Source organism: Diceros bicornis, chromosome 21 (assembly GCF_020826845.1).
Source record: "Diceros bicornis minor isolate mBicDic1 chromosome 21, mDicBic1.mat.cur, whole genome shotgun sequence".
NCBI lineage: Eukaryota > Metazoa > Chordata > Mammalia > Perissodactyla > Rhinocerotidae > Diceros > Diceros bicornis.
Genome location: NC_080760.1, coordinates 36,348,979 through 36,471,826, shown reverse-complemented (window position 1 = coordinate 36,471,826; position 122,848 = coordinate 36,348,979). Strand labels below are relative to the sequence as shown.

General features: G+C 35.3%; 2 protein-coding genes across 4 annotated transcripts; one reads left to right on the top strand and one right to left on the bottom strand.

The window, feature by feature from the left end:
* Nucleotides 1-6,840: 6,840 nt before the first annotated feature.
* On the bottom strand, nt 6,841-80,973 carry MTBP (MDM2 binding protein). Its single transcript, XM_058564866.1, has 22 exons — nt 80,831-80,973; nt 79,928-80,008; nt 75,026-75,099; nt 74,779-74,930; nt 73,107-73,165; nt 71,308-71,452; nt 69,628-69,745; nt 67,591-67,725; nt 65,412-65,506; nt 64,508-64,580; nt 59,740-59,857; nt 44,195-44,368; nt 42,878-42,985; nt 36,181-36,342; nt 31,342-31,459; nt 25,596-25,751; nt 22,479-22,574; nt 14,389-14,655; nt 12,643-12,892; nt 11,952-12,065; nt 8,010-8,075; nt 6,841-7,185 (listed from the first exon to the last, which is right to left on the bottom strand). The coding sequence occupies exons 1-22, from the start codon at nt 80,946-80,948 to the stop codon at nt 7,147-7,149; spliced, it is 2,718 nt and encodes a 905-aa protein (XP_058420849.1). The 5' UTR covers nt 80,949-80,973; the 3' UTR covers nt 6,841-7,146.
* A 99-nt stretch (nt 80,974-81,072) lies between these two features.
* Nucleotides 81,073-122,483, top strand: MRPL13 (mitochondrial ribosomal protein L13). Of its 3 annotated transcripts, XM_058564868.1 has the most exons (8): nt 81,073-81,349; nt 84,378-84,501; nt 92,679-92,772; nt 95,197-95,257; nt 101,358-101,444; nt 106,584-106,670; nt 107,124-107,245; nt 122,195-122,483. In XM_058564868.1, exons 1-8 carry the CDS (start codon nt 81,323-81,325, stop codon nt 122,214-122,216), a joined length of 624 nt encoding a protein of 207 aa, XP_058420851.1. In that variant the 5' UTR covers nt 81,073-81,322; the 3' UTR covers nt 122,217-122,483. The 3 variants fall into 3 exon arrangements, with proteins under 3 accessions (XP_058420851.1, XP_058420854.1, XP_058420852.1); XM_058564869.1 differs by lacking the exon at nt 106,584-106,670 and having other exon boundaries at nt 81,078-81,349; XM_058564871.1 differs by lacking the exons at nt 106,584-106,670; nt 122,195-122,483 and having other exon boundaries at nt 81,076-81,349; nt 107,124-107,249.
* Nucleotides 122,484-122,848: the final 365 nt, after the last annotated feature.

Below are 122,848 nucleotides of genomic sequence, written 5' to 3'. Positions count from 1 at the left end.
GAACTTGGCCTGAGAGCATTATTTATTAATTTCACCTCATGACAGCAAAGGGGACGCATTAAAAATTCTTCTTATAAAAAGAGTGTTGGGTCTGCTCAGTTGAGAAGCAGTGGACACGTGTAATATGCTTGTACATATATACAGATGTCTGGAAGGATACATTAAAAAAAGAAAAAGGCCTCTGACTCTCAGTTACTACTAGGAAATGGGACCAGGGATCATGGGTATGACTTTAATATCCCTCTAGGGCCGGCCCCGTGGCTTAGTGGTTAAGTGCGCGCGCTCCACTACTGGCGGCCAGGGTTCGGATTCCGGGCGCGCACCGATGCACCACTTCTCCGGCCATGCTGAGGCCACGTCCCACATACAGCAACTAGAAGGATGTGCAACTATGACATACAACTGTCTACTGGGGCTTTGGGGAAAACAAAAGGAGGAGGAGAGGCAATAGATGTTAGCTCAGAGCTGGTCTTCCTCAGCAAAAAGAGGAGGATTAGCATGGATGTTAGCTCAGGGCTGATCTTCCTCACAAAAAAAAAAAAAAATTACCCCTCTATATTACCTGGATTTCTTAAATATGCATTTTAAAATTCTCTTTTAAAAAAGGTTTTCTTTTTATGGGTAAATAATGTTCTGATAATGGCAAATAATATTTTTAACTTGTTTATAAAATCTTAAAAAACAGAACTATTTGAATATATGACCAGAAACTAATTATCATGTCGCCGTGGTCTTCTGAATTACACTCAATTTGATTTCACTCCGGGAAGTGAATCCAATACCTCATTAACATGACTAAGCCTTGTCCAAGGAGGGTATGGAATCACATTTGGATGATAACAGAAAAACAGGAGGAAGTTCTATTTTGGCCTTTTATCCTCATTCCATTTTTCCCTTGGACATAAAGCCTTTTCTTGGAAGAGTATAAGACTCGATACTGAGAACATTGCTCAGTGTCATAGCAAGACGAGGAGGGCAGAGGTGGAGGATGGCGAAAAATAAGGATGCCCAATGAGAACAAGAGACAGGAGTGGGAACTGATACACAATCAGCCCATCCACTGAGGGAAAGGTGCACCACGGACAAGCCCTCTAACTCGGACTCCAACCTCAGAGGCAGAGCCCATCCTGTTCTCACACTTGGCCTGATGGCTGCGATTCTGCCTTGGCTTGGACTAGGGCCTGGGAACGTTGAAAGAAAACTCCGTTCTTCTCAAGAAACAAAGCCAGTTATATTTTCAGTAACTTTCAACTATAATTCTTTGGATGAATATAGCCTATTTCCTCCCAAGGACTCAAAGGCAATGTCCAGGAAAGACCCTCCTAACGCCTCACTAATTGCAGCTTCCCTGCTTCAGAATTCTCACCTGCACAAGGGGTGAAGGAATGGCTTCCTCTGCAAGTTTTCTGGGTCTCACGAGAAAGGCAAATCCAGCCCAAAAGGAAGCTATTTCTATTTTTCTTCAAGTAGGGCCTGCAAACTAACGCCTTAGTAAACGAAGTTTTCACAACTTTCCTTCTTGCCTTGGCCTCTCAATGAATTCTTCGATGTGAAGGGAACCTAATGTTTATGCAAGACAAACCACCTCACAACCTAGTGGCTTAGAACAGAGCAATGTACTATTTCTCACTATTCTGTGGGTTGGCTGGGCAGCTCCTTGCTGGTTTTGCCGGGGCTCATTCCCGTGGCTGTATTTAGCTGGAGTATTCTCTTGGACTGGAAGATCCAAGATGCCTCACTCACTGTCTTGCAGCTGGTGTCAGATGGGGCACCTCAGTTCCCTTCCTTATGGCCTCTCATCGTCTGGTAGGCTAGACCAGTTCCCTTACGTGCCTCACTTACATTCAGGGCATGGTCTACAAGAGCAAACCAGAAGCTGCAAGGTCCTCGAGGCCTAGGTTCTAGCTCACACCATGTCATTTATGCCATATTCTACTGGTCAAAGCCATCACATTGCCAGCCCAGATGCAAGGACTTGGGAAACAGACTCTATCTCTTCATAGGAGAAGCTCAAACCTTTGTGGCCATATTTAATGTACCACATTCCACTCTCTGGCCACAATTATTTTCATTCCTCCTACATGCAAAATATGCTCATTTCCTCCCAATATGGGCTAAAGTCCAGTATTTCATGATCTTCATCTGGTCCAGATAGGGATGAGACTCTTAGGGTATGGCTTTTTAAAATCCAGAATATGTGACCTAAAAAATCTAAGTTAACTGCCATCCATGCATCCAACATACAATGGTGAGGTAGGGATAGGATAACTGCAATAGCTACTTCCTTTCATTAAGGGACCAGTCACTAGTCCACAGTAATTCTGAAATCCAGCTGGGTAGATGTCACCAGTTCTCCCTTTCTGGGGCAGAGAATGTGAATCAGGGTTCATTTCTGCTACCTTGGAGTGGTACCCTACTCCACTATTCTTGGCCCTGCTCTGTGGGCTCTTGGCTCTGACTTTCTATAGTCTTTCTTTTCCACAAGAAATAGCCCATGTTCGCAACTGAACAGTTTTCTCATCCTGCCTCCTGCCCATTGAAATTTGTTGGCTCAGAGCCCTCTTTTCATTTTGATACAAATTCCTTCAAATTTTATGGACTTTCTGTTGCCAAGAAAATTCAATGGAGAAAGAATAGTCTTTTCAACAAATAGGACTGGAACAGCTGAATACCTTGTGCAAAAGAATGAAAGTGGATCTCTTCTTCACACCATATACAAAAATTAACTCAAAATGGATCATAGACCTAAATGTAGGAGATAAAACTACGAAGTGAAAAGACAACCCACACAATTTGGAGAAAATATTTGCAAATCATATATCAGATATGGGACTAGAATCCAGAAAATATAACTCTTACAACTCAACAATAAAAAGACAAATAATCCAATTAAAAAAGGATCGAAGGATTTGAGTGGACATTTCTCCAAAGAAGATATGTAAATGGCCAATAAGCATATAAAAAAATGCTCAACATCATTAGTTATCAGGAAAATGCAAATCAAAACCACAAAGAGATACCACTTCACACTTCACATCGTTTGTCAAAAAGACAAAATCAAGTGTCGGCAAGGATGTGGAGAAATTGGAACCCTAATACACTGCTGGTGGAAATGTCAAATGGTGCAGCTGCTTTGGAAAACAGTCTACCATTTTCTCAAAAAGTTAAACATGGAGTTACCATAATCTGGCAATTCTACTCCTGGGCATATACTCAAGGTAATTGAAAACCTATGTCCATGCAAAAACTTGTACAAAAATGTCCATAGCAGCGTTATTCATAATAGGCAAAAAGTGGAAGCAGCCCACATGTCCATCGACTGATGAATGGATACACAAGATGAGGCGGATTCATACAATGAAATATTATTCAGCTATAAAAAGGAATGAAATCCTGATACATGCTACAACATGGATGAACTTTGAAAACCTCATGCTAAGTAAAAGAAGCCAGCCAGACACAAAAGGCCATATATTGCATGAGTCCATTTATGTGAAATGTCCAGAATAGGCAAATCCATAAAGACAGAAAGTAGATTAGTGGTTGCCAGGGGCTGAGGGAAGGGAGAATGGGAAATGACTGCTAGTAGATGGTGGATTTCTGTTTGGGGTGATAAAAATGTTCTGGAATTGGACAGTGATGATGATTGTACAACTTTGTGGATATACTAAAACCCACTGAATTATACACTTTAAAGGGTGAATTTTATGGTATGTGAATTGCATCTTAACTAAAAATATATCTTGTGGGCTTTCTATGTATCAAGTTATAGTCTAGTCTATTAGATGAAAGCCACACCCACAGTTCTTTCCAGGACAGGTCTCTCTTTACTTTCAGTGTCAGGGTGCTGTGGGACAACACCATTAAGATTCTTAAAAGCCCTTTGTCTAGCAGAGAGGGTCTACTTTTAAATTATTAACTTTAAATATTTCTAAAGTCTTAATAAAGGACTATATAGCCGTACCTTTGGTTTGATCTTTTTCCTGAGGCTATGTCTTACTTTGAGAATCTTTTGCCACTGGAGATACTGTAAGTGGAAAACCATTTTATTTTCCAGTCCAGAATGTCCTAAGACCTCAGTATCTCCTTTAAATGCTGCTGGAAAACTGAACAATTCCTTTTTTAGCTCATCCATCTTTTCCTATACCTTATCAGATACAGCTAAATAAACAAACAAGTGGCCCCCTGACACTTTTAACTTTCTGCTTGGGAATAACCTTAACTAGATCCATGAATTCATTAGCTACTTCCCTTTTCCAGGTTATGCAGGCAACAATTTTGCAAAATGTACCGTCACTATATAACACAGCTAAGCTAATGGGGCCTTGTGGCTCCCTCTTTCCCGTGAGAAAAGGCTTCATTCTAAACTTTTCACCCTAAAGAGTGGGAGCTTTCAGAATTATTCCCGGCACTGGTAAACACTCCCCAGAATAGCTGATGTCTAAGCTCAGACTATCTTCTCCCTCTCATATACCTTCAAGGTCCCTCTCATGCTTACCCTATAGAAAGGCAGAGCACCTGGTCAGCTGGGTTCTTCTCCTGGAATAGCCCCAAAGTATGTGCAGCTGTACTTCAACCCAGCCTGCCTCTTCTTTCATGAGTTTTAGCTTATACCAAGTGGTATTTGCCAGAAGTTCCTTGCTCAATGTCCGCACAGGGTCAAAAACTGACCTCAAGTTTTTGGGTCTTTTAGGTCTCTCCTTTGTGCCTGCTTTCAGATTTATTTGAAATATCTGTAACCACTTTTTGCTCTGATATAGTTTTTATGGATAGTTCACAAAAGGTATGAAGTCTGAGCACAGCATGGAGGTCAAGTGAAAGTAGCCTCTGAATATGGAAAGCATGGAGGGATAGGGAAAGCTTGTACCTCCCCTTCTCAGCCAGCCCTGTTGAGGGAGGCTCCAAGCCAAAACCTCTGACCCTGCCGGAGTCCAGGCCCTGCGGTAGACAATGTGGGGATGAGCTTTGGAATCCCAGGTAGGCATCTAAAAATTGAGGAACCAGTTTCTTTGATTAATTGAATTGATTGAAAAAGCTTTCCAAGCCACAATTATTGGTCCACTTTGGGGATATAATTTCAACAAGACAAAATCTCCAAAACACAAATGAATTGGAGTTATTGAGTTTCCTTCGCCAGTATGTATCTGGTCTCCTTTGCCTCTTTCCACGTAGCTCTATCTCATCCCCACCACCCACTCACACTCCTAAGGCTCACTGGCCTCATGTGGCAAGCAAAGCTACAGCAAATGTGCAATGCTTCTGGAAATTAACTTTGGTGATGTCAGTGGCTGGGAACTAGGGATGAAGAGTTAACAACAACATGAAAACTTTAGGTAGATTTCTTTGAAACTGACTTAGGGCAAAAATGGTTGGGTGTCAGCAGTTTCATATGGTTCAACCTAATACAAAAGAGAATACAAAAATTTAATCAAGTAGATTGGATCCGGGGTTTCTCTCCTAATTTTCTGGGCATATGAACAAAGTAGGGACTTAGGACAATAGAATTTAACGAAGAAATCAAGCCAGAGTGATCTTTTTTTTTTTGTGAGGAAGATCAGCCCTGAGCTAACATCCATGCTAATCCTCCTCTTTTTGCTGAGGAAGACCGGCTCTGAGCTAACATCTATTGCCAATCCTCCTCCTTTTATTTCCCCAAAGCCCCAGTAGATAGTTGCATGTCATACTTGCACATCCTTCTAGTTGCTGTATGTGGGACGCGGCCTCAGCATGGCTGGAAAAGCGGTGCGTCGGTGCGCGCCCAGGATCCGAACCCTGGCTGCCAGTAGCGGAGCACGCGCACTTAACCGCTAAGCCACCGGGCCGGCCCCCAGAGTGATCTTATTGAGTTAAATGTCTCAGAGAACACTCCAGTGCCCATGTTATACAGCATGCAACAATTTAAAGTATACAGTTTGATGAGTTTTGAAAAATGTATATCCAGTGTAGCCACATCACAATCAGGGTATAGAACATTTACATCACCACAAAAATCTCCTCTGGCACTTCCCAATCACTCCAACATCTAGCCCCAGAAAACCATTTTTTGCTGTCTGTGACTCTATATTTGCCTTTTCCAGCATTCATATTTCTGGCATTTTCTTCTCAGCATAATGTTTTGGGAGTCATCCATGTTGCTGCATATTTTAGTTTGTTCCTTTTTATTGATGAGTAGTATTCCATTGTATGGACATTTTATAATTTGTTTATCCATTTGCTTGTTGATGGAGATTTGGGTTGTTTCTAGTTTGGTACTATTAAGAATTAAGCTGGTATGTAGGTTCAACTCTTCGTACAGACATATGTTCTAATTTATCTTGGGTAAATAGTGGACAGGCTGAGTCATATGGTAAATGTAAATTTAATTTTATAAGAAATAGTCATATATTTTCCAAAGTGATTATAGCATCTTCTATTCCCACCAGCAATGCATGAGATTCCCAAATGCTCCACATAGTCACCAAGACATGGTATTGTCAGTTTTAAAATTTTATCCATTCTAGTGGGTGTTCACTGGCATCTCATTGTAGTTTTAATTTGCATTCCCTTACGACTGATGATGTTGAGCATCTTTTCATGTGTTTATTACTATTCCTATATCTTCTTTTGTGGAATGTTTTTTCAAATCCTTGCCTATTAAGAAAAATCTGGGTTATGTCTTATTATTAAGCTCCAACAGTGGTGGCTCTAGGGCAGGGGTAAGGGAAGATGGCTACCTGTGTGAATTTTCTTGCCAATATTTTCTAAATCAAGAGCCATCCAATAAATTATGCTGTTGGAACACATGAGAAAAGGCATTGGCAATGTCTTACTTGAGACTCAGTAACAACAAAGACATTTATCAAGGAGAAATATATTTTCTATTTATTGGAATAATTAAATAACCAAGAGTAAAATTTTAAAAACATACATAAAAATATTATTAAAAATTAAAATACAGTGAAACTATAAAACAAGTATACAATTAGAAATACATTAACTGAGCATCCTCAAAACTACATATACACAGGATATTTATAAAATTCTTTAGAGATGTAATAGCTATTTTTTGATTGAAGTTGATTTTTTAAATAACTTTCAAACTAAGGAAGGAAGTAGTAAATAAAAGCTTCACCCAATTTATAAACGTCCAAAGAGAATGATTCTGTGTTATTTCTTGCTTGTCTTTTCTAATACCCATTGAATTACCTAAGGGGAGAAAAAATGATTATGGTACATCTCTGTTGAAAACACAAGTGACAAAAAAGAACACTGTTAAAACTTCAATAGAGTATAGTAGATAATTTAAAATAAAAAATAACGTCAAAATCTTAAAACACTTTGTATCTTAAAAACACATTTTATTTTCTAACTGAAGAATGGTTTTTGCTGGACTTGAACTGCAGAGTATAGGAACTGGTCTCACCAGCTAAAAAGAAGACTTTGCTCTATTTTCTCACCTTTATTTGAAAATATTTTCAAATGGTCACTACAAAGAAATAAACCAAACTTTGAAAACAAATCAAAATGGCTTAATTTTTCTAGCCCTTTGCATTATATATTTTTCTTTCTTAAAATCATTTTCGGAGGCCAGCCCAGTGGTGTGGTGGTTGGACTTGACACACTCCATTTCGGTGGCCTGGGATTGCAGGTTTGGATCCCGGGTGCAGACATACACCACTCACCAAGCCATGCTGTGGTGGTGTTCCACATATAAAACAGGAAGGTCGGCACAGATGTTAGCTCAGGGCTACTCTTCCTCAAGCCAAAAAAAAAAAAAAAAAAAAAAAAGAGGAAGATTGGCAACAGGTGTTGGCTCAGGGCCAATCTTCCTAACCCCCTTACTCCCCCCCAAAAAATCATTTTAGAAAGTCTTGTTCACAGAGCAACCTACTAAACACTACTAAATGCTCTGCTTGCCTAAGTCTATTTTAAGTACTTGAAAGAGTGTTTTTACTACATATCTAACAGCATCATAGCTACCCTGAAATAAAATAGCAATTTAATGGAATGTAGTTTCTTAATTTATTTACCTGTACAACATTATTGTTTGCTGTTTTCTTCATTTCTTCAAATAGACCCCTTGAAGTTTTAAGATCCTAAACATAACAAAATACAGCATTTTAAAATTTGTACATTAAATTACAGAGAACAAGTCATTATTAAACAAACTTGAGATTATCCAAGATCATTCTTTAAGTATTAATGCAATTTGGGAAATATTACAAAAAATCAAAGTAATAGATTATAATTTAGCTCCATCTTGAAATATCAAAATGCTCTAACAAAAACTCATACATATATACATAAATCTTTATATACGTAAATCACTCTGATCTCCTATTCCCAATAGCACTGACCAAATCTAAGGCCCAGCCTTGACTATGAGTATCTACTAATGCTTTATTACTCAAAAAATGAATATACAGTTTGTATTTATTTTTCAGATAAAATTATCTTTTTTCTCTCTCTTCTTTTTGGCTATTTCACTGCACCACAAAGAGAAAATGACATAGGTAGGGAAACAGAAATTTCTGACTTTTAAAAAATTAATGATTTTAGGGCCGGCCCTGTGGCTTAGCAGTTAAGTGCATGCGCTCCGCTACTGGCGGCCCGGGTTTGGATCCTGGGCGCGCACTGATGCACTGCTTCTCCGGCCATGCTGAGGCTGCATCCCACATACAGCAACTAGAAGGATGTGCAACTATGACATACAACTATCTACTGGGGCTTTGGGGAAAAAAAAGGAGGAGGATTGGCAATAGATGTTAGCTCAGAGCCGGTCTTCCTCAGCAAAAAGAGGAGGATTAGCATGGATGTTAGCTCAGGGCTGATCTTCCTCACAAAGAAAAAAAAAAATTAATGATTTTATCAAATTACATTACAAAGTGAAAAAAAAAATCTAAATGTATTAAAAAACAAAGCAGTCCACTGCTGCACCTCCAAGTTATGCTCCATAGAGGCAGCCACTTTCAACTCTTTTAGCTGTTTCTCTTGTTTATACCTTCATATTTCTCAATAGCATGCTTATACTGCTACTTTGTGATTTAACAATTTTAGACAGTGACTACTGTCATCAGTTATAACGGTCGTGGATTCAGGTCTCTGAATCCTTCCACTTCCCTTTCCCTTCTCTCAACAACAGTTGCACCACGTTTTTTGATTAGTAAAGAGTCAGAGTTTGCGTTATTATATCTAGGTAAATACAGTTCAATCTTGAGCTAATATTTTGCAGTTATAATTTCTCTTTCATCTAACATTTGGTTTATCTTATAGTTAAACTACATTTGTTTAATTTTCCATGTATAAAATTCTGGGTGCCCCCCAACCCCACACCAAATGCTGTAAAAGATTGATTAAATGTACAACAAAGCTTTTTCAAACACTCAAGTATACTGGATAATCTCTCATTTCAGTTTTTTGTTTTTTAATTCTATTTTACCTTGGAAATCTTTCTCCCACAGCCTGCTCCCATTTGGTCTAAGTGCTCCCTAGGCCTGGTTCTGTTAGGACTTGTCTTCCCCAGTCTAATTAGCTTTTGTTTAATGTCTCGATTCAGTCCCTCGTTCTGGGGAACTTCATCTTCTTGCAGATTCTTCAGAAGAGTACACGAAAGACAAATTTTTTTAGCCCTTCCATGTCTGAAAGTATCTTTATGGAACCACACCTGATTGAATTCTAGACTGGGTATAAAATACTAGGTAAATCACTTTCCCTCAGAAACTGAAGATACTTTTCTACTGTCTTCTAGCGTAAATGGTACTTACAGTGGAGAAGTCCAATGCCATTCTGATTCTTGATTCTTTCCATGTAAACTACTTTCTCTCCTGGGAAGCTTTTAGGAAACATTCTCTCTGTCCCAGGGGGTGTGAAACTCCACAGTGATGTGGCTTGTTGTAGAATTGTCATTAACTAGGCTGGACAAGCTGTGTGCCCTTTCCAGGAGGAGGCTTGTGTCCATCAGTTCTGGAAAACTTTTGATGCCTGCTCTGATATCTGTTCCCCAACATTAAACCCAGCATATATGGGGTTAAAACCAAAAGCACCCCATCCCCTTCTTCTCTAGTTCTAATTACAGGTTCTTGAAGTTTCTTACAGGGAAACTGATGTCCAGAGAACATCAAGAAGCTGAAGCTCCCAGACCCCAACTCCTCGTCTTCCTGGCACCAGAATCCACCCTCCATCATGGAGGCAGACAACCAAGGACACCCACCTGCAGATTCCCTTATCTGGCCATCCCCTTCTCTGCCAGCAGCCTCACGAGGCCAAAGGCAGGCTGGTGGGAAGGCGCCAACCAGCAAGGCCACAGGCTCCCCCTCTCTACAAGCAGCCACATTCCTGGTAACCTTTAAAAATCCCTGCCTCCCATCTTTCGAGGAGAGGATTTTGAGGGCTTACTCTCATCTCCTGGCTGACGTCACCCAAAATAAACCCCTTTCCTTGCCATAACCCTGGCATTCCAGTTTTTATGTTGGTCCCTCTTGTGTGACAGGTAAAAAGAACCTGTGTTTGTGGCTGGTAACACTTTCTGTCATATTTTTGATAATTTTCTCTCCTCTAGTCTCTATTTTTGAAACTCCTCTTGTTAGCATATTGGATCTTCTGGATAAGTCCTCCATATTCTTATTCCGTGTTTAATGTTTTTATCATTTGGTTCTAATTTCTGGTAAACTTCTTAATCTCAACTGTTCAGCCTTTCTATTAAATTGATTTTTATCATATTTTTAATTTCAAGGAGCTTTCATGTTTTTGGGAAACAGCATCCTGTTCTAGTTTTACACACGCAATTATCTTTCTGAGAGAATTCTAGTTTTCATGAAGTTTCCTTCAGGCTTCTGCTCCTTCAGAGTTCCCTTCACTCCTTTATGTTTTGGTATCTCTTGTGTTAGAAGCTTTCCTCAAAAGTCTGCTGATCCTTGGCTGTTCAGTCACATTTAAAAGTGAGATACTAAAAATTTTATTGGAAGCGCTGTCTGTGCAGAGGTTGGTCACTGGTGGCATTACAAGGGAGGGTGATAAGGGGGCCAGTTGGCTTTTTCACTGCAGCCTCCAATTTTTTTTTCTCCAGACTACTTCCTGCACTGTCACAGAGGTGGGAGGAGAGAATTATGTGTAATACACCTGTAGTTAACATTGCAGGAGAAGGACGTGCAGAGCAAGTTGAAGGGTCCCCAGTTTACTTTGTAGATCTTTATTTTCTACATGGCACCTTGCCCATGCTTTCCATGATACCCAGTGTCTTCAAATCCTGAGCACCCCAAAGACTGTGTCAGCTGCACTGGTTTGATTCTCTTTGGTATTCCATTAGGCAGGTACTTAGGTTGTAACTTCTTTTACTCTGCTATACCACACTTCTGTATGCTTTTTCTTACTCAACAACGTACTGAAAACATTTCTACATTTTTTTTCTTTCCTCTTTTCTTGGTTTTTATACGTTAACGTTGTCTTTCTTGAGAGATTTTGGAGAGAAGGGGAATTGAATGCATGTGGTCATTCTGCAATTTTAACCAGAAACCCACGTATAACTGTGATTCAAGTCAGAAACTCTTAAGGCTGGAGATAATCTAACACCACCTAAGTTTCAGAAAACAGTCATGTGAGGGGCTGATCTGTCCAATGTCTTACAACTAGCTGATAATGGATCCAAAGTTAAAAACTGGGTGTTTTCATAGGCAGTCCAGTAGCTTTTTCACTATATACTAAAATTACTAATTAAAGCTTAGTATCAACTTAAGTCAGACTTGTTAGGGAAACACTGAAGATACAAGTTAAAATGTAGTTTTCTATATATGAGGACTAAAATCAAATAAATAAAAAAAAACATTTTAGCTTCAATTTTTCTATCTCCATTTAAAAATCATCTGGTAACAAGTTATAAGCTATCAGTATAGGTAATACTCAGTAAACATTTTTGTGCCAAACAGGAACATTAGAATGTGACCTTAACTTTGCCATTAGTAGAGAAGACACTGTACCTTTAGATAGAACTTCGAGATCTCAAAGAGACGCTGGCTGCAGGCAGTGAAACATTCATGAGCCTCAGTAATGCTGTGTTTCTTCAGGGTTTCAGTAACTACTTCTTTCAATATCTTGAACAGAACATAACATATGACTAAATTTCTTGGAAAAGGTACAAACATATTTCAGCTTTAGAGTTCAATTCTGTGAATTACACGGTCATGTAGCTATGTTAAAGACAGATAAGCTCATTAAGATAAAACAAGAGAGATCTGTAACATTTACACAGTCACACGTGTCACAGGATAATATCTGTTAGTAAGAGATGACTGGAGTATCTTAAGAGAGGAATTCAAATCACGAGCTGTGCATTGAAATCAGAGTGTAAAAGTTACACACAGCAGGGATATATATATGTGTATTTAGTTTTTATTATGGAAAATTTTGAACACTGAAAAGTAGAGAGAAATTTTATAACAAACCCCTATCTTGATATATCAACCAGCTTCAACAAGGATCAATTTGTGGCTAATTTTGTTTCATTTTATCCTTGCCCACTTTCCCAGTATCCTTCTTACACTGGATTATTTTAAAATTATAGATATCATTTCATTTCATTTGTAAAAGTTTTAGACATACATTTTACATGACTCAAATAAAGGATTTCTTCCCATGCAGAACTAAGACAGACAGGAAATAAATCTGTACCCGTGTGTGTTTCTGTGATCTTGATTCCTTAGTTTGTCTTAACGTTTTTGATTCATGCGTACTTTTTTGACCTGAACTGGCCTTTGTGGTGATTTTTGAAGTTTCACAGCCAAGAACTGGAACAGATGGACAGGTCATAGATAATGATCTCTCTGCCCGTGTCTTTCTGGATGTCACTGCATGATGGTGATGATTAGAAATGGCACTTGTCTGAGAAAGAAGAGAATCTGAACTTTCCGATTTCACAAGTCTATTGTGGGGAAAATATCAAAAATATAGAGTAAGTGAATCAACAATGAGGCTCATTTTCTGTCCTAAATGTTGCAACTACGTCCACTGACATATAAACCCAAGAAAAGCAAATAAAATTTCTTGCTACTACTGCCTTAAACAAGCAAACAAATCATATTATACACTTGCTCCCTTAGTTCTTCAAATGAGTGACTTAAACATAGAAGGCAATGAATAACAAACTAGAATTTCAGCTAGTAGGAAAAGCAACAAGCAATATTACTGTCGCCCTCTCCCTCAATTTAGAATTTCTCACATAAATCAACTATGGCATGCCAGGTGGTGCTATTTATAAATTCAATACTCATCTGTTAAGTACTTACACTCTCTATTACGATAATTTTGATGAAGAAACCTATACTTATTGTACCTAAGCAACTACCTGTGCAAAATAAATAACAGTGTTAAAACAAATACAAATAAAACTATAAACTAGCTCTTGTTTCAATCTTTCTAAAATGTTTAAATTTCCTTTTACAAGATAGGGTCTCATATCCTTCTACTCTGCTTACCCACAAGCCACAGTGCACTTTCTTTTCTGGAACACATATCTTTTTATTAGTCACAAGTCAGAAATAAGAAATATTATTACAAAATACAGTACCCTAAATGTCAATGGATTTGCTTTTTCGCTTTATCAGGTGTAAAAAGTACCATGAATTTGTAAAGTCCTCATGAAAATAACTTAGCTATTCCATATTAGGGAAATAGTATTCTAATATTTTTAACTGTTTAAAAAAAGATCTGAAAGTTTCACTTTAATGTATTTCATACTTTTGAAAGGTTTAAATCCAATAAGAATTTTAGGCTTGATTTAGATGCCAAAGACCTAAATTTGATTCTAAAAATATATAAATTCAATAGAAATTAGAGTGTTTATTTCATAAAGTTCTAATTTCTGCTCAAGTATTTGGGCATTTTATTAGGTAGCAAAAAAAGGTATCTAGAAAAGTTTCATATAATGTATTACTATGTAGGCTTTAAAACTATATTTTATATGAAACAAGTGATTTTAAAATGGTGCCTCATGGAACCTTTTGTTTACGGGGCCAATGCAGGCAGACAGTGGTGAGAGCAGAGGGAAGGAAGAGCTAACAGAATTGCCGTCCCCAAACACCCTCAGCAGCTCAGCTGCTTAATCTATTGGATAAGATCTCCAGTGTTCCATGGCTTCAAAATTTTACCATCCATGGTGCTAATGGATGGTATATTAGCATATAAAGCAAGAAACAGTGTGTTTTTCCAAAATCATTTCTTTTTATAACTTATAAGCATAATCGTCAACTGTTCACAATAAAAACAAAATTCCTGGTATGAAGGAATTAATCTAAATTCTATGCAGAAAGCAACTTAAAAATATGAAAGACTAATATGAAGAAAAAAATTACCCTAAGGACTATAATACTTTTTGTTTGGATACTATCTTTATGCACTTAATGCACTTTATGCACTCACCTTTTTTTGGGATAAAGGCAAGTCAGATCTTTTGATCTCCTTTTCAGCCGGGATGCTTTGGTCTGGAGTTCACTTTGTAAAGCTTCTCCGTCAGGGACACTTCCAGGCTCTGATAAAACTGCAGGCGATGGAAGAGGGCTCAACACAGTCGGTACTGGAAAACTTTCTCTGGTGCAGGTAGTTTGAGTTTCATAACGAATAAGACGAGACTGAAGTTCAGAAAATCCTCCATCTCTTTCCAGTGCTTTTCGGTCATCCAAGCAATATCTAAACAAGAGAAAGTTCATGAAAATCAAAGCCTCCACGACAGTAATGGGCTTTTCCCTACCAATTAAGAAATAGCAAAATATTTACTTAAAAAGTTCTTCCTTAACTTTCTAATAATTGTTGGAAGGTTGAGTGAGTGGCTGACTTTCCTCACAATTCCAGTTTTTTCTAGCTTGCTGGATGACATGGCCAAAGATTAAAAAATTCGAAGTACAATCTGATTCCTCTTTGACTGTTTCTGGGCAATAGATTAAGTTAATCCTCTGGCTTATTTTCAAAATAATACAGTTGCTGTTTTAATACTTTTTAAATCTCTACCAACCTCTGACTCCTCGGCATGGCTGGTATGTAACAACGTGAAATGCTGACTTCTGTTAGAAAGGGCAAGTTTATTTTCAACACAAAGATTAAAAGGGTATAAAAGCATTCTAAACTGGCTCACCAAACACAGCTCAGAACATTTTGACTTTTTCTTTGAAACTCACTTCCCATCTTATTGACTGACGGACAGATTTTCCTTCAAACACTTTGGCTGTCTCTGTGCATCTGGTTTCTAGCTAAATCTGATTCAAGGAATCAATGCAGTGTTAGCTCGGTGAATGCTTCTGGACTTAAAGAAATCCTATGTTGTTAAGTACAACAAATAAGCATATCAGGAAAATTACCTATGAGATGTGCGACTCTAAAAAACTCTTTACTTTCTGCCCTTCTACAGCTGCATCAAGGAAACACAAATGGTTTCATATATGTGACGGTAGGACTACAAAAATTAAACTCTTTCTCTGTTATCTGTCCTCCTCACTTGTAAAATTCTAAGATGCTCCCTAGAATCTGAACTTTGAGTCCATAAGCTGTTAGTTCATCTCCCAAGGAGTATACTGTTACCCTAACATTTGATTGCCTAATGGAGGTTTAAAGGACTTTCTTTTTCCTTTGTGACACTTATGTATTTGATTTCCAAGAGTAGCGACTAGGGAGCCAGGCTCCCTGGATTTAAATCTGCTCTACCACTGATTAGCTGTGTGAACTTGGCCAACCTACTTAACTTGATCTACGCTTCTGTTGCTTCATCTGCAAAATGAGATTTATAGCAGTTATCTCAAAGAGCTACTGTGAAGATTCCTTGAATGAGTAACATGTAAGCACTTAGAACCAGTTCCTGGAACATGCAAGCAAAATAATATTATCAGCAGCAGCAGCAGCAGCAGGTTTATTTTCCACCACAGTAAATGTTATAGTATGCTGATAATATATAGCACAGTAAGGATTTAGATCCAGGTTGGTGACTTCAGAGCCTGACTTTAACCAATTTAGTAGACTATCTCTCAACGTAAAGTGTAAGGATCATCTTACTCAGGGATCAACCTATGCCTGAACATTAGAATTATCTGAAGAAGATTTTACAAAAACTGATGCCTGGTCTACATACATGCCCAGAGTTTCCGATTCAATTGGTCTGGGGTGATACTCAGTCATGGACTGTTTTTTCTTTAAAAAGCTGTTTAGGTGATGCTAAAGCGTAACTAGGACTGAAAAATCCCTGTTCTAACCCAACGGTTTAATTTAACAGGGGAGAAAACTGAGCTCCTAAATCAGAATGCTAACTGGTGGCAGAACAGAGACTAGAACTCAGGTCTCTCAATTCTCTGTCTAACATTCTTTCTCTAGTCTTTTGTTTAATAAAATAGATTTCATTAAAAATGAGCAGCAACCCTAAGGATTACTGATGAATCCTACTCTACCCTGGGCAACTGATAGAATCTAGAATAAAATTAAGAACCATGAATGTTAAGAAAGGTACTAGGCAAGAGGCAATGTAATGCCTGATGAGCCTACAGGAAATTTTTGAGAGAAAAGATGTATATTTTGACTCCAAATGAAGGTTCTTTTTCTACTCTAATTTTGATTCTAAGATGCATATTTTTTCCTTCCCGTTTTAACACTTCTTGATCATAGCTGTTCATAATATCATCCCTTCAACTGAATTATGTGCACTGACTTTGCCATTCAAAATGCCTTCAAAATGATTATACTATGAATTGGCATCGAACAAAAAGTTACTTCGTAAATAAGAAAGGAACAGAAACAGAGTAGCATGGTGTATATTTGACATTAGTGAAGTAAATATTCACTTTTGGATGAATGACTACAGTTCCATATTTTTTTGTGAAAAAATAAACAAATGCTTTATGCATCCAAAGGAAAAAAATACCTATAAGAAGATGAAGCTATTTTTGTTTTGTAAATACAAAATAGGCAAGATATTGCCTATCACACACCAAGCAATGCCAATGAAGGCAGGAGAAACTGCCAAATCTCTTGGAATAGATGAAAGAAATTTTAAAGCAACAAGAGGCTGGTGTGACCAACCAATTGTCACAGTTTGACAGCAGAGTTTAATTTGTTGTTAAAGAAAACAGTGCATCTTACAATCAACAGTATCTTATACTCCAGGATAGGATAGATAACTGAAAAACAAAATAAACAAACTGGCCAACAACAGATATATTTCATCTTGCCTTAAGAAACATTGATTTGCACTTGAGCAGTTTATATGTTTTTTCCAAATATTCCTTATGTCAGAGTAGAGGAATTGCTCAAGGATTCTAAAGGCTTACAGCAACACAAGAAGAGAGAACGTTCTTTGCAGTTTCATATTTGCTTTAAAATTTCACTTGACTTTTGTTTCTACTCCACAACGCATGTTTAACATAAATAGGCCCCCACACTATACACCCAAATGTTGAAAAAAGCATGTTTCTGGATTCACCATGCTCACCTCCTACAACTTCCTTAGTTCAGTCTCAATGCTGCCAGCTTAATGAGCATAAATTCACAGTACAGAAAACTGACTCAGAGCTAGATTTGTTTATTTGTCTATGGGGGTAGGTAGGTAGTAGAGGAGAAGAGAACTATTGCTTTATAATAGAATCTCATAAAATTATATGTGTATAAAACAATAAATTAAGTTCTGTCTAGATTTAGCCCCATCAAGAAACAGTGCTCAAATAACTCAATTTAATATTTTGATAAATGATCATGAAGAATATATCTTTTACAAATTCTATAAATTTATACGTACCATTAAAAAGTTTTCTAAAGCAAACTAAAAAAAACAGAAGAAAAAAGTAGGGAGATAAGACTTTGACCAAAATTAAACTATAGTATTTTGGGAAAAATAACCAAAAATATGGTTATATGATAGATACTTCAGTCATGAGTTAAAATGGAATTATTATAGCGAATTCCATTCAAATCAGTGCTTCTGTAAGTTTGTAGGGCTGAAGAGGAGAAAAACGTGTCTCATGGGGTCAATATTTTGGCCACGTAGCAAAGAAGATGTTAATACTACTACATTTTCTGAATAGAGTAGAATATTGTTGATCATAATAATATAAACACTGTCTACTGGTTTCAACTTTCAGATTCAGGTTATATGCAAAATACCTTAAAATGTTGTTATGTTCTACTAACAGATTAGGAGGCCCCAAAATTCTTATCAAACAAAATGAGAGACAATACTCCTCTATAGCTGATGGAATAATAAATAGAAGTTTAGACACATTATTTGAAAACATGAAAATAAACAGCAGAAAACTCAAAGTGAGAAGAATGGGAACCAAGTCCTCATATTTCATAGTAGAGTCAATAATATTTTATATAGAGATATTAATAAATATTGATAGAAGGATATTCTTTAGATGAAGAGAAGTAACCATCAGAGAAACTAAAATCAAACAAATAAAACCCTTGTTTCTAAAAACTGAGACTGGAGGTAAGGATAAATAAGAAAAGGAATTGTTGGTTTTTATTATAAGCTTTTCTGTAATGTATAATTTCTAGGTCTTTAATAAAAATCAAACTGAGGGGAGAAAACAGAAATATACATCCTATTAATCAAATTTTTATATACTAGAAAAAAGAAGCTCCCACTTAAATTGGATTAAGGCAAATTTAGTACAAACAAAAAATCAAATTTGTAATCATTGCACAAAAAGGGTATATAGCTAAAAAAATGAATAGTTTAAACAAAAGGTTTAGCTAAATTCAAGGCCATTTGAGAAACATACCTAACTTTTTCATGTTAAAGAGAAAATAATAATCCTGTCAAAACATCAGAAGTGAAAAGCGTGAACAAGTGGCATTTCTTATCTTTTTATGATTCAGTAGTTATCTCTGAGTTCTCTGTTGTTAACAAAATAATTTAAAATTCTTATCTGAACCACTTAAGATTTAAATTAGCATTTCATATAGGACTTTTTTCAGAAATGATTCACTGGTGGATGTTGTAGTTCCTATTTGCTCAAGTTCTTATTTCAACTGTTTCTTCCACACTCAGACAGACAGAAGTTGTTGTATCAGTATGTTGCTCCTTGTTATTGTTGAATAGTATTGCTTTGTATACACAGACAAGTTTATTCATTATTCTTCTATTGATGTACACCTAGGCTGTTTCCAGTTTGGGGCTGTTATGAATAAAACTGCTCTGTACATTCTTGTACAAGTCTTTTTGTGGAGTTAGGTTTTCATTTCTGTTAGGCCAATACCTAGTATTGGAACTGCAGAGCCATAGGGTCTTAGTATGTTTAGTTTTATAAGAACCTGCGAGATCCTTTTCTGAAATAGATATATCATTTTATACTCCCACCAACAAGGTACAACATTGTACCTTGTACTCTGATTGTTCCACATACTTGCCAATATTTATTAGTCTTTTTAATTTTAGCCATTCTGGTAGCAGCACAGAATTTTATTTTATGGATGTACTATAATTTATTTAACCAAGCCCCTAAAGTTGACATTATTTCCCTGTTTTCTATTTTTAAATAACAGTAAAAAATACCCTTGCATAATAACTCTCACTGTACATCATTCATTTTTTTCATTAAGCTAAATTAATCAGATGTTATAAATATTGCAAGCTTTTTCCATTCTATATTTCTTGCTAAGATTACTTTAATATTTTCTGGGTTTACTTGCTAGTTTGAATGGGATCCTTTCCATTGTATTTAAAATTGGAAATGGATGGTTTAGAGGAAAACTATGCTTTTTATATGTACTTTATCACTGCACACTTTACAAATCCTCCTACTACTTCTAATAGTCTTTCAGGTCTCTTCTCTGCAAAACAAAAAATAAACAAAAACCTCTTTTTGTCTCCTTTTCAATATATATAACTCAAACTCTTCAGGTTTCCTTATTTTAATTCACTGGCTAGAACATACAGAACAATGGCTTAAAAGAAAAGTGATTTTCTTGCACCTGACTTGAATGGGAGTTTAATTTTGATCCTTGAAAATAAAGTAACTGAATATTTTGCCTCTAGTGTCAAACTTTATAGAAATATTCTTTAAATGAAATAAATCTTATTTAAACATAGCAAGGAACCTAAGCATTCCTAGAATGACTTGTTGGGTGTCCTTCTGTACTTTCTCAATTGCACAACCATCCACCCAATGTGCCTAAGCTAGAAACACTGAAGAAATTCTTACCTCCTTCTTTCTCATCCCCAACATCTAATTGGGTTCTCAAGTTCTTTAGATAGGTCTTAAGTTTGTATTCTCCTTGCTATTTTCACTGTCTTCAAAGTATTTTAGTCCTTCAACATGTCTTGCTTGAAATATTTCAACTCAGTTTATCAAAAGACAATGAGATTTCTTTCAATGGCACAAACCCAAACATATAATTTCATGCTTTAAAAATAAACGTTTTTGGGGGCCGGCCCGGTGGCGCAAGCGGTTAAGTGCGCGCGCTCCGCTGCGGCGGCCCAGGGTTCGCTGGTCGGATCCTGGGCGCGCACCGACACACTGCTTGGCAAGCCATGCTGTGGCGGCGTCCCATATAAAGTGGAGGAAGATGGGCACAGATGTTAGCCCAGGGCCGTCTTCCTCAGCAAAAAAAGAGAGGATTGGCAGATGTCAGCACAGGGCTGATCTCCTCACACACACAAAAAAATAAAAAAAAAAAAAAAAAAATAAACGTTTTTGGGCCGGCCCGGTTAAGTGCTCGCACTCCCTTACTGGCGGCCCGGGTTCGGATCCCGGGCACGCACTGACGCACCGCTTCTCCGGCCATGCGGAGGCTGCGTCCCACATAAAGCAACTAGAAGGATGTGCAACTATGACATACAACTGTCTGCTGGGGCTTTGGGGGAAAAAAAAAGGAGGAGGATTGGCAATAGATGTTAGCTCAGAGCCAGTCTTCCTCAGCAAAAAAGAGGAGGATTAGCACAGATGTTAGCTCAGGGCTGATCTTCCTCACAAAAAAAAATTAAAATAAAAATAAAAAATAAACGTTTTTTACTGCCTCAAAAATAAAGATCAATTTTCCTGCCATGTCAACAATGATCTTCATGACTTCATGATTTGCTCACATTATAGTACAATATACTTACTACTCTTATTCAGAAACAAAAACGCTATTTCCTCTTCCTAGAATCTGTACCTCTGTATCTCGTTCCTCCCCAGATATTCCCTTTTTTGCCAGGTAAACTCCTATTCACTCTTTCAAACGTAGTTCAGATGTCTTCTTTGAAATTCTCTCAAATAGTTCCTAGAATTTATTTGCTCCGTCCACTGAGCAACGTTATCCGTATTCTAACACTATTTATATTCTACTAACATCATGTGTTTCTTTCTTTCTCCTCTATTAGAGTACGGTTGTCCTTCGGTATCTGCAGGGGATTGGTTCCAGGATCCCCGCAGATACTAAAATCCGAGGATGCTCAAGTCCTTTACACAAAATGGCGTAATATTAGCATATAAACTATACACATCCTCCCATATATTTTAAATCATCTCCACATTCCTTACAATATCTAATACAATTTAAATGCTATTATATAGTTGTATTGTATTGTTTGGGGAATAATGACAAGAAAAAAAGTCTGCATATATTCAGTACAGACACAACCATCAGGGGTCTCTCCATCCAGTTGGCTGGATCTGTGGATGCAGACCTGTGGATACGGAGGGCCGATTGTGTATGTATGCTTCTTAAGGGCAGAAATAGTTGTCTTTCAGTCTTTTGTATCTTTAACCCCTGAGTGAAAAACTGTCAGAAAGTATTTTTAAAGTTTGTATAAAATAAAGATTAAGTTTACAAGCCAATCAAAATAGAATGTTTCTGTTGTTCACTGATAAGGTTGTTTCTTAAAGATTAAGGTAAAATCAAGTCCTTTCCTATTTCCATTTATGGAAAATCAATGTAAAGTAATGTTTTTCTTCAAGAATGGGAAACATTTTGCCAAAGGAATCACTAAGGTCTTGAAAATTTATTGTAAGGTATATTATTTATAACATTTATTTCTTATCTTTGTAAAAATGGTAGATGTGCACATGACCTCAGAAACTGCTAATACCTTTAAGCAAGAGAATCCTTTGAAATTTTATTCACACTAGTCAATTAAAATTCTATAAAAATGTACACATAATTAACATGTTACAAATGGGAACACATTTCACCTAATAGTTTCTGAGCAAGTACAACGTAACTAGTGACCAGGGAATAGTAATGTGACCAGTAGTATAAATACACATTTATAACACAGCGACCAAAATAATTTTGATTAAAATATCTAGTAACTAATAATAGGATGTTAAAAGCTGTAAAACTGATTAATCATCAAATAACTTTTTTTTTTTCCCAATAGAAGACAAATTATTTGAGTACGTGATACTTTGTTTTTTGAGGTTTTTTGACATACTTTCTCTTTGGCTCCATATCTCAATTTATATCATTTTATTACAGTCACTCTTCACACTCACATAAGATAAGCTACATCGACAACACGCAGAAGAGTAAAGTGTAAATAAAAAACTTACTCAATTCCATGATAATGACATACTGAGGCTTTTTCAAAAGGTAAAACCCGAAGTTTCCGAGGACTAAGTTCTGGTGTCAGAACAAAAGTCTTTTCCCTGAAAACAAAAAGGTTTTCGTTTGTATTTAAAGTTTATTTACTGACAAAGAGAAAGTTCAAGAGAGTATGTAAAGACGGAAATCCTGACTTCCTCCTCTATAATTGAATCTTATATGGGATACAAATCAGATGACATCAGAAACCCTAAGAAGGAAATTGAGCAGGGTTAGGCCTGTGGGTTTGTCACTTACATTTTCTGTGCCTCCAGTTTCTGAAGCTATGATGTTACTTATTTCACAATACTATTCAGAGAAATGGATAAATCAAGAATGGAAAACGATTTGTAGTGGAAATTCAAGAAGCAGCCTTATTCCTCAAGGATTTTTTTTTTTTTTTTTTTGGTGTAGTGAACTAATGTTTATGCATTTAGTTAAATTCTTTTTCGCAGCGGAATAATTAAAGTCAACACAAATCTTTGGTAATAAAAGAAGTATTTACTTCCTACTATAACACACGGAGGACCCAGATCTTTCTTTACTGGGTAATGTAGTCACCTTGACATTGACTTTAAGAGTCAGCAACCTTTTAAATATTAGAGGGTATAGACACTAACTACTAACTTCAGTTCTTCTGTGGTAGGTTTTCAATCAGCAGGTATGTTAGAACTAATCATATGGTGAGCTTACATAAAATATTCATGCCCAGACCTGCAGGGGTATGTCAAAATTTCAGGAAGAAGGTCACAGCAATTAGGTTAAGCTCTCCTGGTTATTCTAATAGGTGCCCTCCTTCTCTCCCTGCATTGGGAGGCACTGTTCTAACATACTGGATTCTATTCCTGAAGCTCAGAACAAGTTAGATGGGAAGGTGAGAATTATGCAACAGTGGTCTTTCACAATTAACAGGCAGAATGAAATACCAGAGACTTGAATTCAGAGGACTCAGAAAACGTATATAGAAAGGCAAGCAGATAGTAGAGTACCAAGAATAAATTTGCTATCACATTTTTTCCCCTATGGCATTAGTAATGAAAACTGCCCATTTGCCACTGAAATTATCTAGGGTACTATGATAAGCATTTGAAATTATGACATTAAAATGTAATATATGCTAAATAGTGAATCCTAAAAAAAAGAATTTATATTCTAATGCATCCACTTAAAGTGTTCCATAAAAACTAACACTAATAAATTGCAATGACCCCAGTATTTTGATGACTGACTATTAAAGTGAGTAATTTTATAACACAGAACTCTTAGGTACCTAGCATTTCACTTCTTTCCTTTACCATGTTGTCTTCCATTTCTTATTTCAAGCCCTCTCAGCAACCTTATCTATTTTTAATTTTACTTACACTTTGTTCTTTCTAAAAGAAATATTTTAATAAACACGTGTTTTGTCAATATTTAATATTTCTTTGGTATATGCATAATAGTCACGCCTACACTTTGCTTAATTTAATACAGCATTTCGGATGGCTCCTTGCATAGGTAGATACTGAATAAGAGTCCACAGGTTCTTGATTCATTGCCATTCTTTAACTTTAATGTTAATAGAAGATATATTTGATAATGATGCAGTTCTTTACTAACTTCAAGGAATTATATCAAACTTTCCTAAATATTTCACCTGTAAACTACAAAAAGAATTAAATACATCTCCTCTATAACATTGCATCTAGAAAGATGTTCTGGTCAAAAAGAGTACAACCTACATAAAATTCAGTTTTGGTAAATTCATCTGACTCTGCCAGTTCATGCTAAATGATGTGGAAGGATAATAATCCAAAACGAAACACATGAAAATGTGTGTATACTTCTTCACTTTCTTGATTCCCACAAAAAAGGGTATCAATCTCTCAAAGCTGAGAAGAGGAAAATTATTCCAAAATTACACAATTTTTGGTGTCATTAAGATCATCAAGTCACTAAGACCCAGAGTTATTAAGATCCTCAAGTTCTCAAAGTTGCTCCCTATCTCTCTCTCTCTAGTGAACTCGCACATGAAGGCAAAATGCTCTATCATTATTTTTGAGATATAACTACCTTCAAATAAATCCTTCCCAAAATTTACCTTTAAAATCAATATTTGCCAAAACAAGCTTTGTAAAAGTGATCAAAATGATCTACAGTTTTTAAGGTCCTTTGGAAGGTTTTCAAAATAATGTATTAACGATTGAAAAGAAATTAGGGTAGTGAGTAATTATTCAAATCTCACAAGTATTTAATGTCACAATTTTTTTTCTTTTGTGAAGAAGATCAGCTCTGAGCTAAGATCCATGCCAATCCTCCTCTTGTTTTGCTGAGGAAGATTGGCCCTGAGCTAACACCCGTGCTGATATTCCTCCACTTTATGTGGGACGCCGCCACAGCATGGCCTGACAAGCGGTACATCGGTGCGCACCCGGGATCCGGGCCCGGGCCACCAGCAGCGAGCGCTGGTGCTTAACCGCTGGGCCACCGGGCCGGCCCCTTTGATGTCACAATTTTACCTATAATTAAGTCAACTTCAGCAACATCCAGTATTTATGAACTAGTAACAGTGGAAGTTGTCTTGTAAGTCAAATTAGTTGTAAATTATTCATGTAGACACTGAGTTCGAACTTGGTAACGTTATAGTTTCGAAAGCATTTTTATTTTACTTTCCCTTTCTCTTCAGGTGAAAGGCTGAGCTTTCTGCTGCTATTAGGCATGACCAACGATGTCACGACCAGAAGTGGCAAAATCAAAACTAGACAGTAACACAGAAAAGAGAATTAAAAAAATTTGCAAGTCAAATTATAATTTTTTCTTAAAAAGTATTGTCCTTTATATACAAAGTAGAAGCTACTGACTTCTATAGGGAATATGCTGAGGTTGCTTTTATTATCCCGATTTCCTTTATATTCAATACCACAAAACAGCAGGACACTTGGCTAAGGTAAAACGTGAAGACTAAGGCCAAATGATAAACATTGGGATTAAACTTGTGAATTCTGCCTAAGCAGCACAGGGCTTCAATTAACTGGGGAAATGAGATGCAATGTGTTTTAAAAATGATTTTTAAAAAATTAATTGGAAATTATAAGTTGATAACATACCCCTTTTGAATCTGTAAAGGTTGAAGATCTCCAACTGGTAATCCATCTGAGGTAAAGAATTTCAGCAATTCTTTAGCATCCAATAATGTGATGGAATCCCGTGGACCGTCTTTATGGCCCAGCAACTGTTCAGATGAAGGAGGTAATGAACCAGTTCTGGGAAAACAATGTTATGTACATTTATTAAAAGTGGATTAGAATTTACCATAGTCAGGAAAAGCTGATAGGAGCAGAAACCAGAAAAATACACAAAGAAAATTGAAATACACATTTAGAAAAAAAAATAAAGTAAAATCTTTGCAAATCATTTAGTATCAAAGTATATTTTTAAAAATCTGTAGGTCAGAGTGAAACCTGCAGTTACCATGTCAACAATGCTACTACTTAACTAAGATAAACATAATTATATTCTTTATAAATGATGGCATGATTAATTATTTAGTAGTGTGAAGTTATCAATTCTATAAAATTTAAATCTAAACTCTGGTATGTTCTGAAATCCCATGATACTGTAAATTTTGAGGGCAGAGATTGAATGTTCCAATTTTCTACAAACTTGAAAGATTAGCTGAAGCACAACCATGAAATGAGACAGTAATCAGAAATCTCCCCAAAGTCTCTTCTAGCCATGATTACGACATTACGAATAAGCACACGGAATCATTATTACACCTGAAATATATGCAGGATTTTATACTTTTCAAACTACTTTACATACAATATATTCTTAATCCTCACAAATTTCCTTGAAAAAGACAGAATAGGTCTTATCTCAAAACGACATTAACATCTGAAAGTAAGTACTTTGTAAAGTGAAAATCAGCATACCAAACCTAAAAAACAATCATTATTCCTATTTTTCAGATAAAGATTCTAACACACAATAGTTTGTATTACAGACCCAGGGTGAGACAACTGTTTAAAATGAGAGAGTCAGAACTAGACTGACTCTGAATTAGATACTATTTCTACCTATCATTCTATAAACCCAAAAAGCTCACTGAAAGTTTTAGAAACTGGAAAATAGTTCCAGAGAATACTAAAGGTTTCATCAAGCACTGAGTCACAGATCACGCTATTCCTCTTTCAGCAAAGCATAAATAAAGTCTTCCAATACCTGCACAGAAAATTCATTTCCTGACTTAATATTAATTTAACTATTTCCTGATTATTTTATTACTCAAATCAAGCATTTTTACCAGAAATTATATGATTAAAATATTGACATTACGGTTTTAGACTTATTTTATTTCTATACATTAAAGATCAATAACATACCGACAGTGCCCCTTTCCCCTTCCTATTTCCTTTACCTTTAAATTGAAATTATAAATCTAATAAAAATAGTCAAACAAGGAATACTCAAATATTTTGTCTGAACTTTATACTCCAGGAGGGCAGGAACTATATGATGAGTTTAATTTAACTTCTATATAGCTCTTCTCTAATAGTGACTCACAAAGGTTTCTTAATGAATATTACTCTCAGTCATTTTACAGGCTAGATGCAATGCGGAAAAGTATAATCTGCATCTATATAGAACCCTGGACACAGGATATCAAAGCAACTTAAAAGCCCGGTTTATGATAAAATATAGTACCAAGATATGTCTTAGGTTAAAAAATAAAATAACACTTTATTTTGTTCAGTGTATTAAATCTTACAGAGTATTTTTTCATACATTATCTCATTAAATTTTCACAACTTTGTAGTAGAAATGGGATTGTTATCCCCATCTTAAAGATGAGACAACAAAGTCACACAACAGGTGACTGACTTTCTCTAAAACCAAACTCTTATGACTCCTGAATTTCACTATGTAATGGTCCCTTATTCTCCAGTGAAATCTGTTTAACAAAACAATTTCTGAAAATATGCAACATAACTTTTGTCCCCAACCAAGAAATTGATGGTATTTCCCCATATTTTGAGATGTCCACAAGTATTTACTGAGCATTTACTTTGTAAATATCAATGTGAGGTACTGAAAAGAGTTCACTGATGATAATTTATAGACTCATAATCACTGCTCATAATTTAGTGTGTAGGTGTGACTTGAAGTAGGAGAAAGGAGGTGAGAAGAATAAAAGGAGATAAATAAACCAGCATAGAATGAGGTAGAAAAGGTACAATAAAATAAGTTTCATGAAAAAAGAAATAACGTAGCCCTTGGGTGTTTAAAGAAGGAAGATAAAATTGAGCTGTAGCATTTATAAAAGGCTTAAGGAAAAGGTGATATTTGACCTAGACTTAAATGACAAACAAGCTTCTTGTTCAAGATGGTGAACTAAAGATACATATTAACCTCTCCACTCAAACAAACTGAAATCACCGTGTCGAAGTACTGGACATTAAATTCAAAAGAGGGCTGAAAAAAGGAAGAAGGAAAACGATGGACCAAAGAGTTCAATGAATTTCAAAAAGGGATAAACTAGGGCAAGCGCCTCAATGAGAATTAGGGAGAAACCTATAAGGAAGGTAGAATCTGCTTTCTTCCCATCCCACAAAGCTACAGAGAGACTCTAAACGGGCTCAGAGAGTGGCAATAGGCAGAAATCGGGAAATATATTTTAAGAACCCTACCAGAAAGTTAAGTACCACTCTCCCACACCTCACTAACCCTCAGGCTTTTATCTCCACGTTAAAAACAGAATCTGCTCTCTGAAGATCTAGAACTATATGCCTGTCCCAGTGTCAGTGATGATGCCCCCAGAAGAAACCATCCTTATTTTAGGGTTGGGTGAAGTTGACCAAGGCTGCCTACATTCCGATATCCCCAGATGGCCTAAAGTGCAGCCTGCCAGGCATGCTCTACCTGCATCTCCCCCCCTCCCAACATTAATTGAGGTGAGAGCAGGTGGGGAACAGGACTGCACATATAGACAGAAAACATATGCTAACTATCTGCATAAAGAAGCTTAGTACTAAATTCTTAGCTATGAACAATCAAGGGCCACTGGACACAGGAGAAAAATGACACCTAAGAGAAAAATATCAGAGGAACAAACAAAACAGATCCAAAGGATAATGAGATCATTCAAGGAACATATAAAACAAGTTAAAAGAAAATTCCATTTAATAACCTTACAGTATCTTCTCAATTCTCATTACTAATATAAGAAGAACAGGTTGCTGTGAAAAAAATAGGGTAGACAACAAAAAAGAATTATTAGGAATTTAAAATATGACTACAAAAAAATTTAACAGAACAGACGAAAGCAAAGGTCAAGGACATATCCCAGAACAGAGCAGAAAAGACAAAGAGATGGATTCTCGAGAGAAAATTCACATTTGAATGAAAAATCAATCCAGGATGTTTAACATTAGTTAAAACAGATATTGCAGAAAGAGAAGAAAGAAAAAAAAGAAAATGGAAGGAAGAATATCATCAAAAAAACAATAGAAGAATATTTCCTAGAGCCAAAAAAAAAAGACAAAAGTCTTGAGACCAAAACATCTCACACTATGATAGCCTCATGTAATTTCAGAACATTAAGGAAAACAGAAAATTCTAAAAGTTTCAGAGACCGCATAAAATAACTATTAAGGAACAAAAATCAATATGGCAACAGCCTTCTTATTAAGGTGTAAGATCCAAGACACTACAGACCTAACCTAGAAATGTGATCAAAAGAAATACCAGGAAAACAGCTGTGCAGGCAGAAAGGGTCAGTCCAAATTACAGCAGGGAGTCGAGAGGTGCAAGAAAAATGACTTCAAGAAGAAAACAATTGTCTATTGCAAATAACACAAGGTTCAGAGGTAGAAGAAGGATAAAAAGTGAAGAGAAATAGGGGTGTTAATTTCCTCATCTTTCACAATGGGAAGTTAAAGGATATCATCTACAATTGATGGGTAAGAAACTGAAGTTCTTTTGTGGGTAACCTGTCCTTTTCTCAACCTTCTTTCTAGATTGTCTTCTTCCTCCTGAACTATAAATGTTAGAGATCCTCAGGGAATGGTCTTAAGCCCTCTTTCTTTTCTCTACATGGTCTCACCAAGTGACCTCATCTACTAGCATGTATTTAAAACTCCCTCCTTTTTTGTTTTTTTGGCAAGGAAGACTAGCCCTGAGCTAGTATCTGTTGCTAATCCTCCTCTTTTTGCTGAGGAAGATTGGCCCTGGGCTAACACCTGTGCCCATCTTCCTCTACTTTATATGTGGGACACCTGCCACAGCATGGCTTGATAAGCTACGCATAGGTCCGCACCCAGGATCCGAACCTGCGAACCCTGAACTGCCGCAGCGGAGCACAGGAACTCAACCACTATGCCACTGGGCCAGCCTCAAAACCCCCTTTTGATGATAACTCCAAATTGACTTCCAGATTTCTCCCCAGGTCCACTTGATATGTCCATTTGCATAACCCATAGATCAAACTTAAATTCCTAAAGCAGAATGCTTGATTTTTCTCCCCAAAGCTATTCATACCCCAACTTCTCACCAGTCTTCCCCATCCCTTAAGTGAGAATACCACTCACCTTGTTGTTCAAGCCAGAAATCTAAATTATCTTGAATGCCTGTTTCCCTCTCCTCCACATCCAATCCATCACAGAAAGTTTTTTCCAGTTTACCAAAAAAGCATATTCCAAATTTGTTCTCTACTACTACTCTAGTCAGAAATCAAAGCTCTCTCTCACTTAGTCTACAGAAAAGACCACCTAACTCATCTCTCTTTTCCTAATATCTTCCTCTTGCAATCTATTTGCCACAAAAGAGCAAAAGTAACTTTGCAAAATCAGATCACATCACTCTTTTGTATACAATCCTTCAAAAGCTTACCAATGCATTAACAATAAAATCCAAAACCGGTATGATGAACTATAAGGTCTTGTATAACTAAAGGTGCTTCACTCATGTATCCACTAGGTCTCAGCTCAAATGTAACCTCCTCAGAGAGGCATCCCTGACCATCCACCTCAGCTAAGTTACCACCACTTCCGTCCCCTCAACAACTAAAATTATTCTCCCTCAGTCCCTTTGTTTGTTTCATTCATTTATACATAGAGTAACTTATAATTATTACACTTACTTGCCTGTTACTTGTTTTCTGTTGACTGTCTCTCCTCTTAAAAGGTAAGCTATAAGAGGAGAGCCTGACACATAGTTGGTGCTTAATAAATATTTGTTGCTATACAAACAAAATATTATAGTAAATCATAAATGTTACAATAGAAGAGCTAAAAATTAAAATGTGATTTGCAATGTTCGGGAGGAGGGCAATGTAAGAGAGCTAAATTCCTCCTCTTTTGTTCCATCATTCTACAATTACGACCGAGTGCATACTATGTACTGAATCAAAAAAACAAAAACAAAGCAAACAAAAATGAACTCTGCCCCTTAAAGTTAATTAATAAATACTATATAAACAGATAAGAATGTAAGAGTGGAACAGTTTAAAGTGGCTCCAAGGAGAAGAGTCCTTTTACTTCATTTTACACGCTCCTGTATTGTTTAAATTTTCCTTCTGTATTCACATACTTGTGTATATCTATAGAAGAGGGTCTCAAAAGCCATCCACTAAAATGTTAACTGTGATTATGTACACCTGGAAAGTACAAGTACAAGGGGAAGAAGAGCATTTCCTCAACCTGCTGCTCTATAACGCTCTATCTACCTATCTACTTACAGCAAGCATATATTTCTTTTATAATAAAACTATAACCTACTAATATCTCATAAACACAATGTAAGGATTAAGGAAAAAAAAGTTCATTTACAATTACTGAGCTATTTAAATATTACCTCATTTTTTGTTTGGCTTTTTCAAAAGTTTCCAAATTTTGAAGGACATGCCTTTCTGGCCATTCCAGAGGATTGGTTTCCAGTAGACTTGAAGAAATAGCTTCTACTGGACTGGTGTCTAAAGAGAAAGAAATACACATAAGTATTGAAAAGTATTAACATACTGAATATTGCTATATACAAATGTACACACGTAGATAGATACACACATCTATGTGTGTGCATGCAAATGTATGTATAAAGGCATGTGGGATTAAATGTACAATAACTTACCTCAGGCATTTATTAAGGATATCTCTGATGGCCTGGATTGTGCAAAGTGCCATAGAAAAGTTTTTTGGAAATGAAAAAAAGAAATCCACGTTAAACTTTACCTATTTTACTATCTCCTCATAATAAAAGTTATGAGTGAGAATTTTGAAAATGAATTAGCACTGTGAGGACTCATGCGGAATAAAAGCATAACTTTGCTACTTTTTGTGAAATTAGTTCTAAACGAAAAGGAGGCAACTCTATGGAAAATATATCGGATAGACTGTGATTTTTCATACTACAAACAGAAATTAGCACCAGTATCCAGAAAAATTCCTACCTTTAACAGAGATTACCTCATTATCAAAAGTACAATAATACAATAAATTAACTTCTGATGTTCTCGGGTAAAGGTTACTTTAGAAATAATTACATTATGTATTAATGTAAGATGCCTTAACATATACATCTTCAAGTAAATCACTAACATTAAATGTAATTTTATTATTAATAAAACATTATATGTAAGGGTATGGCTTTCTTTCTAGCTAGTATGCTGCAATGAACTAACATTGAGATTGTGAATAACACTGCGATTCTCATGGAAAACATAAAGGGATAGCTTCCATTCTCATTATAAATTATGAGTACATCCAAACTGTTTTAATACAGGCAAAATTACTAACTATACAACTTTTTGGATTCCAAAACTATCTGGTTTTTAAAATAGTTTTGAACTATTACACATTGTTCTAATAAACTGATTGAAAATTATTATAAGTTAGCAGTTTGACTAACCATCAAGCCTGACAAAAACACCCATTTTATACTTTGGGGTCTTATAAAATGGTAACGATTTGATACAGGGATTTTTAAACAACAACAAAAAAATTTAAACATAAATGAAAACAGAAGCCAACTGCATGTTATTTTCTCTTTACCTTAATTAGACTATTTAGCCTTGAATATTTCAAAATATTTTTAATACCTACAATGGATTTCCCCCCACCAAACACCATCCAAATATACCACTTCCCATTTCTTAATAAGGGTGGTAGAATACCAACTATTTTATAGCATAATGAGCTTTATAATGAAATAACCTGCTTTGTAAGTTTGACATGACTTTCCATTAAAAGTATAAAGAAAAAAATCATTAGCAGTTCTAACAGTTGCATCATGAGTTCACAAAAGAATACAAGCCATGTTAAATAAAAGTAAACATTAATTGTTCCTAAATATTATAATATAATTAATTATTAACTTTGACTATGCAACCTCCATAAATATAAATGACCTTGGCTAAACTTAAGCAATGGACAGACAAACATTCATATGTGCCACGTCTTTTGGGGAATAATGTAATACTATGTATTATTACTATGTAATAATAATGTAATATTCTGACAGTAAAATAAACATAATATTTATTTATGTGGCAGTCAGAACACTGGGCCATGCTGACAACCAAAAGCACAAAAAGGGCTTCTGAGAAATCAAGAACACTTTTTTTTTTTTAAAAAACAAAAAACCATTTTACTTTACAGGAGAAACAAAGATATATGGAAACCATAGAACAGGGAAGTAGGGACTCAAAACTACCCTATGAAATCGTAAATCAGGGCAAACAAAAAGAAAATAATATTGCAGATGACAGTATGTGATTAATGAATACAGGCCATTATAGTCTTACATACCTAAATAAGAATAAATCACAAAGAAAAGTTTATATTATAATCGGGATATTCTGTTTAATAAAGCAAGAATTATAAACACATACTAGAAGATTCTTATTAGAATGTTTGAAATAATAAAATTGTGATCTTATAGAATTACCTAGAAAACTCACTTATGTAGTGTGTTTATGTGCCCCAATGGTCAGGGTAAAGGAGATAGTTACTGTATTATGAGTTCAGATACCACACCTGGCATTGTGCAAGTCTTTAGCAACTTTGTGGCAAGGAGTAAATAAAATGGTTAGATCAAGACATTTTCTCCATACTGACTTTCATTTGTTATACATGCTAGAGTTTTTACAAAAAAATAAGCAGATCCATAAACCTAACAATTGCTAATAACTCCTAATGTGTGCGGTTGCAAATAATGGGTCAGAATATGAAACATCATTGACCTTACTACTTTTGCTATGTAACTTGCAGGTAGATGTATTTATTCAAACAAAAGCTACAAAGGATGTTAAAAATCACAGCTTCATTTTTAGGAGTCATGTTCAAATACACAAACTGTTGATTTCAGTTCAGGTTCTGAAAAGCTTCAGGGTTTCTTTCATTTGTTTAACAATTATTTCGGGGGTGACCTATTCCTCTGTGCCAGGTGCTGTGCTAGGCTCTAGATATTGGAGAAAGCAAATGGGCATACTCTTTACCCTCAGAGAACACACGGTTTAGAGAGAAGACAAACAGTTAATAAACAATTACATACATACCACATAATTTAAACTGTGAGAAATAATTTGAAGAAAAACTGGAAATGAGCACAACAGGAAACAATTTAAATTGAGGAAGGTCTGAGAAAGCCTTTTCCAGAAAGTGACATTTAAATCAAGATCTGAAGAATGACTATCAGTTAATCAGGTAAAGACTGGAAGAAAAGTATTCCAGAAACAGGACATACCTGAGGTAGAAAGGAATGTGACACCTTCAAGGAACGGAAAGACTTGGAGGTAATAAGGAAACAGAAATGTGACACTGGAGGAAGTTAGAATAAGCACAAGGCCTGATATCATTTAGGGTTTTTACAAGCCATATTAAGGACGACATTCTATGTACAATGGGAAGCAAGCAACAAGGTTTGAGCAAAGGAGTGACATAATGTGATTTACATTTTAAGGTGAGCACTCCTGAAGTTAAGCGTGTTAACAGTGTCCTAGAACTTGACTTTGTACTGGTAACTATAAGATACATTTCCTTAAATTTATATAAAAAGCCTTGCAATTATTTCAGCCCTTCCTACGTTTCAACTGTTAGCTCCTATACAGATCCTGAGTAAGCCCACCTCTCTCCTGATCTGTTTGCCCTTTCTTACCTCCATGACTCTGGGTATGCTGCTTCTTCTACCTGGAAAATCCCATCTTCCCCTCTCAACCTAGAGGCTACGCATCACTCAAGACCTACATCAAGCTCCTGATAAAGGATTCTGTGATTACTCTAACCTAATTAGATCCCTCTCCTCTAAATTCATATTTATTTATTTAACCAACAAATATATAGCACATACTTCGTACCAGGCAACTTTCTAAGCAATTTACCAATAATTCATTTAATTCTCCTAACAATCTACGTCATCCCTAATTTAAAGATAAAAAAACTGAGGCTCAGAGAGGTTAGAAAACTTGCCCAACGTTACATAGCAAGCAAGCTGCAGAGCTGGATTCAATCTTGTTAGTCTTGCTCCAGAGCCCAGGCTGTAACAAGAAGCTACTCTCCCTCACTTATCGAATACATCCCCCATTTACAAGTAACCTTGTACTGTTTCTAACATCTTTCAGATTATTTTGCACTGCTATTTAACTTTGATACTAATATGTAACAATGATGATTATAATACAAATGACAGCTAATAATTTTGGGGCATTTATTATGTTCTAAGCGTTTTATATGCATCAACTCATTTAATCCTCATAATAACTCTAGTTAACTGGGCATTATTATCCCCATTTTAAACATGAGGAAACAGAGGCATGGAACTTGCCCAAAGACATTCAGCTACCAAGTGACAAAACTGAGATCTGAACCCTGGCAGTCTAGCTCCAGAGCCCGGGCTTTAGAACATGGCACGATATGCTGTATTTATATTTTGCTTCCCAAATAGATCATAAGCCCACTGAAAGCCAAGGACCAAAATTTTACTTCTTTGTGTACCTTCAAGGTGTCAAACAGAGAAAAGGCACTCAACAAACATTACTGTTCACCTTATTCTTTGGTCATTTTCTTATCAATCTATAGAATAAAAACGATTCTCACAGAATAACAACAAAAAATTATCTTGTATATTTAAAATGCCAGGCAATCATCAAATGCTTTCTTGTTAGATCTTGAAGAGCTTCACACTACTCAAATTCATCACAAAAAACAGAAACCAGGAAAATAGAAAGAAATGCAAGTTAATACAGAAATGATTTCCCGCTCCTTCAGTGAAGTTTGGTGACTTCTATATAATGAATGGCAAACGTGGAGCATCTTATTATATGTAGTTTAACTCTATTAAATTTATTGTGTAGGTTCTACTTTTCTCACCTTATGAAAACACAGCTTAATAGAAATCTACCCATTCTAGCAGATTAGTAAAAGCAGTTAAGAGGGATTACCTTAAAATGCTTCTCCCTCAGCTTAAAAACAATTATACTAAATATGCTTAATTAAAGAAGCTATCAGAAAGTTTTTAATACTTAAATGATGAGAAATACAGATCATCACATATAAATACATACGTGTATACACAAATATATATATATCACTATTTAAATTTATAAGCTACAGTTTGATTAGATCAATACATTCTATTGGTTTTAATAATAAAGAACTGTCATAAATGCCACAAAGAACTAAAAATTAACAAAAGACTTACCATTTAACACATTCGAGGTTTTAATTTTGTCTGTCTTTATTACAACCGGTTTAGTAGTAATAGCATCAAAATGATCTAAAAAGCGTTCCCTTGCAAGTAGTAATAAACCTTTGAGTTCATCAACAGAAACTACTTCAGGCTGCTTTGCCAACTTTTTCCTTTCTGTAAGACAAAAAATTAATATGATTAACCATATTGTTATTTCAAAGCCTCTCTAGAGGGTATCTACTATACTTTTATGGGAAATATTTTCAAAAGGAAAACAAGTGAATTTCTCCAAAATCATCATTCCTGTGTAGGCCTGGTTTCATTTTCATTCCATTTGTAGGTAAGAGTAGAATTTCCAGTTACGTGAGATAAACAGAAATAGAGTAATTTGTTAACACCAAAAGCGATAAATGGTAAAGGCAAGTTTACAAAAGTTTCCTGAAATATATTGTAGAGCATTAAGAATGACCTTATGTTGGTGTTTCTGTGACAATAAAACCTGTAAGACTGTCAGTTAAATATAGTAGCTTGGTCACTTCCACTTATTTCTTCTTCTTTCCCAAAACCAAAATCACAGCCAAGGAATAAGAAAGGACAACAAAAGAAGAAACAATAAGTAACGAGTTTTCAACAAATTGTGGAAAATAAGATGGTGGCAGAGTGGTAACTGAGCTGGCAGAGCAGAGGGTCAACCTGGGTGCCTGCAGAGGCACTAGCTGTGAGGTATTAGGAAGACGGTGGCGAGGTCCTGGGCTAAACCGGGACAGGAGGCAAGGATATGGATGTTTAGGGAGACAACAGTGAGAACTAAAGGTCCCCCCCAACCTCCAGCCCTCATAGGCTCTCCTTTCACTTTTTTTGGCAGAAACTGAAAGGAGGGAGTCTCAGACTATGGAATATCAGGTACACCGAAAGGTAGTATTGATGCTGGGGTTAAAACTAAGAGATTAAATAAGAGTCTACATACTGAAAGGTTGGACTCCCAGCCCTGTAGCCAGAACGTTAGCAGCTACAAATGTCCCACTGCAAAGATTAAAGGATTCTCCTTTTGAAAAACTGAATGCCTCCAGAGAAAAGAGCTTGATACTGATATTGAAGTGGAGACAGGGATAGGAGCTGACAACCAAAATGCTGAATTGTCACTTCACCACTCTACAATGCAGATTGCCAGATATATTAGAGAGAGGCATATAAAACTTCCAATTTAAAACAGGACAGACAGCAAAGAATCACCAGACATTTAAGGAAAGGTGTTGAGGGGAGAGGGGACTCTGCATTTCCATGGTCTTATGTTTACACGTGTAAGGACTTTGACTCAGTAACACTTCCAGCTCCCCTCTCACTCTTACCACTCACTGAGCCAATCTGGAGAAGAAACTAGGCATGGTCTGATCAGACCCTTCCTCTCCAACTTTCCTCTGAGTTAGCAGGTCTTCAGGATACATGCCCTCTGTAATGTGGAAAGGGCCCTTTGCCCTTAGGGTTGATCTGCAGTTGCATAGCTCTGATAGTCATTCAGGGGGTGAAATCTATTCTGGGTCTATTTTCAGAAAACTCACCTGGACATAGATCTAAAAAGTCATATCCTCCAATCTAGCTTTTATCTGTAATTTAAATTCCATCTGTGTATTTCTTAGGTTTATTTCTCAATTAGTTCCAACTTTGGGAGGGGAAAGGAGTATAATATTAGCACTCTTAATCTAAAAAAAGTTCAAGATGAACAAGAGAGACTAAAGCAAACAAAGACAAAAAGGAGCCCAGCAGAAACAAAAACATTGCAGGGAACAAAGGAAAGCTTGCTATAATGAATATTCTCACAGAAATAAGAGAAGATACTACACCCACGAAACAAGTACAGGATGCTTTGATAAAGGAATAATCAATGAACAAGAAAAGTCTTTTGAAAGTTAAGCACAAGAGCTCAAATTTTTAAAACTCGACATAAGGGCTTACAATAAATGCAAGATAGCCCCCAGAAACTAGAACAAAAAGATAACAATATAGAAATAGGAAAGAAAATTACACAATCTGTCCACAAAAGCCATAATATAATAAGAGTTCTAGAAAGAAAGAAAAGAGAAAATGGGAGCAAGGAAATTAGTAAAGAGATAAGAAAAATGTTCAGACGTAAGGATGTGAATCTTCTATGGCAATGGTCCATCAAGTACACAGCTCAATAAACTGGGGGGAGGGGGGTTGGGAGAGGAAGGGAAATATTCACACTGTGATTCAGAGTAAAGCTTCCAGAGATAAAGCTTCTGGAGATAAAGGTTCCAGAGAGAGGGTAAACACAAATCAAAAATAGATCACTGCAAAGGGTAAGAACAGTCTTCAATTTATCAACAGGAGCACAGCAATGGAGAAGACAATGGAGCAATGTCTTCAAAATTCTGAGGATAAATGATTTTCAACCTAGAGTTCCATATGAATTATTAACCAAGTAAAGATATTTTCAGACATGCAAGAGCTTGAAAAATTTATGCCCCATGTACTCAAGAAACTACTGGAAGATATGCTCCAACCAAACAAGGGTGTAATCCAAGAAAAAAGAGGTCAAGGGGTCTAGACAAAAGGATATTCTAAAAGAAGAGAAGAAGGAAAAAAAAGTTTCTAAGATGTCAGCAGGTCTAAGAAGCAACTCATCCATTATAGAGCAAAATATGAAACACTCTGGAAAAAACAATAAGAGAAATAAAAGGGACTGCTGTGTCTGAACACACGATGAATTTAATGATAGGGGTGTGTGTGGCAGGAATGTTGGAGCCTTTGGAAAATCATGACAATATTTTGTAATAAAGAAGAGTTGGTAAATTTAAAATAAGTGATTATCAACCGTAAGAAAAACAAAGCTTATACAGGAAAGGGGATCTATTATGTGAGACTCAGCAGTAAACTTATTTACTTAGTTATAATAATGTTAAAACTACGATTGAATACCAAACTTCATGACTTCCCTGTAAACGGTGGAAAGGGAAAGTAAAGACGATGTGGGAAAGCTAAGTCATTATCTTCTGTAGTTAGATGTTAAGATAATGTCTGAAACTGGTAAATCAAGAAATAGCAGCAGACATACACCATTTAGAAAACTGGAGAAAATGTCAGGAAAACCAGCCGGGAGAGCTGAGGATAGCTGCCTATGGACAGAGAATGAAAGACAGGGAGGAGAGGGTAGGGTACTGCTGTTTTCCATTTTAAGTTTTTGACTACCATTTGAATTTTTAAATTATACCCATGTATTACTTTTATAAAAATATTTCATTTTTAAAATACTTCTGGACCAATAACATTTTCTTCCGTAATAAAATAGTAAACTCTAGATTCATAGAGAATTCTATTCAACAAACATTTATTGAGTATGCGCTGCCTGCAAAGCACTGTGCTGTGCCCTTAGACACAGAGGATTAAAGCACTTTATATGACACCATGTGAGGTTGGTGCATAAATAATGCAAGGAGGCTGAGAAGGAGGTAGCCAGCCTCGAGCTTCGACTTCAGAACGCCAGCTTTATGATGCATGCCTCTGTAGGATCCCAGCACACCAACATGGATATTGGTAGGATCGTTCCAGTTCTGGTCCAAGATAAGTGACGCACGGTTTCTGCAGTCAAGAACATTAGTAACGCTAAAGTAAGAGCTGTGACATATGCTGCTTTATTACATCTTCTTCGGGAGAAGAAGTTTTACAGTCTGCTGGAAGCCATTCTAAAATGAAACGTTATCAATGGTTTGTTTTCATCTGAAAGATGCACAATAAGTAATGTGCTTCAGAAATTAGCTACATTTTTATTAACATTAAAAATATACTTAAATCATAAACCCAACCTACGCGTATTAAAATTGTCAACTATATTACAACATTGGGTAATTTGGAGAGCAGGGTAAGATTGCCTATTGACCTTGACAACTAAGAAACAGAGAGAGAAAATAGAGCAAGTTTAATAGGGTTATGAGCAAGATAATTTACTTAGGTGAAAAAAAATCTACACAAACGAGTCTGCACACACGAGTGGTAGATAAAGATTTGAGGGAAAAATATTGGACTAAAGTCTGAAAATGAATCAGCAAAAGAATACTACCCCTAAAAAACCTAGTAATAACTAAGGATTTCTTAAAGAAAAATGTGGAGTAGAATATTTAAAAGTATCAGCAGATTGAGCATCAATCAGGTTTGTACTGAGTTTCATAAATTTAAAAAAGATGAGGGAACTCAGAGTAGTGACCACATACGGGAGCAAAATGACAATACTACTGTTTTGGTATTTGTTTTGCATCATACTGAACAGTCTTTTATTTAAAAACTGTTCAGTATTCTTTAACTTTTTCTTTAAATATTGGTAAAATAAGACATTTAATATTTCCAAATACAAAAAGTTATAAATTACAAAAAAATCAAGTAAAATATAAATTATAAAATTTAAATATCACTCTAATACAATAGTATTAAATATAATTTTAAAAATAAACAAAATGAACAAAAACAAATTATTCTAAAAAATTAAACCCTAACAGAAATTTCATTTGACTTTTATGTTATTTTTAAAAACAAAGTGCCTCAATAATGTGAGTACATTTTCATGCAAATTTTTCCAGTTGCTCTTTCTGATTCAGTGCTCGTCACAGAAATAGCAGTGAAATAAAAATAAGTTTACTCTATGTCTTGTTGATAATTTTGAATAAATCTTTTTGAACAACTTTTTGTTTTTCAGCAAAAACTATAAGCCTTGTATTGATACTGAATTGTTGATTTTTTTCCCAAAGAAAGCTATTCCCATTACATTATTTAGTTTTCACCATGTATAAATTAATTAACTATATCAATTTAAATACTTTTATATTCATATTTCACTTCTTTGAGAATCACTGAATTAGATACTCAGACATTCTTACATTGGAAAATTTGTTTTGCTGTCATTTTCCTCTGTCTTTTGAGACACAAGAATTCTGAATAGATGCATGTTTGTTCCCAAATTTTTAATTCAGATTTAACTTTCTGGGTAGAGATTGGTTCAGCAAGCATTTCCATCATAAATGGATTAACTGGATCATTAATTTTAATTAAGATTTAATGCCTCAAATTGCAAATTGGCCATTTCATGGATACTCCCAGATCTGGTATCTCTAGCAGCTACTAGGCTAAGTACTAAGGCTCCCTTCAACTTCAGGCCCCCTGCTTGCCCTTGCTCTTTGCCCAGTGCTGTGGCATCCTTACAGCTGCTGCCTGTGTTACAGCTCAGCTGCTGGTGCTTCTACATTTTCAGCATTTATTTAGCACTTTCATCTCCCCCTCCTCCCAGCAGAGCTTCCAGTCACACCTGTAAGCAGCAATGTAGTTACAGCTGTCAGTATTTCCCTTCCCAACGCAGCAGGAGGGATGGCCCTACTGGGGTAAACTTTTCTTACCCGAAGGAGAGAGGCACCAGCTTCAGAAAGCTGCCTGTTCTCCCACTCTGGCAGTTTTTCTGGTTAGAAGGGTAAGGAAGAGAGGTGAAGAGGAAAGAGAGGGGAGATGTTGAAGGAACTGAGTTATAAAGAGCTGCAGGAGGCTTATGGCAAAGAATCAGGTCCTGCAGAGGGGTTTAGCAGGGACAGGACAAAGTCAAGAAGTGAATAACACTGCTGGTTGATGTTTGAAATAAAGGTTTTCCATCCACTAAAATACTAGTATTTCAGTATTTATTCTTCTTGGTCTTAACATGTACTATTTTTTACTGAAACTGATTTGCCTTTCTAATTATATTTTCCTTGAGCTAATATCATTTTCATAGTTAAAAAAAAAAATCAATGGTTGGAGTTCAAGAGAACACAATTACCCTTGCTTTCTATAACTGAAAAAGTAGGTAATTCTTACATGAACAATTGAGACCAAGTATTTTACAATTATTTTTCATTGAGTAAAACAGACTACCGAAGTCAAGATATTTTTAAAATGCTTTTAAAGAAAAGAATGATAGTTTTTATTTTATAACGTACTTAATTCTAGTATTTTTTTTCTATATGCAACTGAGACCTCACAATTTGAATCAATTTCCTAGAAATTCTATATCAATTAGCTTAAAATAAGTTCATATTAGGTACTAATGAATGATTATTTATAAAAAAAAGTTAAGACCGATAACCAAATTAACATTTAGTAATAGAGGAAAAACCTTAAATTGTAACCCTTAAAAAAGTGTTTACTTCCTGAATAAGGAAAAACCCTTAATGCCAACTTCATATAGTAGGTGAAATGTGCTTACTTATTACTGATGGTCATAATTAAAGCCTAAGAATCATGCTCAGGTTAACATATTAATTTCTCTGGACTTGCATTTTCTTCCTCCTGCAGTCTCTATCCTCCTGTTATAGCCAAAAATATATAAAGAGGAATTTTATAAAGAGATCTACATTAACCAGAACAATAAAACTTAAGTATCTATTCCAGCATACAGTTAAAAACAATGAAATATGACATTTTCCTGGAGAAATATTTTTATAAATGTTAACAACAATGTACAAATAAATAAGAATATTGTGAATCTGGTGGGAAAAAAGTTGCAGACCTTTTCTACTGCATATCACCTCTATCAAGAATAGTTCTACAAATAGGTATCATACCTAAAAGACAAAGTGTATAAGTATGAAAATAACCACACATTATGTCTGAACAAGTCAATATGTCTGAATAAGTCAACATTCTTACAGTAGAACGAAATGTACAAATTGTTACTTACTCAGACATTCTTTTAAAGCCAAAGCTTGAACATTAGCTAACTGTTTCTCTCTCTGTATAAGTTGCTCCCCAGAAAAACGTGGAAGTGACAAGAAGTCAAAAGGGAAGCCTGAGAAATAGAAAAGTCAGTATTAAAGATGTTCTATGACAACAAATTAGTATTCAGTTCCCAAGAAATGTGTTATCATATAATTAAAAAAAATAAAAGTCAATTACTTATCTCTCTTGATCTTGCATATTTCAAAATAAATAATTATTAAGCTGTAGAAAATAAGCATACTAAATTATTTTGCATTTTAAACATTGACCTGCTTCTAAAATTGAGGGAATTTAGGTAGCAGAGCAGAATTTCCTCCATCATTTTCTTCTACAGGCTCAGCTATTGAAACGCCTATATGAAACACAGACGGAGTATGGTAGCTAGTCTCTATAGATGGCCTCCCAGTGAACCACACCTCCTGCTCTTCACCTGTTGTGTAGTCCTTCCCCAATGAATCCAGGCCCTATGAAATCGATAAGGTACAATGAAAGTGACACTGAATGACTTCTAGGCTAGGTCATAGAAAGCTTTGAGGCTTCTTAGAACAAATGCTCTAAGACATGTTAGTGACCATATAAGAAATCAGACTACCTTGAGATTATGACGTTATGAGGAAGCCCAAGTTGGCCATGAGAAAAGGGCCCGTGAAGAGAAAGTCAGCTCTCATCTGTTCCAGCTATCCTAACCCAGGCGATAAACAAATGGGTGAAGAAGCCCTCTGTTATTCACCAAGTCCTGTTAAGTCTTCAGATGCCTGGAGCCCCAGCTGTGTGCAACTGCAGTCATATGTGGGACTTCAAAATAAAAACACCCAGCTAAGCCCAGTCAACCCACAGGACTATGAGATGTAATAATAAATAGTTATTTTCAAACTAAATTTGGAGAGGTTTAATCATACAGTGATAAATAACCAAAACATACAGCTCAGAGAAAAAAAAAGAAAAGATGAGCAATAACATAGAATAAGATGCTTGAGAGAAAGTAAATGAAAATGAGAAATAAATTATAGAAAAATAATATGTGTTTAAAGTGGAAAATACTAAAAATTTCCTCTTTGGAATTGAAGGCTGACCTACTAAATTTTACTAAGTATAATGCAAAAGGGATTAATTCTCTACACTCTACATTGTTTAAATATGTTATAATATGTTTAAAATACAAAGTAAATTTACTGAAAGTGAACTGGAGTTTGGGGAAAATAAGTTCATTAAAAACCACGAAGTTAATTACATGTACAAATAAATGTAAAAATGTTTTCTACCTAAAGTTAACACTTACTCAATTTGACTTCTTCTGTCCTTGATTTCATCTTTCCATGAATTAAATTGAGTGCAAATGAGCCATTGATCTGGTTGGCTGAGTGAATCAGGGTGGCTTTACATTTTCTATCGCCATTACCTCGTAACAAGAGATAATAGCTAGAACACTCGCCTTTCACTTCAACATCTGGAACTAAACAAAAATGATTATCTTAAGTAGGTGAAAATTCAGCATGCAACATGGCAGAATTATACATTTAACCCATAGGATATGATGACATTTTTTTTAAAGGAAGATTGGCCCTAAGCTAACATCTGTTGCCAATCTTCCTCTTTTTTCTTTTTTTTTCTCTTTTTTCTCCCCAAAGCCCCAGTACACAGTTGTATACCCTAGTTGTAAGTCCTTCTAGTTCTTCTATGTGGGAGGCAGCCTCAGCACAGCTTAATGAGGGGTGAGTGGGTCCACCCAGGATCTGAACCAGCGACCCCCAGGCAGCCAAAGCAGAATGCGTGAATTTAACCGTTACGCCACTGGGCTGGACCTCTAATGACATTTCTATGTTATTTTAAAGCAAGCTGTTACCCAATACATTTGGGGCTAGTAGTTGTTCATTTAACTGAGAAAAGCTGTTAAAGCAGAGAATCATAACAAAAATGATACTCACAAAGCATACACATTTTACTTTAACGTTTAGTTTTACTTTTTAAATTAAAACTGTGTGTACTCATTAAGCTTTCATGTGGCTCACTAGAGTTTCGGGATATCTTTCTTATATAACCACACCTATAACGTATCAACTATTATTTCCAGCTTCTACTTCTTTAAAGTGGAATAAACTGACCCCTGCAACACACATAACTCTACTGCTGGGAGCAGAAGTGTAAGATATATTTAAGAGTAGCTTTTTGGTTTTTGCAGCAGGCATCCATATGTATCTTATAGAGGGAATAGAGAGCATTCATTAATCTGGCATGCCAGTTACGTGAAGGTCAGTTAAGACAGCTTCTGGTGTATTTTAAAAACAAATCAAGTAAGGATTACAGTGAAGGTTGAAGAAAAACTGTGAAGCCTCTGAGACTAAAAATAGAAGCAGAGTCCTTTGTGTTGAAGATGGTGAATTAGACATAAGCTTTTATTTTCACTATCTCCTGAAATTCCACAAAATAAGAAAAAAGAGATTTAAAAAATAGCATAAATGTACAACGACCAATATCTGAGACAAGAGATAAAAGCAACTAAATTTTGAAAGCAGAAAAGCAGATGAACAATTGATAACAGACCTCTCAGTCTCTCAACTGCTAAGGAAGCTGAGAAAAACAGTGGAGAAATCTTAGAAGCAACGTAATTTATACTACAACCCCCAACAAGAGACTCTGGGATGGTGGCCCCAGATGGCACTGGAAACAAAATGAAGGTGAAACAGGAAAATAGGTTGCAAGTCTGTCTGAGAAGCAGTTTGGCTTCCTGATCCCTCCTTATTTTCTTCAGGCAAATGATTATCCTTTCCCCAACCCAGAACACTACTTATTCTCTGCAGAAAGTAAAACATGGTGTCTCTGGCCCAGGAGATATAAGACAGAGCTTAAGGTTGGAGCTGATTATCAGTGGATTAAGTGAATGCTTGTATACTGTATATTGAAGCCCTTTACCCTTCTTCGCCTACATAACTTCCAGAATTTTGGAAGCCAGACAGCAGAATTGAGCCTTTTTCTGGAAATGTGGTCAGTCCTACAAATAAGACTAAAAAATGTCAACACTGGGGTCATCTAATATTCCAGTGAGATCATCTTAAAAGGAAGATCACAGTCAACAAGCTCCACCATGCACCCAAATTTTCCATTCAGCTTTCTGGTACTCTCTCTTAAATGAGAGCAGGCAGCCAAACATTATGGGACCTCAAGGAAAGTCTCCAGTACGAAAACCAGATGTCAAAATAAACAAAGAGAAAAAAGTGACTTGTAGAACAACAAAGAATATGCAGCAAAAAGAAATCACAAAAACAAACAAATCAGATCACTAAAATCCTCCAAGAAGATATTGCATCCATTACATAAGAACAGGAAATTATAAGAAAGGAATATTAAATAAGAAAGAACTCAAGGAAATTAAAATTAAGGAAGCAGAAATGTATATTTCAACTAAAAGGCTAGAAGATAAAGTTTAGTGAATCTATCAGAAAATAGCATAAAAAGATAACGAAATGAAAAATAGAAAAGGAAGAGAGGGAAAGAGACACACAAATCAGGAGGAACAATATCCAAATAAGAGTAACAAAGGAGAGAACAAAAAAATAGAGAGAAGGAAATTATCAACAAAATAATTTCAATAACATTTTCCCCAATAAAAAGACAAGCTTCCAGGCATGCCGAGCGCCCAATACAAGAACAAAATAAACCCAACAAGGTGCATCATTATGAAAATTCAGAACACTAGGAACAACAAGTAGATTCTACAAAATTCCATGGAACATCCAGGTTTCTTACAAAAATCAAGAATGAGAATGGCACTAGAATTCTAAACAACAGCACTAAAAGCCAATGGAGCAATGACTTAAAAATTCTGCTAGAAAAATGTTCTTCAACCTAGAATGCTATACCTAAGTGAGAAGGTAGAATAAAAACATTTGCAGCATAGAGGGTCTCAAAAATTTTCCTCCTATGCATCCTTTCACAGGAAGATTTTAAATAATGTGCTCCACCAAAATGGGGGAGTAAATGAAGAAACAGGAAGATTAAAGGATCCAAGGAACCAACAAAAAATGGCAAAAGATGAAAAGATAGTCTTAGACTCAAAAGCTATGGAAGAAATCTAGAGAGTAAAACCAACCAATCTGGATTACGCAGATCTGCAAGATCAGGAAGAGATTTCTGACCTATATGTGATTGATGGAATACCTACTGTGCTTGAATGTAGTGAAAGAAGTTTTACAACTGGGGAAGGCTTTGTGATTGAATCTAAAAAAAAAAAAAAAGAATCATTAACTCTAGGTAAAACAAAACATTGTACAGGAAAGGAAAATAAGATATGTTACAAGCCTCAACTGTGAATAGTGATTACATAATCATAATAATTAAAACAATGAATATTAATCTAAAATTACTATATGATCATTCTGGGAGGATAGGGAAATGGGAAGAATGTGAGTGTGTGGTGAGGGAAAGGAGTGAAAGAGGGTTCATACTTCCCAGTCTGAAAACTTACCACAAAGCTATCGTAATCAAGACAGTGAGTCATCGGTATAAGGATAGACATACAGGTTAACAAAATAGAATTGCGAGTCCAGAAATATACTCTCACATTTACAGTCAAATGGTTTTCAACAAAATGGCAAGACAATTGGATGGAGAAAGAATAATCTTTTCAACAAATGGTCTTGGAACAACTGGACATCCATATGCAAAAGTATGAAGTTGGCCCCTTACTCCTTGACCTCACTATACAAAAATTAATTCAAAATGGATCATAGACATAAATGTAAGAGCTAAAACTTTAAAACTCTTAGAAGAAAACAAAGGCATAAATCTTCATGACCTTGGATTAGGCAATGGTTTGTTAAATATGAGCCCCAAAGCACAAGTAACAAAAGAAAAAAATAGAAAATTGGATTTCATCAAAATTAAGAACATTTGTGTTTCAAAGTACACCATCAAGATAATGAAAAGTCAACCCAGTATGGACTTTGGGTGATAAAGATGTGTCAAGGCAGGTTCATCAATTGGAACAAACGTACCATTCTGGTGTGGGACGTTGATAATGGGGGAGGTTATAGGTGTGTGGGTACATGGGCTATATGGAAACTCTCTGTACTTTCCACTCAATTTTGCTGTGTACCTAAAACTTAAAAAATAAAGTTTATTAATTTAAAACAAGTATCCATATGACAAGGTTGCTGTGAGGATTAAAGGTGAATGCTGCATGGAAAGTGGTTACTTAGACCATTGCCTGATGTATTCTAATTGCTCAAGAAATATTATGAATTTTTTTAAAAAGTCAACCCAAAGAACAGGGGAAAATTTTTGTAAATCATCTATCTCATAAGGGATTTATATCTAGAATATATAAATAACTTCTACAAATCATAATAAAAAGACAAATAATTAATAACTGGGTAAAGGATCTGAAGAGACATTCCTCCAAAGATATATACAAATGGCCAGAAAGCACATGGAAAGATGCTCAACATGATTAGCCAATAGGGTTGTGTAAATTGAAACCACAAAGAGATACCATTTCACAAACCTTGGATGGGTATAATAAAAAATAGAGACAATAACAAGTGTTAATGAGGATGTAGAGAAACTGGAACTCTCATAGGTTGTTGGTGGGAATATAAATGGTACAGTCACTTTAGAAAATAGTTTGGCAATTCCTTAAAAAGTTAAACACATAGTTAACATATAACCCAGCAATTTCACTCCTAGGTTTATACTCCAAATAATTTTAAACATATGTTCACACAAAAACTTGTTCACAAATATTCATAGCAGCATTATTTATAATAGCCCCAAAGTGTCACCAATAGCTCAAATGTCCATCAACTGATGGGAGAATAAATAAAATGTGGTATATCCAGATGATGGAATATTATTCAGCAATAAAAAGGAATGACGTTACTGGTATGTACTACAACTTGGATGAACCCTGAAAATATTATGCTGTATGTGAAAGAAGCCAGTCATTAAAGACTACATACCGTATGATTACACTTATATAAAATGTCCAGAACAGGCAAATCAATACAGTGAGAAACAGATTAGTGATAGCTCAAGGGCTGGGGGGAGGAGTAGGTAATGGGAATGGGGAGTTATTGGTAATGGGTATGGAATTGCTTTTGGGGGAGATGAAAATGTCCTAAAATTGACTGTGGTGACGACTGCACAATCTATCCTGTGAATAGGCTAAGAAACATGGAACTGTATACTTTAAATGGTTGAATTGTATGGTATATAAATTATATCTCAATAAAGCTGGGTTTTTTTAAATTTATAAATATCTTAGTAATGTAATGTTCCACTCACAAAAAAAGTTCTTAGCATTTTGTCATATACGTGTACATGATATATGTGTATATATGTGTGGGTATATATATACTGTGTGTGTGTATATAAATATATGCTAAGAAAAAAATATGCAATTTTATTACAACGCTTTATTTCACAAATATGAACATACTGTAGGTTAAAGCCCATCCTTCAAAACAACCATGAAGTACAAAAACAATTTTTGCAATTAGCTTGCAAGAGACATTATTCCTGTTCATAAACATTAGTCTTACAAAAAGAATTTAATAAAGATTGCTAGAAAGGAAAAACATTTGTTGTTATCAGTTGTGTTTGAAACTAAGGTTTGCCAAGAGTTATGGTGACCTTAATTCATTTACCAATTAAGCACTTTGCCAATTCAAGTTATATGTGTCTCTTCAATCCATGACATCCTTTCCACATTTATTTTAAATCCCATCACTTTTATTAGCACTTCAATCACTGCAGCCTGTAATTACAACAATCTTATTTTCCTCAAAGAAAAATATTTATTTTAAAGAACTCCCCTAACCATAATGACTATGCAGTCATTTAAAAATGTTCTTCCAGATTTGGCAGGTGTTAATTGAAGACTTATCAAATAACTTTTACTTAAATACTGCAGAGTAACAGATTTACAATTAGTATAGTTATTCAATTCTCATAGCTCTTCTTAAACAAATAAGAGGAAATGATTACAACAGCAAATTTCTGTTTTCATCTGTTATTTTTACACTATCAACTTATAAGAGACTGATTGGGTTGCATGCCCCCTCTCCACTAAAAACAAACATCTATTTTGGATCTACCATACAGGTAATGTGGGAGAAGCAGAAACTACAAGTGCCCTTTAGTTGCATCAAATTTTACAAATAACATATAAAGTATAATGAAGAGATTTATCATTATTAGTTTCATTAGCAAACAAAATTCTCATATAGTAAAAATAAAGTCATAGTTTATATCAATAAATTTCTCAGTGGTTCATAAAACATTGTAACAGCCACGTCCCCTTTTTTAAAACAGTTCAACAACAGAGAAACAAAGTCATATGAATATAAAGGGGAAATAATATTCCATATGATATAATGAAAAAATCCCAGGATGATTAGAGGAACAGGATATTCTGGTTAAGTGTATATTCTGACTTATTGACAAGCATTCTACATATTCCTTAAGAAATGACAAAATAATATACCCAATTATTTTGATAATGATGCTAAAAACAAAATAAAATCTAGTCTTCAAGGTAGGCATTTTATTTTTTTATTTTTTGTGAGGAAGATCAGCCCTGAGCTAACATCCATGCTAATCCTCCTCTTTTTGCTGAGGAAGACTGGCTCTGAGCTAACATCTATAGCCAATCCTCCTCCTTTTTTTTTTTTTTTCCCCCAAAGCCCCAGTAGATAGTTGTATGTCATAGTTGCACATCCTTCTAGCTGCTGTATGTGGGACGCGGCCTGAGCATAGCCGGAGAAGTGGTGCCTCGGTGCGCGCCCGAGATCCAAACCCAGGCCGCCAGTAGTGGAGCTCGCGCACCCAACCGCTAAGCCACGGGGCCGGCCTGTGTGTAGGCATTTTAGAAGACTACACATTTTCCAACAATGATACCAATGTTCAAACAATTCTAGACTCAACTTTTGAAATGGTCTTAGGGTCAGCTGGGGTATCAGAAGAAAAAAAAAATCAATCTAACTACTTTACATTCATAAAGCATTTCCAAAAAATGTATTGCCTACCTTGATCTCCCACCTTATTCATCAGAATAAGCATTGAATGATTTAGCTTAGCTAAAACTTAGCTGCCACTGAGACTGTCCAAGAAAATACCCTAGCTCAATTCTATAAAGAATCTAAAACAGGTTAGGAAACGATAATACTGTATTGTTGAATAGGTGTATGAAGCCTCCTACTGTGGAGATTCCAAAAATGCAGGCTTTATAAGTTCCACCATAACTATGTTAAACAAATAATATTAAGATCATAAACATACATTTCCTCTTAGTTAGAACATAGAAAAATACAGTTTGAAAGCTACAGTGAATACAGAAACTATTCAGAAGATACTTCCAGATCTTACTCATTATCATGAGCAACAATGATCTCTTTCTTGTTCCACAGACATGGACATTTAAGATTGGACAGAATAACAAAAAGCTACTGCAGAGTTTACCAAGTGTTTACCTTCATTACCAATTGTGATGCAAACAAGTTTGTGAGATATACTAAGCAAATATTATTATCCTCATTTTCTAGCCAAGGAATTAAAAGTCCTCAAGTAGGGATTCTTAATCCTTTTTCTGCCTCAAAGCATCTGAAGGACTCTGGTCAATAACAGTGGGTCTCTAGCTAGGCGTGAAGGGAGCACACCTAGGGCAGAGCATCTCAGTCCTGGATGCACATTTTAAACACCTGGTGTTTTTACAAACTATTGATGCCCTGGTTTCCTCCCGAGAGATTCGGATTTAATTCTTCTCAGGTAGGGCCCAGCTTGACTTTCTTTCTTTCTTTCCTTTTTTTTTTTTTTTGATAACTGTCAAGGGGATTCTAATGTGAGCTGGTGTTAAGAATCACTGAACTAAGGGGAGAAACAAAACTGCATTTAGGTCCAAGGGCCATAAAGTGATCCTTACAAAAAAAGTTTTAATGAGGGGGCCGGCCAGGTGGCATAGTGGTTAAGTTAGCGTGCTCCGCTCCGGTGACCCGGGATTCACAGGTTCGGATCCCAGGCTTGGACCTACTTACCGCTTATCAAGCCATGCTGTGGCGGGCATCCCACATATGAAGTGGAGGAAGATGGGCACAGATGTTAGCCCAGGGCCAATCTTCCTCAGCAAAAAAGAGGAAGATTGGCAATGGATGTTAGCTCAGGACTAATCTTCCTCACCGAAAAAAAAAAAAGTTTTAATGAGATATAATTTACATATTTATCTACATATGTATATAACTGTAGCCCTCCAGGACCAGTTCAACTGACCCCATTTTATCAACAGAGTAATTAAGAGTTGTCTTTTAGAACTGAAACCCCTTGTCCAGTTCAGGCTGGTTGTGACCACCAACCCAGCAACTGGGCCTGCGCAAATGCCTTTTAGACATCAAGGAGCTAAAAACTCCATCCTCAGATCATTTTAACACTGCCCTTTTGTGAAAATGCATCCTTTGAAGAGGCATTAAGCTTGACTACACTTGTGCAGATCATCAATTGCCCACTTCTCCTTACCTTCAATCATCTATCTCCACACCTCAGACCACCCTACCCTTCATCCCATAAATTGTGCCCCAAATCCTGAATCAGGGAGACAGATCTGAGGGCCCATGACCCACTTCCTTGCAGAGCGATCTCACAAAATAAAGGTACATTTCTTTTCCCAAAAGCTGATGCAATAATAACTGTTTTTTTATGCACATCGGGCAAGAGGACCCCGATTTTGTGCAGTAACATGTACCTACATATATCAAAGTCTGAGTTTGATTAATTTAAGGTAATTGTGCATCCATCATTACAACCCACTTTTGGGAAATTTCCATTATCTCTTTGCAGTCAATCTCCTGTCCTACTCATGGCCTCAGGCAACCACTGATCTGCTTTCTGGTCCTGTTGCCTTTGATAGAAATTGCTTATAAATAAAATCATGTAAATTATAAATAGTCTTTTAAGCCTGACTTTATAAACTTAGCATATTTAGGTACACCCAAAATTTTCATGCCTTTTTATTGCTGAGGAGTATTCCACCGTATGGACAGTTTATTCACCAGTTGATGGATATTCAGATAGTTTCCAATTTTTAGCTATTAGGAATACTGCTTTTATAAACAGTTGCTTGCAAGAGGTCGTGTGAACATATGTTCTCATTTCCCCTGGATAAATACAAAGGGATGGAAATACTGAGTTGTATAGTTAAGTGTAAGTTTAGCTGCCAAACTGTTTTCCCTGGTATCTGTACCATTTCATATCCCCACCAACAATGTGTGAGATTTGCAGTTTCTCCACATTGTCAACGACATTTGATAGTCACTGTTTTAAATAACAGCCATTCTAGTGAGTATATTATAGAATTGCATTATGGTTTTAATTTGCATTTCCCAAAAGACTAATGCTGTTGAGCATCTTTCATGTGCTTTATTAGCTATTTATGTATCTTTAGTGAAATGTCTATTCAAATCTCTTACTCATTTATTGTCTCCTTATTATTGTGTTGTAAGAATTTTTTTTTATATCTGTCTGTTAGATATATGATTGGAACTATTTTCTCTTAGTCAGGAGTCTTTTAAAAGATTGTCTTACAGTGTTTTTCAAAAAGTGGACATTTTTAATTTTGGTGAATTTACAGATTTTTCTTTCTTTTTATAGATCATCTTTTTGGTGTATGTTTTCTTACAAAGGTTTTGTAGTTTCAGTGCTTACATTTAAGTATATGATCCATTTTGAGTTAAATTTTATATAAAGTCTAAAAAATATATATGGTTTTTTACATACGGGTATCCAACTCTTCCAGAACTGTGTTAAAGAGACTGCTCTTTTCCCATTGGCATCTTTGTCTCTATTCTGTTCCACTGACATATGCGTATTCTTAGTCCTATACTACATTGTCTTGATTACCATGGCTTTACAGTTAATCAGGCAGTGTAAGTTCTCAAAAGTTCTTCCTTTTCAAAATTGTTCTGACCATTCTAGGTCCTTTGCAATTCCATATAAATTTAGTATTGGTTTGTCAATTTCTCTGAAAAGTCCTCCTGGAATTTTGTTAGAGATTAAATTGAATATATATGTCAATTTGGAGAGAAGAGCCATCTTAATAATACTGAGTTTACCAGTCTATGAACACAGTGTATCTCTCCATTTACTTCTTTCTTTAATTACACTCAGTAATGTTTTGTAGTTTTCATTGTACAGGTTTTGCACTTCTTTTGTTAGATACAGTCCTCAGTATTTTATTCATTGATTTCTGCTCTAATTTCCTTCCTTCTACTTAACTTGGATTTAGTTTTCTAGCTTCTTGAGGTTGATGTTTAGATTATCGATTTCAGGTCTTTCTTCCACTCTAAGTATTTAAGATATTCTTAGTACTGTTTTAGCTGCTTTCTATAAATTTGATATGTTTTGTTTTTTATTTTCATTCAGTTAAAACTATTTTGTAATTTCCTCTTTGATTTCTTCTTTGACCTATGGGTTATTTAGAAATGTGTTATTTAATTTCCAAATATTTAAAATACTTCTCGGATTTCTTTCTGTTGTTGACTTCTAATTTAATTCCATTGTAACTGGAGAACATACTGTGTATTATTTCTATCCTTTTAAATTTATTGAGTCTCATTGAATGGCCTAATATGTATATGGTCTATTCTGAAGAATGTTCCGTATGTGCTCGAAGAGAACAAGTATGTTTTTGAGAGGTATATTCAATAAAAGTTAGTAAAGTTGGTTGATAGTGTTCACCATTGAATTTCTAGCACCTAGAATAATGCCCTGAACACAGTAGGCACATAATAAATATTTGCTGACTGAAAGAATACATCGTCTCTGCCACTGAAATCTCTTTCAAAATCTTTATCAGAGTCCTTTACCTTTCCTCGAGATGGAAATTATTTATAGATCAGTTATGCTTTGTCATGCTGTGTCATGTTAACCTTATTAGTTTCAGTTCACTATTTTGAAACACTTTTATCACACTGATTTGAGTATGAAGGCAGTACATCCTTCATCAAGTCAAAACATTTCATGAGTCCTTATTAGTCTAGTCCCTCGAAAAATATTTTCATTAGAACAATTGTCGGGCAACAAAAAAATAAGACAGCTTTTCTTTTCCAAGAGCACTTTTAAAATTTTTCCTTTCAAAAGAATTGCAATTTAAAAAAATGAGGCAATAATAGAACTCCGCATTATTAAAAAAATATATATATAAACACATACAGTAAAAAATAATAATAATTACCATCAATGGCCTGTAGATGCATTCAGAGGGGGGTGAAAATTCTGATTTCACCCTGTAACATTAGAGAAGTTTCTTGATTTCTCTGTACCTTAGTTTTATTTGTAACATAAAGTTAGGCAATGATCAACATCCAATTTTTTGACAATCTAATAAAACTTCTCTATGAACATATGGTGAGCCAGGCACTTTTCATTATACAACTGGCTTTTCAATTCAAGTTTTAAATACAGAAGCCATTCTTCAGAAATGTAATAGGGTTTAGTTAATTGCATTTGTTCGTATAGTTCCTTTGCGTTTTCCCAGTATCAAAATACTTTCTGGGTATTTCACTGAAAATCATTTTTAAAAATCATTCTTTTGGGGCCGGCCCCGTGGCTTAGCAGTTAAGTGCACGTGCTACACTGCTGGCATCCCGGGTTCGGATCCCCGGTGCGCACCGATGCACCGCTTCTCCGGCCATGCTGAGGCCGCGTCCCACATACAGCAACTAGAAGGATGTCCAGCTATGATATACAACTATCTACTGGGGCTTTGGGGGAAAAAATAAATAAAAATTGTTTAAAAAAGATAATAAAATAAAATAAAAATCATTCTTTTGCTACTCTTAATTTAAGCATACTTCAAATGGGGCATTATTTTTCTGTTTTAGGTCAAACCATATGAAATTGCTGATATTTAACAATTTTTGATATATAAATACAGCAAAACCACATAGTTCAAACTAATACATATGTATGTATTTTATTTCATCAAGGGATAATATTCTAAACCTAAGGAACTGATAAAAACTGGAGCACAAATTTTGGTTCACACTGCATGAATGGAGTCCATTCAGCCTTTTTTCACTTTTCCAAACAGCAGTTATTACTACCTAGAACTTGTTATTTAACAAATATTTGTGAGTACCTATTAAGTGTCAGGCACTGAGAACAAAGCAGTGAATAAAAGTAAAAAATTTCACCTTGTCTCTTCTCACGTCTAGTGAGAGAAACAGACACACATTTAGTATATTAGATGGTGATAAGTACTAATAAAGCTGGGAAGATGGACATAATATCATGAGAAGTGTCTATTTGCAATTTTAGACAGGATGGCAAATTAGGTCCTGAGTGAGAAAATGACTTTGGAGTAAAGGGCCCCCAAAATTGAGAGACCTAGCTATATGGCCATCTGGGGAAAGAACTAAATCTGTTACCTCCACTATCATGGAAGCTCCCCGAGGAGGACTCTGTTCTATTTACTGCTGGTCCAGTATGTAAAACAGTGCCTAGTACATTGCAGGTGCTCAATAAAAATATCTGTTGAAAAACTGAATATTTAATGCATATACAAACAAATATGTATAAACACTTACGTACACACACCCTGAGTTGTTGTTTTTACCACAAATGGTAGCATAATAAACTTTGTACACCATGCTTTTTTCAGGTAATATCTCTTGGGGATTGTTTTTAGCTGGATGCTACTGAATATATGTTATAATAAGACAGTTACTTCTCAATATCTATTTTCTATGTTACAGTATAACTTTCAGGACAGGAGGAGCCAAGTCTGTCTTGCTCATCCCTACTACCCAGATTATATTACTATGCCTGATACACAGTATCTACTTAATCTTGAAAAAAATGAATGAAAGGTATGACTGACTGAAGGACTGACTGACAATGAGTAACAAGCTCATAAAGGAACATAATTAGGGAATAGTGTTAGGAAACAGTATAAAGTTTAGTTTGGAGGATGGGGCACACGTAGGGCAATGGCAGAGAACAGTTGGGTATAATTCAGCAGGTTACAAGGAACCGAGTTTAGATTTAGGAGGCTGATCTGATAGTTGCATCTTACCTGGGATAGTGAGAGAGGCTACTGGTAGTGGCGCTGTGAATGGGATATGAAGTTTTCCTACGTAAGAGCTATCAAAACTTTTACACTAACTAAAACTTGGCTACTCTTTTTACAAAAGTTCTGTCAATGGGATAAATAAATAATTTCCACTACAGAAAGGGTTATGGGTAAAATAGAAATTAATAATCAACTGTCCAATTTGATTGTTTCTACTTCTAAGATAAAAAAATACTGTAAAGTGTCAGTTTAATCAGCCCTTAATGATACAGCCTAATCAGTAATCAACAATCTGGCTTCAAAGATTGTCAAGTGATATATGTCTTATTATTATTCAGAAGTTACCAGTATTAATCCTCAAATTTCGAGAGGTGAGAATTTTAAAAAATCCAATCAACCCACAGGATAAAGTATTTTCTTAAAGTTGCAATGAAAATCATAAAAAAAACACCGAAGTTAAAAGTAAATTCTAAATCAATAATTTACATTGGAAAAAGTTATAAGAAGAAAAATAAATAATGGGCTGTGCATAATATACTCAAGTTTAGTTAGGAAATGTTAATATTCAATTCATATTAATAAGTCTTAAACATAAATAATGTTGAGAAATGGATAAATAACATCCCATGATTTCATGTAGTATAAGTGAAACTGACCCTATTGCCACCCAGCAAATCTATTTCTGATTTTGTTTTAGCATTTGCCAAAATCACCAGGCATACATTTACTCCCTGTGAGGAGTTGAAAAGGGTTAAAGTTGCACTTCTTCATGTACTAGTACAGTGCAAAAAGCTACATTAACAATGTCTCTTTCCCCAGGAAGCCTTCCTCTTAAGGCTATGTTAGGTCATACACTCTGGATGCATCCTCCACTTCACCTTCACACTGTCAGCTGAACAGACTTATAATGATGTTTCAAAGTGCCTTCCTCACTTGACTATAAATTTCACAAAGAAAAGGTCCATGCATCTACTTCTTCAAGTGAAAGGACCCAGTTTGACGCCCCTTTATTTCCCACACCTTGCACCAAACTCTACATCGTGCAATAAACAGTATTCTGATGTTGATGTTAACGATTATAACTCTCTAGGGTCTTCCAACTACCATTTACTAAATCATTTCCTAAGTTTTTTCCTCCACTTTTACCTTAAATTCAGGTATTTCTAAAGACCCTATCCTTGGCTCTCTTCTCTAGTCATGTTGTCTATATGGTTTTTTCCAACCACTCCTAAGCTTCAGCTGTTACCTGTATACACACATGGCTGACTTTTACATTGGTGGCTTCCCAGTATTTACACCCTTGTATAGTCACCTCTCCCTTAAATCTGGGACATTCTTGTGAGTAGCTTTAAATAATAGAATACAACAGAAGTGACACTGGGCCAGTTTTACAACTAAGCCTTAAAAAGTCCTGGCACCTTCAACTTTTGTACATTTTGGAGTCGTGAGCCACCATGTAAAAATTCTAGCTAACCTGCTACAGCATCTGCTTTTCAAATTCAACATTTGCTAAAACGGATTTCAGTATCTCACCTATTTCCTATATAGTACTGTGTAAATTGCTAATTTTAAAATTGTATTCCTCAGAATTCTAGTGCTCTGGAGTATTTCTAGAGATTTCTTCTAGAACAATCTGGGTAGACATGTTTCAATTCCAGTCCTTAGTCCCATCATATAAAGGGTAACAAAACCTAACTAGAAGCTCAAAAATAATTTAAATAAATAATTGTCCAATTAAAAAAAAACACACTGAAGCAAAGAACGAAATAACACACTTTGGTTATGTGACTTTGGGCAGGTAATTTTAACATTTTGAGCTGCAATTATCTCATGAAATACTAGAGTTTGGATTTAAATAACCCAATTTTTTTTTTCTTTTGCTGAGGAAGATTTGCCCTGAGCTAACATCTATTGCTAATCTTCCTCTTTTTGTATGTGAGCTGCCACCATAGCATGGCCACAGACAGAGGAGTGGTGTAGATCTACGTCTTGGAACCAAACCCAGGCCACTGAAGCAGAGCGTGCTGAACTGAACCACTAGGCCACCAGGTCTGGCCCTAAATAATTTGATTTTATAACAGAAATTAGGATTTCATTTTTATAACAACATCTTGAATGTAACAGATGATTAGAGAGGCAACACAGTGCAGTGGTTAAGAGCACAGAGCCTGAGTTCAAATCCTTACAGAAGATACAGAGCCAGTAAGTGGCAGGGTCAGTATTTGAACCAAGATTCTGCCACTTAATAGCACCATAACTTCTGTAAGCCCTAACTTCCTCATCTACTAAATGGGTATAAAAATACGTTTATAGGGCTATTATAAAAATTAAATGAATCAATATTTCTAAAGTACTTAGAACACTGTATAGCATATAATTAAGCCATTAAATAAGTTCTATTAATTTCTTCAGAAAATTGTAATCACAAGTTTGTTTCTTTGATGTACCATATAATAAATTAACTACTTTATTTTCACAAATTTTATTTCTGGAATGTCTCTAAGAAACTCATGCTCAATATAATTAGCTATCTAACTACCCAAAAACTCTGCCTTTCGATCACTGATATTTTTTGAATATATAAGATTGTATATACTTTTTGTTACAGTAGGTTGTTAGAGATAATAAAAAATCTTAAAATGATGTGGGTCCTTTGTAATAAGTAATAATAAATATTATTTCCTCATAAAGAAATGTTATTCCCATTTTAAATATGATAAATACATTATCTACATTGCACCATTAAAACAACTTAAAGATCTACAACTTACCACTGATTGTCTTAGGCTTTTTAGCTATATATTCCTTCCATTTTCTTGAACTGAGTTGGTTGGGAGGCGGAATAAGTATGTTACTAACAGTACATGGCAATACAAAAAGAGCACCAACCTGGATAAAAGAGAACACATTTTTCGTGACTGCACACTGAGATTAATTCTTAAATAGTGTCACCTGACAATTTTCCACTCATATTTCACATATATAACATGTATTTAGTAATGCTCTTTCCCAACAACTCCACTATAAAAAATTAAAAAAGAACAATGCCTACCTCTGCCAAAAAAAAAAAAAGCACCAAAAAACAAAGAAGGGGATTCAAAGATACAGGCATCCCCTTTCCACCGAGTTATATACCTCTGAAAACCTTGTTATTCACAATATTTGCTTCAAGTTCAGGTTGTGGGAGTAATTTCCTTGTATATCTGCAAACTAATGAGAGGCTGGGAATTCTATCATCAAAAGATTTTTGTCATATTTAGCCATAATTTTTGGATGGATTATTGTTCTGGCTTCAAAATTAGAATACATCTGAAGGCAATTTCAAAAATTTTGTTCCTAGAAATCAGAGATTTAATGCTAAGAGGTATCAAATGCAGAGACACCGTGAATCACATGCCAGAAAGCACACAGCAGCTTCTGACTGATTTATGAGCAAATTCAACGTATCCATCTTTGTATTCCCAGGAGTGGGCATACAGATGCTTATTAAATATTTGTTCCCAAAAAACCAGCATAATATATTTAGGTAAATTCTCAGTTTGATTAAGCACTGAATAAAACAAACTGCAACAGTGAAAGCTGTATTTTGCCTGTTATTTTAGAAATGTTGTTGTTGTTTAAGCTACAACAACCAGCACATCTCAATAAATATCTCTTTTTTTTTTTTTTTGGTGAGGAAGATTGGCCCTGAGCTAACATCTGTGCACATCCTCCTCTATTTTGTATGTGGGATGCCGCCACAGTATGGCTTGATGAGCAGTGCATACGTCTGCACCCGGGATATGAACCGGCAAACCCCAGGCCACCAAAGCAGAGCAGGCGAATTTAACCCCTATGCCACCAGGCCACCCCCTAAATATCTTTTTTTTTTAACTTTGGGGAAATTAAGGCAGGGCTTTTGCCATAGATCTCAAATCTAATGCAAAGTCACTCTTAATTGTCCTGTGTAGATAGACGGGTTCCATGAGATATGTGATATCAAGTTAATTAGTACTACAACATGCTAGTTTAATTGCTGTTTATTATTTTTACTTATGCATTCTTAACAAACAGATATAAAAATAAGTATATTACGAGCAAAATAAGGAAGGTAAATTATTTTACTTTTCTTTATTATTAAAGACATAACCTTTCATATTTTAAGTTAAATGTATTTTATATAGTCAAGCATTAGACATTAAAAACAAAAACATTTAGCACTGGAAAATAATCATGAAGTATAAAAGATGCATGTTTAATTTTCTAAATACTAAATCCTAACTTTTCATTCTTGCCTAAGTAAGACTTCATAGCCCAAAATGCATGACACAACTCTCTGGCCCAAAGGGTATACAAAGTTATAATATGAGTTTGCCAGATCAGGCCCGAGTTATAGCTTAACAATTATATGCTTGTTACAATTATAGTTACAATTTAGAGATACTAAATGCAGTTAAATGCATAACTTATAGCCTGATACAAATGTGTCCCGACCCCTCAGCCAAAGAAGTGGCCACATTTTTTAGACAGTCTATTTTTGGTTAAACGTTTGCTACAAGTATGAAAATAAACATTTCTAAATCCCATGAGCTATGATTCCCTACAAAATAAATGTATGTCAATTGCTTATACTGCATTCATAATAAACTTGGATTCTGATAACTTATTCTCACTAATATACTAATCATTAGATACACTCTGAGAGACTTGAGGATGATCCTTTTAGGTTATCATTCTATCTCCAGAATTTAAAAGCCAAATAACATTTTAAACCTGAGTTTCAAAACCTTGATTCAGTCTTTCAGTAGGAACCCCCCAAAAAAGCAAGTACGATGGCAATCATGTTTCTAGCCTTGCAAATTCTCCTCTTTAAAAAAAAAAATATTTCCTGGCCATATGATTAATAGATATCATGGTTCCCTAACAATCCTATTTTGTCTTTTTCTAATCTAATAACATAAGCTTTACTCTAAAAGGCTTTTATTTTTATTCTGGAGCTAATCAAACACTTTCTTGTTAAGCTCAGAAGTAGTTTTAGGATCACATAAATCACTAGAATTTAAGCACTATGAAAGCTTCCTGAGGAGGGGCCTTGTTCGCTTTATTATCTCCAGTACCTGAAATGAGCACGGGCACAGAGCAGGCAGTTAAAAAGAAGAAACCAAAGAAAAATTGTTGAATAAATACATGAAAACCAAGTTACAAAGCACTAGAATTATTTCAAGAAATGAGCATGCAATTCAAAACTACTTTTTTTAATGTAAAAGACTAATTATGACCCAATGTAAAAAAATAAATTGCTTCACATTTAGTGATATATTAGCTAAATTACATAAAGTACGTTTCTAAAAATTATCCCTTTTGCTGCATTAAAGTGGAAACATATATATAGTTCCATTTATTCCTTACTGATAAAGCATATTTTAATATTTTATAGTCATTGTCCAAGAAGCAATAAAAATGACAGTCTTATAACAAATTTAAAACAAAATAATTGAAAACACGATATTAATAGATATCAAGAGTTTAGCTGGCTTCAAGGATTAGTATTGCCCATCTTCAACAACTAGATGGATTAAGGATTATTTTATACCTATGTTAAACAAGTTATAGGAATATGTCTGATTTTGACTTGAAACATTATCTATAAAACTAATTCCTAAAAATTTCATCTTATCTTCAAAATATCTAGAGGATATCTACTGCTTTATAAATTTCAGAAAAATGTTTATGTGTCTATCATTTGGGCCACATAAACTTCAAAGACAATAAAAATTAGTTGGCAACCATCATTTATATTACACTTTACAACTTATAAAATACATTCCAATTCGGTTTTCATTACAACTTTCTGAAATTTGAAATTAGTAAAACAGGAATTATTATTTCCAGTTTACAATTTAAAAAGCTGTAAGCCAGTGAGCAGCAGAGCTAGGGCTTAAACTCAAGTTTTTTGAAGTACATGCTCTTTGACTTGAGACTTTCTATATCATATTCCTTCCCTCCCTTATTTGATAATATAGGTGAGATGATTAACGACAAATGATATTCTCATTTCCTAGAATGAAGAGGTCCCAAAAGATCAGGTGACTAGATGGGGTTACACAGAGAACTACTTAGCTACTTGGGTTAAAATAGGAACAAAGTTTATTCTCATTGCTTTTTTTTTTTTTTTAATACTACTGCACAAGACTTCTCAGTGCATATTCCTATAGCAGTGTATGATCTTAATCTGTTTCAAGTACGTCCTCCACTCTATTAGCCTATCTCAGTCTGCTTATTTTCTTCATAGTTCTTATTATTTATTTTCTATTTTTCCCACCAAAATATAAGTTCCATGAGGATAGGGTCTTCATCTGTACAATTCATCACTGGATCTCTAATATCTAGCACAGCGTGTAGCACACAGAAGGATATATGTTGGATAATAAAAGATAAATTTTAAAATTTCAAAATTTAGCACATTAGGTTTCTTTAGCGGATGAAAACACAGGCTAATGTACTTCAGGCTGTTCCTTCAAAGGCCATTTCATCAAATAAATGCTTTGGCTATTTATTATTTTTTACTTATGTATTCCTAATTAACAGACATAAAAATATTATTTATATATTCAAAAACTATTAATTTCATGGAAAAAAATTTTAAGTTACCATAGAGTCAAGCATCTTAATGCCAAAATCATATTTCCTTTACTATGTCAATTTTCTAAGGAAACAATAACCAAAATTTGATTATAGTATCACGGGGAAACTATAATTATAATAATGATTTTACTCCCTGCAGGATTGCTTGGTAATAGTGTATTTGTTGTTAAACAATAAGAAAATGTTATGTAAATACTGCCAATGAATAGTTTGTACATTAAAAATTGTTTTCATAGAAACATAGCAGTTGAACAAATAACGAGAAAGAAAAGCAAACTTAGTTTTTCCTATTAAAACTGTACTTGACTTTGGATAGATGATTCCACTTAAAATTTGTTATGCTGTAGTTAAAAAACTTTTTAAATATACCAATTTTATCATATCATCATAGATATATGTATGTGTATGTATATATATGTAACTACTGAAATAGCTACAATTCTCCTAAACATCACCAGAATTAAGGAAGAGAAACTGATAACTTACAAATGATAATTCAGTGAAGCTTTAGAAATTTTTCTCACTTCCACCCACCCGTCCTACCATGAAAAAGATAATGCAAGCATATAAATATCTTCTCACAGAACTGAAACCACAGGTTGAAGGAGTATGTTAACAAAAATCTAATGCGTTCTAAAATTTTGCAACTTTAAAGCAATCACCAGTCATGAAGCTTATTTTCGAAAATCTCTTCTAAAAGCAAAATATCACTTCATGTCTGCAGAAGACTTTGGAGTTATTATGAAAAGTTCAAAGTATCTTAATATGAATTACACCAAAATTATATTAAAGAAACCAAATCATCACACAACAACAGATTAATACACTACATTCCCTTTTCTCACAAATTCTTAAATGTTAAGTTAAAAAAGTGTTCATGTTAAGTTAAAAAAAAAAAAAACACACTATCTATACCTTGCCACACAGAGAAGACATCTGCTCCAACAGCAACATGGAATTCTGTTTGGTATTATTTTTTGTCAAGCCCCTGTACTACGGAGTTAAAGAATTGATGGAATGGTAACTATGAAACAATTCTACTCCCTAAAATAAGTTTGATTCTCCAATTCACAAGGTGCTTAAATTCATTTCTGAAAAATTTTAACTGTAGGAACCCACAATGACTCCTTTCCTCAAGGATAATTATTTTTCTGATTCTGAGAATATACCAACAATAGTGCTACTGTGAATAGTATTACTATAAACTATCAGAACAAGAGACGTATGAACAAAAATTCAAGAACACTATGCTAATGCTACATTTCCAGCCAAAAACTAATTCCTTTCATACAAAACGTTCTGTTCTTAGGTGTACTTCTAAATATTCTTAGATATATTTTCTTAAAAGAGAATTTAAAATATGTTGAATCTTTACAGATATATGTGATAGCATTTATATTTACTTAAGTAAAGTATATAAAAAGATACAGTGGCCTGGCACTTACACATCCATCCTGCCGAGGGCAAGAGAAACATGTGAACATTTAAGGAGTATATAAATTACTCTGTTTTTTTCCACAGATACCTAATATTTCTCCCTCTTCCCTACCCCATATGCAATGAGGAGTAACACCAGGAAGTCTGCTTATTCTAGAAGCATAAATATAGTACTTCTTGAAGGAGGATTTTTTTTGCAAGTTGTAGAACTTCTCTTAAAACAATGGCAATGAAAAGGATACTAAATATTAGTGGAAAAAAAAAAAAAAAACAGAAACAAAAAACCAGGATGGTCAAATATCTAAATGTGGAGTGGTACCAGGAAACATTCTACCTCACATAGAAAATGTAATCTAAAATGAGCATGTAAATGAAAGGATACAACTCAAATTCAATGTCCGACATATAGCAGGAGGGTAGATCTGATAATTTTATCATCTGCACAAATTCTAAAGCAGGGCCATAATAATGGAAAACCTAGAAAAGAAATCAAAATTAGGTAATACTTTATATACTATAAATAAAATAAAAGTGAACAAATTAGTGATTAGGGTTTAAAACTTTAAAATGGATCTTAAAAAGCAGGTATTGACACATTATGCAAGCCAAACATTTAATATTCTATAGCAGACAAGAATTTCTTCCATTTTAATTCTACCTTTCGGAGTAGAGAGACAGACATGGAGATTCCTTAGTAACCAGGAAGAGTTTTAACACGGAGAAAATGAGTATAGAAAGAGGCAAGTAACAGACGACAAGAGTTCTCAACTTTTCCTGTTATCTGCAGCAAGACAGACACACGTGACCCCAGATGCTAGGATGCGGAAGAAACAAATTAAGAGGGTCTGCAAGACTGAGAAAGAGAAAGAAAAGACACTCTAAGATGAACTTGGGTTGAGTAGTATGCTGAGATTTAAAAAAACAAAAAAATCTTTGGAGGAAATACTGAGAAAATGAAAGAGAGAAGTAGTGAAGCCAAGAGTGCTAATTAACAAAGAAAGCCCTACTTAGAGAAATAAAATTACAGTATTTCTTCGGGGAGAGCCTAAAACTAAACTAGTAAAGAAGGACACGTATTTCAAGTTGGGACTAGAGTGCTTCAAAAGAAGGGCAAAGGAGAGCAAACACATCTTGAGGAAACTATGCAAAGTTTTAAACTTGCGGAAAACTGAGTAATTTCACAACATATGATATGTGTATGTACATGTGTGTATATACAGTATGTATGTGAGTTTATATATACACATAAATACACACATATATAGTGTGTATATAGTATACATGTGTGTATGTATATAGTGAGAGAGAGAGAGAGAGATTTATTTTTTTTTTATTTTATTTTTTTTGCTGAGGAAGATTTGGCCTGAGCTAACATCTGCTGCCAATCTTTTTTTTTGTATATGAGCCACCACCATAGCATGGCCACTGACAGACAAGTGGTGAAGGTCCGTGCCCGGGAACTGAACCCAGGCCACCGAAGTGGAGCACACCGAACTTAACCAGTAGGCCACCAGGGCTGGTCCAAGACTTATATTTATTGAAGAGGTTGTATCCTAAGATTCTCTTCAATAGCAGCAAAGATTAGAAACATTATTCATACTTGAATGGTGTACTACCAAAGAAGAGAAGTTGAGGTCATCAATCTTATGATTGTAATCTTTAGAAAAGAATTTAATATTCCTGTGAAACGTGGCCATGATAAGTTACTTAAGGTAAGCAATTCTGAACAACTATTGGGAAATGTGTTCACATCAGAAATATGCCCTTTTCTGTACCACCTTTTGATCAGAAAATATTACCCATCAATCTGACATCCTTGTAACTTCATGACCATTATGTTTCACATAATTCTTGAATGGGGTCTTTTAAAGTGAATTTTTAAAGTTCTTCTATATAAATACCTCTTCTTATGTTATTTTCCCAATGTAAAAAAAAAAAAGCCAATTCAACCCTTTTTAACTATTATACTTTATGATTACTCGCATTTTAAGAATAAAAGTATAGAGATATGAGAGAAGAACGAACATTTCTTAAACTATAAAGGAAGCATATATCAGGCACTATAGCATATGTTGGATCCTAATTTCTTACCTGTTTTAACCCTCACAATAACTTTGAAAGATAAATGTGTTACTATTGTCTCCATTTCACAAATAAGTTAATCAATCTACCTAAGGTTACAATACCTCAAAGGTAACAACATCGGCTTTCAAACCCAGGTCTACCTAACATCAAAGCCTGTGTTTCCACTATACCATACTCCACACTGAGTCTTAGAAAGGTCACCCAGGAAAGTCCAAACCAAAGGTAGTTTCAGGACTGTACTGATCTAAAGTTAGGATCATCCCATTTTTTAAAAAAATCTAAAACAACTATTGTTTTGCCAACATTCAATGCTGATAACACAACATAATTTAAGCACTTAATTATAATTATAATAAAAGTTATGCAAGTGAGCACACTTAAGCACATATATTAGTAATGTTAATTCAAGATTCAAACATATAGGAACAAAAACATGCATGAATGCATAACTGCAAAATAAATTAAACATAGATTACCTTTGGCAAAATACTCTTATCCTTTGATGATATTATCTTTTTGGCAAGAAAGCAAGTATTTAAATTAGATGTACTAAAATTATTAGGTGTGACTCCCTTTAAGCAAAATTCAGGAAAACTAATTTCAAATCCAAACTGAAAAGAAACCAAGAGAACACAGTTACAGACATCATGAATAAAGTTACAAAGATTAACACATCTTATCGCAATGTAAAAGTTGAGAGGAAAACCACATGTAAATTTATTTTTGTTTCCTCAGCTCAAAGTGTAGTTCTTCCACATGTGTACACACCCTTCTTATTTCAACTTATACATGGATTTTTGATGCAAAAGTCTCCTTAGCCCTTCACCAGCCCATAAAAGTATATTAAGCCCATTCTATGCAACCACAGAACCAAACAACCTCCTTTACATATACTTCTTCAATATCTGGTTTCCTATCAGTCTGAAAGTTCTGCAAAAACAGAACCTGTATATCTTATTCACCACTAGATCCTTAGCACAGTGCCCCACACACAGTTTGCTTTCAATATAAGTTGCTGAAAAAGATCAATTCCTTCAAAAGTAGTATTAGTAGGGGTGCTAATAACAGTAATGGTAACAACAATGACAGCTAACACTTATTGAGTGGTTACTTTGTGCTTTAAATAATTTAATCCTCATAAAAATCTATGAGATAGGAACTCATAGATAGGATCTCTTATTATCCCTATCTTATAGATAAAGACAACTGTGGCAGCAGGAGGCTAATTACCCAACATGTCACACAAAACCAGCAAAAAACAGAGTTGGGATTTGAGTGCAGGCAATCTAACTCTAGAATCTATGTTCTTAACCACTATAACGCCTCTAGACGAAGAGCTATTCTCCCCCGAAAAAAGCAATTTCAATTTTTAAATGCATCCTGTGGAGATATAGACATTTAATTTCCTATTCATAAAAGAATCATATGAAAAGAACTCTGCCATTATTTGTCCGTATATAAACATGCAGTTTCAGAAAATGTATACAGAAGCAATTCTTCTAGCTAATCGTATCCTGCACTCTTCCAGGTGGCTATATGGTCTGTGTACATTAAAACCACCTGCAGAGAAGGTTTACTTGAAGATTTTACCTTCCTAAGACAAGGATGACACAGCATTCAAATCAATAAGAAGGATTCTCTTGTCTTATTAGAGGTTTTATTAAACCATTATTAAGGGTGAATTGGAAAAGGGAAAAAATGTCTAGTAATTAATGCAAAAAACCTTTATAGGAACGGAAGGGCCTACTCATGCTCCCATGTCACCCTGAACAAATATTAAGAAACTTAATTTTAGTTTTGCCTATATACAAAAATACGTAAAATACACAAATACATAAAATACTAGGAACACATTTCAACATGGACACAACTTCTAAAAACCACCAAACATATTCATAGTAATAGATGCCAAATAGAACTGGAACCTCATAGAAATTTAAGATTAGAAGGCTCCAACTAATGTAGTATTCTCATCTTGTGGTTGAGAAATCTGGGGTCTAGTACAGTTAAAAAAATATTGTTTAAAATCAAAGAACTGCCTAGTAGAGGGCAGAGATCACCTAAGGTGGTATTATAGACAAAAGAATACATTTTAAGCAGTTTTCCAGTAGTTTACACATGCAATAAAACAAAGCAGCTTTGATAAACAACACGAACTCAACTAATGTCAAATTCTATGTTTTAAAAGAATATTACATTTTAGAACTGCAGTGTCCAAAACATAATCACAGTGACTATTTAAATTTAAATTAATTAAAATAAAGTTAAAAATACAGTTCTTGGGGTGAAGTTGTCGCATATAAAGTGCTCAGTAACAATATGAAGCTAGTGGGCTACTGTAGTAATATACAGATAGAGCATTTCCATCATCGCAGAAAGTTCCTTTTACATAGTGCTATTCTAGAATATTCTTATGAGATATATTTTCATTAAGATTCATTTAAACTATCTCTGTTGTAAATAAAGTTGAAAAGCCTGCTTTACAAGCTATGATAATTGAGAAATCCACTTACCTTTCTTTCCCATATCTGAATTTTTCCCCTCCATAATTCCTTTGAGTCAATAGCGTTTCTGAGATCTTCTAAAGATACAACATTAGCAGAAAGGTATTCGGCAATTTTCTGACAATTTCTATAAATAAAAGATTATGATAATTAAATATAAGGTTTTAGATTTTACTTATATTTAATGGTTATAGTTAACTACAACACTAACAGGAAAAAATGCAAAGTTTATATTGCTGCTTTTATCTACTTGTTAAAATATTATAGAACACCCATTAAGTCAGCCTCTGAGTAAGTTGCCAATACATGTTCATGTAATCCCAACAGCACCATGAATTAATAGAAATTACTTTTAATACTGGTAAAAGTATTAAATGATGAAGAAATCTATTTTCCTCTTACTTGGCTTAAATGTGTCAGATACACACACACACACACACACACACACACATAAACACACAGAGTCAATGCCAGTTCCTTATCTTAAAAAAGAAAATTGCTCTCCTAAATTGTTCCATTTTTGTATGGAATTCCATAATAGCACTTATCACAGACTATCATGACTATTAGCATTCCCGTTTCTTCCTCACTTCAATGAAAAAAATCAAATCTCACTTCCTTAACCCACCAGCATCTATTGCTGTGCTTGGCACAAAGTTAGTGCTCCATAAATACTTGTTAAATGAAGAAAATCATGAGGATAATAAATCCAATTTGAATACTTACTTAAGAATCAAACTGTAATAGACAACTGATCTTTATTAAAATGTCATAAAACACAACAGTATATATTTATTTCTATATTGGCACAAAAAACAAATATGACATTACAAATCCAGTATGTCCATGTATCCATGATATTCATCATGGTGCTCACTGGACAATACTAGCCTGTTTAAAAGCACACAGTGTGTCTGGAGAATTAATACTCAATAACAGTTATAAAACAGCATTGATAACATTTACTAAAATCTTAAACATCTCAGAAACGTAAAGTATGAAATAGGAAAAATCTAGATTCTTCTCAATAGATAAATCTCCAATCACAGTATGACATAAAACTATTTTGTCACATTAAATAAAATCTTCAGGGGCCGGCCCGGTGGCGCAAGTGGTTAAGTGCCCACGCTCCGCTACAGCGGCCCGGGGTTAGCTGGTTCGGATCCTGGGCGTGCACCGACACACTGCTTGGCAAGCCATGCTGTGGCGGCGTGCCATATAAAGTGGAGGAAGATGGGCATGGATGTTAGCCCAGGGCCAGTCTTCCTCAGCAAAAAAAGAGGAGGATTGGCGGATGTCAGCACAGGGCTGATCTCCCCCCAAAAAAATAAACAGATAAAAAAAAAAACAATAAAATCTTCAGGGGCCGGCCCCGTAGCGTGGTTAAGCGCACGCGCTCTGCTGCTGGTGGCCCGGGTTCGGATCCTGGGCATGCACCGCTTGTCAGGCCATGCTGTGGCGGCGTCCCACATAAAGTGGAGGAAGATGCGCATGGATGTTAGCTCAGGGCTAGTCTTCCTCAGCAAAAAAGAGGAGGGTTGGCAGGGATGTTAGCTCAGGGCTGGTCTTCCTCACAAAAATAAATAAATAAATATAATCTTCAAACCCTTTCTATTAAAAACAGAGTAGCATGTTAATTGTAAAAACAGACAACATAGACAGTAATCAAATATGGACAAAGAAGCTTACATTTCACAATGATTTCCTGCTATAGTGATTTTTGCTGAATACCATTCCTTTAAATGTTTTAATGCTCCTACAGTATGTAAACAGTCTTTTAATTTAGGAGGATCTTTGTCAGACGGCAACAGTATTATATCTATCATTGCTCTACCTAGAAAGAGAAAAAGGCATTTTTATAATTTTTTAAAGATGTTAGATCTGAAATATCTCAAAATAGTACCCTGAAAAATTGAATTTTATGTTTATTTAGAAGATAAAGGAGGATTTTAACTTTAATTTCTGAAATTCTTCAAAACAATACACATCTTTAGGAGTTCAAAAATTTTAAATGTTCATCATTTAATTTAAAGCCATATTATCTTGAAATAGCTAGCATATGCCAGAAAACAATGAACTATATCATAATGACTTGCCAATTATGCACCAGTGGTTAATTATACACATTGCTCTTGAGATCATCAATGCTATTGTTGCACTGAACAGAGAAAAAAAAACCTGTGCAATTTCATTACATTTTTCTATATTTAATTTTGTTATACAAAAGAGAATGAATTAGCATAAAACTGTAATGTACAAATAAATTATTTCTCTTTTTAAAAGACAATAAAACACTCAGAAAATTCAATTATACTGACATCATTGGTTCCTGAGAAGGATAATTTCATGAAACTTTAAATTTTTTTTTAATTTTATAAAATTATAAGTTTACTGAAGGACCAGAAAAATCAAAATAAAACAGAAGCCAAATAAAAATCTGATAATGAAAGTACTCTAATTTGCCAAAACAGCAATTGCATATTTCAATGCATATTTTGAATTTCACACATTTAAAAAAATTTATGTTTATTTATCAACGTATTCAGTTATTTTCCATGTAGGATCTTTTACACTAAAATATGATCTTGAATATAAGGATTAGACTGTGAGCTACGAAGTCCTTTACGGTAACCACATATGCTTTACTGATCACTGTATACTCAGCTCCTAGTACAACGCATGACGTATACTAAACACAATAAATATCTGCTTAATAAATGACCATCAATAATGAAAATATTCAGAAAAGAAAGTTCTTCAAAACTATTTGTGGATGTCAAATTGTACCAAGTTTTAGATGACAGCTGCTTGATTAACACAAAGATTAGTTTAAGACAAAAAAAAACAGTTTTAAGAATAGTATAATATAATAATATAATAATATAATAATATAATAGTATAATAGTATAATAAGTATACTATTTCAAAAAATATGCTTTCCATTATAGGAAAAAAATGGGTTCAGTAAAAAAAATGCTAAGTGCTTCTTTTACCGTACAACCTTCTTGTTGATAATGAGTACAGTGACTTCACACCAATAAACGAATGTTATCCAAATTATCTAGGTTAAAGAACTTCTTTTTCCAGGAGTTATTCATGGGATTGGTGTTCTACAGAACATACTCTAGAAAATAATGGTATATAGTGGGAAGATTCTTCTTCAGTAATAACTAAATAAGGAAACAGAGACGGGTACTTAATTTTCTAAGTTCTAATTTTTGTCTCACTAAATGAAAACAATCAAGAGAACTATAATGTCTCAGTAATGTACTTATTAAATTAGAGCAGTATGTTTTGTATCAACTTCAATTAAGAAATTTTTTTCATTTTGAATTTCAAAACTAGAAATGAGAACACTAGCATAAAGACTGAACTTATTACTCATTCATAGGAAGTCTAAGGCAAGATACAAATTATTGAACTTATCACTCATTCATAGCAAGGGTAAGGTAGGATACAAATTATTGAAAGCAGTCATAAAATATTACCAGGAGCAGGAAGTTTATCTGATAACTGATGCAAATTTTCCGCAGATTCTTCATACAGACTAAAACAAAAGGTTAAGTTAGACAAAAACCCACACATACATATTACATATAATCATAATAGGTAACAGTAACTAAATGGATCTAGACACTGTTAAGTATGTTAGACGCACTATCTCATTTGATCCTCATGACAATTCAATGAGGCACTACTATAATACTGTTATTACCCTTAATTTAATAATTTGCCTAAAGTCACATAATTACTAAGTGTGGAAGCTAGGCTGAGTCCAAGTTCTCAGCCACACCCAAAAACAAACAGATAACAACAAAAAAAGGAAAAAAAACTCCCTAAATTATATCTAGTATATTAAATATAAATTATAACTAATAGAATATTTTTCTGAATCCTAAAAGGTATTGTTAAGTGTTAAATAAAGAAGGATATTGTTTTTCTCTGAATGGCATGTAACAGCCCTGACTGGAAAGTATGATGCCCTCCTCCAATTCTTCAAAACCTATTAATTTTATCCATAAGATTAAAATGTTTTCCTCAAAACAGTTTATTATATAGCATAAAGGTACTTAAATCCTTTATTATAAACCCACTATTGTCTAAGACTTAAGGCATCTTATGGTAAAGTATAGTTTTCAAGCTCCCTCTTGTGGAAACAATTATTAGATCACTTAGTAGAAATATTTACTTTTACACTCATCATCTTTTAATAGTGGTGGGAAAACATAAGGAATGATAAGTGCCCAAAGGCTGGAAGGTACCTTAGAAATCCTCTGAAAGGATCTCAACACTTTACAGATGAGAAAACAAAGGACCAGAGAAGTCAAGTGACTGGCCCAAGACCATTTAACTAGAGACTACCTCTACTGACCCCTGGTTCAATGCTCTTTCCACAGTCCTACAATGTCTCTCTTCATTAATCAGTATAAACAAACATGATTTGAAAATAGAAAAATGAAATTTTTAAAGTCTGCAACAATTTATAGGAATATTATGTGAATACTGAAATAAAAGTGGTTTTTTATAATGAAATATTATGGAAGACTAAAATGAAAGGTATTAATTACGAGTCAGAGATGGGATATTTCATGAAGAAAAAAAATCATCACCACTTATATCACTTGGTTCAACTTATATTTTGTACCACAATTCAAAAAACCTAAAAGTAAACTCAATCATCTATATAATCCTCAAAAACTCTTTATGGATTTTAAAGGTACCTGAAATGCTGAAGATACACATAAATTGAAGAAATCATATATCTCAGCCTTAAATAGCAAAATAAAAATGATAATTTGGTCTGAATGCCAGTTACCAACCTTAAATAAAGTTTACATTCAAGCTCTTGAAATATAATATCAGGCAGAATTTATCTTTAAGAAAGTGACATATTAATTAAAATATCACTTTTTATGATTCCTGCAATTACATAAGCTTAAGAAGCTTCACATTTTCAGATACCAGTTTTTGCATTTTCAAGACTTTTACTCAATAAAAGGCCCAAATTGCCGAATGTCTTCCAAAATGAATAGTTGAAAATTTCAATTAACTGAAGTTCCCTTACTATAGCTGCTAAAATATGTAATCTTCATTCTCATGGCTAAAATACTATCTAATGTTAAATATTTTAAAGATATCATAAAAAGCATATAAGCATACTCAGCCAAGGATAATGATTCTCTGCTATTACTATCTTCTTCCTCAAAACACTCAACAGCACTCAAACATTCTTCGATATTTGTTTGAAGAACATCTTCAATTTCATCTTTTTCTGTACCAAAATGTATCTCTTCCCAGTCAGAACTACAAAACTAATATAAGAAAAGATTGCATTAAATAATGGGTTCATGGAATTTTTTGTATTAGCAAAGACATTCACTAATGACTATTTTTTGATTTCCATTACCTGATAAAATCCATATATTGCCTGCACTGCAAAGAACCACTTCTTGGAACCAGGTACACCGCCAACCGAACAAGCTTGAAAACAAAATCACGCTTATTAGAAGAAAAGCACAAATAAGCAAATATTATAGCATATATACTTAGAGAATTATATAATTTTGATATTTATTATATAGTTTTCCAAGATATATATATATATATATATATAATATATACACATACACAGATCTTCCTCGATTTACGATGGGGTTACTTCCCAATAAACCCATCATAAGTTGAAAATATCTTAAGTCAAAAACACATTTAATATACTTAACAGACTGAACATCATAGCTTAGCCTAGCTTATCTTAAATGCGCTCAGAACACTTATGTTAGCCCATAGTGGGCAAAATCATCTAATACAAAGCCTATTTTATAATACAGCATTGAATATCTCATGTAATTTATTGAATACTATAGTGAAAGTGAAAAACAGAATGGTTGTATGGGTACAGAATGGTTGTAAGTATATCAGTTGTTTACCCTAGTGACCACATGGCTGACTGGGAGCTGCGGCTCGCTGCTTCTGCTCAACATCACAAGAGAGTATCTACCGCATATCACTAGCCCAGAACAAGGTCACAATTCAAAATTCAAAGTATGGTTTCTACTGAATGCTATCGCTTTCACACCATTGTTAGGCTGAAAAACTGAATCCTAAGTCAAACCACTGTGTAAGTACGGGACCATCTGTGTATGTATATAGATAGATAGATTACGTGGATCTTTTTAAAATCTCTGCCTAAAAAGCAAAATTATTCACTTGCAATGAATACTTTGTTTTAGTTAGTCACAATTCAAAATCTATTTTAATCATTATTTGAAACACTAAAATCTACCATAAAGATATTGAAAAATACACCCATTCAATTACCATTGAGTCACACAAAACCATGCAAGTCATTTTAGGGAAAACGATTCCCTCTTCAAAGATCATGAAGGTCTGGTTCAACCTGGCTAGAGAGAGACGGTTTAAAGAGTAACTATAACCTAAATAAAAAAGAAAGATGCTCTTCTTGGAAATTGTAATATTACGAGGATATGAAATTAAGGTCACCCCAGGGTGTGTGTCAGAAGAACTATGAAGAATTTAGAGCTATGGTTAGAAATTGGATTCAAAGGAGGGAGAAGAAGAAATGTGGTAACTGAGGCTTAACTCATGGAAGGTAGGTAAGATGCTAAGTTCCTATCACCACTTTCTGCCAACAATCTCAGCAAAAGACTTTACCTCCTACTTCCTTAAGAAAATAGAAACCATTAGGTAATAACTTCCATAATATCCTGTCAGCAAACATTTGCATTCCCTGCTTGCATTCCCATTACGTCTTTCCTCATTCCTTCCTGTTAACACATAAAAGGCAATGCCCTTCCAACACGGTTATCCCTCAGACTTCCGCTGGGACCCCAGGACACTGATTATACTATCTTTCTTGCATCTTCAATTTCTCCCCCTCTGTCAGTTCCCTCCCAATAGCATTTAAATTTGCACAAGTATTTCTCAAATTATTAAAAAAAAAAAAAAAAAGATCTCCTTTAAATTCACCTCCCTTTTCCAGATACTACTATATCTTTTTCTTTATTCTTCTTCAAGGATAGACTTTCTGAAAGTGCTGTCTACACTTGTCTGTCTCCATTTCATCACCTTTTCTACTCCTCTCCAAATCTATTTCAATCTGTTTTTTGTCTACAACATGCCACTCTAACTACACTCACCAAAGTCACCAATAACTAACATGTTACTACATCTAACAGACACTTTTTAGTTCTGTTGTTACTTGAGCTCTCAACATTAGGGTAAAAAAGGAATCACAGATGACACAGTTGACTGCTTTCTCCTTAAAATACTTGGCTTCTGTGCAACCTATCTTTCAGGCTGTTCTTTCTCATTCCTTTAAAAACTGGTGTTCAGTTCATTTAAACACATACTGAGATTCACTTCGAGATTTTCTGCTACCCATAAGCAATCCCAACCTTTCTCATGGCTTGAACTGACGTCTATATATTGATTCTATAATCTGTGCCTCCAGCCTTATTCTGTCTTTTGAGTTCCAGACACATATATCCAACTGTTATGAAACATTTTCACTTTGACATCTTACAGGCAACTAAACGTTATGAATTGAACATGTCATATTCCCTCAAAATCTAATTCTCTTATCTCACTAAATGCCACCATCTATACCATCTATACCATTACCCAAGCCAGAAATCTAATGTCATCCTTGATTCCTTTCTCACCCTTCCCTTCTCCTAAATCATACCAATCCAACACTAAGTCAGATGGATTCTACCTCCATAATTTCCTTCAGATCTATCCATCTTCCTCCACCCTGGCTGCCTCTCTCATTTCTTAGCTTGTCTTCTGCAGCAGCTCCCTCATATCTATAATTTCCTCTAATCTGTCTACCATACTGTAGCCAGAATACTTCAACAGCACAGATCTTATCATGTCTCTTCCTTCATTAATGCCTTCAATGGCTGCTAATTACCATTAGGAAAAAATCCAAACATCCTGAAAATTTACAAAATCCCCTACATAGCTATGCCTATCTCTCCAGCCTTATCTCAATTATAATCACATTGCACTTCCAGTTCCTCAGACTTGCCATAATATTGAAAGCAATAATCCTAGCAGGGTAGGAAATTCCATACAGGCAGTTCTCTCTTTGCATGGTTCCAATCTGCACAGATTTCAGTTACCATAGTTTATATAACACCAGTGCCCCCCAAAGAGGGTTCAAATTCCCATTGCCGTGGTTTATTAACTAACATAAAGTAAAACTTTACTGCTGGCTTCTCAGATCACAAATCGCTACATAAATAAAAGATACGTATCATGATCAGTGACCAATCACATTACTCTGTTCGCAGTTTGTTGCTGAACAGTCACTGCACATCTGTTATTCAGTTCACATAGATGGCAAAAGATTTAATTGTGTTGCCTCCTTCGCTCTCAGTGATAAATCTATGTGTATTTTACAAAAAGGAATAATAGGAAGAGGGAATTGGCAAAAGGGAGAAAAAGAGATGAAAGAACAGCAAAAAAACCAAATAGTGATAACACTGAAATTGATACTCAAATCCAACATAAATGGATTCTAGAAATAGCTGCTGTGATAAAAACAGTGTGACAAAAAGGATGAAGATGTCCCAGAGAAAATGATGCTGGCAAAAATCTTTACATTAAAGGAACTCAGAGATATTTCATAACATTAAAAGTGTAAAGGATAGGGCCGGCCCTGTGGCTTAGCGGTTAAGTGCGTGTGCTCCGCTACTGGCGGCCCAGGTTCGGATCCCTGGTGCGCACCGACGTACCGCTTCTCCGGCCATGCTGAGGCCACGTCCCACATACAGCAACTAGAAGGACGTGCAGCTATGACATACGACTATCTACTGGGGCTTTGGGGGAAAAATAAATAAATAAAATTATTAAAAAAAAAAAGTGTAAAGGATAAAACATTGGAAGCTAACCCAAACTTATGAGTATGACAATTCCCCAAAACATAGAAAGATGCTCACTCTGTATCATGAGTCATACGATGATGAGAAGGTAGTAAACACTGTTCAAAGTACTCTTGATAAGGTTTCTACAAAGAAATGAAAGACTAATTCTCCATGTTTCTAATGTATTAAATTACAGCATATGAAATAAATATTAGTTGTACTATTTTTCTCATTTCCTCTACCTTTATAACCAATAGTAAGAGAGTTTTTAATGTTTCGACAAAAAATGTCATGGAACATTTGTCATTTTTCCCACTGCTTATTATGTTAGGATTGCTTTGCATGGCTTGCACAGTCATTTATATGGTCCCTTATTACCGTGCAAACGACTGTTTGCAGAATAAACTTCTAGCCACCCAAATGGAAAGTGAAAGTTATCATGAGAACCCCTAGAATGCTCCCAATAGCTCTTTTACATATACATTTAAAGCACAAATGAAAGAAAATCTTTCTTACAGTAATAGTAGTACTGAATTAAATCATACCAACTTAAAAAAATTAATGAGAGCATTACTTGGACTTGGCAAACAGGCTAGGGCAGCACACACATATTAGAAATCATTTCCCAAAGGTGATAGTTGAAACCCCAGAGACAAGAGGCTCTCCAATGAAAGAAAAGGGAAAGGAACAGATTGTACAGTCATGAGAACTACAAAGTTATAAAAACAAGCACACTCTCCCTGGCATCTCCAGAAACTTCCTTCAGCTTTTAGACGGGGTCTGTTTTGGCACCTTCATTTTCTGAGCCTGTGAAAGACACTCTCAGAGAGAGGCCAAGAAGAGGAAGTAAAAGAGAAGATAACTACCAAAGAAATAAGTAGATGGATTTGTATACGCCAATGGAAACCCAAGGAAAAAAGATTTTTACAAAGTAAGGGGTGGTCAAAAAAGTCAAATACTTGGAAAAAGTTAAAGCAGATAAGAATGGAGAAAAGATCACTGTATTAACAATTATGAAGTGCTTTTAAAAGAATCAGTAAGAGATAAGGATAAAAAAATGGTAAGGAAATGGGTGTAAGAGCATTAATAATGTATTCGTACTCAGGACAAAATTATAAATCCTTCTTATAATGCCACATTACCCTATTTTATATGGAACTAAAGATGGGCAAGAAAATCTCATAATAGGAATGAAACTCAAGCTGCAAACCTAAAATAATTTTTATAACTTTATGACATTCAAGCATCAGGAAGAGAGGGGCAGTATCTTCTTTGGTTTTGTATTTCCTTAGTAATCTCCCTATCCCAGTGACTTGTACACAGTCAACAAGTATTTCTTATACTCCTAAGTGACCAAACTAAGTTTATTTCCAATACAAATGCTGTGCCAGAGAAAAGAGGGTTTATGTTCTACTTACCAGGGAAAGTACTATCTTCTGGACTAATTGAGTCACTAATGCTTCTTTTCAGGAGGTGATAAACATTTGCTGCTGTTATGTCTGAAAAAGAAAAGACAGACTAACTCAGTGGGTTCAAGAATTATGTAATCTAGGCTTATTCCAATTTCACCATCAGAGACTCTCAAGAACAATATGTTGTACATAAAAGAACTACACTGTGTCCAAGTTTGATATAAGAAATCTAAGGCAAGCAGAGAAAACAGGAAAGGCTCCCGGTTTACACACGCCTGCCAGTTAACACAAATCCAAAAGGCCCCCAAAAGGGAAAGGGAAGGGAAACTGTCACAATACTCTATACACAACCATATACACTTCCTCCTCAAAATGGCTGTTCTAGCAAAACAAACAAATAAAATGCAATACAGAGTCTAGACAGGAGCGCCAAAAAGCAATGTACTCTCAAATGGTTAAAATTGTTTTAAATTTATCACTTGTTTTTTACTTAATTTATGTGCGGATGTTTCTTTCCATTAGGATGTAAACTCTAGGACAGTAAGATCCTTTTCTATTTGGCTCCTTTCTGTATTACTTGCATTTGAAATACAGGAGGCAGAAATACCCACTGAATGCATATATTTCCAAAGAGAAGAAATTCCATTAATAAGGCACAGAGAATTTATTCAGTTAAATTTTTAATGTGCCAAGAACTTCTGAGCTCTAGAATCTTGCATTCACAAATTTGTCCCTATTTTTCCACGAAGATTATATTTTTCAGCCCCTATTAGGTCGACCCCAGATAGAGTCACAGCTTCCTGGGACAACTCGATGCAGGTCCCTCCCCAGCAGAACTTGATCACAACAAACTCCAATTTCTTCCCCTCCCCGCAAGCCGTTCCCGCTCTTTCTCAGCCCAACGCTTACCGGGCTGCTTCTCGGTACCCTCAACGGATGACGCCCCCAGCCCACGCTCCGCCTCCCCACCCGCTGCCGACGGGCCTCTTCCTTCCCCCCAGATCACGAGGAGCAGGTACCGATCCATCTCCTCCGAGCCAAGCCTGTGTCTCAGGTCTCGGCTTCTACATCCAAACAGCCGCGCGCTGCTGACGCACTTCCGGTTCCCTTCCACTTAGGTCAGCTGGAAATTGTGGGTCCTCGGTTGGTTTTCCGCAGCTTTTCCAGCAAGCGGATTATTTTCGGGAGTCATTGTCTCAATAAGTGCATTATTCCCTCCTTTCTTGACAAAACTGCTACCGTGGGAAGATTGGAGGAGACGCAGGAAAAGCGGAGAGGCAGACGAGTGCTGTCTGGCCTAGGAACTGTCGTGCTGGGGTCTATGCGTTTCCCGCCGGGCCAGTGATGCTGCGGGACCGGCCTGGGAGCCTGGAAATAGGACTGTCCTGCTAGTGGGGGAACATGTCGAGTTTCTCCAGGGCGCCCCAGGTGAGCTCGGACACATGTGGCTTGATGGGATTCGTTACACTGGCAGAAGGAGGTCAGTGGCTCCGGCGCGTTTAGTGAAGCTGAGTTGGCAGGAGGCGAGTCTTTGGGCCAAGCGAGGTACCTCGAGAAGGCACAAACGAGGATAGTGATTCTGGCCGCCGCTTGCTCTCGTTCTCCTGTTACTCAGCCCCTCCTCCTTTCTGTCAGCCCTGTTCGGGTATTTTTTTTTCCCGGAAAGAGTGTTAGGAGAGAAGGTCAGAGAGGTAACAAGATGGGTCACATAGGGCATTGTAGACCATCGTAAGAATCTGATTTTTACTGAGTAAAATGAGGACCCACTGAAGGGTTTTGAGCCACAGAGCAACGTGATCTCACGTCGGTGTTAAAGGGGGGCACTCTGGCTGCTGAGTCGAGAATAGACTGTTCAGAGATGGGCATTGGTGGAAGATAGAGGCAAAGAAGCCGTTTGGAGGCTATTGCGGTAATCCAGGCTGGACATGATGGTGGCGCAAACTAGGCTAGTAACAGTGTCGTGTTGAAAAGTGGTCAGGTTTGGTTGACGGTGCAGCCAGTAGGATTTCCTGAAGGATTGAATGTGGGCCAACAGCAAAAGAAAAAAGAAGGATTACTCCAGGGTTTTTTTGTTTCAACAACCGGAACGGTGTGCCATCCGCTGAGGTAGGAAGGCTGAGATTGAAGCAGGTTTCTGGTGCAAGAGCAAGACTTCAGTTTTGGATATGTTCGTGTAAGATGCCTCTTAGCCCAGTCCTGCTCCAAGTGTGATTCCTTCCTTGGACTCTTACTTGTCCCTGATACAGGAAGTAAAGTTAAACATTTAAAAACTTTTATAGCAATTTGACATTAGGGCAGTATTTTAATTTTTTTAACAAAGTTTTTTTTTTCTATCAAAGTATTGGTCTGCAGTGGATTGGAGAAAAACTAGAGTCTTTTCTTACATATGGTTTAAGAAGCACTGTAGTGCAGATCCCCAGTGGGCAGTTGGAAGCAAGTGTCGAATTTTGGGAAAGAGGTCCAGGCTGAAGATATAAATTAGGAAGTCTTAAGCATACAAATGGCATTTAAAGTTATGGGTGTGGAGGAATTCTTTGAGGAAATGAGTAAAGAGAAGAGAGGAGCACCAAGTCCTGAGTTCTAGGACATTTCAACATTTCAGAGGCAAGAGATAAGGGGAGACCCAGCAAGGTAGGGAAAAAACCAACAGAGGGTGGTGTTCTGGAAATCAAGTGAAGAAAGAATACCCAGGACAGGAGAATGATGAGCTGTGTCGAAGACTTCGAATTGACCAGTGGGTTTAGTAACATGAAGTTCATGGTAACTTTGGCAGGAAGTCGAGTGATGGTGCTGGGCGTGGGAAGACAAAAGCCAGGTTAGAGTAGGTTGAAGAGAGAATAAGGGGAGACCTTGGAGTAAACTCAAATTGGAGTCAACTCTTTGGAAGAGTTTAGCTACAAAGGAGAAGAAAGAATGAGGCAGTAGCTGGCAGGGAAGTGAGGTCAAGAGTTCCTTTTTGTTTTTAACTTTATTATGGAGAATTTCAATCATATATTAAAAGTAGATATTACCCAGTTTTAAAAAACTCATAGCCAATATCATTTCATCTGTACTCCCGTTCAATTCTTTCCTTATGAATTTGAGGTAAATTTCAGACTCATATTATTTCATCAGTAAATATTTCAATATGTTCTCTACAAGATAAAGATTTTTTTAAAAAAATACATAATCTCAATACCACTTATCAAAGCTAAAAGAAAAATTAACTGCAATTCCTTAATATCATCAAATATCCAGTATGTGTCCAAATTTCCAATTTTCTCATAAGTCTCTCTTAATAAATAGGTTCCAATTCTTATTCCTTTCTTTTTTCCTTGCAGTTTACTGAAGAAACAGGATTGTCCTGTGGAGGTCCCACAGTTTGAATTTTTTTTATTAGTTCATAAGCTGCGAGTGGTGGGGAAAGGATATGGGCTAGAAGCTGTCTTTGTTTGCAAAGGACATGATCATCTATGTAAAAAAATCAGATGGAAAAGCTGCTAGAATTGATAAATTTAGCAAGGTTGCAAGATAAAAGACCAATACAAAAATGAAGTATATTTTTATATACTAGGAACAATTAGAAATTTAAATTAAAAGTACAATACCATTAAAAATGGCATCAAAATATTTGAAATAGGGATAAATCTGACAAAAGATGTGCAAGGGGAATGAGGTAGAAACTAGAAAAATAACAGGAATAAAACAGAATTGGTAAGCTAATTTGAGGTTTGTGATAATTAAATTTAAAATAAAACCAGCTAGCCTAGTTTTTTTTTTTTTCCAGCATTGTTTAACTGGTTGTGTATATGCATAGAGAAAGCATCTGGTCAAGTGCTTTTTGGGCTATAATTTTCTTACAGTTTGAAGGCACCGATGGGCATGCAAAGACGGTGGTCTATGCATGAGGCAGGCTAAAGATGTCTGTCTAAGGCACTTTTTAAAAATTTAAGCGTATTCAACATCATCCATCTATACTCTCCCAGCTGTGTTCTGCTATTTAACTCTCCCTTGAAATTAAAGTACTGAATAGTCTTTAGTTCCTAATTGGCCACTCATCTTTTAATGTAATGTATCTATTAATCTCAGAATATTTTCGAAAACCTTATAAACAACTTCAACTTTCATAAGAGCTTCTCATTACCTCTCCAGATATTATTCTATGTGATATTAAAAATATAAGTCATATGTAAAGGGATATATGTCTTTGGACTGTTTTTAATAAAGCGTGATCCATATTGCTAATAGAAAAGCAGCCAGGAAAAATTCCTGTGTTAACCTTCGCAGAATACTGAGAAAAGACCCCTCGTTTTCAGAAATAGAAATCAAAACAAAACAAAAATTATTTAGTGATAGGATCTTTTTTCAAAGATTAATGACATTAACTATAGACTGCATGTAATGGTATATAATAATAAACTCAAATATTTCCATTTTAATTAGAATTTTCTTTGTTTCCTCTTCTTTGTTTTTCAAGCAATGGGCTACTTTTGCTCGAGTTTGGTATCTCTTAGATGGGAAAATGCAGCCTCCTGGCAAACTTGCTGCTATGGCATCAATTAAACTTCAAGGATTGCATAAACCTGTGTACCATCAACTGAGTGAGTATTATTTTAGACCTGTCAGTAGTAACCACAGTTTTCATGCCAGAATAGAATCGTGAAGAAGTTTGTCTGGGCTGCTTTTAAGGACCTCTTTTTTCCTGAGGATCCCTTATTCCGTTCATGCTAAAAACCTACTAGGGTTTTTAATTCATTGAAATGAATTTGGATTATTCATAGGAAAACCCTATAGACCAGTTTGCCTGGGACAACCGCATTTTACACCATTGCCCCAGCAAAATTATCAGAAATCCCTCCTTCCAGTCTCAGAAATATCCTGATTTGGACTATAAATTAAAGGTTCACTCATATACATGTCTCTTCGTGTGGCAAAGTGCATTTGAATAGAGAGTTTTTGAAAATGAGCAAATAAGCTTCCCTCTCTTCTAAAAACCCTCTCCCCCAGAAAGATATATAGAGCTAGCTAGGCATGGAAAGTTTTTGCTTTTCACTGTTTTCAATTAATAGATTTGCTTTTCTGTATCCTTTTCCAAAACAAAACAAAAAAGTCATTTTCATAATAAAAGACTCCTGCTTATTATAGGTAATTTTGATTGACTTCACTTACCCAGGCACTTCACTGTTTACCCTGCAAGATCCAGGTGTCAAATCTTACTCTTCGTCTTGCTTGACCTGTCGACATTTGTTGCAGTTGACCACAGTTTTAACTTTTTATTTTGAAATATGAAATATACATGGGCCGGCCCGGTGGCGCAAGCAGTTAAGTGCTCGTGCTTCGCTGCGGCAGCCTGGGGTTCGCCGGTTCGGATCCTGGGCGCACACCGACGCACTGCTTGGCAAGCCATGTTGTGGTGGTGTCCCATATAAAGTAGAGGAAGATGGGCACGGGTGTTAACCCAGGGCCAGTCTTCCTCAGCAAAGAGGAGGATTGGCAGATGTTAGCTCGGGGCTGATCTTCCTCTCACACACACACACACACACACACACACACACACACACAAAAGAAATATACAAAGATATATATAGGTAGAGATGTGTCTATCTATAAATATAGATAATATTTTAAAGAAAATTAACAGTAATGATGATGATGAAATGACTACCCCTACACTAAGCATTTGGGTTGTTTCCAGTTTTTTTGCCATTACAAACAACATTGCTATCAATATTCTTGTACCTTTTTCCCCGTGGGCATGTGGAAGACTTTCTCCAAGGTCTGCCCATAGGACAGGAATTACTGGGTTCAAAGGTGTGTGGGAAGCTAGTTAGTCTTTATGCACGAGTCCTCTCCTGTCAGCAGCGTGTAAGAGTTTTCATTACTCCTCATCTTCCGTAACATTTATATTTTCATTCTTTTTAATTTTGGCTACCTGGTAGATGTGAAATGCTCTCTCTTTATGGTGGGGTTTTTTTTTTTTTTTTTTTGTGAGGAAGACTAGCCCCGAGCTAACATCCGATGCCAATCCCCTCTTTTTTTTGCTGAGGAACATCGGCCCTGAGCTAACATCCATGCCCATCTTCTTTCACCTCATATGGGACACCGCCACAGCATGGCTTGACAAGTGGTGCATCGGTGTGTGCCTGGGATCCGAACCTTCGAACCCTCGGCCACCGAAGCAGAGCGCATGCACCTAACCGCTGCGCCGCTGAACCGGCCCCTCTCTTTGTGGTTTTAATTTGCAATTTCTTGATTACAAATGGAGCTGAGTATCTTTTCATTTGTTTTATTGGCCTTTTATCATTTATTGTTCTATGAAATGTCTTTGCATGTCCTTTGCCCATTTTTCCACTGGGTTATTTGTCCTTTACTTTTTTCTAACTTTTATTATGAAAGTTTTCACATTTTCAGAAAAGCTCAAAGAGTACTACAGTGAATTTCTTTTTACCTTCCACCTAGATCACACAACTGTTAACATTTTACCATATTTTTTTTGCTCAATCATTTGAAAATAAGTTGCGAATATTGTTATATCTAAATACTAAATACCTAAATACTTCAGCGTATGTCTCCTAAGAATAAAGTTATTTGCCTATGTAACCAAAATGCCATTATCACACCTAAATGTTAACTTTTACAGCCATTCCTGGATATATGACCATCATTTGTAATATTATTTTTCTGGGAACTTGTATGTCAATTTTCATGTTTACGGTGATTATGAGCACATAATACATACTTAATAAATGCTGATTATGGGCCGGCCCCGTGGCTTAGCGGTTAAGTGCGTGCGTTCCGCCTCTGGCGGCCCGGGTTCGGATCCCGGGCATGCACCGACGCACCGCTTCTCCGCCCATGCTGAGGCCGCGTCCCACATACAGCAACTAGAAGGATGTGCAGCTATGACATACAACTGTCTACTGGGGCCTTGGGGGGGGAAATAAATAAATAAATAAAATCTTTAAAAAAAATAAATAAAAATAAATGCTGATTAAACCAATAAATGTTAGAAAAAACTTACAACATACTTATAAATTGAAAATTGTTTGCAATTTAAGTTTTGATTTTAGTGACATCTTGTGGACATGAAGTTTTGCTGTTACAAGTTATGTATTAAACACAGTGAAACAAAGATGCAATTCAGTCTCTAAAAAGTAAATTTCTAATTTCGTAGAAAAGCTATTCTTCATTACTAGAAAAGGATGCCCTGACAGGCAGCCACAAAAGCTCTATGGTGTTTCAGCAGAACATTTATTCATCAGTACTTAAGGAATACTTTTGCAATAATGACTGCTTGTAAGGAAGCAGAACTTTAATTCAGTGGACAGGTATGTGCTATGCTTTAGGAAGAAATTAGATGACTACTTGTAATGCCACTTCCCCCAAATTTTGTAGGAGGGAGGAATTCTTTCCTTAGTTCCACGTAATTTCCATCTTTACCCAGAACACATTTTCCATAAAAAATAGGCTTATAAATGGAAAGTTGGTTTGCTACAACACTTTAGAAAATCCATTGGACCTGCAAAGGTATTCCTCCCTGCTTCTAATTAGAGCTGCCCTCCTGAATTTTGGACTTGCTAGCTTTTTGAACATGTTTCTTTTTCACTGATAAATGAAAAGAAAGGGCACGTGGTGATTTTTGGATTATGATTTATTCCTCATGAGGACTCCACTCTTTTCACTGGCCACAGATTTAATTCGTTGAGGAGGACTATAGGAGTATTTAAAAGAAGCAGAGGGAAACCTTTCTTTAGCATTATCTAAAGTTATTATTAAATTATCTTAAAATACTCCTGGTCTACGTGGACTGAAATAAAATAAAAGTTGCATACAGTTCTTAAAGGTTAATATTAGATTATATCTAATCTAATCTCTAGTGTTCTGCCTTGTATTATTTACTTAAATCTATAAGGACTTGTTAGAAAAAAAAGTTTAGGATGCTCATCTTAAAGCTACCCAGCTAACATATTTTTCTCTTTTACTAGTCAGTTAAATGCAATCTATTTCAGATGTTAACAATTGCATCATTTTAATTTTGCGATCTTAAATGCACAATTTATTCTTCAGCTTACTCCTAGAATATTATTGTACAAAGCACTGAAGGAGATTTTTGCTCCAGGTTATATCTATAATACTTACCTCTTTTGGAAGTGAACATTTAGATATTAGCAATAAATTTGAACAACACATCTTGTTCCTATCACAGCGCCTTACAGCATTTTTCCTATCACAGCATCTTTACACTCAGTAGGCTTTGTGGTAACCTACGTGATCATCCCTAATATTGTATCCCATGTACATGTTCAAAGATGCCAAAAATAACATTGAAGTAGGCATTTGAACATTAGTCCTTCAAGGCTGGATACAAACATAAAGGCCAAAGCCAAACTTTGCTGTTTACCACTAAATTGGAATAGCTATTTTTCAAACATTTCTCAAACCAAATCTTGTATGGAGACCCATATATAAAAGCAGTGCTGTGCTGGTTGAAGGAGGGAGAAGACCCTAGATCCTTGCCCCTTTGAGTCACCTTCTTAGGACCCTGAGATTCTATCAGATGCAGTTTAAAAACCACTGAGCTAAAGCAAAGAGCTTATAAGGAGGAATTTGACTCTGAAGGGGATGAAAAGACAACCTACAGACTGGAAGAGAATATTTGCAAGCCACATAACCAACAAAAGACTTATATCTAGAATATATTAAAAACTCTCAAAACTCAGCAATCCACATTCTTGGTGCAGTCGGCAGCATGTCAGTCTCATAAAAACTCTCAAAACTCAACAGTAAAAAAAAAAATGAGCTAATTAGAAAATGGGCAAAATACATGACCAGATGGAACATAAAAAAATGTTCAACATCCTTTGCCATTAGGGAGATAACAGATTAAAACCACAAGGAAATATTATTACATATCTATTCAAATAGCTAAAATAAAAAACAATGACAACAACAAATGCTGGTGAGGATGCAGAGAAACTGGATTACTCGTACGTTGCTGGTGGGAGTGTAAAGCGGTACAGCCAGTCTGGAAAAGAGTATGGCAGTTTCTTATAAAAACTAAACATGAGCTTACCATACAACGCATCGATTGTACTCTTTGACATTTATCAAGAGAAATGAAGATTTAAATTAACACAAAAACCGGTACCAATTAATAATACCTCCATCCCATTACTCTTTATCCCCCTGTGTTATCAGCTCCTGGCGTATTGTTAGTTACGTATTTGTTTATTGTCTAGCTCCTTCCACTAGAAAGTAAGATTCATTACGGACAGGGGCTTCAGTTACACTCTTTGCTATATTCCCAGCATCAAGAACAGTACCTGGCATTAGTATGTACATACTAAGTAATGAGTTGGTTAATTAATCAATGGAAAAGGACTATAAAGCACATTTTGGAGGAGCTCAAGACTCCCAACAAACTCAAGAGATGTCTCCATCTGAATCTACCCTTGTGTGAGGTCTGACTAGCTCGGACCAAGTTTGAATGGTGTGATTTCTAAGATAAAAAGTAGGAGCTTCTCCCATGAAACCTAAGAAAGGAATTGTGTGGGAGCCAGAAATGATGGAACAAGCCCTATTTACATCAAAGTGAACACCAGGGATTTTTTCTTGAACATTTACCATGACTGGTAACTCTCTTATATAAGAGATCTACAATTAACAGTCTTGAACAGGTAGCTTATAATCTAGTTGGAGAGAATAAAATCACACAAACGATAGGACAGATAGAGTTAAATCAGATCATAAGAGAGATCCAGGCATCTTTGCAGAATTAAAGGAAGTTGGTTTTAGTATTAGGAAAGACTTTATGGAAGAAGGACTGATATTTATGTTGGAACTTGATATTTATGTTGAACTTAAATTTTATGGATAAAACTTAACAAGTGGAGATAAATTAGGAGGGCATTTCTAGTGAAAGGAACAAACACAAAAAAGATTGGAGGATGTATGTATGCATGCCTGTGTGTGTGTGTGTGAGAGAGAGAAAGAGATAATGGGGTAATGCTTCAGGGAATAGCAAGTATAGCAAGTAGTATGGCCTACCTGGTACATACAGTGGTGTGGGAAAGAACTGGTAAATAAGGCTAGAAAATTTGAGCCGGTACTGTAAGTCTCCTTGAACACCTACCTGAGGAGTTGATACATAGTGAATCACAAAGGTGGCAAATAACTTTAACCTAGGAGCAGTACATTGAGAAAGATTTCTGAGTTTTTCTCAGAACCTAGCAGAAAAGGGTGCATGACCGATTACTGAGTGATATCATTGCCTCCACGTGGCATTCCACCCACCACTTACTTCCATCTTGGTTGTAGTGAAAAGGATAAGAGTTATCTTTGAAGTCACTAGAATTGGATTTGAAGCTTAACTTTACTACTTATTAGTCATATACTCTTAGCTGCATTGTTTAATCTCTGACTCAGTTTTCTGATTAAAAAATAAAAGTGAGAGGCGGGAGGTAAAGCCAACTTAATAAGATGACTATGAGACTTTCAGTGTTAGAATGTAAATATAAAATGCCTAGCTTAGTCCCTTGCATGTAGAAGATACTGAATAAATGTTATTTGCCTTCCTCCCAGGCAATTTTGAAGAAAAAACTTGAGTGAGTTCTGGCTCAGAGCAGAAGATGGGCCGGAACACTGAGGCCACAGGACTGAGAAGTGCCCCTGATAGTGTAACCTGTGATGAGACCTGAGATTCCCTGGCATGAAACTTCTGAGTTTTCACTTTGATTGAATTAGTTTGAATCTTATTTGGCCATTTAATTTAACATCTAGTATTATAAAAAAGAGTCAGATAAGGTCAGAAATCTAAGGTGGGAATTTTTGGGAAAAACTCACAATTCTTATTTCTAAAAATTGCTTACCGAACTTTAATTTTTTTTAATTTTAAAGACATTGATTTCTCTTCCAATATCTCTAGATCAGGCAATAGAGCTCCAATTTATGTACATTTGGTACATTTTATAAAATGTAAAATTCTCTAATTAAAATTTTTAAACAAAATATATCTATTGATTTAACTTAGAAATTTAGACAGAAATGATTGCACTGTATCCTGGATTTCAGCCTTCAACAATAATATCGGCTGTTGTTTTAATATGTAATGCAGTTAAAACAAATATTTAATTGCTGGTTGGTTTTATTTATAGTCAGTAGAGAAGTGCTTCTAAGAATGTATTTAATAAAGCTTTGACATAAATTTATTAAGGGGGCGTGATTTTTCCCAGATTAGATTTTCATACCTTAGATCTGAAAGAACATGATTTTCACCTGAATTGTGGTATTCTTTCTAATGTCCCTTAAAAGATCCTTTTTGATCTCTACAATGTGTTTTGAGTGACTCAAGATACTTTTTGCATATTTAAAGCTTAAACAACATTTAAAAAATAAATTCAGCTTTAGTAGATAATTAAAGATTCCATTTTTCCTCCAGATAGATGTCATGGAAAGAGCCTGAACAGGGTGTTAAATAACTCGGTGTGTGAGCTTTGGCAAATCACTTAATCTTAAGGGGTCTTAGCTTCTTCAACTATAAATGTCTGGATGAAAACTAAAGTAACTTCAGCATTCTTTGAGACTGTGTAGATATCTTCTCGCCCTCTTTATTTGTTCTTCTCGTTCATTTGCCCAACTGCCTTAGTAGCCCACCATGTGTCACTTTTAGGAACTTTAGTGACTTAATTTGCCAAATACTGTCAAACTATCCTTTTCAACCCACTAACAGCAGGCTTCCCAGGTCTTTCCTTCACACCTCTGGATTCCCTTTCACTCTAGTGAAGAAAACCCACCTGCTTTATTCTCTTTCCTTTCCCCTTGTCCTGTATAGATTATGAACTTCTCTCTGAAAAGTCTACCATTCAGATTTAAAGCTCTGCATAGAATCTTATAATCTTGCTTTTCATATATTGTACTTACACTTATTTTTTCAGTAATGTTTTTTCTAAAATAAATAAGCTTCTAGAATCTTGTGTTGTTTTTCTATTAGTACAGCAAGCATTTAATAAATATTTCTGATTGTGTAGTGATTCATGTGAAAACTTACATGTTGACTTTTTAGGTTTTGTTTAGATGAACAGCCCTACTTAGGGGTACTTTTCACTGGCAAATTAGTCCTGTACATATATTTTGATTTTCAAGTCATTTGTCCTGTTATATATGTGTGTAGTCATAGTTGAAAGTAGTGGCAGTTTAAATTTATCTAGTTAAATGTGGTTGGAAAAAACCTTGGGTAAGTAGTTAAGCATAAGATCATAGTACTCTATTGTTCTCTAAATTTGAGAATAATAATAATCAGTTATGATGTTTTACATTTGTTTTCAATTTACCTATTGGTAAAACTTACTTTTTTATATCTATATGCATACTGTTTTCATTTTCTCTTCTATTTTTAAGAAAAAATCTGTATTAGATATTTAAAGGTGCTTAATATAGACATTTTTATGAAGTATAATTATTAATGGGAAGAAATAATAAAATAACAATAGTTTGCCTTTGAAAGATATATTGTTGTTATTGGCATCTTTATTAAATTCTCTTTACCTTCCAGTGTTGAGATTTTCCAAATGGCCAGCCAACTCTTTCTATACTTAGACGTTATATAAAAGAGTAACAGAAATCTGTTCAAGGATTTTGATGTTGCACTATGACTTGCTTTATATTTTTTAATGTGTTGTTTGGACTTCAGTAAGCTTTATAATAACCAAGGCCACGTTTTCTTAAAATCATGATTTATCATATAAAATCTTTTTTCTTTCTTTTTTCTTTTTAAATCTAGGTGACTGCGGGGATCATGTTGTCATAATGAACACAAGGCACATTGCATTTTCTGGAAACAAATGGGAACAAAAAGTGTATTCCTCACATACTGGGTAAGATAATGCATTGTCAAGGAAGATAGGCAGTTGAAATGTATTACTTTAATTTATTGATACTTTAATACTATTGATCTTATTTAAAAGAAAAAAGTATTTTCAAAATTTGGCATTTAAGAAAATACTAATTTTACTCATGCTACATATATAACTTAATCAAAAAAAACACAAAACTATACCAAATACTAGTTATTAATGATACTATTTGTTTTTCTTGGAAGCTTTTCACATAACCTCTCTGATAAGATTATTCTCATTTTTAGTCGATCTTCTCACTTATTTCTTTCTGCTTCCTATAATTCATCTTACTCTGTATCTAGAACCATCCTAAACATCTGAAAGTACATGAGACATTTAAGGAGTAGTGAACAAAATCCCAAGTTTGGAAAATACCTAAAATCTCCACGATATACCTTTCAAGTTATAGGTCTCTCCGCCTATGTCTGAATAATAGCAATCTCATAGCTTATGAGACAGCACATTCATACCACCTTTGAAATGGTCTAAGTTTTAGAAAGATCTTTATGCTATTGAGTCATAATCTATATTTGTCTAGCTTTCATATTGGTCTTAGTTTTCCTGATTGGGACACTGTAAAATAATTATACCAATTCCACATGACATCCTTCAGATAATTTTGAGACAGTGATCAGCAAGTGCTCACTGATTTGTCTTTTCTCTAGGTTAAACATCTCTAGTTCCTTCAGAGTTCTTTATATGGCCTCACTTCAAATATGCCCGTTATATCTTGGTCACTCTTCTTTAGATAAAGTCATTGTTTGTCAGTACCTTTCTTAACTAAATACACTCGTCTGGCTGTGTTCTGATGTTTTCCTAGTATAATGTGACTCTTTCCTCCATCTCTCAGTTACGCAGTATTCTATTGCAGCAGAACTTTTCTTCAAGGCCATATCACTATGTGGTACGCTAAGTTCACTATCAGCTAGAACTCCTAAGTCTTTATCAAACAATATGCTGTTCAACCATGTCTCCTTCCTGTATGTTTAGTTGCATTTTAATCCAACTACAGTACCTTAGGTTAACTCCATGTTAAGTTTTATCTCCAAGCTTTTAAGATCTTTTGAGATCTTGATTGTATCATGTAATGTGTGAGTTAACCCCTCATCTTCAGGTCATGTACAAATTTAATGAAGCATACCTTCTACACTATCATGCAAGATGTGGTTAGAATATTGAAACTTTTCTTACAGAGTCCACTGACTTTACATTTTCTTTTCCTCTTCCTTGGAAATCATTTAGGCTTTATTTATCCATTCAGTGTATTAAGATCTTACATGTTTATATTGTTTTTGTTTTAAATTTTTTAAGCACTTTCACGAACGTTTTCTGATTTGACTCTCATAAAAATGTTGAGAGGTAGATGAGGCAGAGATTATCATTTTTCTGTTTTCTGTTTTGTTTTTTTTTGTGAGGAATATCAGCCCTGAGCTAACATCTGCCAATCCTCCTCTTTTTTTTTGCTGAGGAAGACTGGCCCTGGGCTAACATCCATGCCCATCTTCCTCCACTTTATATGGGATGCTGCCACACATGGCTTGCCAAGCGGTGCATTGGTGCGCGCCTGGGATCCAATCCAGCGAACCGTGGGCCGCTGCAGCGGAGTGCACGCAGTTAACTGCTTGCGCCACCGGGCTGGCCCCTATCATTTTTGTTATATGAGTAAACTCACATATAAAGAAGTAAAATAAGTTGCCTAATAATACACTGGTAGTAACTACAAAACCTATATTCCAGACCTGGATCTGGTGTATTCAAGTTACTAAGCTTCTTCTAGTACTATCCCCAGTTTTTTTTTTTTAATCTCCAGTTTATCTGTTTTATATACAATTTTGATCTGAACACAATGAAATCCTTAGAACCGATATATAATTCTTGGTGGTCTTTTACCTTAGACCTTGGTGATCTATTATCCTGTTAATAGGTGACAGGATCATGACCTGTTTAGAGTATGAACTTGACTTCAGAACCAAGTGGTCTACCAATACTTTCCCCAAACCTGACTCCTAGCTTATACAGACACTTTGTCTAATTTGGCAGGGAATCTGAAACATTTTGGCTCATTGCTTTTTCTTTCTCAATTCAAGGAGTGATAAACTACCCCATAATAAATGAATGAATGATGAATAACTGTAAATTTTGGTAGAAATATAAATAGTTATGCCAAGAAATTTTCCAAGATGTGGAACTTTTTATGAAATAATGGTAGTTGACCACTTAAGAGAATAGCATTTCAGATAGCATAGGTTACTACTTATTTTTAAGACACTAATGAACAGCATGGTTTCCAGAAACAAGGGTAATTTCCTAATAAAAATAGTTTTTGTATTATAAAAGTATTCATTTCAAGAATACTGTACCATAGCCTACTCCCAGTTTTAATGTCTTTGCTTCTATTAACAGCTACCCAGGTGGATTTAAACAAGTAACAGCTGCTCAACTTCACCTGAAGGATCCAGTGGCAGTAAGTCTATTGTATTTTTTATTTATCTTCATCTGTGGGAAAACTAGTTCAGACACTGTTTTTTCAGTCTTCTCTTCTAATGTAGCTAGCATTCAAGACTATAAATTCTTCACTTTAACAGTATCATGCAGATTTTGATTAGTAGTATTTCGTTATCATCCAGTTCTATATATTTTCTAATTACTATTTTGAATGTTTTGCATTTAGTCAAAAAATTTTGTTGCCTTTCTTGTTAATTTCTTGACACCTGTGTGATCACCTAGAATACGATGTATTTGCTGAAAATGTGTTGGAAAGAGAAATGTATGTATGTATGTATATATGTATGTATATATTTTTACATATCCATTATATCAAATATGCTAAGTATGTTGTCCCAGTCTTATATTCTTACTGACTTTTTTTTTGTTCACTTGATTTATTGATTACCTGGAAGAGTTATGTTAAAATATCAATTGTGGATTGTTAATTTTTCCTTGTAGTTCTTTCAGTTTTTGCTTTGTATGTTTTGAAGATTTAGTGTTAGATGAGTTTAAGTTTGGAATTATAATCTTACTAAAGAATTGATCAGGGTATGTTCTTTATCTCCAGTAATGCCTTTTAACTTGAGCTCAATTTTTTTTTAATATTATTATAGCTATATCAGCCTTCTTTTGATAGTGTTTGCCTGATACATCATTTTATAGTTTAAACTTTACTGAGCTAGATTTTATTTTCTTTTTCGCCCCTTCTTTTTTGGCTTCTTTTGGATTGATTGAATTTATTTATTAGAAGTCTAAGAATAGTCAATATCTTTACTTTCCTCTAAATCAAATCAAGGCCCTTAGAAGATTTTTAACACCCACTCTCCCTCCCAATCTATATGCTTTCTCTGTTCAAGAGAACAGAGAATGTTCCAATTCAACATTCTTGCTATTGTTTTATACAGTTAGTGATTTTTTTTTTTTTTGGTGAGGAAGACTGTCCCTGAGCTAACATCTGTGCCAATCTTCCTCTATTTTGTATGTGGGACACTGCCACAGCATGGCTTGACGAGCAGTGTGTAGGTCCGCACCCAGGATCTGAACCCATGAACCCCTGGGCCACCGAAGCAGAGCACTTGAACTTAACCACTGTGTCACCGGGCCGGCCCTCAGTTACTGATTTTTTATGATTTTCTTTGCTTACAGTCCCTTCTTGTAACTCAGCCTTCCTACTGGGATCAGTTTCCTTCTCTTTAAAGTACTTCTTGTGGGCATTCCTGTAGTAACATTCTTTTAATAGTGAACTCTTCTTTTTTGCCTGAAACTGTCTTTATTTTTGCCCTCATTCTTGAAAGAGTTTTACTTATACTATATGCAATTCTAGGATAGCCATTTTTTTCTCTCAGCTTTTTGAAGCTAGTATTCCAACAGATTTTAGCTTCCCTTATTGTTATTGGTAAGTCAGATGTCAGTTTAATTGTTTCTTTAAACATATTCTCTTTTCTGTCTGGATATTTTTAAGATCTTTTCTTTGGCTTTGGTTTTCATATGTTTCTTTTTGAGTCTTGTTATTTGTTTTGTTTGAGGATTGGTATCTTCAGTTCTGAAAATTTGTCAGCTCTATGTCTTCTAATATTGGCTCCCTTTAGTCTCTGTTCTTTCTCTTTGGAAGTCTGATTATACTTAACAGTAGAGTGTCTCATTTTATTGTATGTGATTCAATACATATCTTGCATGTTTTATATTTCCCTGTCTCGGTGCTGCATTGTCCGTAATTTCTTTACATCTATGATCTAGTTGTCTATCTTTTTACCTGCGTCTGATCTAATTAACCCTTTTATTGAGTTGCTAATTTCAATTATTACATTTTTTTCTTTTCTTGCAGTTTTACTATTTGTTTCTTTTTCAGGTTTGCTGGTCAGTTTTGATAGTCTTTCTGTTCTTTTGTCGTAGTAAGCTCATGTACCTTGGAACTTCATCTCTGGGAATTCTTTGAGACCTATGTTAAAAATGAATTTCTTCAGATAAGATTCACCTAGCTTCTAGCAGGCACATGAGGCTATACCAACTGACACCTCTTTAAGCTATACTGAGGCTTCTGGACTTGGGGCCTCAAAGCCACGTGAGCTCAGGCTCATAGTTAGCGGTTACCTGTCAGGAAAGACTTTTATTTTTTATTTCCCCACTCTACGTCGTGGATGTTGCCGTTCTGTTAAAAATCTAGGTTAATGAGGGAATCTTTGATCCTACTTCCTGACCCCAAAGTCATAGTCCTTTAAAACTCAACCCCTGCACTAAGCTGATGCTGGCAGGGCAAATGCCAGCCCTAGGACTCTCTTTTTCTTGTAGTTTTTTCTCCTGTTTCTGGCCTCCAGTTGGTTCCATGCTTTAAAAAAGATTTTTAAAAACAATATTATTAATTTCACTAAATGTTTATTACTTTATGATTTGAGTTATATACTACTGGAAGAGGTTTCTTTTTTTTTTTTTTTTAATTTTTTATTTATTTATTTTTCCCCTAAAGCCCCAGGCGATAGTTGTATGTCACAGTTGCACATTCTTCTAGTTGCTGTATGTGGGACGCGGCCTCAGCATGGCCGGAGAAGCAGTGCGTCTGTGCGCGCCTGGGATCCGAACCCGGGCAGCCTGCATCGGAGTGCACGCACTTAACCGCTAAGCCACGGGGCCAAAAGAATGACTTTATTTATTTATTTTGTGAGGAGATCAGCCCTGAGCTAACATCTGCCAATCCTCCTCTGTTTTTTTGCTGAGGAAGACTGGCCGTGGGCTAACATCCGTGCCCATCTTCCTCCACTTTATAGGGGATGCCGCCACAGCATGGCTTGACAAGTGGTGCGTCGGTGCGCGCCCGGGATCCGAATTGGCGAACCCTGGGCCGCCTCAGCAGAGCACGCGCACTCAACCGCTTGCGCCACCGGGCCGGCCCCTGGAAGAGGTTTCTAATCCAAATGTTAGTCCTCAATATTGCTAAAAGCGAAGTCTCTTGTTGCCATTTCACAGTTTTTCCTTCTTTAACTCTTTGAACTATACTCATAGGATAGATAGCATTTTCCCCATTAGGAACTATTTTAGCTTTTTACTTAAATGCATTCTTAAATGAACAAAGTGCTAGACTGTGAAGACATTCTTTTGTATTTCCCTGAAATGGTGAATAAAAATAAATATCCGTTGTCAATATGCAACCATTTGGAGTAGTATTGCCTAAAATTTTCTTGGTAAAGGGGTGGGAGGAGGGGCATATTTTATTATAATAAGGCCTCACATAATATTTGGAAGTCTCATGCTTTACTGTTTATTTTTACTCTTTATCATTCATATCTGTTTTACAAAAACATGCTCAGAGATTGTTTCTTAAGAAATATTTAATGTTCTGTTTCATAACTCATGTTTTTAGACTATTACAGATCAAATAAAGTATCCTACTTTGACGATTAATATGGATTGCATATAATGGTATTAAAAAATTTTAAGGGCTGCTGGTAATATATACCACAACTTTTACTACAAATTACAGTTTTTGTATTTTATAAGTATTTTTAAATGTTTTTAAAATTAGTTTCTATTTTATTCAGGTATGCTCACTATACACTAGGAGGCAGTATAGTCCAACTTTTTGGTGTTAAGAATTTGGCATTGGATAACATTTGTAGAAATCGTTTCAAATTCTTTTTTATGAATGAAGATTGAAATGCATTACAAAATGTTTGATGAAGGCTTGGAAAATATGTCAGAGTTAAATCCATTTGAATGATTACCTCATTAAAAGATCTTAATTTTTTTTTAAGTGTTAATTTCGACTTTGTGTTTTGAAAAAGAATGGTTTTTGTGGAAGAGGTCAGTTATTTTACTTAGAGTTCAAACACTAAGTGTTTGGAACAGTAGGTCTTCTGACAGCAGACATAATTTGCTAATCAGTACTAAGTGTATGTGACTTGTAAGAGAATTTGTTTCATAATGCTTCCTTCTGATTGTTAGCAGTCTTGAAATATTATTTTAAAATACATTAATATTTAAATAGTTACTAGTAGGTTAAGTATTTAAAAATATTTTACAATTACATAGAAGATCATTAATTCTAAACTCAAATATATTGATTCAGCCCTTTTCTTATATCCTGTATCCCTCTGTCATATATATTAGTTTCTTTATAAGTTTCTGTGTCCTTATATTGTTCTTCTAATATGGTTCCTTTCTTATGTTTTTCCCCCTTCATATAGTTAATAAAATTATTTTGTGTGAAACAGATGTCCTGGGATACAGATTATATGAGGAAGGTCTTTAATGTTTATTAACCTTACCTTTTTCTATCTTTCTCACTTTCTGAATTCCTTAGAGTTTATGCTTAAGTCTATACAGCTAGAATTACTTGATTGCCTGTGTGTGTTGTGTCACATTTATTTTTGGGGTACGTATGTTTGTGGGTCTCTCTTTTTCTCTCCCTTCAGCTTATGACGTTTTCACATTTTTGAGCTTTCCCTAATTTGAGTGTTACGCTTGCATTTTTTAATAGGTCAAATTTTAAAAATGCCAACTTTTTAATTTGAGTAAACGCAACAAAATTTTTTAAGAACATGAAAACCGAATGCCATTAAAAAAACCAATAAACTTGCTAGTAGGATGATATTCAGAGGATGTAATGACTTGCTTATTGAGAAAAGATGCTGAGTAGTCGTAACTCTTAACTGCTGGGTCAGTTTCTGTGTAAGACTTTTAAAACGTTAAACATTCTAAAGACTAACATCTAGATCAGTGCTGTCCAATAAAAATTTCTGCCGTGATGAGAATGTTCTGTGTCTGCGCTGTCAAATATGGTAACCACTCGCCACATGTGGCAGTTGACCACTTAAAATGTGGCTTGTGCTACTGAGGAACTGAATTTTTAATTGCTTTTAATTTTGCAACATAAATCTATATTTAAATAAAGTCTCCAGAACATAAAGTGTTAACAGCAATAACCTAAAAAATAGATGGAAAATATGTATGGGATGCCGTTGGCTTTTGTATATAGTAAGGTTTTGTAGTCTGGTTTGATGAGAAAATGAAAGGAATAGGAGATGAGAAAATAAAAGGAATAGGAAATTCTCTTATAGTGCAACTCTATTCTAACATGTATTGTTTTGCTGGGTTTAGCTTTAATACATGTCCTATTATATCCTTGAAATATGAGTATAGGTGATAAAAATCGATGTCATACTTCAGAAGTCTCTATCAGTAGTTTTATGAGGAGCTTGCAGTATATTTATATACACTATATATCAGGAGGCCCCTAGGAGATTATGGAGCACAGGGTGACACTGTGGCCTTCTCTTGACAAAAGATACATAAAATCATGTTCAGACCAACAATGATGATAACCTTAAAAGGAAAAAGTAAATCATGGAAAGGCTCGTTTGCCATCTTGGGAATGGGTATGGTAGAGAGAAGGGACTTGGTCTTCTTGTTAAGTTATGAAGAGAAACACATTATAGATGTGATTACATGTACTACGTGTCTGTTCTGGGAGTAAGACTGCCTGGTTTGAATTCAGCACCACCAGTTATTAGATATATGAAACTGGGGGAGGTCTTTAACCTCACTAAATCTGGTTCCTCATCTGTGAAATGAGACTTAGCATCATAAACAAGATAACAATGTGATGCACTGACCACTGTACACGTAGTAAGTTTTCAGTGAATTTTAATCATCAACATTGTTGCCAATGTTGCCAACCACCTGATCTCCTAGCTGGAGGAAACAGGATTAAAGCCTCCCTACATTCTGCTCTACTCAGTATGTGAGAGATTATTTGAGCCACAGGTTCTTGTATAAGCTTGGAGAATTTCTTTTTATTCTGGCTAAAATTCGCATATACATAGATTATTTTTAATCTCTTCCTTTTGTCCTTTTTCTAAATAAAAATAAATTAAACAAATAGAGCCTAAAGAAAATAGTAATGTACAAAATAATAAAAGTTCCTTTTCTGTTGCTGTCATATCTACTTAGGTCTCAGTTTCTTTCCTTTCATATTCATGTTGAATTTTAGCCCACTCGTTTTGATCACCATCTCTAATTATGTTTGCCTTCTTTATATCTCGTCATATTTTTCTTACTGAGTCCTACACATATCTGTTTTTCAGATTGTAAAACTGGCTATTTATGGCATGCTGCCAAAAAACCTTCACAGAAGAACCATGATGCAGAGGTTGCATCTTTTCCCAGATGAGGTAAGTCAGTGGTCGTTGTAATGGTGCTTTTCCTAGATTTTCAATTAAATACATTCTCTCCTTTTAAAATAATTGCCATAGACTCAGTTTCAATAATTTCATAGTCAACTTCTGAAATATTTTATAGTAAGCACATCATAATAACAATTGCTCTTATTTTAAATAATAAAGTGAGCCATCATTGGACCAAAAATTAAAAATCTGTGAGTTCTGTTTTTTCATTTTAATAACTGCTTTCTTTTGAACAAGGAACTATCATCAGAGCTTTTGTTAAATTGAGGGTACTCATTGATGATTTCATCAACTATAAAAAAGTATAAATTTAGTTTACTTGGTATGTGACCAGTAGCAAAACTTCTGTGAATCATTAGGTTTGGTTGCTAATTATTTCCCATGATTTAACTTTAGAATACTTGTTGGTACTCAAAATTATTCAGCTAAAAAAGTACTTGAAAATAAGTATAAACATTTTTATTATTATTGTACTATTTTAAGTACTTAGCTTTTCTCTTTAGTGTAATACAATGCAACACTAGAGGTTCTATAATAAAATAGTTGAGTGCAGGCTCTGGAATCAGACTATCTGGATTAGAATCCATGTCCCACCATTTACTGACTTCATAGCCATGGGCTAGTTATTTATTATCTCTGTTTTCTCATCTGTGAAATGGGTGTAATAATAGTACCTACTTTGTAAGATTGTTGTAAGAGTTAAATGAGATATTTGTAGAGTGCTTAGCACAGGGCGTGCCACACTAAGTGCTAGTTGCTGTCATCACCATGGTTATGATTGTTGTCCTTGTAGTTCCTACTAGAGGAATAGTGTAGAAAGTCATTCCAGAATATCAAGTTATATCAACTATCCAAGCCACTTGTGTGCTCATTGTACATACTCATGTACTCATTGTACATGCTCATTGTACTCATACACATGAGTAAATTATTCATACTTTTATAAAAATGGTTAATTTATTACCATTGCTTTGCATGAATGAGTAGAATAATTTTCCACCATTCACTTTACCTCTGAGGTAACAAGTACGGAAGCAATATCATCATCTAAGGATAAATGACCTTCATGAAATCACAAGAATTTTAAAACTCCTAGTTCTAATTGTACTGTCACTGTTTTTAGAAACCATAATTTCTAAAAGACACAAAAAATAATGGTATTATTTATCCCAGTTATAAGGTAGTCAGGTTTGAATGTGGTTTTTAAGTATTCATGGTAGTTCACTTGAACAGTAAATTACTTAAATAATTTTAGACTATTAAAAAAAATGAGCCCATTTCTCCAAAAACGGATTGTTAAATATTCAAAAGCTTGATAACATATTTTATTGTCAAAGCCCTGGGGAATCAGGCACTTACACATTGCTGGTGGGAGTACAAATTGTACACCCCATAAGGAATCTGGGAATTAGGTAACATATAACAAAATATATACATAAGGAGATTTGTACTTGATCCAGTAAAAATCTCATTTATAGCAATTTACTTTGAAGATACACAAGATTATTGTTTCCACATTATTTATAATAGTAAAATAATATCAACAAATAAATGCTCATTTATAGGAAATTGGATAAACTGTTATATCCATTCAATTGAGTACTATGCAATTATAAAAAAAAAGAATGACAAATGTTGTTGTGACTTGATAAGTAATGCTTTCCAGGGTATATTGTTAAGTAAAAAAAAGCAAGGTGAAAAAGAATATAGATAGCATACTACCTTTTGTATGCATATACTCATATGTATGTTTACACACACAGTATAAATACTATACCTGCTTTTTGCGTAAACAGAGGAAGAATAAATGAGAAAATGAAATTGGCTGCTTACTGGAGCATGGGCACAAAGAGGTGGAAGGAATAGGGAAGAGAATGAGATTTTTTTGGAGAATGACTTTTAGATTATTGATTTTTTTTACTTTAACTTTTTTATCATGTTAAGATTTTATATATTTAAAAACTAAAATGACAGCACCCATAGAAGTAAGCACAACAAGTGCCCAGATCTTGCTTTCTAAATGCTATTCCCTGTTAAAAGGAACCTGGTTCTCCTTGGAGAAGTGGTTGATTCTAGGTCTGGAGCAGAGAAAGAGCAAAGTTATTAGGGAGTATACACATGCAAATAGTAAAATAATAAGTAACAGAAGGTGAGGCAGTGCTCAAAAACCAATGGAGAAATATCAAGAGAACATATGAGGCAGCTTGAATTGGTGCCCGCTGACCAACTATAGGATTGTGTGAGTCACAAAATGAGTGGTAATAATAATGGATTACATTGAATAGGAAACAAAAGTCTTTGAGCCCATGATGATAGTCTAAAAATGATTTTTAACTTCTTATAATTTCCCTTCTCCTTTCTGGAAAAAGAAAAGCTCTTCTTTAGAGAAAAATGTCATCTAAAAAACTATGGAAATAATACTGAATTAGAAAAGTGACCATTATCAGCATGTTCTATGGTCGTCGGGTAAAAGATTATGTGGAACAGGATATTCACAGTTTACTTACTTACTATTTGAAAGTGGAAAAGATACTTTTACATTAAAGATATCTGGTAGACACCAACCATAACCAAGAGATCAAATGTGTCATCAACATGGGACAAACTGACATCATGTGCCTCCTACTGTGACTGAAGCACTGAAGACCCAACATAATCTACATACTGCCCTGCCAGAAATATTTAACCTGAATCTAATCATGAGGAAACAATACTACATATCCAAATAAAAGAACATTCTGCAACATAACTGGTCTGTACCCTTTTTAAAAGTATTAATTTCATTAAAGATAGAAAAAGCAAGGGAACTCTTCAGATTAAAGGAGACTAGACTAAAGAAAATATTATGCATGTTAAACAACATAATAACAACATAATATAATAGCTAAATGGAGCCTGTCATCCTTGACTGGATCTTGGATTGGAAAAAAAGATATGTAAGACATTATTATTAGGCCAGTTTGGGAAATTTGAATATACGCTGTATATTAGATAACAAGTATTTCATCAATGTTAATTTTCCTGAACATGAATTTGTAATGAGGTTACATAGGAGACAATCCTTATATTTAGATATATCCTGAAACTTTTAGGGGTGACATAACTGCAAATTACTCAAATGGTTCAACCAAAAAGAAAGTGTTTATGTACATGTGTTTGTATATAGCTAAAAAGAGAGAAAGCAAACATGTCATATTTTAACAATTGGTGAATTTAGGTAAAGGTTAGATGAGTGTTCACTGTATTTGCACAACTTTTCTGTAGATTTGAAATTTCTTTAAAAAATACAAAAAAGTAGGGCCGGCCCGGTGGCGCAAGCGGTTAAGTGCGCGCGCTCCGCTGCGGTGGCCCGGGGTTCGCTGGTTCGGATCCCGGGCGCGCACCGACGCACTGCTTGGTAAGCCATGCTGTGGCGGCGTCCCATATAAAGTGGAGGAAGATGGGCACAGATGTTAGCCCAGGGCCGTCTTCCTCAGCAAAAAAGGAGGAGGATTGGCGGATGTTAGCTCAGGGCTGATCTCCTCACAAAAAAAAAAAAAAAAATACAAAAAAGTAGTAATAAAGTAAATGGTCACCTCACCTCCATGTTTCTTTTTTCTCCTCTTACTCTTTTGCTTACTCCCCTCTTAGGTTAACCACCCTCTCTGTGCCGAGGACTCTTAAATCTCCATGAACACATTCAGTTAGCATTTCTGGGTTATATTCTCTGTGTGCAGGTTAAAGGCTGCACTTCCCCCTTGCTGGTTTCATGTGTAATGCCTAATCAACAGCTTTCATTTCTCTTTTTGCATTGATTTTATTCGTTCTTTGAGTGAATTCTTCTAATAGTGGGGAAATTGGTAAGCTCATTTCAGTCCAAGTTCTATCAATTCAGCAAACATTTACTAAGAATCCACTATGTTCCACACCCTCTATGCTGAGTGAACACTTGGAACTTTGGAAGTTGTCTTTGCAAGTAACCTAGAGATTTTTTAATGGCTTCCCAAAGAAGTATGACATATTCATAAATTTTTATAAATATCAAACTTTGGCAGGTAGGCTCCTTCAGGAAGTAAAAAATAAGAGTCATTTAATAATATTTCATCTATCCAAGCATCCTCTGCTTGTTCTGATTCTGTATAATTATATTTGCAGGCTTAAATACTGGGGAAGGGATATTAAATATTTTTAAAATGCTTTTCAGTCAAGAAACACATTGTCAATACTATTGATTGTGTTTTGTATATGTTAATAGTGACTCAGCATGTCCAAACCATAATTTTAAAATGTCAACTTAAATTTTAAAAAATGTTATTAAAATTTTGCCATAATAGATTTTAGAACAAGGCTACAATGCAGTAGAGCTCTGTGATTCTTTAAAGCTATTTTAAAATTGTATCTTGATTCTTAAGACATTCATTGGTCAAAACAATGGCTTATTTCATGCCACGTCTTTGCCCAGGTATTTGATTCTCAATTATAATGTGCTCTCTGCAGAGAACTGTAATTTACTGTATAATAATCTTTTTCTTTTTTAATTTCTAGGAACACCCTATAAAGAAAAGAGGGAATTATATCTACTGTCCCTGTGGAAATGCCCAGAGGACACTTCCATATTGATATCTTACCATTATTTCAATAGAGTCTCCAAAATTTACTTATCATCCAAACTCACAATACAGTTAATTCCCTTTCCCTTATTTCTGTATCATGAGCACGATATAAATGTTAATTCTTTTGGTTACTCGTGCTCTTCATTTTACCATTCCCTTTATTTATTCAATTCCTGTTCTTTCTTCTTTTAAAATATCTCTCAAATATATGTTTTACTCATTAGTTTGCTTTTCATTACCTAAATTCAGATTTTTTTGCATTTTACTTTTTCTTTCATTTTTCTAAACATTTGGATATATAACCAGGGGAAAGTCGTTCTGGGCAGAGGGAATACCATTCATAAAGGCACCAGGATTTGAGTGTAGACCAGTGCATGAAAGGCGAGGAGGCTGATAACTCAGAAGCTGTGGGTGTGCGTATGAAGTGAAGTTGGAGAGGTGGGCTGGAAGTGAGGACGCTGGTTTTAGGAGTAACTTTTTAAAAATTGCAAGCCTTTAGAAGCTATGATCTTTTTATTTTCTTTTATATACTCAGCACCTAGCACAATTTCTGGTTCATGGAAGGAGTTCAATAAATGTTTGTTGGCTAAATGACTCAAAGATCCATCAGATTTTCATTTTTGTAAGTTTTTTCTGGCAACAACATGGAGTATGGATTGAAAGGTTGTGGCACTGGAAGCAGTAGACCCAGTACGTACATACACTCATCAGATAAAAAATTATGAGAATGAGCCAAGGCAGTGCCTTTTTGTAGTTGAAAGGAGGGGAATAAATTAAACAGTATTTGGAAAAAGTAGATAGAACTTAGTGACTTGATAGTTGTCAAAATTGAAGATGTCTAATTTATCATGAGAAATACGTTTTTCAAGATTAAAATATAGAGTGTATTATTATAATGAGATTACTTATATCATTGATTTAATGTACTTTTCAGGGATTTTCAGAAAGTTTTAACTTAAAGAGTATATTGTTTTCCTCATTCTATAAATATTATTTTGTTTGTTATCTTTTATTACTAAGTATTGCTAAGGAATGTATTTTAAGAAAATTAAGCCTAAATTTTTATGTAACCTAGGATATACCGGAAGATATTCTTAAGAATTTAGTGGAAGAGCTTCCTCAACCACGGAAAGTGCCCAGACGTCTAGATGAGTATACACAAGAAGAAATAGAGGCTTTCCCAAGAGTGTGGTCTCCGTAAGTCTTTCTTTTCTCTTTCCTGTCTTTGTTTTTATTTTTTTGTTTTTTAAGCTGAATTTAGTATCCCCTGTTTCCTTAACCAAATGACAAGATCATTGAGGGTAGGAAGAGTGAACTTTTTTTTTACTCCCTTGGATACTTTTTGCAGCTTCTACTTGCAAATAAACTCTAGATGTAGGTGTTAGAACCAAAAGTCTCGAAGTCTTAAGACTCTGCTAGGTAAGTGCAAGGGTGTTTATAGGTGCCTATAATTGTCAGATATTTTGTTTGGGATGACATTACTTGGATTGACTGTAGTCTCTTGGAATGATAAATGAAGTGTCATTACCTAAAACATAGTGATTCTCTGTTTTCCAGATTGCTTCATTAAGCCGAGAATATCATCTAATGAAAAGTCATTAATTCTGGATACTTATAGATAGTCTTGATCCAAATAGAAAAACAAAATAAAAATTACTTTTTGCTCTCCCCTATACAGTTTCTTCTACCTACGGTCCGGAAAGCTTCTTAGATTTGACATACTATCTCCCATCTAATTGTTTCCGGGCTTCATGACCTGGCTTCTCCCTATCTCTTCCACTTAAATTCTTCCCACTCCACTATACTGTTCTAGCGATAGCAGACTGACTGTTTAAGATTGGCACTCTTTTTATGCAATTTAAGTCTTCCTTGCCTTTTCTGCTATTACTTATTCATAAAACAATATGTCCTTTACCTCATCATATGGAATAACTCTCACTCATTCTTAAGACCTTAGTTCAGATGTCTTCTCTTTTAAGAAGTCTTGCTTAAATATTAAGACCAGACTAAGTGCTCAAGCATCTTCCGCTGTAGCACCTGCTGTGTAATTCTGTCATTAGCCCAGTTAGCCCCTCAAAAGCAAGGGCTCCATCTTGTTCATCGTTGCATCTCCAGTGAATAGAACAGTATTTCACATGATAGAGCCTCAGAAGTGTTTGTAGGATTTACACAGTAAGTCTAGAGAGAACAGCACGTCCTCATTGCTTAATCTACACAAAACAGCTAATCTTTCCACAGATACTACCCTCTGTACTTTGAAAGTCCTGTCTCTTTATTGGCTCTTTGGCCAGATAGCTTCATGAAAATCCAAGCTTATGTCTGGCTTATGCCCAGGAATCTAATCCTTAACTCTCTCGTTATTGCCTGTATATGTATCTTCAAACTCTTTCCACACAGGAGACGTCTTTAGGGTATTCTGTTTAAATCTTTTTGACTTTGCTTGACTTTGCTGTCAAGGTTCTCCTTTAGTAATTCTGCAAATGATGAGCAAAATAATACTATTAGTGATCATTGAGTGAGCTCTTTCCAGTTGTTCAGCACTGTGCTAGGTGGTTTATATGCTTTGTACCTAATCCTCTGCACAGGCCTGTAACATAAATATGCTACTCCTATCTTTAAGAGTAAGCCAAGGGTCAGCTGGTTTGTAGTACAGCCTGCATTTGAACTGTCTGATTCCAAAGCCTGAGTTCTTTTCACTGAAGCAAACTGCTTCATTAATTTATTTATTGAAGCAAACTGCTTCATTAATTTATTTATTCAACAAATTCATATTAGCTACCTCTACTGTGCAAAACACTGTAATAGGCACTAAGGCACACATTGGAGAAATTACCATTAAAGCAATTATTTAATTCAGTTTCACAAACTTTTATTGAGTTTATACTATGTGCTGTACCCTTTGATAGATGCCTGGGATATATAGATGATGAAGCATTTAAATGTAACTTCCTCCAGAAGTCCTTCCTATAATCCTTGAACAGGGGTAGGCCCCCATCATAGGGTCTCAGTGGACACTTTCCTTTTCATTTGCTGCATTTATTCTAATGTAATTAAATATTTGTGTGATCATCTGTTTAATTTCTTTCCATTACCAGACTCCATGAGGGAACTGTATGTTGTCTTGTTTAGCACTGAGCACAGTGCCTGGCTCATTAAATATAAGTAGACACTCAGCAAATATTTATTGAATGAACAAATGATGAAATAGAATATCCTTTTAACAACTTGTACAAATGAAGTTAGGGAAGAATCTCTAGAAGATATGAAGTGAAGGTAGTAAAATGCTCCAATTTAATACTAATTTTTGATGTTAGAATCAATGAAATTGACTAGCCTTAAAAACACTCTGTTGTTTTTGTTTCTGTTCAGTGTATCATCTGAATTATCTGGCTGCTTTTCAGTTGATATCAAATGAGTGATTAACAAAATATACGTGAAAGATTAAAAAATTGATTTTATTGTATGATATTTTTATCAGCTAGTTACCAGGACACATTCTCACAATAAATATTTCTCTCTAAAATAAGGAAGAGTATTTCTATCATTCTCTTATGTTCCAGTTTTGATTGCTTGACAATCACATAAATCATAGACTAGAAACCATACATTATGTGACCTCATTTGATTCTAACAACTCAGTTAAGTGTGAGGTGATTTTCTCTCTTTGGCACCTTTTTAGATGTCTAATTAATAGTTGGCCATCTTGTCAAAACCTAAGAGTCTATTTTAAATTTTTTTTATTTAAATTCATTTTTTATCCAGATTATATAGTGGTTTATTTAGATAAATCAGTAGTTTGTGAAAATAAAAGGTTTTAAAATTTGTTTTATATGCACGATAGTTACAATTTGTCCCCCTTTGGCATAGAAGAGGTGAGGCTTCTATACTTTCATAAATTTTACATTCTAGGAAAGCTCAAGTAATTTTAATTTAACATGTTCTTAGAGACTTACATGGTCCTTTATTCAAGACACATCCAATGTGCTTTTTCCTACTTAAACTACATAGAACTTTTCCTTAAAACTGAACCCATATAAATATACAACATTTTTCTAGGAAGATGTTTTTATGCATTGTAATTTTTAAAAATTCCTTAAAAGAGATGTGGAATTTGCCACAAATTGAAATCAACCCCTAATTTGTAGAAACCATTTATTAGCTTAAATTTACCACTCTGGGATCTTTTCTTTACTAGGAATTCACATAGTATAGACTTTGCACATAACATAAACAACAGTTCTGCTGGTGACAAATTCTGTGAGTTTTCCTTCATCTGAAAATGTCTGTATTTTTTCCTTCCTTCCTAAAAGATATTTGCACTACATATAGAATTTTGGCAACCGGCAGCTGGGTTGCCAGTGCTTTTCTTTCACTTCTTTAAAGATGTTGCTTTACTTTCTTCTGGCCTCGCCTCCTTCGTTTCTGATGACAAATCTGTGGACACTAGAATCTTTGTTCCCTTATGTGTAATACGTTCTTTTTCACCCTCAGGGCAAAGCCATGAGAGGAAAAAGAAAATGCAAAACCCATCCCCATGCTGGTTGCTTCTCCAAGTTTTAATCCCTTCCATAATCCATCTGTAGTTTTACTTTTCAGAACCCTTGGATAGTTTTTGTTTTGTTTGGGTTTTTGAATTTAGTTCTGAGTTCATGGTTGTAATTAGTGGGAGAGAAGGATTGTAAGGGGTTTACACCATTCTAGTAGAACTGGAACTCCTTTTCATTTTTTTTAAAGCATTTATCACTATCCAGAATAATCTCCTTTATTTATGTGCATGTTCTTGTCTCCCTACATTATTAGCAATAAAAAAATAACAAGCACTAATAATAGAGGGTTTATTATGTGCTGCTTTACATGTATTAACCTATTTAATCTTTGCAGCAATCTAATAAGTGAGTGCAATTTTTTTAAGCCAAATGAGTGTGAAAAGTGCTTCCACTCTTCTTATTTAGCAGGCTTCCATTTTACTGCACTTCTTTCAGAATAGGTGCAGTGTTCCAGAATACTTTGCTTTGATGAGTTAGTACAACGTTTTCCTCCATTTTTTAATAAAGAAGAAAATGTAGGCATAGAAGGGTAAAGTAACTTGCCTATGATCAGATAATTGTAAGTGATGGATTAGGGATACAGGCCTAGGGTGACTAGCTCCTGTGTCGTGGCCCTAACCACTCTACTAGAGTGCCTCTTGTTTCCTCTTGTAGTGGCTTAAGTAAATGTACTTAAGTCGTATGTAGTTCTCAAATGTTCTGCTTTAAAAAGTTATATCCTAAAAAAGTATTTTAAGTAATCTTTGCAGTTTTGTTGGTTATCATGCTGTGTGAAATTCTGTAAATCTAAGTATGTCATATCTGATTGTCTTATAAAACACCGTCATAAATGAATTTGTATTCCTAACCAAGAGGAGTGTGATACTTTTTTTTGACTAGAAACACCAAAGGTGCTATTTAATCAAATATGTGACCAAACATATATTATGCATTTGGAGTTATATATCACGAATATTCTGAAGTGTATTCTAAATCAGTTAAACCAGGCAGTATAGTAATATAATAACCATTCACAACAGATTATATTTAGTGTTATTATAGTTGAAGAGTATTGATCAAAGTACTCATGTTACTGAGTGATTCCTGGTTCATTTAAAACAGATTAGAAGGTGACTGAGTGCCTTTATTATACTAATGGAATTAGAAAGGGCTTTCTGTAATTATTTTTAAGGAGACTTTTAAAGAAACTTAGAGCCGCTTGATGCATTTTTGAGTTCCTACTCTGGGAATGGATTTTCCTGCCCTTTCTTTTCATTCCAGATTTCCCTGTGGCAGGAATATGCATTAAACACCAAGGGTCTTTTTTATGCTTTACTAAAGTTGTGATTTTTCCTCAAAAGTAGCCGCACAACATATGTTAACTTGTGTTCCCCCAAAAATAATGTGGATATACACTTACACGTTACTATTTGAGGATATATCATGGTTTAGGTATACTAGTTACTTAACATAAATCATTCACCGTTTCATTGTTCTGCACATTAGATCTGACATCAAGTCCAGTTACTTTTTATTACCATGGAATGCATGTGACCAGGAAAAAATATGTATTTTTGGATTAGCAAAAAACTTGTTGTCTAAGAAATAGATGATCTTTTAGTTCAAGGCTGTCTAATAGAACTTTCCAAAATGATGAAAAAGCTCTATATCTGAGCTGTCTAATTCAGTAGCTCCTGGCCACATGTGGCTCTTGAGTACTTACACTGGCTAGTGTTACTGAGGAACTAAATTTTTAATTTTAAATTTCAGTAGTCTCATGTGGCTAGTGACTACTGTAATGGACTATGCCATTTTAGTTGTTTGCCATTTCATAAAGTTCTAGTATTGAATATTATATGCATTAGGATTAGAATTAAAATATTTGACACACCATGCAATGCAATCCTTTGAAAATGGGATTTCTCATTACTGGTAATCTGCTTTCACGAGAAAAAAACTTGTTTCTCCTTTTGGAGAAGGAACCTGCTTAGAATATGCTTTCTTTCTACCCAAAATAGCTAAGTCAACAATATAATCTTCCTTTGGAATGTAGTAATTGGAATTTATTCCAGAGATGTGATGGTGAATCTGCAGAGACTTGACTGAAACAGATGTACCTGGATTGCACCGTAAATAAGTAGACACAAAAACAGCTTGCTTTGGTTTTTGTTTCCCTAGCAGTAAAACTTAAAATATGTTTATAGTATAAAAATGTACATTTTGTAATTGGAACTATTATTAGCTTTTGGTTAAATGTAAGTTTATTAGCTTTTCTATGAGAGACGAAAAGCTTTTCAGCAACACTTAACAATTGTCAAACTAAGCTTTGAACCCAGTGGTGATTGACAAGATTATTTTACTCTTAATTAAAAGCTGCCATTGTTGTGATTTCATTTAAATTATTTTAAATCACTTAGAAAAGTTATATTCTCTCAGGTCTAATTTCAGCATACCTTAGATTTTCTTATGCTAGGTGTTTAGTCATTTTTAAAACAATGGTATACACAATGGAATACTACTCAGCTATAAGAAACGATGAAATCCAGCCATTTGTGACAGCATGGATGGACATTTCGGGTATTATGCAAAGTGAAATAAGTCAGAGGGAGAAGGTCAAATACCGTGTGATTTCCTTCATTAAGTAGTAGATAATAACAACAATAAACAAACACATAGAGACAGAGATTGGATTGGTGGTTACCAGAGGGGAAGGGGGGACAGGGGAGGGCGAAAGGGAAAATTTGGCACATGTGTGTGGTGATGGGTTGTAATTAGTATTTGGGTGGTGAACATGATGTAATCTATGCAGAAATAGAAGTATAATGATGTACACCTGCAATTTATACAATGTTATAAACCAACGTTACTGCAATAAATAACAAATTTAAAAAAAATAAAATAAAACAATGGTAGACAAGAAAGAAAGAAACTGATATTAATGAGAAAACTATAAATAATTTTTTATAACTAAAAGCCATTTTCTCATATGAGACGTATTGCCTATACACATCACTTCTTAAATTAGTGGATATAATTGGTGTATTAGTGTTTTTTACATCTCATGGATACATAAATTAGGATATAATATGTATATTTTGTGTTTCTTGATGGTACAAAGTAGAAATATGTTTGCCATGTGCCAGTGGTGATTGTAGGGTATGCACTTAGAATTCATTTCTCAAAGAACAAGCAATAGCACTATCCTTTCTTCACAATTCGGTTACCTGAGATTGTAGCTTGCACATGGTCAACTTATTTTAATACTGTCAATAATTATTTCCATAATCATTGCGGTTTTGCCAACATATTACAAAGCCACAATAATCATGGAAATTATAATGCTGTCACTCTAATGGAAATTTTTTAATATGTAGGGTAAAAATAAAACTTGCTTCATTTTAAACTTTTTTTATTTTCATTTTTACAAAGTTCTGTAGGAGTGCTTTAGGAAAAACCAGGTATGTGGAAATTTTCAACTTGAATTGCTTCACATTATCCACAAAGTGATGAAACAAAACCAAAAAAGAAATGTATTTTTTATTCCTTACTCGTTAAATCAGTAATGCTTTATTTTAAGCAAAACCCTCACCTTTGTAGAGAAACAGAGTGTGGAAAGTTTCAGCATCAGGAAATGCTTGAAAACAGATGTTTATAATGAAAACTCGTGTTCCTGGTGTTTAATGCTCTTTACAGCGTGTGCTATTAGGAGTGTGCCTGCTGGAGAGAGAAAGGGTGGTAAAGTAGGATTAGGTTTGTTGAGTTAAATAGGTAACCCATGCAGCACTGTAAAAAGAAAACAGGCTTCCACATGCTGGGAACGTTTGTACCGGAAAAGGGACTTGGTGAGCATCTGTCCAGTCTTTAGTTCTAGAAGAGAGTAAACATTTAAGCTTAGCACATGTCTTCTGATACAAAAGCTATTATTAATCCTAAAAATCTACAGATTTTAATCTACAGTTAAATTAATACCCAGGAAAAATATTTTCACCTATGCCTTTATAAAATGTGCTTCAGTTCAGAGACTTAATTAAAGACAATGGAGAAGAAGTTTTACTTTTTCCAAACCCATGAGGAGCTGGGATCTGGACATCTTCAAGATTTTCCAGAATTTTGTACTAGTCTGGTCATGTGGCATTTTCCTACGAGATTTAACTTAATTTGCTGCTCTTCACAGTCAGAAGCTATTAGCTGGACTGGGAGAGCAAGGTTACATTCCAACTGTCCCATCATTTCAACCAGCTCAGCATTGGCTTCAACCACAGACCTCAGTATTTCCACGGCTGAATTTTGCTCAAATTAGGCATTCTAAACTGTTCTAAACCATTCTTTTGGTATGAACAGATTAGGACTGGTTATTAAAATAAGAAGCAATCTCTATTTATACAATCAAAACCAAATCATTTATAGTCCTAGCCAATAGAAGTTATGACTTATAAGTGATAATTGAATGTAACAAATATTCCTATTCGTTTTAAGTGAAGAAACAATAATTTTATGTTCAGGGCCGTCCCAGTGGCGCAAGTGGTTTAAGCCCGCGCTCCGCTGCAGCGGCCCAGGGTTCGCCGGTTTGGATCCCAGGCGCGCACCATCGCACTGGTTGTCAAGCCATGCTGTGGCGGCGTCCCATATAAAGCGGAGGAAGATGGGCATGGATGTTAGCCCAGGGCCAGTCTTCCTCAGCAAAAAAAGAGGAGGATTGGCAGATGTCAGCACAGGGCCGATCTTCCTCACAAAAAAAAAAAATAATAATAATTTTATTTAAAAAAATTTTTAACAATCTTATGAGTTTAGTTTTTCAAAAAAGCACTGGTGAGCTTTTTCTGATCAAGCTCGTGGTACAATGCCTGGAGAAATGTGTATAAAAGGCACCATTACTCTGCCTCACTATTCCTCTACAGCTAACGTCTTGAGTTCAAGGAATATGTGATGTCGCCAGATTTCCTAGAATGGTTTATTCTAAATAATTCCCCCCATATAATGGAAATGATTTAAAATTCAATCAAACTGTCCTTTTATTGTTCTTAAGATTACTCCACCATCCAAATTTTATTGTAGTCTTTTAACTGTTTTGTTGGAGTATACATTATACTGAGAAACATTATTTAGGAGTAAAAACACATAAGACCTAAGGGAGATTTATTGCACTTAAGTTATACCCAATTTCATGGATTTACAACTGAAATTTGAGGGCATTTTCCCCATGGATAATAAATTATCTTAATGGGACAAATAATATGAAGTGTCTCTAGTTGGACTGTGACATAAACCATGTGTTTTATAGGTTTATATTTCATTTTATTCATAAATCAAATGGATTTTACCCACTAGTTTACAATAAAAACTAAAATCTCCCAAAAGATTCTTCCTGAGGGATAAATTCTTTTATAGAAATGTCCCCATTTTTAAGATAATATAAACATGTTGGCCTCTCTCCTTTCTGTTTTCTGATTTGAGTCTCTGCATTTTTGAGATGTACTTGTTTAATTTTAATGAGTGGCAATATTTTGTTTGTTTCATTTAATGTGTGGCAGGCAGCGTTTTGCACAGGGACATCTATGGTAAAGGATTTGCCATAGAAAATTGAGAATTATGTGAGATATAGTGTGATTTTAACTTTTTGAGCAATCACAAGAATACTTTTCTATAACTCAGGCCTTTTTGTAAGTTCTGTTTCCTCATTCAAAAAAGTGATAATATTATTTTTTAAAACTATATTGTTTAAAGGCAGTTTTCTGCTGGTGACAAATATTAAGTGCAAAATTAATTATTGCTATTGAACATTTAATAGCTATGAAAGTTTAGGACAATTTAGAAAATGAATTAGAAAAAGTGTTATGTTGGCTAATTCTTCGAAGATTCATTAATTTCCCAAGTATACCTTGAGCACATATATGAAAGCTTAAAACTTTTAGCTTTCACTTCAAAGGTCAAAATGTGTGTGTGTGTCTCCCTCTGTTAGAAAATGCACTCTCTCAAGACAAGATTTTATCTTGCTCACTGCTGTGTTCCCTGTGCCCACAGCTGGACCTGACACTCAGTAATCTTTGTTGAATGAATGAATGGAATTTTATTTCCCTGAAGGAAGAATTGACTTTCACTTCATGAAGTGTGATAAATTCATATTTTGGTGTTTGCTACTTACTTAAAACTTGGTTAATAACTAGAGCTAAAACAGAAATTTTTTGTAACAGTCTGTGGTTTAGTATAACTCTGATATATCCAATTTGGGATGCTTTGTATTACATATATAAAGAAAAGATCATGGTAATTTTGTTAATATATAACTATATTTATGTTTCTGTCAAAGGGTAAATTTCTATGAAAAAAAACAAATTAATAGATATTAGCTTTCTATAACAGCATTTGAAATGTCGCTTCAAAGATTTCCTGAGATTATTGTAGAATGCTGTTGTTATTTACAAATGTTAAATTTATATGATATTATCTTTTACTTTAAAACTTCATAATTTGTTATTTGCAATGAAAAGTGAAAAAGAACTGAGGCTAATATAGACTATAAATTCAACCATTATTCCTCTGACAAAAGATTAAGCCTTTCATTAAAGTTAATTAAAGTTTCAAACAGCATTAAACATCCATAGTATAAAAAGCAATATGCTAGATGCCAGGTTTCTTGTTTTTAAAAATTATTTAGTCTAGTGAGGAGATTACGTAGATCTAAACATAAAGTAGGATAAATGTGTAGGCAACATAATCTGAGAATTCAATTCTGATTAATATAGTGTTGCCATATATGGATTAACAAGTTTTAAAGAACCTAAATACGGTGACATTTACTCATTAAAGCTACATGAACTACAACTTAATCTTTCTTTGATGATAGATACTAAAAATTTCAGTATCCAGTACACATTAACTTAATTAAAAATTAGTTATTATTGTATCAGAAAAGCATAAAACTGCATGTTAATAAAGTCCTCTGGTGGGGAAAGAGCCAGGAAGGATGTTACATATCAACTGGAATCATTTCTAGCTAAGGAGGAAGTATGTTACCTTCTGTTAGGCACGGCATAGTGTTAGCAATTTCTTACTGAAGATGCCTCTTTTGCTTCTTCAACATCCTCAAATAGTCATCTCCTGACTTATGAAGAGCTCTGTCTAAGGCCTGAGGTGAACGCTTGCTAGGGTTCAGCGTGTGGTCCATAGACCAGCATTGCGTCACATGGGAGCTTGTTAGAAATGCAGAATCATGAGCCCCTCTACAGACCAAATGAATCAGAATCTGCTTTTTACAAGAGCCCAAGTGATTTGTTTACCTACTGAAGTTTGAGAAGCACTCAGGTAAATAGCCCTCCCCTTTCATTTCTTATGTTATCGTAGATTTCCTTCTTTTAGTGGAAGGGAGTAAGAATACAAATGGGGTGTATGTGTGTCTGCTTTCGTTTGTGTGTGGAAAGAGAGAAACAGAACCACATGTAGTATAAAAACCTCACTTTTCCCCACAGGGGTACCTCGTGAAGCAGTGTAATATCGTTAATTGTCTCCAGTGTGAGTTGATGTTTCTAGCTATGCGAGCATCTGAAGTATCTAGGCCCTTGGCCGTGATACTGTTTTCTCCCTTTGGAAGCAAATTAACCATCTGCAAAAGATCCTGATTACTTGTCAATAGCAAAAGGAAAGGAGGGGTTTGCAAACAAAGTGCCATTTTCAAGGCAGTCACTATACTCTAATGACAGATACCTTAACAAGCATCCAGTACATGCTGGGCACAGTGCTAATTACTGGAAGTGTAAGATCAATTATATTGGGACCCTGCTTTCAAAAAAACTGACAGCCTAATAGGAGTCATGTAGAATAAAATGGTGCTTGCAAGCACTGGAGTCAGAGGTCTGCACTAGATCCCTACTATCCATTTCCTAGCTGTGTATTCTTAGACAAGTTACTCAGCTCCTCTGAGCCTCCGTTTTGTCACTTGTAAAATGGGGTTGATACCCGTGTCTTTCTCAAAAATGAAGATAAAATGAAGATAATGCATGTGAAGTAGTTACTATACTTTGTGCCATCTAATAAACACTCAGCACATATTATTTACATAAATAACAAAATCTATTTACATAAGTAAGGGCAAGTTTAATTTCAGAAACGCTGTAAGAGAAGTATGCATGAAGTTCTCTGGTCCTCTCAGAGAAAGGAGCCCTGCCTAAGTTAGAAAGGAAGAGTTGTGGAGGGCTTCCCAGAGATGTGATTTTTGAGGTGGATTTTGAAGAATCAGTCAAGTTCAACCAGGCAGAGAAAAGATAAGAGATATTCCAAGCAAAAAAAATCTCAAGTACCTAAGTCCAGAGGTGTGAAAGTTTTTATCTGAGCAATAGCAAGTAGCGTAGTGGGACTAGAACGTAGAGGGATAGGGTGTAGAAAGAATGACTCAGAAACTCAGAAAGGTTAGCTGGGGCCATGTCATGGAAGGTTTTATATGTATATATATGTATATGTTGTTTTTTTTTTTTGAGGAAGAGTGGCCCTGAGCTAACATCTGTTGCCAATCTTCCTCTTTTTTCTTTTTTCTCCCCAAAGCCCCAGATGCATAGTTGTGTATCATAGTTGTAGAGTTGTAGCTCTTCTATGTGGGACGCCGCCTCAGCATGGCTTGATGAGTGGTGAGTAGGTCTGTGCCCAGGATCCGAACCAGCGAACCCTGGGCCGCCAAAGCAGAGCACTCGAACTCAACTACTACACCACCGGGCCAGCCCCGGGAAGGTTATATATTAAATTCCAGCGTGTTTGAACTTTGACAAAGCAGTGGAGGGCTATTGAAGATTTTTAAACAGGACCGCTTGCTATGTGGAAGTGGGATGAAAAGAAGGAATCTATGTTAGAGACTCTCAGATGTCTTCCCCTGGGCCTCATTTCTCCTAAACTTCAAATCCTAATTGCTAGCTGCCTGCCATGTGCAGATTTCATCATACTCGAAACCAAGATTCTTTCCTTCAGAATCTGTTCTTGTGCCTGTGTTCCCTATATTGAAAAAGTAAACTAGCATTGCCATTCACTGAGTTCTTCAAGCTGAAAATTAGTAGTCATCCTTGGATTGTCATTTTCCAGTAGCTCCTTCCTCTGTCATCTCCCTGGCCTTTTCCCTCTTCCCTCTCTCTTCCTACCCTCTCTCCCCCAAACATGTTACTTTTCTGCTTCTCAATCCTGAACCTGGCCTTTCTTCTCACTCATCACTGCGACAGCCCTAAGAGACCACTCATCTCCTTCCTCACTTCCTCAAAAAATCTTCCTGAAGCAAATTTGGGCTCTATTAGCCCCCTATAGCCTTCAGGTCACTGTCTACGTGCCTTGCATGACAGATACATGCTTCATACACATTTCCAATTTTACTTCTAAATTCCATTAAAAGGTGCATTTGTTATCTCATTGTTACTTAATAAATTAACCTTTGGTGTGGAAAGAACTAGACTGTGACTAAGCACATTTTATTTATTGAGTGGAGTTGCAGAGATTTCTTGTTGGGACATTAGCTTAGATTTCTTTCCAATGGCATCACCACCACCCTTTTGTAATTATAGGAACCAGCTGGTCATGAGAATAAATTGTTTCTTAAAATGTACTGGTGTTTCTTGACTGGGAACTGCTTTGATTGCATTGAGTCACATACCAGAGATTAAAAGCATACACTTTGGAGCCGCTTTCAGCTATTTTTTTTTTTTCACAATTTGATGTGACAGTTTTCACATCAAATTGTCATTTCCCAGACTTTGGATACAGTTTTTACATTTGGAAAGAGATTTCAAAAACAGTGACAAAATTCTGCAGTTTCTCTTCTTGTTGTTATAGGATGGCTGATATGGTGAAGCATATTTGGCTGGTTTCCCAGACAAGTGCCTGTGTCCCTCAGAGTTAAATAATAACTTTAAATTGTAATATAGTTCATTTACTCAGCCACTAGACTGTTGGTCTTCATAGCTGGGCTGTCTGGTATCTTGTGAGCATTTTGTTTAAGAAAACAGGCTGTAAATGTAGAAAGGGACTAGATAAGTTGTTTCAGGGCCAACAACTTTTTTTTCGTGTGTGAGGAATATTAGCCCTGAGCTAACATCCGTTGCCAGTCCTCTTTTTACTGAGGAAGATTGGCCCTGAGCTAACATCCACGCTCATCTTCCTCTACTTTATATGTGAGACACCTGCTGCAGCATGGCTTCAGAAGCGGCACGTAGGTCTGTGCCTGGGATCCGAACCTGCGAATCTCGGGCCACCCAAGTGGAGTGCACGAACCTGACCACTATACCACCAGGCCGGCCCCAAGTTCGTCTACTTTTTAAAGGAACTCAAACTATCGAATATTTTTATAGCTATTTCAAAAATATCTGTTTAGCTGCTTATTACTAACTTCCTTCTGAAAATTCCATATGAGTTCCACACTTACACTATGTAAAAGATAACAAGACACTTTTTAAAATTTTTTGCATTTTATTATTTCCTACTCTTCATTTTCTCCACTGGTATGATTTGACATTTCCCTGAAAATATTCTTTGTTTTAATTTACTACTGGAAGCAACTTTCAGGTATGATTAATCCTATAAATATATAAATGAGGAAAATACCAGTTATATGTGTATAATTAAATATCAAAGAGCTGGTGTTTATACATTTATTTTCTATGTGTATCATAATGAAAATTAAATTTAGCATATGCTAAAATAAATGGGGAAATTACTCATTCAAAATTTGCCTTTATTGGGCTGGCCCCGTGGCTTAGCGGTTAAGTGCGCGCGCTCCCCTACTGGCGGCCCGGGTTCAGATACCGGGCGCGCACCGACGCACCGCTTCTCAGGCCATGCTGAGGCGGCGTCCCACATACAGCAACTAGAAGGATGTGCAGCTATGACATACAACTATCTACTGGGGCTTTGGGGGAAAAAAAAAAAGGAGGAGGATTGGCAATAGATGTTAGCTCAGAGCCAGTCTTCCTCAGCAAAAAGAGGAGGATTAGCATGGATGTTAGCTCAGGGCTGATCTTCCTCACAAAAAAAAAACAAAACCAAAATTTGCCTTTATTAGGTAAATCCATCTCGTATGGATTTTACAGGTCACAGTAATCCTTTCTATGAAAAGGACTTGATGGAAAAATGCTCTAGGGGCCAGCTCCATGGCCCAGTGATTAAGTTCGGCACACTCTGCTTCAGCGGCCTGGGTTCAGTTCCCAGGCTCGTTCCTTCACCACTCATCTGCAGCCATGCTGTGGCGGCGACCCACGTACAAAATAGAGGAAGGTTAGCATAGATGTTAGCTCAGGGCGAATCTTCCCCAGCAAATAAATTAATCAATTAAATAAAAGATTTTTTAAAAATGCTCTAAAATAGAACAGAAATTGAATTCAAATTTTTTAACTTACTGAATACATTCATGCATAGGTACAAGGTGGCCTATATTTATTATACTCTCAAAAGAACTTGAGAATTGTCACTTAACCATTCTACTTTGTAATGGTTTGGCTTTAGTGGTTTTCACCAAAAATTTAGATATAATGTTTGCAGATATTTCTTGATAAACAGTTGCTTTCATTTTACATTGGAAAAATAATCTTCCTTCATCAGGGAGGGGAAAATGAAATAATGATTCATGAAGAAATAAATGTTGATTTTTGTCTTTCAGACCTGAAGATTATCGGCTATAAGAGAATGAAAATTACAGAAAATAACAACAAAGTGATTGAAACTTCTTCCTGATGAATTTCTCCTAACCTACAGGGCAGAGTGAACCAAGGACTGCATTTTGACAAAGTTGTTATGAGTACTGGAAGTTTGTGGAGAAAGGTCAGGAAAGGATATTCCTTCAACAGGAAATTGCAGTAAAATATTTTATAGAATTGTTTTATTATGTAATCTGATTTGAATGTTATAAATGATGATAAGAATAAAATGGCTTACTTGGTTGACTATTCGATTTTGCATTTAATGAAAAAAAACCCTACGTAGCATCGCAGTTTAAGTTGCCAGCACGTACCCATCCGTGCAGATTTCTTCAAGTTCTGGATCACTGTTCTTGCCACCTGGGAAAACAAGGCCCACCTTCACTTTTCCTTTCAGTGACTATTTTATCTAACCTCCCATTCATCTGAGTTCATCCCTCCAGCTCAGGAGGGTAAGATTTGCCCTGAGGTATTTACAAACTGCTGTCATCTTTTTCCACGTAGCCTCTTTGGTCTCCCTGATACCAAAATAACAAAATAATGCCTGTCTACTGCCTAGAAATCTCACTGCCCTGCCTGTGATGCTGTTTGCAGACCTCTGCTCTATATCTCCATAT

Coding starts and splice junctions, on each gene's coding strand:
- MTBP (XM_058564866.1), bottom strand. CDS start 80,948: ATGGATCGGTACCTGCTCCTCGTGATCTGGGGGGAAGGAAGAGGCCCG. Junction 44,369..59,739: donor AAAGCCTAAGACAATCAGTG/GTAAGTTGTAGA, acceptor ATTTTTGTTTAG/TTCCAGATGTTGAAGTGAAA. Junction 7,186..8,009: donor CAAACAATAATGTTGTACAG/GTAAATAAATTA, acceptor TTCTCCCCTTAG/GTAATTCAATGGGTATTAGA.
- MRPL13 (XM_058564868.1), top strand. CDS start 81,323: ATGTCGAGTTTCTCCAGGGCGCCCCAG. Junction 101,445..106,583: donor TGCATCTTTTCCCAGATGAG/GTAAGTCAGTGG, acceptor TTATATACTCAG/CACCTAGCACAATTTCTGGT. Junction 106,671..107,123: donor TCCATCAGATTTTCATTTTT/GTAAGTTTTTTC, acceptor TATGTAACCTAG/GATATACCGGAAGATATTCT.